The 144179-nt window shown below is 37.7% G+C and overlaps 1 protein-coding gene and 1 pseudogene across 1 annotated transcript; one reads left to right on the top strand and one right to left on the bottom strand.

Moving 5' to 3' along the window:
* Window positions 1-32166: 32166 nt before the first annotated feature.
* Window positions 32167-32741, bottom strand: LOC100397737 (peroxiredoxin-2 pseudogene; annotated as a pseudogene).
* Window positions 32742-32760: 19 nt separating this feature from the next.
* Window positions 32761-141587, top strand: LOC100388316 (collagen alpha-1(I) chain-like). The gene is given in 3 exon segments (XM_078370894.1): window positions 32761-32875; window positions 140179-140223; window positions 140226-141587. Coding segments are annotated over 3 exon segments (1329 nt in total). The 3' UTR covers window positions 141395-141587.
* Window positions 141588-144179: the final 2592 nt, after the last annotated feature.

The following is a 144179-nucleotide window of genomic DNA, read 5'->3' as shown; positions in this document are numbered from 1 at the left end:
CAGTGATGAATAGGGAAAGTTCTTTTGAACTTTCCTGCTGTGTGATCTGAACTGCGGCTGTTTGGCAGCCTACCCTGGACAAGAGTAGGGCCAAGAGTGAGTGAATTGTACTCAGAGAGCAGGAGAAAAGGGAAAAGTTAAATAAAAATGACTGTCTCTTCAACTAAAAGTGTGACACATTTGGGAGTGGAATGAAGAGCATGAGTCAGGACCACTGCAGGCACATTTATGAGGCAACCGATGCTTTTCTTGGGTATGATTCTCACCTCCTACCACTACCTTCTCGTCCTTTTTTTTTTTTTTTTTCACTTTCTGGTGACCTGAATTAAGATTAATCATGTTTATGCTGTCTGAACTCCAGTCTCCCTACAAAACCATTCATTTGAAAGTATTGGTGCTATCATAATCTGTTTCTGGAGATTTAAAGAAACTGATAAAATGAATGTTGGATGCTGATCTTTTAAGTACTATAGCATTTAGGGAGAGGAAATAATTTGACATAGAGGAGTTTCCGAGCATTCTTCAATTCAGATTATGTAAAAACTAACTTTTACACCTATTTATAAATATGCCTGACCCTAAAAAGGTAATACATTTTTTGACAGAATATTTACAATATGAGTAATATTACATATTTGCTTAAAAACTGCTCACTTTTGAGATGCCCATGATGGTCAGATATTTTAAGAATCCAATTCCACCTTAGACTGTTATCCAATATGGTGGCCCTTCCCTTATTCAAATCCCTGGAGATAAAATGGAAGCCTGGAGAATATTTTCCAACAGTAAAATCAAGGCAAATATGGGACCTTTCTAATTCCCATTTGCATCGCCCATTATGCTGATTTAATATTAGACTTTAAGGATGGGAGTAGATGCTGGGAATATATAACTCTCAGAGTTCAGACTATACAATCACTTTGGTTCTTAGACTTCTGGGCTAGTTTGACTAAACTCTATCTTTCTAAGTTCTTTTTCCTCTAAATAAGTGAGTGTTCAAGTGGAAAACACAGACTCGTGAGCAAAATTTTTATATCCCTTCCTGTCTTCCCTAAACTCAGCAAAGAGAAAAATGGAGGATTTCTATCCAAAAAGGGAAGCAATTTCTCCCTACCACAGGAATAAGATTGGCAGATTTAGCAAAGAAAAACACAGGATTCCCACTTACGTTTGAATTTTATATAAAGAATGTGTGTTTTTTTTTATTATAAGAACGTCCTATGAAATGTTTGGCTGTCCTGTATTTTAACTGGCAATTCTACCTGAGAAGGACTCAATCCACTTCCTGTAGGAAGGAGATGTCAGCATTGTTCCAGCAACCTGTGGGTCCCTGTGGAAACTGCTGCCTCATTAGGATAGTGAAGGAACATCACTTTGGCCAACAGCTCTTGGTATGTGTGATAATAACAGCAAGGTCCCAGTGTTTGTCCTGTTGTCTTGAGCTTCACTGGAGACATGGCCTTTGGGTCTTTTTTTGTTTATGGTATCAAATTGGTGTAGGAAACGTGCATTCTGGCACTGGACCAATGAGGAAGAGGTAATCCTTTTAGTATGTTGATGGAAGCCACTCATATTTTAAGCGTGGCATTGATGAATATATTCAAATTGCAGTTACATTAGTTGGATTATATTTAAGGTCTACTGACTTCATCTAATTTATGGCATAGTTCGCTGAAATAAATACGTTTTATAACTAAGAGGCATTTTGGGGCTCCCTTGCACACTACCCCAAAAGGAATTTTCCTAAGTGTCCTTCTCTGGCAATCAAGGTAAAATTATTTGTTCTTTCTCAGTCGTGGCTTTCTTACCACTTTTATATGAAGTATAGGTACAGTGATGCCTGTTGGAGGAGTAAGATTTAACTGAATATTATAACTAGAGCTATAGTGATATTATAAACTATAATTGTTTAGCAAGTAGGCAAATTAAAATTGGTGCTGACTTTTTAAAAATGGTAAAGTTGTTCCCAGAATAATAATTTTATTCCCATGCCCTGGCTCTCTATGATTGTTTTAAAATGTAATCTAGAAAAAGGCACAAGCCATTTTTAATAATTTTAAATGTAGAAGGTGAAAAAAAGTAAGCCAAAAAATCACATTTATTTATTATTTAAAAAATATGATGAGTTATTTCAGCCAAGAATAAATGAACACAAATTGTGATGCACATGCTTAACCTGTAGTTTGAATAAGAAAAACAATACAGTAAATGACATGTTAGAAGCATTAAACAAAGGAGAAAAACCAGAGACTATATTGAAAGCCATGTCTTTCAGCATAGCTGTTTTCAATTGCTAAATGTTCTTCTCCTGTAGCATATGAAGGGCATCTAGTGACCTCTAGCTGAGGAATCCATATAGCTCTGCACCCTTCTTCCACCTGATAAACAGCTGATGTCCTAGGCACGCCTCTGCCTCTACATTCTATTATTAGCTCTTGGGATAGAGCAGCTCTCTACTCAGCAAAGCACAGCTCCAGCAGTCTATGTCTTTTGTGTGTTTTAGCAATCAAAACTTACATCTGCTTCTCTCTCTCTCTCTGATGATTTGTTTCTCTCCAGTACCTATATCCAAAAGGAAGATGCTCACAGTCATAAAGTAGTCTAGAGCCTCTAACAACACAGTGATAAGGCATGAGAGGCATGCATTGCTCCCTGGAAATCAAGTGCACTGTAAGTCTTGGCCTGGAAAAGCAGCCCAGTGCGTACCTGCAGCTTTTCCACCAGCGGCTTCCCACAAGACCATTGTTCTTTTAATTTGTTAGAAATTAAATACGTATCTATATGGGAAAGGCTTTTTTTTTTTAATCTTGCAGAAAATGCATCAAGATGGATATTTTTAGATGAGAAATTATAGCTGATTATTTAAAATTGCATTTGCTATCATTTTAAAAATGTGCTCAAGTAAACAAATATAACTATTGTAGGTAAAAAAAATGAGTAAACTTTATCTATCAAAGAAAACAAAATTTTGATGTTTTTATGATTTGAGTCCTTGCCTTTCAGTAGGTTTCAGGACTTCACTAAAAACTAAGAGTTTATGTCTTAAGCTGTTATCCAAGTCTAAGGAAAACAGGACTCAGGCCCATCACTGGGAAAAGCTAAAGTTGAAATGTCCTGAAGAGATCTCATTGTTATTTTGGTGAGCTTTCATGGTAAAATCAACTCAGTCACATTACTCTATTGCAGTGGTTACTATACTTCAAAGACATAAAGAAGAATTCAGCTTAAGTTGTAGAAGTTCTCCACCCCTGAAGTCCTGAATGTGGGATGCAAATGGGCATGCCTCTTGAATTAAGAGAATAGTGTTTGGCGCTAACCTACCTGGGCTGAGCTGGCTTATAGCAAATCATGCAGCAGCTGAAAGCTAATGTAAAAGTTACTTTAGAGCCTACAAAAATGAATTCCATAAATGAAATGTAAAATGATGTGTGGTGATAGATTCTTGGAATATGAATATATTTCATCTTCAGTACTGTGGAATCTCTCCAGTGAGGTCAGGGACCATATGTATTTTGTGTAATTTCCCCCAGAAGTGCCTGACATATAGTAGACATTCACTGAATATCTCCTGAATGAATGAGCTGTGAGGCTGACTCAAAATTAAAGCATCAGATCTGATGAGAAGCCAATTAAATGAGCAAGCACACACTGTGACCTCTAGCACAATGCCCAGGACAAGAGCAGGTGGGCACTCAGCAAGTGCTAGATGATGTCTTTCCTACAGACCTTGGTACATTCTGTTTTCTATAAAGTTGTGCACTTTACTGTACAGTGATACTTTACCAAATGATAACATCTCTGCCTTTGTAGATATTAATAAGTAATTGTTTTTTTTAATTTTTTATTGCATTTAAGGTTTTGGGGTACATGAGCAGAGCATGCAAGACAGTTGCGTAGGTACACACATGGCAGTGTGTTTTGCTTCCTTTCTCCCCTTCACCCACATTTGGCATTTCTCCCCAGGTTATCCCTCCCCACCTCCCCCTCCCACTGGCCCTCCCCTTTTCCCCCCAATAGACCCCAGTGTTTAGTACTCCTCTCCCTGTGTCCATGTGTTCTCATTTTTCATCACCCGCCTATGAGTGAGAATATGCAGTGCTTCATTTTCTGTTCTTGTTTCAGTTTGCTGAGGATGATGTTCTCCAGATTCATCCATGTCCCTACAAACGACACGAACTCATCATTTCTGATTGCTGCATAATATTCCATGGTGTATATATGCCACATTTTTCCAATCCAGTCTATTATCAGTGGGCATTTATTTTCAGCCTTTGTATATCCTTGCATGTGAGATGGGTTTCCTGGATACAGCACACTGATGGGTTTTGGATTTTTATCCAATTTGCCAGTCTGTGTCTTTTGATTGGTGCATTTAGTCCATTTACATTTAGGGTTAATATTGTTATGTGTGAATTTGATACTGCCATTTTGATGCTAAGTGGCTGTTTTGCCTGTTAGTTGTTGTAGATTCTTCATTATGTTGATGCTCCTTAGCATTTAGTGTGATTTTGGAATGGCTGGTACTGTTTGTTCCTTTCTATGTGTAGTGCCTCTTTTAGGAGCTCTTGTAAAGCAGGCCTGGTGGTGACAAAATCTCTGAGTACTTGCTTGTTTGCAAAGGATTTTATTTTTTCTTCACTTATGAAGCTCAGTTTGGCTGGATATGAAATTCTGGGTTGAAAGTTCTTTTCTTTAAGAATGTTGAATATTGGCCCCCACTCTCTTCTGGCTTGTAGTGTTTCTGCCGAGAGATCTGCTGAGTCTGATGGGCTTCCCTTTGTGGGTGACCCGACCTTTCTCTCTGGCTGCCCTTAGTATTTTCTCCTTTATTTCAACCTTGTTGAATCTGACGATTATGTGCCTTGGGGTTGCTCTTCTTGCGAAATATCTTTGTGGTGTTCTCTGTATTCCCTGCATTTGAGTGTTGGCCTGCCTTGCTAGGTGGGGGAAATTTTCCTGGATGATGTCCTGAAGAGTATTTCCCAGCTTGGATTCATTCTCTTCCTCACATTCTGGTACACCTATCAAACGTAGGTTAGGTCTTTTCACATAGTCCCACATTTCTTGGAGACTTTGTTCACTCCGTTTTGCGCTTTTTTCTCTGATCTTGGTTTCTCATTTTATTTCATTGAGTTGGTCTTTGACTTCAGATATTCTTTCTTCTGCTTGGTCAATTCAGCTATTGAAACTTGTGCATGCTTCGCGAAGTTCTCGTATTGTGTTTTTCAGCTCCTTTAGTTCATTCATATTCCTCTCTAAGTTATCCATTCTTGTTATCATTTCCTCAAATCTTTTTTCATATCTTTTTTCAAGTTCCTTAGTTTCTTTGCATTGATTTAATACATGTTCTTTTAGCTCACAAAAGTTTCTCATTATCCACCTTCTGAAGTCTAATTCCGTCATTTTGCCACAGTCATTCTCTGTCCAGCTTTGTTCCCTTGCTGGTGAGGAGTTTTGGTCCTTTCTAGGAGGCGAGGTGTTCTGGTTTCGGGTGTTTTCCTTCTTTTTGCACTGGTTTCTTTCCATCTTTGTGGATTTATCCACTTGTCATCTGCATAGTTGCTGACTTTTCGATTGGGTCTCTGAGTGGACTCCCAGATTGTTGATGATGAAGTATTTCTGTTACTTGGTTTTCCTTCTACCAGTCTAGCCCCTTCGCTGTATGACTTCTGAGGTCCACTCCAGGCCCTGCTTGTCTGGGGTGCACCTATAGCAGCTGCGGAACAGTGAGGGATGCTACCAGTTTCTTTTTCTGCTATCTTTGTCCCAGGATGATGCCTGTCAAATGTCAGTCTTTTGGATATAGAGGGGTCAGGGAGCTGCTTGAGGAGACAGTCTGTACTTTATATGAGCTCAATTGCTGAGCTGTGAGCTCTGTTGTTCATTCAGGGCTGTTAGGCTGCTATGTTTGATTCTGCTGCAACAGAGCTCATTAAAAAACCCCTTTTTCTCTCAAATGCTCTGTCTTGGGGGGTTTGGGCTTTATTTTTGGATGTCCGTTGAGGTGTCCTGCCCAGCTAGGAGGCAGACTAGCCACTGTTTGCCTGCCGAGGCTCCGCCCTGCTGTTGTGTGGTTCGCCCTGTTGCTGCAGGCTCTGTTCTTCTGCTGCGGTCTCCGCCACAGGCTATGCCCTGCGGAGGAGTCTCTCTGTTTTAGCGGGTTGCCTCGGCAATGGCAGGCTGCGTCAGCAGTGGGCGGGTATCTCAGTAGGGGCGGGTTGCCTCGGCAACGTCAGGCTGCGTCAGCAGTGGTCATGTATCTCAGTAGGGGCGGGTTGCCTCGGTAATGGTGGATGCCCCTCTCCCACAGAGCATCTCAGGGACCGTCTGCACGGGGAGCATTTGGAATCGCAGTTTTGTCCGTCCCACTGGGCTACCCAAACGCTGTGTCCCTGCGATCCCCTGGGCTGGCCCACTGTCCAAGTCCCATTCAGTCTCAAGTCCAGCCCTCTCAAGTCTCAGGTTGCCGGTTCAACAGGGCACCTGGACAAGCGCGCCCTGTGGGGAGCGCTGGGTAGGGCCGGCTGCCGCCACCCTGGCTGCCAGCTTCGCCAGGCAGTACCTCTGCCTGGCATCCACGTCTCTTTTATACTTGGGAATTTCCCCGTTCTGTGGGCAACAAATATCAGTCTGGAAATGCAGCTCTGACTCACCTCTCTGCGGATTCAACGAGAGCTTCAATCCTGGGTTGTTCTCACAGCACCGTCTTGAGTCCTCCCCCCGTAATTGTTTTAAGAACTATTTTAAGGATTCTAGAATCAAATAAAATTGGAGAATGTTGATTTCACTACTCTGCTCTTAGAATTTTCCTACTTAACTAAGCATTTGAGAAGTACTACAGTAAAGCAACTTGCTTAACCTTTTTGAAAAAGCGTTTTTATCTTTATGAAGTTTTTGCATAAACAATAGTTCTACAATATGTATTATGAAAAAATAGCAATCCTTCACCCTAGCTTCTTCTTTCCTTCTTCCCTGAGGCACTGATTGATTCTGTTGGCATTTATTTCAATGCCTCTAAATAGCTGTAAACAATTGCTTATACTCCCACTTTTTTTGTTTTAGGCACTATATATTCACTTCTGACAATGGAATTATTTAGAGAAGAGCTCAGGCAATGTTACAAGCATCAAGCAGTGCAGGTTGGAACTCACAGGCAGAAGAACTGGCAGAATACATGTAGATCCCATCCTGCAAACCCTTGGCATCACATGGAGAAGTAAGTGTACTTGGACCAGGTTTGTGCTCTAGGAGAGGGATGCCGCTGAAGCCTCTGTTGCTTTCTTTGCATGTGGGGTTTGGTTGGGGGCAGGCTATGTGACAATAGGGCTTTTACATACATGAGAGTGGTGTTGCCAGTGGAGACCAACACCTTGCAGCATGATACCAGCTACCGAAGGGAGTGGCATACCAGTTCTGATAGACCCTGTGGAGAGAGCAGCACTGGTTCCACATTGGCTTGTTGTCAGGTAACCAGAGAATTGATGGATTCACAAGTGGACAATCCTATAGCACTCAGTACTTTTTTATTTTCCCTGGAATTATTTTATTGTTTTATGTTTGCAGAGTTCTCTATGTACCTATCACTAAGTTATACGTAAACTCTCTCTCAATTGTATGGACCTCTTATTAATATGTTCAAACACATTAAGCATTCCCGCAGTTTCATTTTCCTTGAATACCTTTCCAGAGTCTTTGAACCTGCTCTGTCTGAATGACTTGCCCTCAATGCCTGTTGCACATTTTTATTCTGGTTTCTCACTGTTGAAGTGGCCACTGTTCATACTCTACCCACATCCCCTTATAAAGTTGGGGCACACATCCTCCCACTGATGTGAACACTAATGCCTCAAAGATGCCTTCTTCTTTGGGAATGACTTTCAGCCCAATGTGAGTAACCTCAACCAGAAGGTTACACTTTTCCCACTGGGACCTCTCCACAGTCAATGGTGAATTGAAATGCAAATATAAAAGTCAGGTCTCCTTGCCTCTAGGTGGAATCATCTCTGTGGTGCCATTTATGCCCCAAAGCTGCCTGTGGGACCGGGCTGAGAAATCCTCCAGCTAGGTTGACATCTTTGCTTGCTTCCTTCCCCGTTCCTATTCTGCTCTCCACTGAAAGTGCTCCTCCTGTAAATTGCAAGCACAGGAATTCCCAATTCAGTCTCTGCTTTAGGACACCTGACCTAAGACAACCATAATCCTAAGGTTTATTTTCACATCTTTTGAGTCAACTCTTTTTCTGGATCATGTCTTCCTCTTTCTTGGTCTATTTTCCTGGTAAAAGATTTCCTTTTGAAACTTCCTGAGAGCATGGGGAATTAAATTTTTATTTACTGAATGACACACAATATTTTTATTCTACTCTCACACAGGATAAATCGTTTTGCTTTGTGTAGAATTTTATATTGGATATAATTTTGCATCAGAATTTTGGAGATAGGACTTCATTACTTCAAGTGTTCATTGCTGTTGTTGAGAAGTCTGGTGAATTTCTGACTCTTGAACTTTGTGTTATCTTTTTTTTCCCCTCACTATAGTTTCCTAGGATCTGTTTTCTTCTCTGGTGTTCTGAAATTTCTCAGTGATATGGATTGGTATGAATCTATTTTGATTTACTGCATTAAGCACAAAATGGGCTTGAATCTGGCAACTTATGTACTTAAATTCTGGGAAATTTTTTAAAAATTATTTCTTTGAAGACTTTCCACCTTTAGTTTTGTCTGTTCTCTGTTTTTAGTATCCCTATTATTTGGATGCTGGAATTATTAAATTAATTAAAAAAATTTTTTTTCTTATTTATCACCTCAGCATTTTTCTCTACTTTCTGGAAGGTATTTTTCAATTTCATTCTCTGATCCTCACTAAATTTTTCACTTCTGTAAGCATATTTTTAACCTTTAAAAACTCACAAAAAATAAAATTGTTATTTTTTACAAAAAGGAAAAAATAAACAACCCTCCTCCACAAAAAATTATATAGCTTTTTAAAAGCAGTAATTGTCTCTGTTTTATTTTTATGGTGTCTTTATCTTGTTTTGTGGATATTTTATCTTATTTATTTAAATATTTAATAATTCTTGGATTTTTTCTTGCATAGTTTCTATTTTCTCCAAATTTCTTTTTCTCTGTTATCTTCTTTTATGAAAGATAATATTTTCTATTGCTGTCATCATTACTGTTGTTTTGTTTGATGTCTTTATGATAGTTTAAGAATCCCTCAGGTTTTTGGTAATCTTTGGTTGACTTCTTAACTTTAAGAGTGAGGCACTAAAAAGCTGTTTGTTAACTCCATATGCTTGGCCAGAGTTATTCAATTATATGTCTCTTTGTATGGTTATTAGGCTATGCTGTTTCAGGTGGAAAACATCTTACCTTCTTGTACTGATTAACTGTGTGTTCAGTTTTGGGTAACAGAAGATTGAAGGAAGAAAAGCTTAAACCAGAAAGATGCTTATTTCCATTCAATGTAAATCTGGGCTAGTAGAATGCTATAGAGTGTTCAGGATTCAGACATCCTCTGTCTTGTTGCCCCACAATCTCTAGGATGTTTCTGTGCATTCTGTGTTCCAAGAAGGCTTGGCACCATGTCTACATTCTAGCCAACAGGAAGGAAGGAAGGAAGGAAGGAAGGAAGGAAGGAAGGAAGGAAGGAAGGAAGGAAGGAAGGAAGGAAGGAAGAAAGGAAGGAAGGAAGGACACATATATCACCTTTTGAAGTTATACATACAGCATTTGCTTACATCCCATTTGCCAGAAATATTGGCCACATCTCATGGCAAAGGAGGTTGGGAAATGTGTCAATTTTTTTTTCACAATATGCATGTAACCATATGTTTAATAAAAAATTGTATTATGAAAGAAAGGAAAAACAGATATTGGGAGACACCTAGAAAACTCTGCCAGTCATACCTTTAGGGGATTTCTCTCAGTCTTATTACATCCCCCAGAAAATATTCTTCCAAAATCCTGCCTGGAAAGCTACAAGTCTGGATGCCAGAATTCTGAGAATTAAATGGGACAAAAATGCTGAGTTAGTGGTAGTACTAGTAGTTGGGGCTGTGTTTCTTTGTTTGGTTGTGTATTTTCACTTTATCATGTCACATATTCTCTAGTCCAAAGACCAGCTCTCCAGAAATAATTCAGTTTTCTGTTGGGAGTGGAGAGCAAGTTGATCAAAATGATGAACAGTGATGTTTCTGGAATATGGAGGAGGTCTGGGAATCTAATATTCAACCAGTCCTTGTGTTTTCAGTTCATCCTAGTTCCAGAAGTAGTTGCTCCTAATTCCTAAGGACAGTAGAAATTGGATTGCTTCTCAGAATTTCCCATTCTTGGCTGGGAAGTCCATTTTCTTAGGTCTCCTAAGTGATTAACCATTCACCCATCTGCTTTATAGCTTTCAATATTTTGTTTTTGTTGGCTCCTCACCAGTTCTGTTAGTCCTGATGAGTTATGATTTTTAAAAATCCTGTTACATTTGTTTTAATGAGAAGGAATGGAGAGAAATGCATAGGTTTAACCCATCATCTTTAATCCAAACATTGAATTGTTTTTTAATACCTTTTGCTGCAGCACCTCACTTCTTTTATTGTTGAAATGCATTTCCAATGGAAAATACAATATTGATAGGATGATCGTGATGGTGGTGAGAATGATAGCCAAATGTACTTTGTTCTTAGGGTTTTCTTGTTTTGTATAAATTTAAGGGGAATGGATGCAATTGTTACATGCATGTATTGGTGAAGTCTTGGTTTTTACTGTATCCATCACCCAAATAACATACACGGTACCCATTAAGTAATTACTATTCATCACTATCCCCTCTTCCATCCTTCTAGTTCTCCAATGTCTATTATTTCACATTCTATGTCCATGTGTACACATTATTTTGCTTCCACTTATAAATGAGAACATGTGGTATTTGACTGTTTTTGAATTGTTTCGCTTAAAATAATGACCTCCAGTTTCAGCCACATTGCTGCAAAAGACATGATATAATTCTTTTTTATGGCTAAATAGTATTCCATTGTGTATATATACTACATTTTCTATATCTAATCATTTAGTGATTGACACTTAGGTTGATTCCATATGTTTGTGAATAGTGCTACAATAAATATAATGGTTTTTATTTTTAAAAAAATTTCAAGGCAGACATGAACACCATTTATATGTGCTCTTAGATCCAGGCACGTGAGGCTCTCACACAAGGCCCCAAGCTCAAGGGGTCTTGTACTTTGGGAATGCCTTCTTTGACCATTTCTGTGGTGGTTACTTTTTATATGTCAACTTGACTGGGTTAACGGATGCACAATAAAACATTATTTCTGAGTTTGTCTATGAGAGTGTTTCTTGAAGACATTAGCATTTGAATCAGCAGACTGAGTAAAGAAAATCCACCCTCACCAATGTGGGCAGGCAACATCCAATCCATTGAGGGCACAGATAGAACAAAAACTGGAGGAATACCAAATTAATTCTCTCTTCTGGAGCTGAGATATTCATCTTTTTCTGCTTTTAGACATCAGCACTTCCCCGGTTCTTAGGTCTTAAGCTTTAAACTGAGAATTATACCATTGGTTCTTCTGGTTTTCAGGCCCCTGAACAAAGGCTAAATTATGCTTTCCTGGTTCTTTGGCTTGCAGATGACACATCATGGAACTTCTTGGCCTCAATAATCAGGTGAGCCAATTGCCATAGTAAATCATCTTATCTTTCTATTTATCTAACTATCTATTTATCATCTATCTATCATATTAGTTCTGTTTTTCTAGAGAACCCTGGCTAACATAATTTCTTTTCCTTTTCTTTTCTTGAGATGGAATCTTGCTTTGTCACCCAGACTGGAGGGCAGTGGCATGATCTTGGCTCACTCCAACCTCTGTCTCCCAGATTTAAGTGATTCTCCTGCCTCAGTCTCCTGAGTAGCTGGTACTACAGGCATTTGCCACCATACCCAGCTAAAGCTAACATAGTTTCTAAGGTCTTCTGTGGGGCTTGGTATCACCCAGTGCTGGCAATGCCACCCAGACAGAGTACTCCAAGCCCTAATTAGAACCATATAGGCCTTGGTTCTTGTTTCTTTTATTTAGGGTACTTTCTGACCTCTAACCCTTGTGTGGTATTGACCAAATGCCTCGAGAAGCCCTGGAACTCCTATCAGTCATCCCAATGCCTGGTAGCCAGCCTGGTTCCAGTGGTCCACCATGATAAACTGAGCCCTCCCACTGACTGAAGCAGAATTCTTTCACAAAAGCATGTGAGATTGTGTTATAAGAATAAGGCTCACATGCTTATTTTGGGTTGCTCTCACTCAGTCAGAGAAAAGATGAAGTCTTTTGCACTGCTTGGGCAATATACAAATACATTAAGTTCCTTTTCTCTACCATAATTAAATCTTCATTGACAAATCACTAGACCTCACTTGGGCCTGTGAAGATTCTTCATTCTGTGTCTAATTGAACAAGAGTCTTCCCAAATGCAAGTCTTACCTAGGGTATACCAGAAAATGTAAAGACATTGACTTTATGACTATGTTAACTTACCATTTGGAATTTGATAGTGTCAAAGTAGACCAACATATCTTTCAACCATGTCTCCTCTCAAATGCTTTAGGCTACAACCACTCCATTCCTAGAATGTAATCTATCTCGGTATCAGCTCTGACTTCACACATTGCTATCAGCAGTGGGAGGGGGCCTGTGGGCAATGAGCAAAGTAGGTCCTATACACATATATAGGGCTATGCTGGTGATTTTGGCTGGTTCTGATCATTGAGTGCCTTGTTCTGTACTAGTCTTTATATATTTCGAATATCAACCCTTGTTATTTCAGTTAACTTTGTTTTGTGCTTATTGCACTAATACGACTGAAATTCAAATAGATAAAGTACTTTGCCTAAATTTGCAAGCTGAGAAGTAAATGGCAGAGCAGTGGTGTTGCTCAAAGCCTATCACATTCTAGAATTTGCTTCTCATACTATAGTCCATCACCTCTAAGATTTAAAACTCTCATGCAGAGTTTAGGCATTCCCCCTTATGTCCCAAGAATCCATTGCACTTTTTGGTACTCTCTACCCTAATTAAAGTAATTAGATTATCGTATTATACTTGTATTATAAATATTTTGATAACTTCACGTAGTTGCAGTGTCTAAGAAAGAGAATAAAATGAAATGGAAATGGTAAAAGGCTTAGAGTGTGGAGCAGTAAAAAAGTTCTTAGGCTTAGATTCACACCAAACTGAGCACAAACTTTAGGAAGTTACTTGAGCTTTCTAAGGGCCAATTTCCTCATCTGGAAGAGGAGAATACTTATAGCTATCCCGGTAATTAGTTGAGGATATTAAATAAGATTACAAGATGAAGCATAGTGACTATACATAGAAGGCATTAAATGAATGTATCTTGGTTTTCCCCAGCTCCAACACACACACTTAAGGGTATAGATAATTCTGGTGTACCGATCTTTCTAGGGAGAAGAAACTCTGACTGTCAACACATATCCTCGAGTCTGATCAGAGATATAGAAGAAAGGATAAGGTACATAATAAATGTATGTCATAGATTCTGATCTTCGATTACTCAATTTTGCAAACTAGTTTAATCTCATGATAGACAATTTTGCAGGAAAATTTGTCTACTATAACTTGGGCTTGAGTAACTATTTTTTAGTGTTCAGGGCTTGGAATAAGCAAAAAATACATATCACAAAAATACTTGTCAACACTTTAAAAAAGGAAAGCAAAAAGGATGGGTTTTTTTAAGTGCATATAATTTTGTAGATCTAGTTTTGGAGATTCTTTGAACATGAAAAACATATAGTGAGAGCAAAAGTTATTTTTTATTATGGTAAGTTGGTGATTTTGCAAAAGCAAAGTTGGAGAGTTTTTTGACATCCAAGAGCCAAGATTTGTAGACAGCAGCTGACTAATATTATCCTCACATTTCCAAGCACAATAGACATGTAGAAATGAGGTAGTTTCTCAATACTAATCTTGGGAGAAAACCAACCAGAAATTCTGCTGTTTGTCATTGTTATCTGAATTGTCTTTTTCCCTTTCCTGCTGCTGCTTTCCATTTCCAGGACATACTACCCTGGTCACCAGGCCTATGGGAGAGGTTTTGCACATTCATGCCCCACCTGCTTCCCACACTGGATGTGAAGGTCAATTCTTCATGGAGCACTTTGGCATGTGTGGAGAGGACAGAGTGATAGCTGTGTGATCCCATCTGGGAAAACTGTTGCTGAATGTTTACTTTATGAAAAATAGTGTTAGATGGTAAAAACTGGCAGAGACCATTTTTGGCTATTCAGAGAACTAAATTACATGAACTCTTAGCCCTTTTCCATGGGGAAAAAAAAGCTGTACATTTTTATTTTTTAATAGCAATTCTCCGTTCTTAGAATGGAAGCCTTCACAGAAGTCATGGCACCTTACTCCACCCCCAGAGGTAACAGTATTCACATATTCACATTCACGATGATTAATTCCCAACTTTTACACATTTTCTCATTAATCATTTCATAAAAGAAATGTAAAATTGAACATTAAAATCATACTGACAACATGCTGGTTACCAGTTGTGCATCCCTTGAAAAAATAGAAATTAAATTATAAATCAAGTGAACTTTTAAAGTCACAATGGAATCATGCACGTTTGAAATGTATGTACACGCTCAATAGACTACCCATAACATTATCTAGCAAAGATAAGAGTCAGAGAAAAAACTGAAAACTGTTTATTGTGTGGAGTTGCTGAACACATATATACCTCAAAACAGGATGGCAGACGTGAAGCAGCTGCTCATTATCCATATCGGAAGAGGGAATCTATCTTGGAAATTATTCGTAACCTGCTTCATGATTAGGTCTAATATTTTTCTTTGGGGTAAATAAACTTAAGCATTCATGGCATATTTTTAAAATATATGTTCTTTGCAACAAAAACTCTCACTTATATCAGATTATTGAAATGCTTCACACTTTAATCATAGCCATATTTCTGGAGGTTCTGTTACACACAGTAATGAGAGCAAACACCTACCAAATGCTTACCATACATATCAGGCTTCACTCTAAATGTTTTAAATTCATTTGATCCTCATAACTATTTAAGAGATGCTATTCTCATTCTCATTTTACAAATTTTAGAAAGGCTATTAACTTGCCCAACATCACATAGCTAGTAAATGGTGTCACCAGGAGTCAAATGCCAACATTCGGACTTCAGAATCTGCATTTGGCTAAACTGTCACACTGTATACTATTATTCATAAGACAAACGAAGACTATTTCAGGCTCTCATGTTAGGTAGTGTGAGAAAATTGTTACCTTGGAAGAGAAACTTTCCAAGAAACATTATTACCAGTCAGGACAGGCTTGGCTGAGCCTTGTGCACTACACCAAGGATTTGTACCCCTTCTAAATAAAATGGCACAATAATATTACATGTCCAAGGTGGGTCTATACCTCAGTTTTTTTCTGGCAGAAGAGAGGATGTGGAAGTAGCACACCAACTCTTAAAAAATGCCTTAGCACAGAAGTCTCACATTTCACTTCCACTCATGTTTCATCGGATAAAAATAGTCAATTGGCTTTGCCTAACCTCAAGGCTCTTGGGAAACGTGAGCAAAGAGTAGATAGACAGATTAGAAAAAGGCAGTTGAGGCCAAAGAAGAATAAAAAGTTTGTAAGGAAGCATTTAGCTACTCTAACTGTATATGTCACAAACTCTTAGATTACAGAAATTTAGGATACATGGTATGTCCAAACTTCAAGAAAACATTTGCCAATTGTGTCAAGTAGACTGATAGACAATGATTGGACAGTGTTGCAGTTAAAGACAAGGATGGCCTTTAGGGAGGTCAGCTGGACACTTAGCAGCTTCTTACAAGGGCCTTGGCCTGATCCTCAGTTCTTATGTCCAGAAACACCAGGTGGCTGACACATCTGAAAGTATAGGTCTCTCAGAGAATGACTAAGTGTCATCCTACTGACAAATGTAATGTTTAGATCAGATTACCAATATTATTAATTTATAATGAGAATGATAAAGGTGGAGCAGTCTTCTTATTTCAACTGATATAAATTCTGTATGTGTGGGAGAAATTCTGTCAAAAAATATATGACAAATGCAAAAAGAATGAGTTAGGTGATTTGAATTATCATTGGCTTGAAGCTTGAAGCCCTTAGCTATACCAGACTATAAAGGCAGGTCCACATGTAAGCAATGGCGAGAATGACATCTCAAACTCAGCCAAGCCTATTTTCACTTCATCTGCTTCTCACTTCAGCTAGCAAGCGGAGCAAAGGTCCTGTGGGCTGAAATGGATAGGCTGAATCTAACACTGAGAGATCTACTGGTTGTATATTCAAGATCCTTTACTTGGGCTCCAGACTTCAACTACATGAAGTCAGAGCAGGGATATATGGAGACTGTAAATGCTCACTGGTATGTCTTCTCTTCTATATTTTCCAGGCTCTCTTGCAGTAAAGTTTTCCATTCACTGGTTCTGACAGTGGAATGTGAGTGGAAGTGACATGTGTCACTTCTGAGATGAGGTGGTTAAAGATCAGGTGTGCCTTCCTCTATGTTCTCTTCCTCCTTTCTGCCAGCAGAATGATGCCAGTAGACTGTAAAGTGGCAAGATAGTGGAACCACAAGTTTAAAGCAGTGTGATTCTTCAGTCACCATTTTGAAGTAAGCAACTAAACCTCATCAGACTGGGATGTGAGACAGAATGAACCTTGATTCTATCAAGCCATTAAGATCTTGAGGTTGTTTGTTTACTTCTGAAATATGTTTAGGGATTTTAGTTGGCAATAAATTTATATGGATCAACTAGAAAGATGCTTTCTATCCTTGACTTTTCAGCAATATTTAACTGCCAGTCCCCTTTCCTAATAAAAATATTCAATTCCTTTTCCCTCTGTGGCCCAACATCCTCCAGGTTTTTCTCCTATCTTGCTAGCTGCTCCTTGCTCTGCCTTTCTTTGCATCTTCTTCCTAAGGGCTATTAATTGTTGAGTTTCTGTCAGTTCAGTCTTCTGGCATTTCCTCCTTTCATCTGGTGTTTTTTCATATGATTTGGATTATCACCTCTATGCAGAAGAAGACTCAGAAATTTATATCATTACCTTAAACAATCTTCTGCACTCCACACATAGAATCCAACTTCCTATTTGATATTTTCTCATGGACTTTTCAATGACTCTTCATACAAACCTACATTTATAACTTTTGCTTCCAAATCTGGCCCTCTTCCAATGTTTCCCATCTCAGTGAATAGCACACCCCCCATCCAGTCACATGAGACAGAAACCAAGTGCAGGCAGTCTTCCTCACCCATGTCCACTCTTCTCCTGCCTTAGATGATCCATTACCAAGCCTTATCAATTTTCTTTCTAAATATTTATCAAATACCTTCTCCTCCTGCTGGCTCCAGCAATCACCCTGACATTATCTCTTGCCCAGGCCCCTACAATAGCCTTTATACTAATCTATGTGCTTATGCTCTCATGTCTTCTCAATCCTGATCCACTGTTCATAGTAATCTTTAAAAATTAAAAACTTGTCTCTTTCCTATTTCAAGTTCCTCATTTCCATTTTTTGTGTTAGGCTAAAGATAAAACATGGTCTTGATAATCCTGCACATTCTGGCATCTTCTACTTTCTGGCGCACCTCACCTCCCGCAGACTTCCCAGTTCTTTGCTCCATTCATACAAGACTTCCTTCCGTCTCTCAAACTTGCATCAGGTTTTCTCCTGTGAGTCCCACTGCACATGTTTTTCTCCATGCCTGAGACACTTCTTTTTCTTCTTCTTGACCTATCAACTCTGCCTCCCCTTCAGCTTCTATTTAAGAAAGAAGAAGCTGTTTTGATCTAATTAGCTCAAATATTCCTACTACAGGTTTTTGTAAGACTGTATAGTTTTTATTAGGACTTGTCACGAGTGCAATTTTACATCTATTTGTGGATTATCTGATACCTCTCTGTATCTTCCACTAGACAATAAGCTCTAAAAATTAGGGACATGTTGTCTTTTGTTCATCTCCATCTCTAATACAGTGCCAGACACAGATGAGGCTCTCTCAGTAAGTATTTGCCAAAGGAAGAATTGAAGGAAGATGTGAAAGAAGCGAAGAAATAAAAAAAGAAAGAAGTTAAGTCTATATCTTCTCTATACTTGCCGATTTGCACCTGGAGCACTGGATTAAATTCTGGGTGCCATATTTTGAGATAAAAACAAGCTGGAATATATTCAGAAGAAAGGAATCAGAAAGATCAGGAGAGGCAAAGTTGGGACTGATGCATCAAATAGGTGACTGGATTTTTTTTCAATTTCTTTCAACCGAAAGATTATATTTCAAAGAAAAATTTATTACTTCATGTTGTAAAATAGTTTACATTACTCCTTTTTTCACAAATTAAGACATTTAAAAGGAAAACAGTTTTAAGTTTGTAAATAATTTTCAAAGTAGTTTACTGAGAAAAAGTGCATGAAAAAATTCTGCAGTGTCTCTGGGCACTTATTTTGATTGATCGGTGCAGTCACTTTTACTCCCCTTTTTGGGTTTTCTATTTCTATTCTAATACAATAGAATTATCTTCTTGCAATAAATTTCATAAATAGTCTCCTGTGAACATATATGTTCTAAGCAAAGAAGATGTGGCTTACAATAATTGCCAAAATCATTTCATATTATGTAGAATTACTGACTGATTACTTCTAAGTGTGATTTTGATACTATTGTATATGTACATGAAATTTAGAGTTATGTATTAAAGAATGTATAATCAGATTAGCTGCAAACTATGAACATTAATAAAAAAGACTAATAAAATTATAAAGCTATCTAGTATAGCTATTTATTGGAAATTGCAAATTTCCTAAAAGTTGTTGATATTTGTTAGGTATCATAAGCAATAGTTTTGACTTCTACAATTTTTTTCATTTGTACTTTCCTTTTTTGAAAATAAAATTTTGTTTACTAATATTTTTCTTTAGATCAAACCAAATTATTCAGTGAAGAAGAAATTGATGTCAGTTCCTGGAAAAAGCATGAAGATTAATCCCTTCATTAGTCAAGAAGGAATTATAAATGATTTCTTCATTTTCTTCTGCATTATTTCAAGCACTTCTCTTTTTATATTTCAGAATTCCATGATGCCAAATATATGCTTCGTACAAATATTAAACCTTTGAATTGCATCCCCAAGGAGTTTTCTGTTTGTTTCAACACCAATAAAAACAGAATTAAATCACTTATTTCTGAATTAAGGGAGGATATTAACAGTTTCAAAAGAAGGCATTGCCTTCTGCAGCATTTAGTTAGCCACAGTGGAACAATGTTAGATCTGCCTCTGTCAGTAACCAAGGGATAAGTCAGTGACCACCTTAAGGGATTAGGAACAAGGGCCAAGCTCTAGGATAGAGGCTATTGGAGTCTTGTGGCCAATCATATTGGAAGGAGAGGAAGGCACCCACTCTGTCTGGGAAAGAGGCCTGGGTTGGAGCACTACTCACAGGAACATAGTCAAGGAACAATTCTTAGAAACCACATAGGATTGACCTCAAGCTGGTAAAGGCCAAGGATAAGGCAAATGGAAGAAATGAACCTCAGTCACTGGTAAAATCTAATGGGGTTTTCTTAGAACAGAATCCAAATAAACTCCACTGCTAAGGCAGACAAAAAGTTAACTGGAGCTAGCAGAACAAAAAGTTAGCTGGAGTTAACTAGTGGAGAACAAAATTGCTTCAAATAAACTCTAAATAAATGGAAGGAACTTACAGAGTCCTCAGGTTACATTGAAAGTATGAAGGTCATGTGGTTCATTTGTGTATTCAGAAAGATAATGATTTAAAAAACATCTTTGACTCAGTTACATTAATGTAGCTTATGAAAGCATTTTGCAAAATAACTCTGACAATAAAAAATTAGTTAACTACCTCAGACTCTTCCATTGGCAGCATCTATGCAGAACAGGGAATGAAGATTTCAGATTGCTAAAAAAAATTTCTAAAATCTCTTCTGTGAAATATTTTTTAAAATGCACTTTGTTATTTTATCTGAATAAATACATTTATAAGCATTGTTACCAGGTAGCAAGAGGTGATCCTGTCCAATGTTTGCAGAGATTTTATGGTTGGTAAATATAGTGTGAAATTTGCAAAGATATTGGGCTATGAGTGTGTTTACACTGGATAAGTGAAAAAGCCCAGCTTACCCGGTGAGCTTCATTGATGTAGACAGTCAATTTGAATAATATAGGCCCCAACGTTTGCTTTTTCTTATCAAAACTTTCAGGTCAAAACTATTGAGAATGTTTTATCTCACACCTCTCTTTGGTTTTTATGGGAAAAGTTTTCAAATTTATGAAACACCAAATATTTACTACTTGACAAGATTAAAAGAAATTCCATTTGAAAATACTTGCTGGCACCATACTCTATGATTTTTAAAAAATTTACCAATGAGGCTTTAAAAAAATGAACTTGGACCTCATAGACTTGAAGGAGTTATATTCTACTTGCAGTAACTCTTGGGAAGTCGCACATGTCGTTAAACCCTAAGTCTAAATCTCTAATCACTTGGTTTTGACAACTTCTGTTTAGTGCATTCTGCCAACAACATTAATTAGATGTAACTCAGTGGGTTCCGGTCATTTCAGGAAAGCAAACAGAGATCCAGGGATTACAGGCTAAAACTCAGCTATCTTCTTGGCTATTTTGTAAAATAAAGAAAACAGAGACCTACAGTAATTCTCATAAAGACCAACTATATAAAGAAAAAGAAGCGGTTTTTGACACATGGCTTACCGAGATTATATGTCTCTATAATTGTTTATTTTGCCAGCATAGACCTATTCAGAGTAACCTGCTGAGTTTCTAAGGAAAACAGAAAGGAGTAAATAAACAACTTAAATATTATGAAATAGTTGATATGGTGAGTACACTGCTAAATAACAAGCAGGTGTGGAAAGCATTTGTGCACCACACCAAGGATTTGTACCTAAGTCACTTTGGGGGGAATGATCATATCACCTGTCCTAGTCGTATCAGTATTTAATTGGGAGTAGTTGTCCTCCCAAAAGATCAATACTAAAATAATATGTCTCATCTTCATTATTATGGTAATGACAATAAAAATCACTGGGCAAAAACCAGTATTCATCTATAACATTGACTTGAATCATAAAGTTATTATAGTTATAATCCTTATATATATCAAAATGAAGTCATACCAACAAGTTTTATATGATTGTGATATTGGTTTAAAAATCACTAGGAAAAATGAATCTCTTTAGTGTATTTTAGTTTTACGTTCTTAGAATTTTACAGGAAAATGTTCCCTGACATTTTAAATAATTTCCCTGTCCGAAACACTAATTTCCTTCTACATTCAGTGTTGGGCAGGGATGTGGACGCTTTTGCTTTTCCCAACATATGGTATTGCCTTTGGAGTAAAATTTAAACGGGTCCAAGATATTTCTGCCCCTGGTTCTCTAGCTCCTGCCTCCAGGTCCGCAGCCTCTGGGTTTTCCTTGGACCAACCCTGACTCATAACTCAGCACCTTTTTCAGTTCCTTGACAAGAAGCTTCCCTCTCAAAAGCATTGTTAAGATAGACTTTACTGAAGACCTTGAGGAGAGAGAAATGAGGTTTGCTTTGCAAACTTCACAAAAAACAACTTAAAAATTATATATATATATACCTAAAAATTATATATATATACCTAAAAATTATATATATATTTATGAATTATATAAAATTATAAATTATATATTTATATATATATCTCCCAAGCTCCCTTCTCAGAAACCCACAACTCTTCTCTCTTTCTGATCATTCTGACTAGTTTTTAAATTCTTCTCTCCGTTTGGATCTTCTCCAGAACACTTCAAATCCCTCCCCCATGTTTTGTGCAGAGCCATTTAACTCTGCCCATCTTCCATGCCAACATGGTCCACTCAAACCCTGCATATAGGGCTCTCAGCCATAAGGCTTTCTAGGGACAAGACCCACATGCTTTGTAGGTTGATTAATTAATCCATAGGGATCTCATCTTCCATACTAAGAAGTTCGTCCAAATGGTTTCTTTTTCTAAAAATATATGATCTCCCTAGGAGAAATTTTGTAGAATAAAAAATTCTCCATTTCTTTTAATAACGCAATCACTTTTCTGATTGAGCAATTCCAATATCCTTTAAATACACAGCAAGAAATGCCAAGGAATAAGATAATCCACAAATACATCCATCGACTCTCTGGAGAAGTCTCTCCTAAAATAAACTGCAAGCAATTATAATATCAAAGTATATATTGCCACATACGTTTTTGGTCAGTCTAGAAGACCTGATTCTAAACAGGTATTTTTGTTTGAGAATGATCTTTAGTTACTCATCATCACTTCTCCACTACATTCCCTAAGAACAAAACCAGTTTTTAGATTAAAAAGCCTTAGAAAGTTTTATATCTCATAAGTTTATATTAAGGGGATCTAAATTATTTAAAAGAACAGTTTTAGCCAATTAGAGAGCTTCTAGTCAAAGATAAATGCTCTTTTCTGACAATATCAAAGACAATTTGGATTTGCAAACATAGTTATTAAATATGTCACTGTATGCTTAGGAAGTAACTTACAAAACTAAATGAGCATTGGTTTACAAATCTAAGAAGGGTCTTGGTGAGGTGATGAGGAGTTGGGTAAGGGTGGTATGGAGTCAGTGAAAATGATGCCTATTTGATTTTCTAGTTGTGTGTTGCGATGCATGTTAACTTGGCAAGAGAAAGGACTGGCTGCTCATAGTAACAGATCCAGGTCTGGACTATTGCTCCATTTGTAACCTGTAACCGTTGGTGAGTTATGTAATCTTTCCAAGTTCCAACTTTCTGATCTGTAAAAAGGAAATAACAAATCCCTCCTCAAGGCATTACTGTGAGCATCAATTATGTGGGAGTTTTACACATGGAAAGACATCAAGACAGTGCCACTGGATTTTTGCAGATGCAGAGTGTTCAGGGTCTTACTGGGTTTTTTTTGGTGAGCCTCTTCTTCCTTACCGTTACAACCCAGGGTGTCTCCCTGTCAGCCCCCGAAATCATCTGTGCACAGCACTGAGCAACCTTCTATGGAGATTACTTTGGTTTAATATTTCTCTAAAATGTGCAGAGTTAGCTCTAGGGGCACTAGTCACATTTACTCTTGTAGGCCTCTGCCTCCAAAAAACATTAAAAATTATGTTTTGCAAATACGGTTGGTATAAAGACAAATATAATTCAGGCTTGATCCATTTAAATATATTCATTATTATATAATGTTCATTCCTCCTTCTAATTTATAAAAGAACTTAGCACTTTTTTGTGTGCCCCAAAAATATCTTGGGCCCTAGGCAGGTTGCTTACCATCCCTAATTTCTGTTGGAGTCTCCAACTCTTCATTTGTAGTACTTTTTCTTAAGTATTTAAGAAAAATCCCCAATCCTCTCTCCTCTTTTGCTCTTCATTGCACACATTAATTTTTTCTAATATTTCTTCACAGATTTATTTCTCTGCCTTTTATCATCTTGATTTCTCACTTTTGGATCCCTTTGGAATTTAGCCAAGGCATTAATGTTTCTTTTTGGTAAGCAGAAAATTATACATGATACCCTGGGCCACCTGATGGAGGCCATAGTGAATAAAATGATTTATTTTCTCTTAAACATGTGAAACTCCTCTACTTCTTGAACTTTTCTAAGTGCAATTGTGCATTTTAATTTTTATTTGTTTTTAGTAGCTATTAGGGAATATTTTATTTCTTCTGAACTCTTACCCCCAGATTTTACTGCTTTCCAAATGTCATTGTTTCATTTGTTCCTTTTTGACTTCATACATGAAATATTCTCAAATCAATAATAAATCAAAAATTTAGCTGTGAAGATTGAACGCACCATCACCTGTCTCCAAAGTATAGCTGTTAAAAGAAAGGTACACCCCGAGGGACCCAGATTTTAAAAGGCCTTACAACAGAGTGGCACTCGAAATATGACACAATTCACCTTTCAGTGGTACTTGGTGATCACTTTACTAAAAATGTTCACTTCACATTGATCTTGAAGTCACTTACACTAGTTTTCATTATATCTCATTTACTAGTTTATATTTTATTTGATTCCCAGTTTTAAATATGTAGATGTGTTTAAAAATGATTTATCTCCCCACCACCACAGTTTTAATAATGAGCATTGGATTGAAGTTCTTAAAAAACTAACTTTTAATTTATACTCTGCCTTATTTTACAGAAAAGACTTAAGGAGGTCTATAAAGATGCATAAAACACATTTAAATAAATTAGAGGAAAAATAAAAAAGAAAACAAGGAAATAAGCTGGAAACAGATACAATGATGTATGTCATCCGTGCATACACTCTTGTTGAAAGCAGGCCATAATTGGACTCCAGGCCAAGTTTTTGAATTCTAAGTAAGGCAAACAACGTAGACCTCATTTTTTCCATCTGAAAACTGGTGAGATAACATGTTTAGCAGACACTTACCTAGAATAAATAGAAATAATATCAAATAATTTATACATGGCTATGACTCCTGTAAAGGACAAAGGCTTATATTGAAAAGACTACCGCTGCTTTCCACTACCCGGCTGCCCATGCCCACACCACAAATCTTCCCATCCTCCAGGTGTGATTTCTCAGTAACAGAAGAAAGTGTCAATTATATACAGAAATTCCTATCTGCTTTTTAAAAAGTATCAGGGCCATCAAATTGTGCACTGCCAAACTCTAGGTGGTACTATTCACAGACTACATGCTAAAAATTTTAAAACTTAGGAAACTTAAAAATTGGAAAAACTCTTGTAAAGTATATTAGAAGGCTATAAAATGTGTCTTAGGCCAAGCACGGTGGCTCATGCCTGTAATCCCACCACTTTGGGAGGCCAAGGCAGGTGGATCATGAGGTCAGGAGTTCAAGACCACCCTGGTCAAGATGTTGAAACTCTGTCTCTACTAAAAATACAAAAAAATTAGCCAGGCACAGTGGAAGGCACCTGTAATCTCAGCTACTCAGGAGGATGAGGCAGGAGAATCGCTTGAACCTGGCGGGGTGGAGGTTGCAGTGAGTCGAGATCGTGCCACTGCACTCCAATCTGGTCGACAGAGTAAGACTTCATCTCAAAAATAAATAAATAAATAAAGTAATATGTATCTTAATTACACAGAGATAACACCTGTTAACACTTTGTTTTCTTCCAGTTTTATCTTTATAGGACAAATTCCTAAAAGTGAATTCTTGTGTCAAAAGATGTAATTATGTTTAAAATTCTTGAGACATTTTTCCCAATTACCCTCCAATCTGCAGTGTGTATGAATGGCCATTTCAATACACCTTTGTTATTTTATAGCTTCATTTCTTCATTTAAAATATGAAGATAACATTACCTTATGTTATTTATATTAATATATGACCTCAGGTTCCTCTTTCATACAACAAAGATAATAACTCTATTTCCTCACAGGATTGTTACAAGTGTTAAATAAGTTAGTGATATACAAAGTACTTAAAGCAATGTCATGCACATTTTTGCTATTATTATTTGCCAATTTGGTAAGTAAAAGCAGTTTATTTTATTTTGTTTTTAGTTATTAGGAATATGGAATTTATTTTTATATATTTATTAGACATTTTAATTTCTTCTTTCATGATGCATATCTTTAGCACAACTTTCTAATAAGTGATTATTATTTATGTACTCTTTCTATAGTAAGGATATTAACTCTGTGTCTGGCATAAATTTTTCATATATTTTCCTCAGCTCCTTGTCATTTAATTTCAGTTATTTATATTTTTACATACAGACATTTAAGTTTGTTACTAAATTAAATAACCAACCTGTATGTATGGTTTCTTTTCTTTTTTTTTTTTTCTTTTTATATTTAAGAAGTGCATTATTTTCCTGTGGCTGATATAACAAATGATCACAAACTAGGTGGGCTTAAAATAACAGAAATTTATCCCTTATACTTCTTAAAGCTAGAAGTCCAAAATCAAGATCTTATTAGGGGTTGTTCCTTCTGGGGCTGTGAGGGAGAAACTCCTCCATGCTTCTCTCCTAGCTTTTGGTGACATACATTGGCTTGTAAACGCGTCGCTCCAGTTTCTCCCTCCACTTTTACACGGTCTTTTCCTCTGTATATCTGTGACTCTGTGTCCAAATTTCCCTCTTCTTATAAAGATGCCAGTTATATTGGATTTAGGACCCATCTCAATCCAATATAACCTAATCTTAATTTCTGCATTGTTGGGGTCCAGCACGTCTGTTGGGGGGCTACCAACCTGCAGGAGTCCCTGTGACCGCCAACGTAGATGTCTTGTTCAACCTGAGGGATAGAGTGCGTGGAAGTGAAAGAAAATGGAAAAGTGGAGTCTGGAGGTCTGTGTGAAAATTATGGTCAAAACGCAGCAAATTTATTCTTGTGGGTTACAGCTTTTATACGTTTTTTTCTTGTTACATTTACATTTACTTTATCTCAGCAAAAAAAGGGGTAAACAGAAAGGAAATAGAAACTCCATAAAAATAGTTATCAGGGGCTTGTGATAACCGCTCACAAAGTAGATTAAGGGGGCTTGTGATAATAGTTTACAAAGCAGTTTGTTTTTCAAAGATACACAGTGCGAACAAACAATGGCGCCTTTAAGGTGGCTTGTTAAACCTGTTTTCCAATAGGAGTTAGATCAAAGGCTTAGCTCCAGGGAAAATATGGGCAGGGGTCTCTTGTCCCTCTTAGGCATCTCAATTGCAGCAAGTTTATTGCTTACACAGAGACTGATGGGGACATGAAAGCAGACAGCACAATGTCCTCATAAACCGCAGACCTTTGCTTTGCATTCTGTTTTTGCTTCAGTGACTCAGCCCGCGGCCTTTGTCTCAGCTCCACAGCCCTCGAGATGGGGGAGTGCAGATAGGTCCAGCAGCCAAGATGGGGCGAGTCACGCTAACTGTCTCAAGCCCTTGGTGCGAACACTGCACACTGCATATGTAATCTACAGAGACCAAATGATGTCACATTCACAGGTACGTGTAGACATGAATTTTTAGAAATAATATCAAATTATTCAACCAAGTACAGGAAGTAATTTTATATTCCAAGGTCACAAAAGTATTCAGCTATCTGTTCATTTATGTATGTATGTGCTCATTTTTACATTTAATTCTTCAATGTATCTGGATCTTCAATGTTTTCTGATATAATTAGTAATTACTTAATTATACTGAAGTACATTACTTTGAAATTTAAGAGTTCTCCCATTTTCTTCAAGCAGTAAGGCAGAAGTAAAATACCAAATGTACCACTTAAGTCAACCCTTAGCAGTTTCACACACAGAGAAAAATAAGAAAATATTTAAAAGGGCAATTTGATAATCTAGAACTTGCCTAAGAAATATTAGGCTTGATTTTTATTGCCTGTTGCGAAATAAGTACTCCTTACTTTGGAAATCTTCATATTTAGTAGATAATTCTCATGCCCCCCCTTCCAAGGATTTACATAGTTTTATACAGATGAAATCATGCACTGATTTATCAGGTGCTGCTCCACTAAACAGAAGAAAGCAGAAAGTCCTTTGGCATTTTTTTTTTTTTTGGCCCTCTATTACCCCATCTGTTTGCTTTCACATTGCATTTTCTCTGAGATCTAGCTTTCAGATGCATGAACACTCCATCCACTGCTTTGGCCTCATTCATTTTCATATTTATCCCTCCTCATCCTGGAGTGGTTGCACTGATAGGACCCTGTTTGTTCTCCATATACTTTTCCAATAGTCACATTTAATTCTTAGTGATCATCAATTATATTAGCTTTCAACAAGTTTCCTTCTTGGGTTGCCTTGCAGTCTGTGTAATGTTCCAGTCCGGAATGCCTTGTGCTTTGATTCCCCATAATAGTAAATAAAGAACACATATATTTTGGCCACTAAGACTATGATCCTCCCTATCCTCCCTGAAATATTTATGCATAGACTGGTATGCTAATTTATCCCATATCAGTTATCTCTTTTATGGAGATCTGTGTACTTCTACTAAAGATTTTAGGTGGCATTATACACCACTAAAAAACTATTGTGTTGAAGGCATTTTATCTGCTGCAATATTTTCAGTGTTGTGTAAATGCCACTTAATGTTAAATTTAAGCTGTTCTTTAAATTGATATATACATCCTACATTAATCCACCCAAAAGTGAAGTTGGAAAAATTGTGTTCAATCAGTTGTCAAAGATGCACTAATAAAAATATTCCTTTGGAATATGAACTTCTGGGTGCTGGGAAGAAATAAAACAAATCAATAGGCTAATATTAAATTAAGGAAACATCAAAACAATACAATAAAAACCATTTTTTTGGCCAAATGGATCATCATATCTATAGCTTGCATCTCTTATATAACTCAGTTTAGAGTGTAAGTGGCTAACCAACATTAGGACATATGGACATTAGAACTCTTTGGGTGTTATTTTACATATGAATATATATAAATATTGTTATCATGAACACAAAGTATACACAAGTATGCCAGGGCCCATTCTCTTCTTGTGTCCACAAGGCCGCCAGCAAAGTTTTCCCAGATGGAAATGTTATGAACTCTCTGGGCTTCCCTTAGTTCTTCTACATCATTGTTATCATCATCCAATAGTCCTAAGATATACTGGGGGTTTTCCTTTGAAACACACTTTTACTGGACCACAACTATAGTTGCTAATAGAGAACTTCGCTTCTGTGAGAGACAATAGGTCCTAATTAGAATATTTGGTCAAGAGATATTCACAGATTTCTAAAGGCTTCTGACCTGCAATAAAGGCCTGGCTACTATCATGGGCCTTCTTTTTTATTGATCTGACAAATAATTATGGGGCATCTACTGGGCACCAAATCCAATTCTAGGCATCAGTAAACAAAATAGAAAATGATTCTCTGTTCATATGGAATTTAATATACAGTACATCCTTTTCAACCCAAACTGTAAATTCCATAGCCTCCTAAGACTAACGTTCTAAAAGGCATGTTAAGAATAGCAGAAAGGCCGGGCATGGTGGCTCACGCTTGTAATCCCAGCACTTTGGGAGGCTGAGGTGGGCCAATCACCTGAGGTCAAGAATTCAAGACCAGTCTAGCCGACATGGTGAAACCTCATCTCTACTAAAAATAAAAATAAATTGTTGGGCATGGTGGCATGCACCTGTAGTCCCAACTACTCAGGGAGGCTGAGGCAGGACAATCACTTGAACCCAGGAGGCAGAGGTGGTAGTGAGCCAAGATCACGCCACTGGACTCCAGTCTGGGAGACAGAAGGAGACACCATCTTAAAAAGAAAAAAAAAAGAATAGCAGAAATAAACTCACTTTTTATTGAGATCTGGTAAGAATGATATTTTTCATAAACTGGAATAGATGAGTTCTCAAATGAGAAAAGTAATAGGACCTATATTAATGCTATAATAACAGTGAAAAAATCTATTATAAGGTAAGGTGTTACTGTCATTGGGATGAAATGAATGTGACGGCCATTTGGATCTTCTTTAGTACCTGGTTAAGTCTAGTTCATTAATAGCAGAGCTTAAATGCTGCCATGCATTGCACAAATTAGGCAGCTTTGGATTGTGTTTTCTTGAAGTTCTAGAGTATAAGTAAAACAGCACCAAACCAAGTACTGTGTTCATTCTGTCCTTTAATCTTTTTGTTCAGCAGTGGAATGCTAAATGACAGGAGAATGCATCTTCATAAACAATAATGATTTGTGTCTGATGTCAGCTGCAAAGCTATCTAGAAACAAACCACAGCCTTGTTCAACGGAGCAGCTGCCATTTCCCTGGCCCTGCTTTTATTGTTGCAGAGTTGGGAAACACAAACAATGGTCCTGCACCTGCTGCCAGGCCTGTCAGAGTGATGGTGGTGCCATCATTCAGGCCAAGAGGAAGGGACCATAAAAACAGACACATGCCCTCAGGATCTCAGCTGCTCCCCTCCCTGGTGCTGCCGTCCTGCCAAACCTATGGCCAGTCCAGGTTGCCTCACAGCTGTGCAGAGCATTGTAGGAGACAGATTCTCTGGGGAGGCACAAGTAAACTTGATCAGGTTGGACTCAACTTCATTAACTTCCTGTGGGAGAAAAAGTGTAGCCTGAGTGTTAGGGGCACATGTGGGACTCCCTAATGCACATGACTGTTCTCTTTGTGTTCTTCTGTTTTTATCCGTCACTTCCCTTTGTCAACATAAAGGTGATGAGATATAGCCTGTTTGCCATACGCAGAAAAGAGAGATAAGAATCTTGTATGATAGCTCATACCTTCTCTTTGACTTTCTCCTCCTGAGTGATTTAGGCTTTTACCACTGCTTCTCTTAGGATGACTCTCCCAAACCATCAATTCAATGTGAAATCCTGGAACTTTAGTGCTAAAAGCTGCCACTGAAATTGTCCTGTCTAACCTCCAAATGTTAAAGTTAAGGAAACTGAACATCTGAAATGGCAAATAATTTTCCAAGACTGTACAAAGAAGGGGCTAGTAAAATCAAGATTAGAACCTGCCTTGGCTCCCAATCTGGTGCTCCTTCCACATCTCCATATCCTCTCTAATGCCTCCTACAACATCTTGCCCTCTCCCCTTACTTTTATTTCTACAGCCGATTTTGTACTCCAAGTGGTTAAGTTTCACACAGCTGTGTAATACTTTCCTGGCTCATATCCCACCTGCATGCACAAAACCTGTCTAAGATAACCACTGCAGATTACGTGTTAAAAACCTATTTTAAAGTGCTCTACTTTTGTGCTTATTCTTTTTTTTTTTTTTTAATTTTTTATTGGATTTTAGGTTTTGGGGTACATGAGCAGAGCATGCAAGACAGTTGCGTAGGTACACACATGGCAGTGTGCTTTGCTTTTCTTCTCCCCTTCACCCACATTTGGCATTTCTCCCCAGGCTATCCCTCCCCCCTCCCCCTCCCACTGGCCTTCCCCTTTTCCCCCCAATAGACCCCATTGTTTAGTACTCCCCTTTCTGTGTCCATGTGTTCTCATTTTTCATCACCCACCTATGAGTGAGAATATGCGGTGTTTCATTTTCTGTTCTTGTGTCAGTTTGCTGAGGATGATGTTCATGTAGATTCATCCATGTCCCTACAAACGACACAAACTCATCATTTCTGATTGCTGCATCATATTCCATGGTGTATATGTGCCACATTTTTTTTGTGCTTATTCTAACTACAGCTTCTTCTTGCCTCAAATGAGGTCAAAGTAGATCGAACCCACCTTGACCACCTATCTCCAAAAGGCTACTCTGTCTCTCTCAGGCTCTAGGCCAAACCGACAGTTCCCGGTTCTTGGAATACTGCCCACATTTTTCCAGTTACTGCTCCCTCCTTCCATTTGGAATGGCCATCCAAAATCTCTGCCTGTCAATGTGCTCCTCAGCCTTTAAGACTCAGATTAGACGTCACCTCTTCCATGAAGCCATCGCTTAGGCTCCGAACTCTTCTTTCTGTGTTTTCCCATGATGTGTAATTCCTCTTTTACATACCATGTGAAAGTGTGGATACTAGTGTATATATTTTATCCTTTAAAGTAGATTTAAAATTTTTCTATGCCTGAGATTCTGTCCCATTCTTCTGCCTCTCCACCCCCTCCAACAGCACTTAACATAGTGCCTTGAATATGATCAATGTTCAGTGATATTAATTGAATGTTATACTATTTGGTCAAGGTCTGACCATAATATCTTTATTCTAGCTTAGAAAGTTAATTTTGATTTTGCAAACTGTATCTATTGCATCATGGCATCTTGGAATTAGAAACCAAAGACCAAGAAAGATATTTAAAATTGTAATAAAACATACGTAACAGAATATCGACCTTTTTTTTCTGTCCCTTATGCTTTATTGGTCACATCTAGGCCTGTGTGTGGCTGGATGGGCTTGGAGGAGGGTATCAATATTCACCAGCTCCCAGGGGGAGGCATGAGAAGACCTTGACCTAGCCTTCCAGGGTCCCAGACTGTGGACTTTGGAGGAGCAGGTCTGGCCTTTCCTGGGTCAGCACAGGGCACTCAGGTGGGGGCACTGGTGGGCAGCCAGCCCAGGCACCCAGGTAAGGGCACAGAATCACTATATTTCAGCTAGTCTAATTGTGTTTGGAGAAATATTCCTTGCTGTCATCCACATTGGGCTTAATTGTGTCACTGCCAGGCTTCCAGCCAGCAGGACCAACTTCCCTGTGCTCTTTCATGTACTGGAAGGCCTGGACCAGCAGCAGAGCCTCATCCATGGAGCATCCCACAGGCAACTCATGAACAGTGATCTGGGGAAGGACCCACTTGCCATCATTGATAAAGCAGCCTCTGTAGGCAATGTCTGCGTCTGTTTTCAGCATGTCATAATTCTCAGATAAGCTTTTGGTCACATCAACAAGCAGGGGGATGTTTGGAGGGCCAAGCCTCCCTCCTTCTGGAGGTTGTTGATCCAAGCCAGGTGGGTGAACTGAGAGTCCACAGAAATGCCCAGCACTTCACAGCCCAGCTTGCAGAAGTTCTTGGCATGGTCACTGAACAAGATGATCTCCATGGGGCACACAAAAGTGAAGTCCAGAGGGTAGAAAAAGAGGGCCATGTACCTCTCTTTGTAGTCCAACAGCTTCACCTCTCTGAAAGCACCATCCACTACGGCAGTGGCCTTGTAGTCAGGGGCGGGCTTTCCCATGCCTACGATTACAGAGGCCATGACTGAAAGCTGCGTGGGCAAAGGCTGGACATGTGGACAAACAGACTCGTGGACCCACATTCTCAGTGCCAAAACTGACCATCTTTACCATTATTTACAGGTAAAGTTCAATGGTATTAAATATATTCATATTGTTATGTAATTATCACTACTATCCATCTTCATAAATTTTTTCATTTTGCAAAACTGAAGCTCTATACCCATTAAACAATAATTCCCCATTCTCCTTTCCTCCCAGCCCCTGGGAATATTATAAGAACAACATATAAGTGAAATCATACAGTATTTGTCTTTTTATGCTGGCTTATTTCACTTAGCAATATTGTAGTATGTGTTAGTATTCTATTGTATATATAGGGAGAATATTATGTATATATAATACATATACAAAATATTCTTTCTCTCTCTCTCTCACACACACACACACACTCACACATACACACACACACACACACCATGTTTTGGTTAGCCATTTATCAATAAATGAACACTTGCCTTGCTTCCATTTTTGGCTATTGTAAATAATGTTGCTGTGATATAGATCCTGCTTTTAATTCTTTTGGGTATACACACAAAAGTGGAATGGATCATATGGTAGTTGTATTTTTAATTTTTTAAAGGAATCTCTATGCTCTTTTCTACAATTCTACATTAAAAAGCTGGATTCTACGCTGGGCACGGTGGCTCACGCCTATAATCCCAGCACTTTGGGAGGCGGAGGCAGGTTGATCACGAGGTCAGGGGTTCAAGACCAGCCTGGCCAAGACGGCAAAACCCCATCTCTATTAAAAATACAAAAAAAAAAAAAAAAGCCATGCATGGTGACAGGTGCCTGTAATTCCAGCTACTCAGGAGGCTGAGGATTGAAAAAAATTGCTTGAACCTGGGAGGCGGAGGTTGCAGTGAGCCGAGATCATGCCACTGCACTCCAGCCTGGGTGACAGAGTGAGACTCGGTCTCAAAAAAAAAAAAAGTTGAATTATTTTTTAAAATCTTCCAAAAGTCTAAGATGTAAGATAATTATCTGATGAATCACAGCTGGTGTTCAGAAGCCCATTCAGTGTAAAGCATATGACACACCAGCCTGTGGTTCCTGAATCTGACTGTGCATCAGAATCTTCACATCAGATAGTTGAAGCTAGAACCTCTGGGAACTTGGAATGACATAAAGCTCCTCCAATGCTTATAGTCATTGTCTGGCCATAAGTGAGGAGTCTTCTTGTGGATTATGAGTATGTCCACAAACGTGGACTGATGGTATTGGTGCAATTAATGTTTACTTAAATATATCTAGTCGTTTAAATAGATTCACATTTATGGACATACTTTGAGGTAACAATGTATGCCCTCAGGTAACTTCAGAGTGGTAGGGCAGATAACCTGGAGACAGGGAGATAGACTGTGGGGCTAGACCCAACAGGGAGGAAGTGAACGAGAAAACAGATAAGTGTGGAGGAAATCAGTAGCTACAGATTTGATTGGCCCTACGCATGGTAGTCAGGGAAGATGAGAGAAGTTGTAGCATAAAGGAAGATCTCAGAGTAAGCAAAGCTTGGAAACCAGGTAGTTGGGAAGGCAGTTGGCATCAAGGAAGTCCATCAGTAGGGGGCAAGAGCAAGGCAAAATAGGGGAGGGGGAAAAGATCCTAGGCCTAGAGAAAATGACATATTAGGCAGTTCACAAAATTAAAAAGAAATTAGGCACAAATGAACAACTAGGGCATAAAATAAAAACTAATATCAGAGGCAGCATCCCCTTATTCTACCATTTCTTCATTTTGTGATTCTTTCATCCATTCAATGGCAATGAATGTGGACCTACTTGGTGCTTGGCAATATGGGTCCAGACTGTTCTTGTGGAATCCCTTCATCTCTTTTGTTTAAGATAAGAAATAGTCAAAAAACTCCACCACAGAATGTCATTACTAACGAAATGTACACTGGTTGTTTCCCTTACTTTAAGTAGTGTGCATATGCATGTTTTCCAAAGAGACTGAGCCTGTAAATAAAAGTGGTCACTCTTTTCAGTAGGTTTCTTAATAATATTACTAAAGAGGCTTTCACTCTGTCAGTATTGTTTTGGATTCCAATTTTGCCAGTGCTTTCTTGATTAATTTAAGAAATGATTACCCAGCCAGTAGACTTTTTTTTTTCAGGATGTTCTTCTTTTTTTCCTCTTCTTTCTCCTGTGCTATACTTTATGAACTCTCATTGCTCATTAAATTAATGTGTGAGCAGGAGTTGGAAAAGTAAACTAAAATTAGTCATGTTTCCTAGTTTTTAGCAGCAGTGATATGATTTACTAGAGAAGGAAATTGGAACTGTGAACTAAAATTAAGGTTTTGAATTATCTGAAGATTTCATTCATCCTCGTTATTCCCAACCCTAGGGAAGTACTCTGTTCACCATGAGTAGGCAAAAAGTTTCATGCAAGAACATAGTCTAATTTTAATGCTTTTTGTGAATTCTGAACAAGCATAAATTGTGTTTATTTCTTGAAATTTAGGTTAGCAATCTTAATTTAAAATATGCTACCCATAATTTCATCATTTGTGTATTAGTTAATTAAACTGGTAATGTTATTAAAACAAAATTGTTTCAATTTAGTTTCGTGAATATATTTTTCATGACTAAAAACAGTTTTGTAGCTAATGTAGACATAGAGCATTCTTTGAATAGATAATCATCATTACCCAAATTAAGTAAGTGTTTGAGTGTCCTTTCAATCCTCTGATGGTACATTATTTCTAACTGTAACATGCCCTGATTTATCCGCCCCTCAGTAAATGACTTATTTTAATGCATCCATTATTCTTTCTGAAACTGTGTTCTTTTTTCTTCTTGCTTTGTTTTATCTTCATCATATCTTTGCTGTCAACTAGGTATTTAAGGTTATCACAACAAGAGGTATTGTAGAAGACATTCAATATATTGGAAACAGAGAGAGAATGATTTATTCTGCTGTCATCTTTATCTTATGCAAAAAGCCAACATAAAAATTCAACATACATGTTTTACAATAGCAAAACTCAATGTAAATGATAGAACTGGTACATCTTTCTCTCTCTAGTCTATTGTTTTCCAAAGTTGCTCTAAGAATGCCTAGTCCATAGGATGTTCCACATAAAAATGGTTCTGAGATAAGATGAGTTTGGAGAACGTTGCATTGCACACTCACCTTTGGAGATATCCAAGGCCCATCAGTATATTACAGGCTGAATAAACTTGCTGTAAATTAACTTGTATAACTTTATTCAAGTGTTTTCCACAGTTATTTAGACAGAGAATCATTTCCTCTCCTCTTGGAAGAAGTGTTCCAAAAATAAATGTTAAGAAACACTGATTTATTGTTTCCTGCTTAAAACACATTTACTTGTATCTGTGTCATTACTATATGTTAAGCGTGCAGCACAAAAAGAGCTGCCTTATAACTAGCAAAATATATGCTAGCTTTAAAATACAATGTAGGTTTGGAGTGCTGTCAACAAGATGACAGAATAGGAATTCTCAGCCCTCATCCTGCCACAGAAACACCAATTTAACAACGATATATGGACCCAAATATCTTTAGGAGAAGGTCAAAATTCACTTAAGAAGTTATAGTAACCAAGAGGAGCACAAAAACCAAAATGCCACATTGAAATGGGCAAGAAGAGCAATTTCACTTTGCTCACATCACTTCCTTCCTCAGGCATAATTCAGGGCCAAGAAAGGTTGATTCAGCTGACAACTCCTCTCTCAGAGGGAAAGAAAGGAGTATGCACCCAACATTCCCAGCCTTTTGGGATACTGAGAGACCTGTTTCTGTTCTACCTCACTGAAAGTGCTAAAGAAACCAGCATAGTTTTAACACCTGGTGGGCAAGACAGCTTACTGTAGCCAGCATGGTACTGCAAGACTGGGAGAATGCATACAGCCCTAACATTTCTTTCCCAGAAGATGAGGGAGAAGAATGAAGCATGCATCCAATGTCCTGGTCTTTTATTGCACTGCGCTAGGGAAAAGGGGTTGGCAGCTTTCTGTGGCCAGCATCGCTTCTTGTAATTGAGTGAAGGGGCACAACCTTAAATTTCTTTGTTGAGAGGAAGAGAGAGAAGTAGAGAATGCAATGCACATCTATAGAAAAGATTTGAGAGGCTCCTAGAATCTCTAATCAGGTTTACTGGTGAAGCTCTTTTCCTACTGTAGGCAGTCTTAAAAGATTGGAAGAGGTGGCTATTTCTCCAAATGTGCAGGCACCAACAAAAACTACAAAAAGCACCAAAAATTAGCAAAATATGATACAACCAAGGAACAAAATAATAAATATCTAGAACTGACCATAAAGAAATAGAGATATATGAATTTCTCAACAAAGAATTCACATTAATCATCTTAAAGAGGCTCAGTGAGTTACAAGAGAGCACAGACAACTAAATAAAATCAAGAAAATTATACACGAACAAAATGAGACTAACAACAATGAAATAAAACCATAAAAATGAACCAAATAGAAATTCTAGAGCTGAATAATACAATACCTAATATCTAAACTGAAAAATTCAAGAAATTAAATTGCAGACTTGATTAAACAGAAGAAGGAAGAAAAAAAAACTCAGGTCATTTGAAATTATCTAGAGAAACAAGGAAATATAGTAAAGAAAATCTGAGGACCTCTGAGACATCATCTAGCAAACTAGTTTGGGTACTATGTAAATTTTATAAGGAGGGAGAGAAAGGATTAGAAAGTTTATTTATTTATTTATTTATTTTATTTTTATTATTTTTTTAAACAATGTGATGTTTTGATATATGTATACATTGTGAAATGATTAAATCAAGTTAACAACTTTTTGTGGTAAGAACATTTAAGATCTTCATTCTTAATTTTGAAGTATACGTTACTATTAACTGCAGTCACCATACTGTACAAGAGCTCTCCAAAACTTATTCATCTGATTTTTTTTTTTAATGGATTGGAGGTTTCAGTGGGACGGGAGAATCACAAGGAATCGGGTGTTCAGAGGAATGTATTGAGTAGAGGTGAGGAACTAGGATGTTGAAAAGTAAAAACTGGAGAGAAGGAGAGGAAGAAAAAGAGGGAGAGAGAACAGGAATATTGCTTCATTCTAAAAATGGGTATTAATAATGGCCGATCAATATTTTGTGTATTTAAAATGGAGAACTCTATAAATATTTATTGAGTTTACTTGTTCCGGATCTGAGTTGAAGTCCTGGATATCCTTATTAATTTTCTGTCTCGTTGAGTCTAAATCTCATTATGGGTCTTATGTATCTGGGTATTAAGATCTCTTATTGTTGCATTGATCCTTTTACCACTGTATCTTTGTTGCTTTGAAAGCTATTTTATCAAATGTAAGAATTGCAACTCCTGCTTTTTGTTTATTTATTTATTTTTGCTCTCCATTTGGTTGGTAAATTTTTCTCCAACCCTTTGTTTTCAGTCTTTGTGTATCTTTGGATATACTGTTAGGTTTTGGCTGTATCTTTTGATTGGGGGATTTAGTCGATTTAAATTTAGGGTTACTGCCATTTGATGTTAACTGGCTATTTTATCCATTTGTTGATGTAAATTCTTCTTTATGTTGATGCTCTTTACTTTTTGGTATATTTTTAGAAAGGCTCATACTGGTTGTTCCTTTCTATGTATAATGCTTCTTTCAGAAGTTCTTGTAAAGCAGGCCTGGTGGTAATAAAATCTCTGAGTACTTGCTTGTTCATAAAAGATTTTATTTTTCCTTCAATTGCGAAGCTTAGTTTGGCAGGATATGAGATTCTAGGCTGAAAGTTCTGTTCTTTAAGTATGTTGAATATTGGCCCCCACTCTCTTCTGGCTTGTAGGGTTTCCGCTGAGAGATCTGCTGTAAGTCTAATAGGCTTCCCTTTATGGGTAATCTGGCCTTTCTCTCTGGCTGCCCTAAGTATTTTCTCCTTCATTTCGATCCTGGTGAATCTAGTGATTATGTGCCTTGGGGTTGCTCTTCCTGAGGAATATCTTTGTGGTGTTCTCTCTATTACCTGGGGTTGAATCGTGTCCTGCTTTGCTAGATTGGGAAAATTTTCCTGGATAATATCCTGAAAAGTATTTTCCAGCTTGGATTCATTCTCTCCATCACATTCAGGTACACCAATCAAACGTAGATTGGGTCTTTTCACATAGTCCCATATTTCTTGGAGACTTTGCTCATTCCTTTTCATCCTTTTTTCTCTATTCTTGTCTTGTCGTTTTATTTCATTAAGTTGGTCTTCGACCTCTGATATCCTTTCTTCTGCTTGATCCATTCTGCTATTTAAACTTGTGCATATTTCACTAAGTTCTCGTGTTGTATTTTTCAACTCCATTAGTTCATTTATATTCCTCTCTATATTGTCTATTCTTTTCAGGATTTCGTCAAACTTTTTTTCAAAGTTCTTAGTTTCTTTACATTGGATTAGAACAAGTTCTTTTAATTCCCAGAAGTTTCTTATCATCCACCTTCTGAAGCCTACTTCAGATAATGGAACACAGTCCTTTTCCATCAGGGCTTGTTCCATTGCTGATGAGGAACTGCAATCCCCTGTAGAGGGAGAGGGGTTCTGATTTTGGGTATGCTCTGCCTTCTTAGGCTGTTTTTTTCCCTTTATTATAAATTTATCCATCTGTCATCTTTACAATTACTGCCTTTCTAATTAGGTTTCTGAGTCAACGTCCAATTTATTGATTCCCAGTGCTGGGAGATCCAAGATGGCTGATCACTAATAGCTCAGGATTGTAGCTCCCAGTGAAAGCTCAGAGAATGAGAGGATGCCACACTTTCAGACGAATTTTCGTCACTCACGGACCAGCAGTTCTAGTGGAGGAGCCCCATGGGTCACCAGCATGACTCTAGTGGCCAGCGCAGCAGTTTTGCTGGCACCGTGGCGCTGCAGCTCTTCATGCAGAGTAAACGGGACTGGTTCCCTTACTGACCAGTGTTTGGAGCTCTGGGAAGGCAGAGCCACTTGTTGCAGACTCAAGAAGGAAGCCAGACCAGAGATTCCTGGGCAGAAGAACACGATCAGTCTTATCACTGCTATTTTGGCTGGCACAGTGGGTTGCTTGAATCCTAGAAAGTTTATTTAAAGAAATAATGTTGAAAACTTCCCAAATCTTGGGAGTTATGTGGAATTGCAGTTTCATCACATCTAAAAGATCAAAATAGGATGAAATCAACACCAAAATACATTAAAATCAAATTGCCAAACATCAAAGATAAGGAATTTTCAAAGCAGCAAGAGAAAAGTGATTTGTCACATAGAAGAGATCCTCGATAAGACCATCAGTGGACTTCTCAGCTGAAACATTGAAGGCCAGAAGAGAGGAGAATAATAGAGGAAAAAAAGTGCTGGGAAAAAAAAACAACAAAACGTCAACCAAGAATATTATAACCAGCAAACTGTCTTTCAGTAATGAAGGAGAAAGACTTTGCCAGACAAACAAAAGCTGAAGTTTATCTCCACTAAACCTGTGTCTCAAGAAATACTAAGAGGAATTCTTTTTCTTTTTTTTTTTTTTTGACAGAATCTCACCCTGTTGCCCAGGTTGGAGTGCAACAGTGCCATCCCTGCTCAATGTAACCTCCACCTTGTGGGTTCAAGTGATTCTTCTACCTCAGCCTCCAAAGTAGCTGGGATTATAGCTGTGCACCACCACACCCAGAATAGTTTTTGTATCTTTAGTAAAGATGAGGTTTCACCATGTTGACAATCTGATCTCATGATCCAGCCATCTTGGCCTCTCAAAGTGCTGGGATTACAGGTGTAAGCCACCACATCCAGCCAGGGAATTATTTAAATTGTAACAAAATGATGCTCAACAGCATCACAAGAGCATATGAAAGCATAAAACCCACGGGTGACAGTAAATATATAGATAAATACAGAATGTTATAATACTGTACAGTAAATATATAGATAAATACAGAATGTTATATTTTACTGTACACTTTCAATTGTAGTATAAATGTTAAAAGACAAAAGGATTAAGAATAAAATAAAATTTTATAATTATAAAAAGAATACTAAAGAAAAACTACAATTTTTTTCAATGCATATACAAAATTTAAAAATGTAAATTGTGACATAAATAACAAAGTGTGAATGGCTGGAGAAGCAAAAGTAGAATTTTTGTGTGTGACTGTAATTAAGTTATTATCAGTTTAAAACAGAATGGTACAACTATAAGATGTTCTATCTAGCCTCATGGTGACCACAAAGAAAATACCTATAGGCAATAACAGGAAGACTGGGAGAGATGGCTCATGCCTGTAATTCCTGCACTTTGTGAGCCCAATGTGGGAGGATGACTTAAGTCCATGAGTTTGAAACTAGTCTAAGGCAATATAGTGAAAGCCTATTTCTACAAAATAATTTTTAAAAAATTAGCCAGGGATGGTGGTGTACTCCTATATTTCCAGATACTTGGGAGGCTGAGGCAGAAAGATCAGGAAGATCAGGAAAAGCCCAGAAGTTTGAGGCTATTGTGAGCTTTGATTGCACCACTGCACTACAGACTGAGTGACAGAATGAAATCCTGTCTCTAAAAAAGAAAAGAAGCTAGAGGGAAGAAAGAGAAAGAAAGGAAAACATATTATTACTTAAAACAAATCAGTAAAGCACAAAGTAAGATAGCAAGAAAGGAAAAGAAGAACAAAAGAACTGCAAGATCAACAGAAAATAATAGGCAAAATGACAATAGTAAGTCTCTCCTATCAATAATTACCTTAAATGTTAATGTATTAACCACCCAAATCAAAAGAGATAGAGTTGCTGAATAAATACAAGAAGTAAAAACAAGATTCAACTATATGTCTACAAGACACTTATTTTAGATTTAAGGACACATACAGGCTGAATGTAAAAAGATATTCTATGCAAATAATAAATGAAAGCAGGGATGGCTATACCTATATCAGACAAAATACACATTAAGTCAAAATATAATGTAGATTTCCCATTAAATGGTATACACTAAAAGGAAAGGGAATGAAAGGGAAACTGGCTGGATGATATCTAACAAATAATGCCAGATGGTTAATATTAGTATGCCGAGGAAAAGTACATAAGTGAAATATTTCCTGTGCCTTTAGTGTCTTCTATCAATTATAAATCAAATTAATATGCCCTTAAAATTACTACTTGTTTCTTAATTAAAGGACAAGTACAGTCAGCACTCCATATCCAAGGGTTCTGCATCTATAGATTCAGCCAACTACTCATCAAAAATATTTGGGAAAAAAAACACAGAATACACATAGTAACAGTACAATAAAAAACTTATACAGATTTAAACAATATAGTATAACAACTATTGACATAGCATTTCCATTGTATTAGGTATTATAAGTAATCTAGAGAGGATTTAAAGTATGCGGGAGGATATTTGTAGTTTATCTGCACTTACTATGCTGTTTTACATAGGGACTTGAGCATTTGTAGATTTGGTATCTGCAGAGGATCCTGGAACCAGAACCCTGTGGATACTAAGGATATAAGAATTAATATCATTTCTATTTTTGACAAGATTAACTATTTTAAATTCTAGTATTTCTTTTTTAAAGATGGTTATTCTAGCCAGCAAATTTTTGATACTTACAACTAGAAAAAGAATAGTTGTTTCTTTTCTTTTGTTATTTCCTTAAATTGATATTATGTTTCAATGAAAATTTACTATTTTCTTCTTATACAACTGAGTTATTACTTTACATTGGACTAACATTTCCATGGGCCTTTGGGATATCAGAGAAAATAGCATGGGAGGGACAAGCATCATTATCCACATATTTCTATCCCATATTTGCTCTTCTGAGTTAACAACCCCTTTTAGCTTCTCATCAAGTTTTCACATTGCAAGAGCTAAAGCAACAAGAAGCAAGTGGACTTCAAAACGCCTGGCCCCAAATAGGAGCTTGGAAAATAAATTAATTTTGAATGTAAAAGCTAGATGTCACCTCAGAAATAATCCAATTCAAGGGCTCTCAATGCTGAGTGCAGCATAGAAACACACAGACAGCTTTGAAACAAATAAACCAGCAAGCAAACAAACAAATGACTAATTGTTGAGGGTGCAGTACACACAGATTCATATTAATTAGTCTGTCGTGGAATCTGGATTCTGAGACTTAATATTTTTAAAAAATTCTCCAATGGTGAGGAAAGGGAGAATTAAAAGAGAAGTTAAGGTTGGTAACAACTAATCCTCTCAAACTCTATCACATTCTGAGTGAGGAATTTCTTGAGCAAGTAAGTAATTTGCTTGTTTACTGTTGCAAAACTGATTAGTTCATTTGAATTAGGAAACAGATCTTATTCTTAACCTGAGCACTTTCCATCATATAGAGTTGCCTTTCCCCACCATTCTCCTTTGCTGCATGAATTTTTTTCATGGACAAGTCATAAAACTTCTTTGATGTTCACATTTTGCCTTACCTGGTCAATGGTACCAAATGGGACCATTTAAGGATCAAATAATAACTATTAAACATGCCTGTGCACATGTATATGGCACTGCTGATATATTACAAATGATCCAAGCTACATTGTTCATTTACACTAATTAATAGAATGTTTCCCATCAGCTTTTACTTGAAGAAGTGTTTTCCCAATTTTTATTTGAAATCAAAGACCATCTTTCAGCATGTCATTTACTCCCAGATTCAGTCTCTTTGCTGAAGCTACCGAGTCATTTTCAACATCCAACTCACTCTGGGACATAATCCCTTCTTAGTGACTTTACAAAAAATAATAATAATAATAATTCTTAAATAAGTGCACTAGCACCATTTTTGTTGCACTATAAAGTAAGAAGTGAAAGTAAGAGAAAGTACTTTCTCCACACTGGAGTCCCCACAGAGACCCAGTCAGCAGCCTGGCTCCTTTGGAATGGCATACCTGCCTCCTATGCCTGCTGAGTCCATTCCCCTTTGAGCCCCCACCTCACACAGCAGATTCTACACCTGGGCAGCTGTTCCCTCTACTCCAATGGAGGCTTCTTTATCAGTGGCTCTGCTTTACACTCAGAAAGGCTGCAGGAAGAGGATGAAGGTGAGCTACCCAAATGATTGAGTGTCAGGACTGCTAGCATGTCTCCACAGAGATGAGTTACATTGCCTCAGTGCTAGAACTCCAGGTGGTTCTTGGGGTGCTCTTTAGAGTTCCACCATCATTTGAGGTCAATAGAGATAGATGGGTTGTTGAGGAGGTGGTACTCTAAACTCCAACTCAAGGAAAAATGTCTTACCAGTCCCTGGGCACACTGACCAAGGGGCTGCCATGATTCCTAGGCCATCAAGATTTAACTTGATGTCCCACTGGAAATTGCAGGGCTGGCTGCCTGGCCCTCATTACTATGAGTAATCAAAGTTGGAAGTATGTCAGAGGGCTTCTATGGGCTTTGCTTTTCACCTACCATAAGGTGATGACAGTTTGCAGGACAATTATTTCATGGAAGGTCCCTAGAACGTGCTGATATAAGCAGCAAACACCAGCCTGTCTAAATCAATCATGTCACCGTTTCAGCCTAATTGCTAGAATTGGTGCTCAGACTAAGTAAGTTAGTAAATACCAGAAAGTAAGTTTTATTGCAAAACAGATTGCAGTTCCAGTAAAGTTGTTGTATACGAACAGAAACATGCTGCTTACAGATGTCCTTCAGCCCCAATCCTAAGTAATATATATTACCAAATGAAGGGGAAGGAGTCCACAAGTGGCAAGGTGTCCCCAAGTGGCAAAAACAGATGCTCCTAGCAAAGCATCACAAATCAAAAGCAACCTAAATATTCACAAGAGGTATGCCATGATTGGGTGGAATAAAATTGGACAGGCCCAATTTTTAAAACTGCCTTAAGCAACTGTCTTATCCAGGGGGCAAAAAACTGTCTTCATTTTTAATTCAATGCCTGTTTGCCTGGCATAGAGCAGACAACCAATAATGTGAATTAAATGAATTCTGTAGATACGAAGGGGAAAGTACCCATTTCAAAGAGCTTTCTTTTTTCATATATATATATATATATATATAATTGCATTTTAGGTTTTGGGGTACATGTGAAGAACATGCAAGATTGTTGCATAGGTACATACATGGCAATGTGGTTTGCTGCCTTCCTCCCCATCACCTATATCTGGCATTTCTCCCCATGTTATCCCTCCCAACTCCCCAACCCCCACTGTCCCTCCCCTAGTTCCCCCCTACAGACCCCAGTGTGTGATGCTCCCCTCCCTGTGTCCATGTGTTCTCATTGTTCAACACCCGCCTATGAGTGAAAACATGTGGTGTTTAATTTTCTGTTCTTGTATCAGTTTGCTGAGAATGATGGTTTCCAGGTTCATCCATGTCCCTACAAAGGACATGAACTCATTGTTTTTGATGGCTGCATGGTATTCCATGGTGTATCTGTTCCACATTTTCCCTGTCCAGTCTATCATTGATGGGCATTTGGGTTGGTTCCAAGTTTTTGCTATTGTAAACTGTGCAGCAAGGAACATTCGTGTGCATGTGTCCTTATAATAGAACGATTTATAATCCTTGGGATATATACCCAGTAATGGGATTGCTGGGTCAAATGGAATTTCTATTTCTAGGTCCTTGAGGAATTGCCACACTATCTTCCACAATGGTTGAACTAATTTACACTCCCACCAACAGTGTAAAAGTGTTTCTATTTCTCCACATCCTCTCCAGTATCTGTTGTCTCCAGATTTTTTAACGATCACCATTCTAACTGGTGTGAGATGGTATCTCAATGTAGTTTTGATTTGCATTTCTCTAATGACCAGTGATGATGAGAATTTTTTCATGTTTGTTGGCATCATAGATGTCTTATTTTGAAAAGTGTCTGTTCATATCCTTCACCCACTTTTGAATGGGCTTGTTTGTTTTTTTCTTGTAAATCTGTTTTAGTTATTTATAGATTCCGGATATCAGTCCTTTGTCAGATGGGTAGATTGCAAACATTTTTTCCCATTCTGTTGGTTGCTGATTCACTCTAATGATTGTTTCTTTTGCTGTGCAGAAGCTCTGGAGTTTAATTAGGTCCCATTTGTCTATTTTGGCTTTTGTTGCCACCAGCACTTTTGGTGTTTTAGTCATGGAGTCCTTGCCTATGCATATGTCCTGAATGGTTTTGCCTAGGTTTTGTTCTAGGGTTTGTATGGTGTTAGGTCTTATGTTTAAGGCTTTCTATCATCCTTTATACTGAGTTCTCTGATTCCAAAGTATAAGGAAGCAAGTCCTGTTACTATTAGGGGAAAAATGTCATGGTTTTACTATAGGAAATTGAATCAAATTTCCCAAACTTATATTCAATTTATTTAATACAAAACAGTTACCCTGATCTTTTCTCCATTTATTCCCTAATTTCTTCTTCTCAGATAAGGGAAGGTAATGGTTTATTGAAGCTGAGAGTCTGCTAGGCCTTTTATCTTCAGGCTATAAGCCTGAGGCATGTAACTGTATCTCATACTTAGGCATATAACTGTATCTCCTACCTAGCATAATATATATTCAATAGATAGTTGCATAATCATGACTTATGTAATGGTCTTACCAATGAGGTCACTGTCAGCCAATAAATCTTTTTTTTGATTCATGACTTTATATTCTGAACATTTTTTTTCATCTGTACAGATGGGCTTTATTTCTTTACTAATTTAGTATCCACTTCTCTCTTCTAGTCCTCTCCTTCTCCTCTGCCTCCCACCACAGTTTATGGTTCCATGTCTGGTTGCTTTTGGGGAAATTGTTGCTTACCTAATTTATACGATTCCAGAGCTAGTGATAAAAATCTGTAGCTAAATTTGAAAACTTAAAAATAAAATGCTTGAAAAATGTAATAAATGTCCTTTTCTCCAACATTATTTTTGAAAAAAAAAAAGTGTGTGTGTGTTTTTTTAAATGAACCTCAAGTGTACCAAATTGGACTGATCCAAATTCTTAGCTTAAGACATATTATCACAATTGGTTCATGTACAGTCACATTTTTAAAAACATCTTATTTAGTTGGTTATAAACACAATGAACCCTTTTGAACACATTGCCTGACACAAACACTAGAACATTGCCAGTGGCTTAAATAGATTAGCATATGTGTTCCAGTTCCCCTTCCAGCAATGCACAGGAGCCAGTATCCTGAAGCTTGTCTTTATCTACCATACCCATGCTTTATAAAATGTGATTTTAATCACATTTATGCCTAAATGATAGTTTAATTGCTTTTTCAAAAACTTCTTGGAAAGGATATTCTGTTGACCAAGGTTCTACAGCTCTTGACTTTCTCACTCAGTAATACCATCCTACGATTATTCATGAATCTCCTTTTGTCACAAAATAAAAAATTTGTTGTTCAATTCAGAAAAGAAACAAAAGAAAAGAAAGAAAGAAAAAGAAAGGAAGAAAATGCTTATACATTCTCTCATATAATGGTATGACTCTAAATTTAGGTTATATTAAACCAGGCAACATCACCTGCAGAATAATAAATCAAAAGTAAAACATCAGAATTGATTCATTCATTCTCAGTAATTTCAAGTAAGACTAACACAAGAATAACTAACCCATTAAGATTCATCTATGTGTCATGTTGTTCAGTAATACTTTCCATCATTTGTTAAATAAGGTAGAGTGACAAAAATAGTTTACATTAATCTATGCTGAAATTTACTGTGCATCTCTTCAATATAATATTTAATAATTCAATTAAAATAATGATTCTAACTGTTTCTTTTAGCTTCATATCTGTTTTTTCAGCTCACGTAAATAAATCTAAAAAAGATATTTCTCCTAGCATTTTTGGTGCAAACAAGCCCTCAAATTTTCTAGGTAGATTTTCTAGGCTCAAATTATAGCAACTCCAGATTAAACTCCCTGGACTCTTTTGGGGCCGCTCACAGGAACCGAGTCTTTGAATTATCAGAGATTCAACCTTTGCTTTTTTTTTTGAGACAACAGTCTTACTCTGTTGCCCAGGCTGGAGTGCAGTGGCATCATCTGGGCTCACTGCAACCTCCACCTCTGCAGTTCAAACTACTCTCCTGCTTCAGCCTTTAGGGTAACTGGGACCACAGGTACATGCCACCAAGCCAGGCTAACATTTTTTATTTTTATCAGAGACAGGATTTCACCATGTTGTCCAGGCTGGTCTCAAATTCCTGGCCTCAAGTAATCTACTCACTCGGCCTCCCAAAGTACTGAGATGACAGACATGAGCCACTACACCCAGCCTCAACCATTAATAATGTAAGCCTGTTCTCTCACACAGTAGTTGTCAACTCACCACTAAGCTGCAGCATCAAATCCAATCGGGCCATGGAGGGCCACTCTGCAAGCCCAGGGAGAGCCAGATAGCACCTTGTTCTCCAGCTGGAAGATTTGGACTCTCATGCACCATATCACTCCTGCCAGGCAATTTGCACAGCAGCATGGAGTCCTGGTTACCAAAAAGAAGGAAAAAAAAAAGAAAAAGAAAGGTCTTTTGTATATACTCCAAAGCTGATGTCAATGTTCTGGCGGTATGAGAGCTGCATCTGAGACATCAGAAGTAAAAATTACAGGAGGAATTGCTGGAAAAATCCAGACTCCAGTTCTTGTCCTATAATAGTAGAAAGGAAATGTTAAGCAGAGGCTATAATTCTAACAAAAGAGGGAAGGTTTCTATGTTTCCCATAGCCTTAATGACAATGTGTAGCTAAGGAAGCAACTTTAGGTGAATTTCTTTAGTTATACAATTACATACTTCTTGAGTGTTTAGACAACACACCTGCTTATCACTCAGCATTCTAGTGGAAGCTGGAGAGGACACAAAAAGAAAAAGGGAAACTTACATTTATTATACATCCGCCACTGTGCTAGATATTTTCTCTTTTATAGATGAGGTAACTGGGGCTTAGACAAGTTAGCCAATTGCCATGCTTTGTAGTGCCAGAACCAGGTCTCAGTGCAAAGCCTGTATTCTTTTCATAATAGCATTGCTTACCAGTAAAAAAAAATTTGGAATCTAATTGAGAAGAAAGGCACAAGAATAAAAGAAGCATGGTGTGTCCATTGATAACCAAGGAAGTTGGACTGGAGGAAAACTGTCATCAGAGTGAAGGGAAAGAGATGGAATCCTTAGAGAAAGACACATAACCAGTGTTCAAGCTCAGGCTAGTAGTCATTAGGAAATAGTATAGAGGCTTGAGTAGGATAGTTTTATTAGAGATAGGATTACAGAAGCTGATCTGATTACAGTGGTCGATTTGATAGTGGTGGTCATAAGAATGGAGAGAAGTATCCCACAGGAGACCCTATTTTTGAATCTGAACAGCATGGCTAGAACATAACATATGGCAAATAAAAGTCTCTGGAATGATGGAGATATTGTAAAAGAATGAATGACCAAACACAATTTAAAAATATATAGTAATTCCAAAAGACAGAGAAATTATCTTGCTGTTGAAGGAATGGAAAATAATAAAACCAGCTAACAGGCACTGTTAGCTGTTAGCTAGCCCAGCTCAAAGTACTTTTATATACATTAACTAAATTAATATCCATAACAGCATGAGAGGTAGATAGTATTACTATTCTCATTTTACAGGTGAGAAAACCAAAGCATGGGGAAATTTATAATTTGCTCTGATTTCATGCAGTTAGCGAGAATTAGAACCAGGTGGTCTAGGTGTAGTTTCCATCTTAACTTCCATGTTCAAGACTTCATATATGAACACCAGGGTAGAGAAAGTCTCTCTCCTTTTGATGGGCTCCCAATGTATTATGGAAACTCAGAAGGGGGTTAGATTTTATAAAGAGGTACAAGATATACAGGTTATATGTTGACATGCTATGGATATGTAATATAAGTGAAATATTCTAGGGACATATTCAAAGAGTGTGTTACTGCAGCCGGCCTAGGGCTGGGCACTAGTAAAAGACACTAGGTAACTGAAGCCCATTCCTCCATCCTCCCATTGACTAGAGACCTTACAAAGCTTGCTTATAGATTATGAAACACATTGCACAAGCTACAGTTTTGTGAATGCTTTGAACTGACCTCTAGTTTTGTTTATATGTTTGTCATCCCCAGCTAAATTTTAAGATCTTCAAAGACAGAATCTGTTCCTTTGCTCTTTTTTGGTATTCTCAGTGTCTATCACCAACCTATACACAGAGCTGGTAGTTAATAAATTCTTTTCTAACATACAAAATGATTTTGGAGCATAACCTGGGAAAAGACTGTTTTTAATTATACAACAGCAACTCACCACACAGCTGCTGTTTAACCATTCTATCCTCATCCCCCTGCTGGTTGGAACAGTTGCAGTTAGAAAGAGGACATAGGAGAGAGTGGAATTTCAAAAATTGTGTAGAATATAATTATTTTGAATTCCTTTTCAGGCAATTTTAGATCTTCATTTCTTTGAGATCAGTTACTAAAATATTATAGTGTTCCTTTAGTGGTGTCATGCTTCCTGGCTTTTTCATGGTTCTTATGGCTTTACATTTGATGTCTGCACATTTGATAGAATGGTCACATTTCCCAGACTTTACAGTCTGGCTTCAGTGGCGAAAACTTTTACCTGCAGGTAAATGTGTGGGTATTTTGGATGGGGGTACTGCAGCTTTGGTTCTGAGTGGGCAGCTGCAGCAGAGTAGTCTCTGTACAGCTTTATTAACTGAAGTCAGCACTGGCAAAGATTGCAGGTGTTTGTGACAGCAGCAATGGTAGCATGAGCTGTTGGGAGTCTTTGTGGTAAAGATTGGTTGGGTTTTTCTTTTCTTTCTTTTTTTTTTTTAAAACAGAAAATTCTAGCCAAGGAAATCCTTCTTGGCACTGGATCTGACATGGCTCACAGGTAGCCATGGCTGTACCAGGTTCCAGGGGGTAGTTTCTCAGAGTAGCTGCCAAGCTGGGGTCCTAGGCTCAGGAGCTTAAAGAACCACTGTGGTACCTGGGTCCCAAGGCATGGGTAAACTTTCCAGGGCACAGGCATATGCAGATCCCTCATAGATCATTTTTTATCATTCTTCATGTATTATGATTCAACCTAGAATGCTCTCTTAGCCATCTAAGTTTCTCTCCTCTTAGTTTTTTTCTTTACTTACATCAATCATAGCAAATAACATAAAAAATAGCTAGGGTTTCATGGTAACTCTAATTCAGTCACTTGATTCTGATCACCAACATGTTTTCTGGAGGGTGAAAAAGAGTTTTGTGAGCAGCAGGGAAATCAATGTTCTCACTTCACGAGAAACTCTGGCCTGCTCCTGCATAGCTGCATGGCACCAAGATTTCAGGAGAAGAACTTTTTGACTCCTACAAATGGGTCTTGACTTTCAGTAACAAGGGGTTAATTTAGACAGACATCAGAAACCAATTCAGGCCCCCAGTGAGCAAAAGAGAGCCAAGAAAGACTTAAGAACCAGCAGTTCCTTCTGCAGAATGCTGTTTCTGGTGTTCTACCAGTCTGTTTTTCTGTTGTGTTTTCTACTTTTTAATTTGCCCTTCTGCTCAAGCATCCTACAGTCAATATGAATGAAAGACTTTTTAAAATGTTTTCTTAAATAAACATTTTATAAGATAGTACATATGCCTTCTGCACCTTAAAGAGCTTTACAAATCTGTAGGCTTTGAGCATGCACACTAACAGCGGTAAAGAATGAACAGGCTCTTTGCCATTCTCCCCAGCACACACCTTTTCTGATACCCCTCAGCTTATACCTACAGCCACTATGGATGTGTGTAAAATAGAGCACAGAGCTTCTAAAATAGACTGTGCAAAGCAATGAGTACTGAGTAATGGTATTAGGAAAAGAAGGAGGAAGAGTATGAGTGTAACATTGCCCAGGTACATCTGTCGAAAATACATGTGTTTCATTTATGAACTGTGTCTTCTAGTGAACTGCCACTGCATGAATGCTGTTCCTTTTTAGTGTGTATATTTTCTATAGTCTAATGTTTGAAAGGGATTTAAAAAAACATATTATCAAAAAGGAAATAATATGCTACTTACTCAAGCATACCTCTAGACCAAAGGATGGAGCAAAACAACCCTTTTTTCCTCTGAAATTGCTTATTATGCTATTCTGATGTCACCTCAGCTCATTGTCAAGGATTCTCCTGTCTCTTTTTTTCCCCATCTCCATCCCTTTTATCTGACTATACTTTCATTCCTCTAGCCCCATTCCTAGGTACTGGATTCCAATCATGTTTTTCTATCTAGATTCCCCATCATCTTCTCATAGAACTAGGGAGAGTGAGGGAAAGTGGGAGGGCTTTAAGTTCTTCAGTTACTTTAAAGTAAAATGTTTATTAGGTAAACACACTTCTACCTCTTGTAATATAAACTACTTCGTTCAACATAATGCCAGGGTATTATTATTGTATAGTCCCTTTTCTCTGCTCTGTCAAACATCTTCTTCTGTTGCTCTGGTTTGACATAGGCAAAGCTCAAGGAGAAGAATGACTCAGATCCTTTCCCCCACAAAGAAAGTGCAGAAGTGGGAGGAAAGCCCTTCCTATCTGATGTACTCTGAATTCCAGCGCAAGTGTTTCATTAAATCTCACCAAATAAGATAATTTTCACAATAGTTAGAAAGTTCAGGTTGCAAAGCCTTTCCTGTTTGTTAATGCTGAGAAGACATGTAATGTACTAGTTACACTAAACAGATTATTTGGTCAAGATGGTAGAAAAATGGAATTGGGGCAGTGACTGAAAGTGTCAATAGCCAATGACAGAAGCCATGGGCAACTCTGCTTTCTTGGGATTTTAGGCTTTGCTGCTGAGCAGTTTTCCTGCCTTTTACTGTGGACCACATTTGTAAATTCCTGTGCAGTACCAGAAACTCAATAGTCATTAACTTCTTAATCAGTAGACGATAATCTTTACAAATGTGAAGGCTCTTTGGAATTAAGGGCAGTTATACCAAATTAGGGAATATATCAACAAGCAAAAGTTGTATTAGAACAAACACTCTTGAAAATATTAGTTTCTAAATATCCTGTGTTTTTCCTAAGTCATAAAATTGTGCCATTTTCTTTTTCAGGAGACACATTCAGAAATAAATGTGTCTCTAAAGTAAATACCGCCTGTGAAGCTAGAAATACAAACCAAATCATCCTCTTTTTCCAGAGTCTCAAGGGGCTGAGGCAATATCAGTAATGGAGATGCTCAGATATGGGCAAGACGTACATTTAACAAGTCCTATGAAGGAAAGCTTGTTTGCTGTGTCACTATGCTCCTCAAAGTCAACTGGGATGATGGCAAAGGGCATCTGCCTTGCAATTCTGTATGTTAGTGCAGAAAAACATCTTCATTGGTCAGAATTACTCACTTGATTCAAGGAAGTTTTCAAAACATTTCTAAATATCGTAATTCACCATTATAGACACCGTGTTATTATAGAAAAGTATTAAGATATAACAAGAGGTCAAACTGTCCTGTGTTAAACATGTCATAACAACAGAGAAAATGTTGCAGTAACCTGACCTTTTTGTTTTCAAATGAAAATCAAATATAAGCTTTTTCTGTTACATTAGCAATCATGTAATTCTCTAAAGGTAGCTTTTACAACATGAGAGGATTCAACATTTTCTAGTATATACTATGAATATTCCTAAATTAAATCTTTTCTTTTTATGAATAGAATGACATTTAGTCTTTCTGAAAAGTGCTGCTTTGGGGACTAATGACTAGGATGGGCATGTATCGGTTGGCCAGTTTGTATAGAGAAAATATTCAATTTAGTATGCATTTCTTGGCTAAGTATTTTTGGCCACCTACTATGTGCTGAACAGAGTGGAGAGAAGAAATGAGTAAAGGACTCAGGGGATGTCTTTTATAGTGAGACAGCCAGGTGGGAAGGGGGTCCTCACAGAAACTCCAACCAGCCTGCGCACTGGGAGGAGTGTGCATTTGGATGGAGCCGCAGAAGGTCTACGCTGTTTGCAGTGGGGAGTAGTCTGGCCCCTCCTCTCCCTGGGTGAAAACTGGAATTCATGCTGTGAGGCAGGAAGCACACTAGCAGAACCCTGGCTCTGTGGAGAATCCCTGATTCCCTATTTTTGTTTTTGTTTTTCCTTTTCGCTCAATAAATCCCATTATTCTCACTCTTCAAATTGTCTACGAGTCTAATCTTTTGTGGTCGTGTGACAAGGACCCTGTCTTTAGCCAAATGAAGGGAAAGTCCCTCAGTAATAGGAATGTAATCTTGTTGGAAATAATAAATGGTCTGGTAGATATTGCAATGAAGAGAGGAGGTATGTTAAGGTAGACCCTGAATGTGGCAAGAAGATAAGGAGGCCATCCTGAATGATATATCAGAGGGCAAGAGAGCATGGCAGATGATAGGACACAGTGAAGAGCCTTGAAAAATGAGGTCCCCATGAGGAGGAGTCACATGATAAGAAGTTTTAATCCTAGAAACAGGGATTTTTCAATTGATCTTCATAGTAGGTTTTTCAATTGGTGAAATGAATCATGCCTCTTGGTAGCAGTAGCATGTAGAATAATAGACTCAAAGAAAGAGCATCTGCAAACATGAAAAGTTAGAGGAGGATATTCATAGTAATACACCCATTAAGTGATTAAGGTCTAGGGTAGAGTCCATGTAACCAGAAAGAAAAAATAAAACTGAGAACATGAGACAAGGACCGATTTGACAGGATTTGAAGAAAATAAAGTGCTGAAGATTAGGTCCCAGCACTGTGTCTGCCAGAGTTAATATTCAGTGGATGGTGTTGGAACGGGTGGCTAATAAGTAAATCTCAGGTTCTAAGTCTAGGTGACTAAAATATTGATAGACAAGAACATCATAAGCATCTTCAAATAGGCTCAACTGTCTCAGAAACTACACAAAATTGACACTGTGACTACTCAGGTCATTTCATTTAATTCAGTATATCCAGTTTTTAAAAAACCAAACTGGTATGCAGAAGAGCCAGCTAGGTTTTGAATATTTTCTTTTTTGTATAGTAGTTTTTGATGTCGTGGATACCCATATTAATAAATGCAAAAAGAGGAAACTTATTAGGGTTTGTGGAAAGTGCTAACCTTTCCTATATTTTCTTTAATTACAGAAAGATCGTTGGTTTATCTGACTATATGTCCAATTAGTAAATGTTTTTCATAGGTTCATTTGCTAATGCCAAAAATAAAAAGAACTTTTCAAAGAACATCATGCCATTTTTCTTAAACTCAATAAGCTGTTTCTGCCAGGGAAGTCCTGCTCAACTTTCACCAGCCTTCTGAATGGCTGTCATTCCCTTCTCCCCTCCTGATCCTGGCTTACAAACACTTTTTTATTGTTATTACCTTGGCTCAAAGTTTCCATAATAGCTTAAGCATAAGGACATAGAAATTAGAGCAATGGTCACAACAGAACAACATTGCTGGAATGAAGGACTGGAAATGCTAGTTTATGAGAAACAAGCAGACACAATGAATTGTATTAAACCAGAAGTCACAGGTTATGACCTCATTCTTATAACTCTATGCTCTGTTTTATTTTTAAGTCTATAAACTTTCAATATTTCCTTGCAAGGGAGTGCTTTCATATGAAAGTCAAAACAAGCAATAGTTACAGGCTGGAAAAGATCACTAATAATTTAATACATTTTGACTAGTTCCAGGTTGGAGGTACCATATAGGTGTTTATTCCTGGTTCAATTGGTTTTTGGTGGTGACTATAATCTTAATTCTAATTAAAAACTGCACTAGAGAAGGATTTGAAAGCAATGAGGGTGCTGCCACCTGGAGGATTTTTTCTGCCCATTTGGAGTTTTACCTTTACCAAGCAAGGGCAGACTCGTGGTGGTATCATTTTATCCTATAAAGAAATTGAGCTCTCCGGTTTCGGATATCACAGAACATGGAGACAAGCAGTCTGGCAACTGATAGCACTTTACGTATTTCAGCCATATGTTTTAGCATCAGGTGCCACAGGCACTGGGGATGAGTGGGCTTTTGCACTCTCCTCACTGATAACTGGTTAGACTCTCATAAGCCTTTTACACAGTTCCACCTCCCATAAACAGTATAAAATGCCTAGAGAAAGAAAGAAAGTTTCTATTTCATAGAGGTTGAAATTGACATGAAATGAGTAAATAGCTTAAAATACAGACATAATTACAGAAAAATCATAATAAAACCTTAACCTCTCCAACGCTCTCAAATTCTATCAATTCTTTCAACATTAATTCTGTATGTTAGGACAACGGTGCTTTAAAAATCCTGCTCAGTACTATATTGAATAGGAGTGGTGAAAGAGGGCATCCTTGTCTAGTGCCGAATTTCAAAGGGAATGCTTCCAGTTTTTGCCCATTCAGTATGATATTGGCTGTTGGTTTGTCATAAACAGCTTTTATTACTTTGAGATATGTTCCATCAATACCGAGTTTATTGAGGGTTTTTAGCATAAAGGGCTGTTGAATTTTGTCAAATGCCTTCTCTGCGTCAATTGAGATAATCATGTGGTTTTTGTTTATGGTTCTGTTTATGTGGTGAATTACGTTTATAGACTTGCGTATGTTGAACCAGCCTTGCATCCCCGGGATGAATCCTACTTGATCATGATGGATAAGTTTCTTGATTTGCTGTTGCAATCGGCTTGCCAATATTTTATTGAAGATTTTCGCATCTATGTTCATCATGGATATTGGCCTGAAGTTTTCTTTTCTTGTTAGGTCTCTGCCGGGTTTTGGTATCAGGATGATATTGGTCTCATAGAATGATTTGGGAAGGATTCCTTCTTTTTGGATTATTTGGAATAGTTTCAGAAGGAATGGTACCAGCTCCTCTTTGTGTGTCTGGTAGAATTCGGCTGTGAACCCGTCTGGACCTGGGCTTTTTTTGTGTGGTAGGGTCTTAATTGCTGCCTCGACTTCTGCCCTTGTTATTGGTCTATTCATAGTTTCAGCTTCCTCCTGGTTTAGGCCAGAGCAATTAGGCAAGAAAAAGAAATAAAGAGTATTCAAATAGGAAAGGAGGAAGCCAAATTGTCTCTATTTGCAGACGACATGATAGTATACCTAGAAGACCCCATCGCCTCAGCCCAAAATTCCTGAAACTAATAAGCAACTTCAGCAAAGTCTCAGGATATAAAATCAATGTGCAAAAATCACAAGCCTTCCTCTACACCAATAACAGACTTAAAGAAAGCCAAATCAAGAACGAACTGCCATTCACAATTGCTACAAAAAGAATAAAATACCTTGGAATACAACTCACAAGGAACGTAAGGGACCTCTTCAAGGAAAACTACAAACCACTGCTCAACGAAGTCAGAGAGGACACAAACAGATGGAGAAACATTCCATGTTCATGGTTAGGAAGAATTAATATCGTGAAAATGGCTATACTGCCCAAAGTAATTTACAGAATCAATGCTATACCCATCAAGCTACCATCGACTTTCTTCACAGAACTGGAGAAAACCACCACGAACCTCATATGAAACCAAAAGAGAGCCCGCATAGCCAAGTCAATTCTAAGCAAAAAGAACACAGCGGGGGGCATCACACTACTGGATTTCAAACTATACTACAAGGCTACAGCAATCAAAACAGCGTGGTACTGGTACCAAAACAGAGATATAGACCAATGGAACAGAACAGAGGCAACAGAAGCAACACAACATATCTACAACCACACAATCTTTGATAAACCTGTCAAAAACAAGCAATGGGGAAAGGATTCCCTGTTCAACAAATGGTGTTGGGAAAACTGGCTAGCCATGTGCAGAAAGCAGAAACTGGACCCCTTCCTGACACCTTACACTAAAATTAACTCCAGATGGATTAAAGACTTAAACATAAGACCTGGCACCATAAAAACCCTAGAAGGAAATCTAGGCAAAACCATCCAGGACATAGGAGTAGGCAAGGACTTTATGAACAAAACACCAAAAGCATTGGCAACAAAAGCCAAAATAGACAAGTGGGACCTAATGAAACTCCACAGCTTCTGCACGGCAAAAGAAACAGTCAATAGAGTGAATTGGCAACCAACAGAATGGGAAAAAATTTTTGCAGTTTACCCATCTGACAAAGGGCTGATATCCGGAATTTACAAAGAACTCAAACAGATTTACAGGAAAAAAACAAACAAGCCCATTCAAAAGTGGGCAAAGGATATGAACAGACACTTTACGAAAGAAGACATATATGAGGCAAACAATCATATGAAAAAATGCTCGTCGTCACTGGTCATCAGAGAGAAGCAAATCAAAACCACATTGAGATACCATCTCATGCCAGTTAGAATGGCAATCATTAAAAAATCTGGAGACAACAGATGCTGGAGAGGATGTGGAGAAAAAGGAACACTTTTACACTGTTGGTGGGAGTGTAAATTAGTTCAACCACTGTGGAAGTCAGTGTGGCGATTCCTCAAGGCCTTAGAAATAGAAATTCCATTTGACCCAGCAATCCCATTACTGGGTATATATCCAAAAGGCTATAAGTCGTTCTACTATAAGGACACATGTACACGAATGTTCATTGCAGCACTGTTTACAATAGCAAAGACTTGGAATCAACCCAAATGCCCATTGATGATAGACTGGATTGGAAAAATGTGGCACATATACACCATGGAATATTATGCAGCAATCAGAAATGATGAGTTTGTGTCATTTGTAGGGACATGGATGAATCTGGAGAACGTCATCCTCAGCAAACTGACACAAGAACAGAAAACGAAACACCGCATATTCTCACTCATAGGTGGGTGATGAAAAATGAGAATGCATGGACACAGAGAGAAGAGTACTCAACACTGGGGTCTATTGGGGGGAAATGGGAAGGGCCAGTGGGAGGGGGAGGTGGGGAGGGATAGCCTGGGGAGAAATGCCAAATGTGGGTCAAGGGGAGAAAGAAAGCAAAACACACTGCCATGTGTGTACCTATGCAATTGTCCTGCATGTTCTGCACATGTACCCCCAAACCTAAAATGCAATAAAAAATTAAAAAAAAAAATCCTGCTCAGAAAACAGAAGAGTTAGGAATGGATGGGATCCTATTCTTGAGTTTGTAATAAGGGGCACAATGGTTGCCAAATACATTATCATTTACAAGTGAAAAGACAAAGCAATGTATCAGCAAAGGTGTCCTTTATTGACTGTTCCCCTTTGCTAAAGCTTTAGTTCTTTGTACACTAGATGGATGTATTTTAAAAAAATAAACAGTAGACTGTTAATTTGGGGGATTCTTTGGCATTCCTTGGTTTTTAGAAACCCTTTCCGTTAATCCTTTAGTGCATTGTCCATGAATTCTTTAGCCTGATGTTCACCAAGGTGCCTGCTTCTGGCATGCGGAGAAAAAAAGAACTTGAACTTCTTTTGAACCTGAGGTCTCAGCACATATATGGGGCAGAAATGTTCCATTTCCCCATTAAAAAGCTTTCATTTGTAAGCCGCAGATGAAATTTCATCTGCTTTGCATCATTCTAGTTTATAATCCTAGAGAATTTGGCACCACAACCCTCAAACCAATTATTGGTATTTTCCCTTCTGAGGGGAAGTAATACATTAACAGTTTGGTTTTTGTTTATTTAGTTTTTGCTTTAAAAATGAAACACAGTGGTGCCCTCACATTTTTTATTTCTCATTCAAAGCTTTATTCTGGGCTGCTTTTAACTGAGCATCTATGGAATGACAGCCATATAGGGTTTCTTGTTTTGTTGTTGTTGTTGTTGTTTTTCCTTTTTGGGGTAGAGGGGGTTCTGGTCTTTATGTGCATTGCCAAGCAACCTGGAACTCGGTTGGCAGTTACAAAAGCTCTCTGGGATTGCTAAATTCACTTCCATCGGAAACACTGTTTTACATATAGGAAAATAAAATGATATCTTTTATGTTTTCCTCCAGAAAATGTAATCATGAAAAAATATGCTCTCTCTTGTTGCTGATTCTCATACTACAAAAATACTACCCAGTAGGCCCTTAACTGACCCATAGAATGTAGATAAACTTGATGGGTCCAAAACCATTTTGATTGGACAATGACAGCCATATGAAGAAGTCTATCAAGATCACTGCAAGGCACATCTATTCAATAATAAGCCTTTGATGACAGGAGCTGGTCTCTTGCATTTAGGAAATATTTATTGATTAAGGAAGAATGAGACAGAAAAAAGGAGAAAGGAAAGAGAGGTACTTGCTGGAAAGTGCTGAGAGCTACCAACAATTATCAGTGGCATTGCTAGAGTGCCCTGTGCCACTGTGGGAGCCCAGGCAGTGGATGCCTCTCATCAGCCCTTCACAGAGCAAGATTATTCAGAATCAATCATTTTCATTTCTATATGTGTAGAATGTAAAAATGATTGTGAAATGAATGCAGAATCAGCTGGAATAAACCCCAATCAGCTTTCACAGAAACTTCTTTGCCTTTTTTTGTCTTGGTTTATTTTTATTAAGCCAAGGACTTGTACCGTGGCCTTTCTGTTTTCTGATTCAACATTTATGTTGTGAGTACAGAGAAATGGTTTGGCCACAAAGTAGTTGGCTGAACTGAATATATTTTACCATAAAAAAGAGGGTAAATATTTGCCAAAAGTATAGTATAGACATTTTCCTATCAAATGACAGGAAAAGCAAATGTTCAGCTTATTCTGCAAAACCAGAAAAAAAAAAAAGGGAAAAATGCAATCGTTGAGCTTCTTGGCAAGTTTAGTCCCAAGACATAATGAATATTGAGACTCATATTCCAAATTGTGTTATGCCCCAATATTAGATACTTTTTAAATATCTTAATAGTTAACTCAATGACCAAATAGTTATTCATTCTTTCTTCTTCATCTGAAAACAGAAATAAAATATGACATAGTGTAGCTGTCAATACAGACTGCTAGAATTCAGAGAATTTCAAGATAAACAGCTAACCATATGAATGTATATCAATCACTAACCTTAAAAAGCAATAATACAATAATGGTAACTATAAACAAAGTACCGTGTTAGATATTTTAGGTACATCATCTCATTTAGTCCTCCCAGCCCATTCAGGAAGTCCTTGCTATTCCATTTCACCCTGACACTTACAGGGATTTAACTAGCCCAGAATTGTACAGTAGTGATGGCAGATCAGAATTCAAACACCTGGAGCCTAACACCAGAAATCACCCTGTGAATCACACAGTAAAGATCACCCTGTTGTATTCATTCGATTTCCATTACAAGACTGTTTACACGGACTATTAACCTTAGCACATTTTGTCATTTAAATAGTGAGTTTTGGTGTCTGTAGTATCTAAATTTGCTTGAAGGATGTTCTGAAAGAATCTGCTCAGGTTTTTCTTTTTCCCCCAAGTTATAATGAATAAGGAAACAGGGTCATTTAAACAACCTAACCTCTAAAAAGTCAAAAGAATTTAATTTCAGATAAACCAAGTTGGTAGTATAGTTTTAAGTCTACAAAAAGAAATACAGAGTTAAAAAGCCAGCAGCTGAGAAATATATTCATTATGTCACTCCATTTAAAAAGCTTACCTCTGGCCGGCACAGTGGCTCACGCCTGTAATCCCAGCACTGTGGGAGGCCGAGGCGGCAGATCATCTGAGGTCAAGAGTGCAAACCAGCCTGGCCAAGATGTGAAACCCCCGTCTCTACTAAAAATACAAAAAAAAAAAAAAAATAGCTGGGCATCATGGGGTGCACCTGTAGTCCTAGTTACTCTGGAGGCTGAGGCAGGAGAATCATTTGAACCTGGGAGGTGGAGGTTGCAATGAGCCATTGCACTCCAACCTAGGAGACAAGAGTGAAACTTCGTCTCAAAAACAACAACAAAAAGAGTTTCCCCCAAAAAAAGGCTTAAGAAAGAAACATGAAAATTTGTTTGGAGTTTCATAATATTGGCAATGGCTACCATCATTCTAGCTTTATAACTGATTTTTGAACTAGGAAAAAGATCCCTAGAACATTGACCTATTGGTAATGGCAGCATGTCCCTTAGTATTTTGTCATAGAAAAAACAAAGATCGTTACATAAACCCATTGCTCATGACTTACCCATATGAATCCTCATAGCCTCCATTGCCTTACAAATTCAGATCATGTGTTCTAATTAATGAGCAGTGTTGTGGTTTGCCTTTTACATGTGTATTCTTCATTGTAGGTGTTAAGTACCACGACGAGTAAAGAGAGAGGGTTGAAAGAGCTCCATAAAGATTTTTTCACAGTTCACATACCAGACAGGCGTATGCAAGGTTGATTTACAACAGTGGGCAGAGGTTAGAATGAGAGCCTTTCCCCTAATTTTATTTTTAAAAAAATAAGCACCATGGAATTAGGAAGTCTTTTTCAGTGATCTCATTAAAAGCTTTACTTGGTAGGTAAATAAAATGTACAATATCCTTCAGTTTTTCTGCAACTAAAATAACTAATAAATAAAACTTTGGGGGAGTTTTGTTATTACATAATAAAAGACAAGTTTATGAGGCTTTCTTCTTCTTCTTTTTTTTTTTTTTTTTTTTTTGCCTAAAAATGACTCACTTCATGCTTCTTACTCCCTCACTACAGGTCGTAAAAAGGAAGTATTTTGCATCAGGAAAAATAAAAGGAGCTTGAGACTCTTCAAAAGTAAGAGAATAATTAAATGCAGAACCTCACATTGTTTTTCTTCTTAAAATTTCTGTCTTGTTTCCATTATACAGGAACTCCCTTCTAACATTTCCCACAAAACCTCGGGAAACATCAACACTCCCACCCTTTCTGAAGCTTCCTTGGCTTCAAGTGGCTTACGATCCTTTTCATGTTTCCCAATAAGCCCTGGGAAATATGACAACATTTTCATCAACTGAAATTTGCATATCAAACTTGTGAAGACCATGATATTATTTATATACTGTGTATAAAATATTGGGTTTCCTCAATGAATGCAGTCTAATTTTAAATTATATTTTGTCAAGGGTGCTTTGGGTTGCTTGGAGTTTTATTTATGTTTTAGCAATTATGGCCACATTTTGAATAAGTTTTCTTGCCTGTGAAGAGCTTGGTCTGATGAAAGGGATAAATCACCTCTTATCCATGATGCTGCATACAATGTGACATAAGCCACCTTGCTGCTTATTCTGGCCACTTCATTATTCCCATTGCTGTCAGACTCCTTGGTAATCCTATTTTAAAAGCCCAAGCAAACTTGAAGAGTCACAGAGCATTGAAGAGACAAGCCAACAAACTTGAAGAGACACTTCCCTGAAAGGCAGTTGGATAAGCCACTTCTTGTTTCAGACAAGTGTAAGTCACTTGGCCTATTCATACACTTAATTTGGCCCTTCTTAGATGAGCAAACTCACCTTCCCTTCAGCTAGTTTTGAAGTGTGCATTTTCTCACATATTTGCCCGGGCTTACTGATCAACAGACTTTCCTTTCTGACAAAGTGTCGCTGCTTTTGCTTCAAGCTCCTGGTCCATATCCTGAGTTCTCCATAGGAAATGAGTCCTGAGATATTAAAAATGGGTGTCTGCCTCACACATAATTGCAAAGATCTTTTCTAATAGGAAAATATTCTTGAGATACTTATCCTAAAAAAAATTTCATTTAGAAAATAGCTAACAGCAACTTTCATTATTATGTTCTACTGAAATGTCCTCAAGCTTACACCAAGCAAAGAGAAAAACAACCCTTTCTCCACCAAAGATACAGATTAAACAACGTCTACAAGGGGTGATGGGATAAGGGTGCAAAAATCCCTCAGTCTGACAAAGATCACTTATTAGATGCACAAGTGTTTATACTATGCTAGGCCTCAGTTTCCTCATCTAAAAAAATGAGGAATTAGTCTAGGTGACCATGAAATCTCTGTTGAGCATAGTATCGATATTAAACTTTATAGATACAAAAGACAGCCCAGCTTTGATATTTGACTATGTCTCTTATGCACACGTACCTGTCCTTTTTTTCACATATTTTCTATAGCATGTTATGTGATTTTCTATGACAACGCTTCTCCTTCAGTTCTTTTCAGATAACTAAATCATGCAGGTAAATCCAATTAGGGGCAAGCCTTCTCTCTCTGGGCACCAGCGGAGCAACCAGCTGCTGATCATTACAGTCCCTCCAGATTCAGGTAGTTGTTCAAAAACTAATTAGAGTTCTTACCTCAGAATTTTTAAAAAGACATTGTCTGAGAATAACTCCAAAGCAATATGGACAAAATGATAACCAGCTTTATTAGACAGCTAAATAAAATATTGAACAAATTACAGTACCTGTAAGTGATTAAACAGTTGGCAGCTGCATTTTTTTCCCGAACATATCCCTCCCTGTTGAAGAGTTAACCCATCTCGGCCTATTTCTTCTGTCTTCCTGGGCATCTTCTTCACAAGACCCTCATCAGTTAGTTGTGCAGTAGATTAGATCCCTAGGACACTGTCTATCTGAGCTGCTATAAATGTTGAGGACACAATAGGCCCCAGCTCCACTGATATTTCTCAGTTCCCAGCCTTCATGATTATTGGAGCTATTAGTGGGAAACGCTTATAACTTCTATGCTTCTTCCTCCTAGTCTATTTTTGTGCTGCTCTCTCCTGTAGTCTCTGCTCCCCCAGGCTCAGAACATCTGAGACAGTGCCTTTTCCATGCTCTGCACTACTCTGCACCGGACAGTGTTTCCTTCAGCTCTCTTCCTTCCCTTTTCTCCAGCAAAGGCAGGCAATGATCCACAAAACAAGGGGCTAAACTAGGTGATCAAGTAAAGAAGGCAATCATCTGTAAATGCCTACAAATATTCTCTCATCTTCATTTTTGGGGACTTACTGAAGAGGAGAAGCTACTTACCAATCAGATGATGTTTTGTTAGGAAAGGACAAATTTGGGGGGCACGCCAACAAGGGAAAAAATAGAAAATATAGGAAAAAATGGAAAAAAATAGGAAGCCAAAAAAGTTTGTCTGTAATTCATTTTTCTTTGTTTGAAGCATTCCCATACCATATCAAAGCCCACTGACTCTTAACCCTTTCTTTACCAGTTATATTCAGATGACAATTACAGAACTGCTTATAATAATTATAGGACACTTACAGGACACTTACTATGTACCAGGCACTATCCTGAGTGCTTTTATTCATCTCACAACCATCCTTTGACAAAGGTTCCATTATTATCCCCATTTCCCAGATGGGGAGAACGTGGCCAGACTAAGCAATTTGTCCAAGGTGAAAGAGTAGCAAACAGCAGAGCTTGGCTTTGAAATTAGGCAGCCTGGACCCAGGGTCTATATCCTTAAACTCTTTGCACTCTCCTGCCTTTCCATATGGGTTTCAAATGCATAGTTTGCTTGGAATCGTGGTGTATGCTGGTGGAAGAGAGAGAAAGGGAGGATGGAAATGATTTAATTCCATTGAATAGCAAGTAATTGCCTGGATCCTCTTTTTCTTTTTTCAAAATAAACAAATGCTTGACATAGCCCATCTTATGTGGGAGGGGGGCTGTTTGTTTGTTTGTTTAATTTATTTGTTCCTATAAAGCTAACACCGACAGATCTAATCCTCCAAAACTACATCTTTATTTGGGCTAGAAAAGTAAGCTTTTCATCTGCTTTGGTGATGGGTTATAGCCACCTTAAGAAGATTCCATGGGAGTAATGAGAAGTATTAAAACATGCATGATTAGAGCAGGAGGGCACTTGTATATTTTATAGGAAAAAAAAACCGAGGCATAGGGAAATTAGGGGACCTGACCCTGAATTAGCAAAGTCTGTTTATGGTAGAACAAAATTAGAATCACTGATTTCTCTTTCAGAGCTCTTTCCAGAAATGGGCAATTCCTCTTATCTGGGAGAAGTGCCATTATCTAAAATAAATGTTATAGACCCATCAATGGGCTTACCTTTTTAATAACAATATATACACTTTTTTTTCCTTTCTTTTCTGCCATCAACAGAAGAAGCAAAAGAAAATGTTGATGAGGAACCAGCAGTGGTAGCCACTGCATCTCTTTTGTCCCCAAAACTGAGGAAGCAATTCCTTTATTCCTTTGCCTGGCCCAGATGGGCCATGGCAGAAACTCCTGTAGCTGGGATGTGGTGAAGAAGGCAAAACCAGATTCACCATTTGTGCATTAGTGCATTAGCAGTTGAATCGCTCAACCTAGCAATATTCATGATTCCTTTTCCTTTAGAAATTTCTTTAAAGCAGGGTATTTTACCAGGCCCTCTTAAGTTATCCAACCTCCCCGGAGTTGAATCTGGAAAGGAAGACATCTTTAAACAAATATTCCTTCTGTCCCCACATCGCTGGCCTCAGATTCCTAAGGGAAATAGGCAAATAACCTGATCATTCAATCACTAGCTTCTTCGGTGTACTTTCCCCAAAGATGGGCAATAAAACTCCTAATGCCAAAGAATATTTTTCTATTATGAAATTCTGTTTAGATTATTTGCCTATGAAAAAATGCCTTCCTCCCTTCTCTTTTGTATTTAAGCACAATAAAATCCCATGAGGTAAAAATTGGAAAGTTTCCATAATACATTTCTTTATATAAAGTGATGTAGTTTGAATAGACTATCTGGTTTTATATATATTAGGATTGATTTTATTCCAGTTTAAGAGGTTGAACTATATTATCAAGAGTATTCCAATACTACTCAGGTCTTTTTCTTCATTTCAGTTTTGATGACTTAATACTTTCTGTTGAACTGCACTGAATTGATTAGCATTTTTAAGAGTTTCATTTTGACTACATAATACAAAGACATCAATCCACTAATTGACCAGATTCTCGCTCCCTAAAAATTGACCAAAGAGACACAAATACTACAATAATTTAGGGGCTGAGGGTTAAACTGAAAGGTCAGATAGAAGCAGGGCCAGGTATGGTGACATGGCACAAGAAAGCTAGAAGCAGGCTGAACGTTATGGGAAAACCCTAATTGAATAAATGAGGAAATATGGCTTCAGATGAATTGAGATAGCAGTTCTATTGTTTCCTAAGTACTGTCAATTTTCAGCTCCCATTTTTGAAGATGGGAGTGTCTTCTTTCTTTCTTCACATTCTTCTTTCTTCACATTCCTTAAGCTGTTGCTGTAGCCTTTAAATTATTCTCTTGTTAGCTTAAGTTAGTGCAGTGGGCTTGTAAGTTTTATTTGTATTCCAGCAAACTCTAACAAGAAAGTCTGTTTTATCACCCATATAGAAAACTTTTGTTTGTCTAATCATACTTTCACAAAAATGGTGAAACGTGGGAGTCTCAATTGGAAAGAAGCAGAGTTAAATGCTTCCAGATTTTGGAAAATTCTTTATTTGGAATGTTTCTGTACCAAATGTATATCTATTTGTAAAATCAGATTAATTAGCAATATGCTTAGATTGAGTTCTACTACCATCATGATGGTCATTTGCTAAGCAGGAAGTAGATGCAATTTCAAGCTTGAGATTAATCATTTGGTCAATTTCAATCTGTAGTCATTAAATAGAATCAGCACTTGATGTTTCCAAACTTGAATGTGTGCTGTATTTTCAAATCAGGAATATCTAAATGTACAAAGCAAAGACGCACACACAGACATGACTACGCATATGCACACACCCAGACACACACACACCACACACACACACACACACACACACACACACACACACGCACACACAATTTAAAAGTAAGCAGCACCACACAGTGGTCAGGTGGAGAATAGCTACTGTTTGATAGCAGCACCAGCACCAGCATTTGTTCCCCTGGAGACAGAGGACTGGTTCTTTATTATTTTTCCGGAGTTCAGATATGATCAATGTGGTGTTAGTTTCTGTGAAAAAAAAATCATTTTTATGTTTTTACTTCTTAACCTCTTGAGAAGAATAATTGTTGAAGAAATTTCAACCTTATTTTCTGATGAAAATGCTAATAATGAAAAAATAGTTTTCATATTTTACTATATGTGGTTGTGTTTATTATAACCAAATGCATTTCAAAAACCAGTGATTGAAAAAACACTATTGCCTGAGGACTTTCCTTTTATTCTTTTGAATAGAGAACATTTTATTACTAAATTTAATCTGCTGAAAATCGAATTTTATAACTGAAAATTTGGCACAAATGTAACTATAGGCATTTTAGTGATTGAATTAAGTAAAAAGTAAAATACATCTCTGAAACTGTATATTTAGCTACAGTTTAGCTCATAATTTATTCAGTGTATGAAGCATAAAACAGTGATCTGAAAATCATTTCCATCTAGTTCAGTCTAAAGATATTCTTTAGTTCTTCAGAGTATGAAGACCCTAATCTCTGGAATGTATTCTGTTTGTGCCACAATGGGATGTTCATCTTTCCTCAACAATGCTTGATCTCTCAATACCATCGCTGACACCCTCAGCGGACAGCCTTCCTAGGCATTGCTCCATAAGTGAAGAGTTTTCAAGAGAACTTCAACAGGATCACTAGCATCTAAAGAGTCATTTTCTCATTATTTAACTTTTTAAGCCTTCTTGCTATTGAAGAAAACATAATTAGCAGCAGAGCTGCAAAATAATCTGTAGTTAAGAAGAATGCATTACCAGGATCCACAAAGCTCAGATAGCATCTCTGAATGGCTAACAGAGCGTAATGGTAAAGACAGCCCTTAAAACAGTTGAGGTGACATATTGGGGGATATTAGCCCTGGTCTTTTCAATATTTCAATATTTTGATATCTCCAGAACACAGAAACTGGGAGGTCCCATATTAACTATATTTTCTAATTTTCTCTATTCTTAATGACCTGGCTTCTGGGGCCTCACTTCCTCTGTGGGGAGCCTTCCCATCTAGAGCTAGCCAATTCCTAAAGATAGTAAAGGCCTGGTCTGTAAGTATGCCTTTCATAGGCAAACCAACCAATCCAGAGCCCACGCCCCCAACTACCTCTCTTACTGAACTGAATTCTCTCATATCAAGCCACTACTTCCTGCCCTGATCCCCTCAGGACCAAGTATCAGACAATTTGAAACAGTCTCTACACTCTCCACAAGCCCATGAAATTATTATATTAGTCAATCCTAAGCCTTCCTCTCCTGGCTGTCCTATTTCTTCCTACAGAAACCACAATAAAGGCTCTTGCCCACACTTTCCCCTCACTCTTTCTTTGTCCCCTGACCAACCCTGGTTGCTTTCTCATGTGACCCCGCATGGTGTGCCTGGCTTTCCTGGAAAGTCAACATCATCACCCAGGACCTCTGAATATGAAATGGTATTTCTTCATAGCAGCCATTTCCATGACAGTGTGTCTCATCAAAACAAACCCAGGGTACATTTTAAAACAGGAGCTTTTAAAACGTGGAGCTTTCTCAGCCGCATCATTTTCATTTTCTTGCCGCACTTTATTCCAAGTATTATGTGAAAGTATGTGTTGTCTAGCACTGCGTGTAAATTTTGAGGCATGAAAGATGTATAAAGGGAAGACAATGACTGTCTTCATTGCTTCGTTTGCGAGCCTTATTTATAGCATTGAGAAATCTTTCCCATAAACTCAGCCCAAATAGTGACTGGAACTATACTTACTGGGACTATATGATCCAAACTTAATTGTTTACACTGAAATTATTTGGTTTCTTTGTTTCTAACACTTTTTTAAAAAAATTACACTAGATTTTAACTGATTTTAAAGTGCTAAAAACTAACACATAACTGATTAAACAGCCAAAGCTTTCATTTGGTGGTAATCGATAGTCATCATATTTATGCATTTGCCCATGTAGCTTGATGTGCTTGTCGTACTATGACGTATTACATTTTGACTAAATAATTAACTTCCAGTCGGCCTGATAAATTGCTTCACTCTTCTCATAGCTTGTGCCCAATTGACTCCGCTGTTCAATTTCCTCTACTGGAGTCACAGTGCCCCAAGGCTTAGCCCATTTCATCTGTGCAACTAAACACTGTTCTCCAGGGTTACATTTAATTAAAACACAGCAGCATTTAAGTGAAATATTTAACTTCTGAGGTCTAAACCAACTTTCGCTACCATAATTACTTTGCAAAAATCACACTGTGACAAGATAGGAAAAAAATGCAAATTTGGAGTCACTATTTGAAAGCTGAAGAACAAAATCATTAGGAAACAGCAGTCTTTTTTTCCCCTTGTTTCTACTTAAATAAACCCATTTGCTAAATAGATCAGAAAAATGTCATCCACGACAGATGTGCAGGTCTAAGTGCTTTTGTATTTTACCAACTAAAAGAAAACAGCTTCAGAATCTTGTATCTGAGAATGGTAGGCGTGTTTGAATATATACATATGTGTGTACATGTGTGGGTAAGTGAGTGCCACTATCTTGAATAAAACACCTACTATGTACAAGGGTTAACCATTGTACCTTTCTTCTCTTATTTAATTCTTAAAATTCTAGTCACCCCTTTTCCAAGGTTTAACTTTCTGCTGTGTCAGTTACCAGTGGTCAACCACAGTAAAAATGGTCAGATTTTGAAAAAAAGAGGGAAAGAGAGAAATAGTATATTCACATAACTGTTGCTGCAGTATACTGTTGTAATTATTCTATTTCATTATTTGTTATTGTTAAAATCTTACTGAGCCTGATTTATAAATGAAACTTTATCATAAATATGTATGTATAGGAAAAGTCATAGTATATATAGGGTTTATTATTGTCTATGGTTTCCAGCATCTGCTATGTATCTTGAAACATATCCCTATGGATAACAGGGGTCTACTGTATATAGAAATATGATTCTTACAACTATAACCCTACATAATTAATTTATTAACTTTCAATATTCTCCATAACATTAAGATTAATGTGAATAAGTGTTTTTGTTTTACACATGGATAGAAAAATGTTGAAATGAAAATGTTTTAGAAACTCTACTTACCTTACATACAATTAACATTTCTGTGTCAATTAACATTTCTGTGTTAAGAAGTTTACTTGTGTGTTCCCTTAAAATATTCCATGAAATGGGGCTTATTCTCTTTCTATTATTGAGAAAATAAAGCTCCCTAGAGGTAAAATGACTTTTCAAGTTTATAGAGCTCTTTTCCTCTCTGCAGTAATTTTTGTCTAGGGAAATCCCAGATGATGAGGTAGATAATAATTTGAGACATTAACTGAGGTTTCTTTTTCACACTTTGTTGATTTGCCTGTGGTTTTCCTCTCAGTGAGTCACTGGCACTCACTGCCTACCTGAGGGTGGGTAGATGCAACTTTCCAGGATGAAGCTGAGGGCAACATATGTTTCACAGAGAAGCCTCATGTGTGCCTGAGCAGGAAAAAGCAATAGTCCAGACTGGGTCTTCTTAAACTTACTGTAGTAAAGGGGGAGTTGTGTTTTATAAAAATTATAAAAATAAATGACCATATACATGAAATGAAACTCCTGAATTTTTAAAAACAAGTTTTCATTTTTTATTTAAAGTTTTAATTATTAAATTAAATTACTATGAAAAGTTCCAAACTCTTACTGTCAATTTCTATACTTAATTTCATGGGGAGCCAATATGATGGTCTGCATGTTTATGTCCCCTCAAAATTTTATGTTGAAATCCTCACTTTCAAGGTGGTGACATGAGGAGGTGGGATCTTTTGGGAGGTAATTGGGTCATGAAGACGGAGCCTCAGGAATGGGATTACTGCCTTTGTAAAAGAGGTCCCAAAAAGCCACCTTGCCTCATTCCACGACGTGAGGACACAGTAAAAAGCACCACATATGAATCAGGAAATGTGCCCTCACCAGACATCAAATCTGCTGGCACCTCAATATTGAGCTTTCCAGCTGAGAACTACAAGAAATGAGTTTTAGCTATTTATTTCTGCCTAGGCTATGGCATTTTGTTATAGCAGTCCAAATGTGCCAGTAATGAGTAACTTAAATAATTCATATACTAAGACAGGGTTTACACAGCACACTTTTTGTAGCTGTCTTCTAGGCCATAGGCCTGAGGGTAGCCACGTGGATTCCTACTCACCTCAGTTTGCTGTGGGGAAGCCAGTCAGAAGTTCCTGGTCCCCAAGAGGTCAGAGAAGTGTTTGAGAGAATTGACAGAGTAAAGGGCCTGTGATTGGCTTGAGAAGGACACAGACCGCACGAAATAGGCAACTGGAGGCCACAGCAGGACTGCAAGCATCAGTGGCAGATGGAATGAGGTGAAATCAGTATTCAAGATCTAGTGGGACAAGTTACACCTCAAGTGAAGGCCTTAGATAGTAGATGCACCACAGGTCATACTTGCACCCTAAAAATGCACCATGATTCCCCTTACATAAACCTCCATAAGCCCAGATTTCTTTACAGAAAAAGAAGGTGGGAAAGAATCTTGAATGGCTGAATAGTGAGTCCCCCCAAAACACCACGTTTAAAACAAAAAGTGACAGAATTATTTCAATTTGGCAATATTCAACTTTTTGCTATTGACGATAAGCAGGAACTCATACACTAAAATGAATTTAACTGCAGATAATTTTAATTCTATTTTTAAAACTTCAATCTGTATTTTGTAAAACATTAATTTTCTGAGTGGAATTATTTGCCTTTTAACAGAAGACAATGCCTTAATCCAGAAAAGTGAATTTTTAACAGGAGAATTTCTGAAAATAGTCACAAGTCACTAGGAGATAATTTTTAAAGGATCAGAATGACACAGAGAATCACTGACCCAATGTGCTCAACTCTTCCAAGTTCTATTGACCCCAACAGAAATCACCGTCAGATCTGTAATGATATATGACATCAGATGGCTTTTTGTTTTAGAAATCATTTACTATTCCATATGTTTACTTGAGAATTTAGAGTCACATACAGGTAATAAGGGAGTGGTAAGTCATCTCCAGATGATGAGCTGAGAAAACTGTTTCCATTGTGTTTTGTTCACATACAGACATCGGTATCCATGTGATCCTGAGACATTCACTGCCTTACCATAATTTGTGCTGCTCTGCCCTTCAGACATGGGTACTCAACTGCATTGCATAGCAGAGACCATCAAAACTTTTTAGCCACAAGTTTTGTTTTTTTTTTTAAATAGAACTGGGTGGATAATCTCAACATATAAAATTTGAATTTATAAAACAGACAAAAGAGGTTTAAAAAATGTGGAAACATATCCACTATTAATCTTTTCATGTCAGTCTGTGAAGCTATGCCAAACTCTGGGTGTGTGAGGAACAAATCCGGAAATCACTTTGGGGTTTTACCTACATAGATGGCCAGCTCTTTCTTGAATAAACTAAATGCTAGGCTTTGCATGGTGCATACCTCCCTCATATTTACAGTGGTGAATTATAACAGATGACTCAGTGGAAAATATATTGGCTGGTGGCTAGACTGTGAACAGCTGATACAGAGGACATCTCATCTCAGAAGACATGGTCTCTATGACACTGTAGACTGGGCTTAACATAAAGCCACTTCTATGTGGCCGTATCTTTGGACCAGACTAAAAGATGTAGTTGGTTTTATTTACTGTGGATTGGCACCAAGGTAATACCTTTCATTAGTAACCTAAAAAGTCTCAGGTTTCCAACTGTATTTGTTAACACTGACTCAACTAAAAGATGATATCAACATGTTTTTAGTCACATGCTCTCAAGGAATATATTCAGATTTATTGTTTTTACTTCTTGTGATGACATCTGAAACAAATTTTGAAAAGTAATAACATGAATATTTTATTCTGTCTACTTCCTTATACTTTAATCTCCCTATTTAGGATAAAGTTTCTTCCATGAATCAGGGTTCCAACTTTCAGTTTAGTTGTACAGGGTAATAACAACATATGGTAGCTATTATCACAATCAATAGCAAAAATAACCAAAATAATTTTTGCTTCCATTTAAATATGACAATTTTCTCAACCCATTGCTTCAGGAAGACATTTCTAAACCAAGAAGACTAAGTCATAGCAAATAAGCCATTATTAATTCATTGTGTAACTTCTCATTAATTTGTCTTTAAAAATACAGTTATTAAACACCTACTTTGTATGAAGCCCTGTGTTTTGGGATTACCAAAAGTGAATAAGCCATGATTGAACTAATAACCTGACTACAGTTAAGTAAGACTGTTATGGTTCTAGAAAAGAATGGAATGTACCTGTCCCACTGCTTAGAACCTTGAGTCTCTCAGGCAGGAGTTTTTGTTGCAGTTCATCCCAGTTGCACCCCAAGGAAAACCTCTAATGGTCTTAAACCATTTAGCATAATCCCATTCTCCTGTCCTGGTCCCAGAATGAAACACATTATCTCATTTGTCCAGTTAGAGTGAAGCCCTCCCTAGAGCTTTGTTCAAGGGGAAGGAAGGAGAAGCTTTCCCTTCCTCAGTAGGAAGTAATGGCAGGGGTGATGGATTGACTATTATCAGGCTGTGAAAAGTCAGAGGGAGAACAAAACCTACAAGAAGGGTAGAATAGCTAAAAGAACTTTGAAGAAACACAGTCAAAGTCCTGCTCAAACTAGCCCTGTGAGTTTTTTTATTGCACAGGCAACTGACTGTATGAGCTTTCTATCATTTGAGACAAAAGTTCTCCAACTGAAACAATATCAAGAACCATCAACCAAAAAGAAGGTGAGAAGTTACCAAAACAACAACCAAAAAGAAGGTGAGAAGTTGCCAAAACAAAAGTTTCTGAAATAATCTTGCTGGTTTAGATGACATCTAAAGTTAAGTTTGAAGGTTCATCATCAATTCTAACTAAGCGATACATTTTCTTCCAAAAAAGAAGGAGCAAATATTCTGGTGTCTCCTTCTGAAGAATTGATGCCTATAAGGAATTAACTTTAGGATTATTTTCTTAGATATCATCTTATCTTCAGGTAAATGTTTTATTTAAAATCTCTCCTCTTTGACTATTGGAATAATTAAATGTGGTTGCAGAATTTGAAATCATGTGAACAAATAAGGAAACTGGTGAAAAGAAAACAGAGTGTGGCATACTTATAATGAAGCCCATTATTCACCATTGCCCCTTATATTCATTCAGCTAAGACACCACAGTCTTAGCAGTCTATGATTCTAAGCACCGTGTCTGCTAAGAAGCTACTTTGAACTTGACACTATGTGACACTCTGAATTCCAAACATTTCAGTTAAGTCTACAGAATACTAAGCATCTCAGTCATGACCTAGGTGAAGCTGACTAAAAATAGCTGGTTGGCTTTTCTTAGTTAAATACAGAAGTCTAGTTTTATTTAAGACATAAGTTTAGTTCTCTTAGAACCCCTTGATATGAAAAATTTGAGAAATAATATTGCTTTTATATTTTAAAATACTTATCCATTTTATCAGTTTCTTAGAAAGGGTGACCCAGATAAATTGCATTAACACTAGGTGGCACTATAGTTTGAAATAACATTCAGATTGAAGCCCTAACAGTGAGACTATATATGTGGCAAAACAAAAAAAGAAAACGAAAAGAGTGTAATAAATCCATACTCAAGAAAATACTGAATACTGAAATATTTTAGTATTTATTAGAGAAAAGAAACTTTATGCAGTTAATACATTGACTTAGTGAATTAACTTATATAACCTGTCTAAAAGACAAAAAAAGCTAAGTCCTCCCCACCCCACATAACTGAAATATGATCAGTACTTGCTGGAAAGCAGCAACTGATTGAAATGGTTAAAATTATTCAAAAATCCTTTCATTCATCCAGATGAAGCCTTAATTTATGTTTCATCATGCCCAACAAATCTTACAGCTAAATAATGTTGTTGTTTTTTTTTTCTCAGAAAACTAAAGCAAAATATATACTGGCATTCTGTAATAAATAAAAGAATAAGTTACATGAGAAGATAGAAATATGATTTTTTTCTATCTAAATCACAGGTATATAGGTAATTTATATTCATTAATCTCAGTAAACTATACCTCGTAAATTTAGGATCTTTGCCCAAAGTAAATTTTATACATAAAAATGCAGCATTTTACTGATCTTTGTAACCAGCCTGAAATTAAGGCCCCTGAAAGAGTTCATGAATGTGGGCTGTCAGCCACCCAAGTGAGTGGTGCATTTGGTTCCAGCTTTTTGGGGACCCTGAGCCACCTGGAGACATCTCAGTTGGTTTCCAAACTCATGTCTTCTATCCTTTGGAGCTGTCTACATATGTGATATCAAGGAGAATATTCTCATTAAGTCAGAAAGTAAAGCCCAATGGTGAAATAAAATTAATTATTAAAAACTTCAACTGAATATTTGACTTCATGTAAGTGAACTCTTCATAGAGTAAATGTAACTTTGTTTTTATCCCATTTGAGAGGATTAAAAAATGTGCCCTTTATCCTGATAGATCTATCCTTCCTAGTACTGCTAGTCCTCATTCTCTTTTATGGAATACAGTCCTGTAAAGTGATTGGGAAGAGATATTTTTAAAATAATTGGGCAAGTTCTGTTAGGGATTTCTCTAAGACTGTATTTACTCATAAAATATTGCCATTGTGGCTGGATAAGCTCTGAATACAATCGCTATTAAAGGCAGATATATCATTATCAAATCATAAATAGACCAAGAAAACTAAATGCAGTTTATAAAACTTAGACTAATAACATGTTGTATTTATGTCATTGTTTCCAGACTTAGACTATTATATATTTGGTGATAGAAACTTGAATTATAAGCAACTAGAAAAGAAAACAAGAGCTTTAGAATAGCCAAAAATTATGTATACTGAAGTCATCTGTTTCTAGGGAACAGTATTAAGGATCATGCAATATAAAAATACATGAGATGGTTTCTGTTCTTTACGGGACTTATAATCTTAGAGGGAAGAAGTATAAACATTTGGAAAAGTAATTAATGATAAAAGACGTAAATAACAATTTAAAATTCAAGGCAGATATAGATTAGAAGTTAAAGGTAGCAGCTAAGATTTTCTGAATGAGTGGTACAAATACAAAACTATAAAAGTTACTTAGAAGAAAACGTATTTATTAGTTGGGGTATAGGTGAGATTACTATAAAAGTGAGTTCTAAAAATTCAAAGAGTTAAACACTACAGATGTTTGAAGGAAAGTCCAGTGAAAGTATGTAACTTGACTTCACCGGGTCATCCGGGGACCAGAAGCTCCTTCTATTTAGTTGCTTCACTGTCCTCAGAGTATTGTTTTGCTTATGGTGACACTAGCACCTGGGAATGCTAAATGCAACATCTCATGGCTCAACACACTCAGTTCTCATGGGCATTAAGTCTGGAGAGTGCCCTGGGAGGGATTGTGAGAAGATTGGGCACCTTCATGCAAACATTTGGAGACCTAGGTTGACTGAGGCTCTATCATCTTTTTTTGTGGTCCTGGGTCCTGGGCTTATGACATCCAGCATTTATTACTTGTGCAAATTAAGAGTCTCAAAACATATTTTTTAATTTTTCTTTTATTTTTGTTGTTTCATAGTTAAAATTCTTTCAATACCTTAGTAGGCTTCTAACTTACTTATTCCTGTAAGCTCCAGGGGTAGGCAGAATTCTAAGATGGCCCTCACAATACCCGCCTCATGATGTGCATACTTTATATATTGCCACCCCCTTGATTTTAAGCAGACCTGTGACTATCAGAGGCATTATTTCCATAATTAGATTACTAATCAATTGACTTTTGAGTTAATCAAAAAGAAGATTTTGTTGGGTGTAGTAGCTCATGCCTGTAATCCCAGCTCTTTGGAGGCCAAGGCAAGAGGATCACTTGAGCCTAGGAGTTCAGGGCTTGCAGTGAGCAATGATCACACCACTGCACTCTAGCCTGGGTGACAGAGCAAGACCCTATCTTTAAAAAGAAAAAAGAGGGGGAAATTTTTCAGGGTGGTCCTGACATAATCAGGCCCTTTCTGAAGTCAGAGAGATTCCACATAGGGAGGATTCCCCATTGCTGGTTTTGCAGGTGGAGGGAACCACCTGGCAAGGACCTGAGAGCAGCCTATAGATGCTGAGAGCACCCCCCAGCTGACAGCCATAAGGAAGGGAGAATCTTAGTCTTCCAATCTCAAGGAGCTGAATTTCACCAACAACGAGTGATTTGGGAAATGAAACCTTGAGCCTCAGATGGGACCAATAACTTAATTGTAGTCATGTGAGACCTGAGAAGATAATACAGTTACAATTCTGGTCTATGGAACTGGAACAAACCTTGTTCAAAGCTGCTAAATTCGTGTTAATTTCTTATGTAGCAGTAGAAAACTAATGAAATTCAAGTTTCTAGATATAATTCTCTCTTTCCTTCCTCCTTAGCCTCATACTTTTTTTTTTTTTTCTCAACTTAAAGTGTCTTCCTTGAGGGCACCAGACTTAGGAAGAAAGGCTACAATCTTAATGTGGTATTTTCCTCAAGGCTAAGTACTAATAAGTTTTTCCTACTTAAAAGCTTTGAAAATTTTGTGACTTCCCTTTAGGACCTATAAGCAGTTAGCATTTCCAATCCCTCTAATTCCAGTTTCTGGATTGACTTTATTCCCTATTCCTTCTCTTGCAAATGTACTAATTCTTGCTTGCGGTCTTCTCTTTTTTTTTTTTTTAATAACCTTGCATAATGAAGTCAGTTACAACTACACACACTACTAATATTTTGTTTTCTAACTATATGAATTTCTGAATGCAAAGAATAATTTATAAGAAAAATATAAATTACAATAATTTTCTACTTAAGACAACACTTGTACAAACAAATAATATAACAAAATGACAGCTTTGAAAGAAGAACCTTGAAAACATAGCATTAGGATCAGAGAGTGTTTTGCCAAATTCATTAAAACCCACAAAGAACAATTATTCTCATGCTACGTGTATGCACTTCCAGAACAAAAAGGAAAGGGAAACTTCTAATTTTTTAAAAGCTATTATAAACTTAATTGCAAAACATGACAAAGAGAGACTGAAGATAAAGAATACAGAGGTAAAGGAAAAACTTTTGAGTTTGGTATATAATCAACATAATTTGACAAAATATATAGTTTTAAATGTAGATGCAAAAATCTTAAAAATACAATTCTGCAATATAACAACAAAAACCCAATTACCAAAGGAGACCTATTTCAGTATCATTGAGTATTGTTTAATATTAGCATTGGTTAGTGATATGGTTTGGCTCTGTGTCCCCACCCGAATTTCATCTTGAATTGTAATAATCCCCACATGTCAAGGGTGGGACTAGGTGGAGATAACTTAACCATGGGGGTGATTTCTTCTATGTTTTACTCATGATAGTCAGTGATTTCTCACAAGATCTGATGGTTTTATAAGGGACTTCCCTCTTCACTTGGCACTGATTCTCCCTCCTGCCAACCTAAAGGGGTGCCTTCCACTATGATTGTAACGGTCCTGAGGCCTCCTCAGCCCTACAAAACTGTGAGTCAAACATGTTTTTTTTTATCAATTATCCAGTCTTGGGTATGTCTTTGTTAGTAGCATAATAATGGACTAATACAGTTAGCAAGATGAACAAACATATTATTATACAAATGGGTAGAAAAAGAAAAAACAGATCTTGATAGATTTCAAAAAAAGTTTGATGACATTTAAAATTTATATCTGATTAAAATTCTCAATAAAATAGAAATATAACATATTTCCTTATGTGGGGAAGAGTTGGAAATCGATTTCCAGCCAATAACCAATGTCACGCTTAATGGGAGGACACTGAGAAGAGAATCAGGATTATTTATCTCCATTATTATTTAACAAAGTAAGGGAAGTTCAAGTCAAAGTCATTTCAGACAAAAAGTTGCAAATATGATTATAACTTTCAAGTAATGTAATTACATACTTGAAAGCTTCCATTAATTGAAAAAATATTAAAAGTAATTTATTAAAAAGTTATGGGTAAGACAACAGACTTTTAAATACACAGAAATATTTTAAATATCAGTATTAATTAGTCAAAATATAGTAGTTAAGATTCTTATTCACAACATAAAATTAAATACGTAAAATGTACTTACTAAACATAGAAGATGTATGATGATAAAATGTTCTTTGGAAATCATTCAATAAAGTTTGAAATACTATTGGCAACAAAAAGATACTTGGGACACTTTGCTAATCAACTGGAAAACTCACAATTTATACCATAATGTATCCATATGAATTAGAAATTACTGAAACAAAATAAAGTTAGAAAGCTAGAATAAAGGATTGATGCGTATTTTGTTTAAAAGTTTAGTGAGTGTGGACTTATCTAGCTTGGCTTCAAAGGCAGATTCCTTCAAATGGAAAGATTAGTAGATTTTATTTTAAAAAATGTTAAAACAGTCGTCTTCAATGGAGAGGAGGCAGGGGTCATAGGCTTGGTTCTCTTTCCTAAGGATATAAGAATATCAGAATCTCTCTCTCTCTCTCTCTCTGTGTGTGTGTGTGTGTGTGCAATTATAAAATTACTCTTCCTTTGTGTAATTTTTAATTTTTATTTTTATAACTGTCACTTATTGAGTATTTGGTATGTTCCAGGCAATGTTCATTTGAGGTAGGCATCATTATTTTCATTTTACAGATGAAGATTGAAATTTAGAGAAATTATTGTCATCATTATTATCAGAACCAAGGTAACATTACTAGTAGACTGCATATTCTACATATTGTTCTAAGTACTTCACAAAGATTCTCATTTATTTAATTCTCACAATGGTTATCTGAGTTGGACCAATTAATACTCTAATATTCAGATAAGAAATCTCAGGCTCAAAGAGGTTAAAAAATTTGACCAGCTTGTAAGTGGCAGCCTGTAATTGAAGCTTATGTCTTCCTTCACTTCCCCCTCCTCTACCAGCCAGGGCTCTGAAGCATTAGTTATGCTGCTGAAATTGTATCAAAAATCTCAAATAATCTTAAGAATAGAAATGAGACTTTTCTGTTTTTCAGAAACAGATATTCACTTAAAGGTGTTAAGAAACATTGACTTAGAACTTCTATAAATTCAATATGTACCAATTAATAATATTAAAATGTAATGTAAAAATTGGAAAAAAAATTTCACATTTAATAATAAATACTAATTCAAACCCAAGTCTTTCTAAATGCACAGCAAGGTTAGTAAGAATAATAATGGCAAACAGTTCAGGGGGGTCTTGAGCTTCAGCTGACCTGGGCTCCATATGCCCAAAGGGGCTGTCTGAAGAAGGTGGAGGGATGAGCCAAAGGGAGAAGCAGATCCTGATGGAAGAGAAAAGGGGCTGGTACTTCACTATGGCAACACTCTTCATCAGTCTAAATGGCATCTTCCTGTAGCTGGGCAGAGAGAAGCAGAAGAGGTTGCTCACCTTCAACTGCCCACTGACCCTGCTCCAGCAAGTGCTCAAGTCTAAGGACCCCTCACCCCACCAAGCCCTGGCCTGCTGATTCCTCGGAATGTTGCTGGAAAGGAAAGACACCTTCTCCATCACCACCATGGGCGTCCACAACTGCAAGTACTCAGGGACCAACCCTCTGGACTGCTTTGGCAAGGCTGTCAAGATCCCCAGAAACCAGCCTCCCATCCTGAATTGCCTGGCCAAAATCTTCCACTTCTTAGGAAGCAGGATATGGCCACTGGAACCTGCAATTTGGCCCTGAATGTCCTATGAGACCCAGAGCTCAACTGGCAGACATACTGCACAAGGGCAATGACAGGATCTCTTTCTTTTGCCCAACTGGAATGCAGTGGCATGATAATGGCTCACTGCAGCCTTGACCTCCTAAGCTAAAGTTATCCTCCCACCTCAGCCTCCGGAGCAGCTGGGATACAGGTACACACCATCATGCCTGGCTAATTTTTTTTATTTGTAAAGATGGGGTCTCACTATGTTGCCCAGGCTGGTCTCAGGCTCCTGGGCTCAAGTGATCCTCCCACCTTGGCCTCCCAAAGTGCTGGGATTGCAGGTGCAACTCACCACACCCGGTCCTGTAAGAGTCTAAGAATGAAGGAGCCTCCACTCACTGCAGGAATCCCTTCTAATGCCTGATCAATGAGCCTCTAGCCTCTTCTGGATTAGCATGGGTGGAGTCAGACTGACTGGAGTTGAAATCTGGCCTCTCTGTCTTGTGGAACTTGCAGCAAGCCACTTACCCCTCCAAACCTTAGTTCCAAAAATATAAATTATAGATAATAACACCCATCTTAATATGTTGTCAGTGGACTCAGTGAGGTAGCATCTAAAGCACAGTGGCTTAGACATTGGAGGTGCTTCTGAAAGGCAGTAGAGGACATTTAATGTAGTGGATCAGAGCACTGGCTCTGAACACAGCCCTGGTTCAAATCTCACATCATCACTTATATGCTATGGGACCTTTGGTTAAATACTCTGTTGCACATTTTTAGCCTGTTTTTTCATCTGTGGACTGGAGATGATAGTATGTCTAATAGAGTTGTTATGATAATTAAGTTAGATTCTGTATGTGTAACTTAGTTTCAAACATGCAGTAAGAGCTCATAAGTAGCTGACTGCTACTATTAGGTATATTTTCTAATTAACTAACTGTCTCTTGAGGCAGTCCTCTGCAGTCATTCAGCTCTGCAAGTCACACATTTAGGTGATAGTTGTCCCCCTCTACTTTCTGGCCCCAGATCTGCCCTCTGGAACCACCAGAGAGCCCATTTGCTTGGAGCACAAGCCCAGGGCTCTGAGTTTACTTTGCTGCAAGCTGCAGAGTTCCCCCATCAGCTCCTTTTTTCTGCTACCTTTCACATAACCTAGTAGCAAATCTGCTCCCAGTCTTAGTTTCAATGGCTTAATTATTTTGCCAGCAGGTATGAGGCAGGAGTGAAATCTTCCATTGTAGTTGATGTGGTTATTATTATAGATAATCAAATTAACTATAATAGTCAATAATAAAATATTTCTAAAAAATAAGTATTAATTGAATGCCTACTGTATGTGGATATTGTTTTAGTCACCGAGTATACAGAGAAGAAACAGATAGGTCCCTATACTTATAAAGCTTATATTCTAAGCATAGGGTTAATACTCCTAAAATTCTTAATAAAAATGAGGAGCAACCCACTCTCACTACTTCTATTCAACACACTACTGGCAAGCCTAGCTAGAGCAGTCACCCAAGAGAAATAAATCAAGGGCATCCATATTGGACAAGTGGAAGTCAATCTCTGTTTGCCAATGACATGATCTTATACCTAGAAAACTCTAAAGACTCCTCTAAAAGACTCCTAGATTTGCTAAATGAATTTATTAAGAGTAAAGACTCAGGCTACAAGATCAGTGTACATAAATCTGTAGCACTTCTATACACCAATGACAATGACGCAGAGACTCAAATCAAGAAGTCAATCTCATTAACAATTGCTGCAAAAGAAATGAAATACTCAGGAATATACTTAACCAAGGAGGCAAAAAAAATCTGTATAAGGAGAACTATGAAACTCTGATTAAAGAAATTGTAGATGACATAAACAGAAGGAAAAACAATCCATGCTCATGGATTGGAAGAAGCAATATAGTGAAAATAACCAAATTGTCCAAAGCAATCTAGATTCAATCCAATTCCTATGAAAATACCAATATCATTTTTCACAGAATTAGAAAAAAAAATCCTAAAATTCACATGGAACCAAAAAAGGTCCTGAATAACAAAAGTAATCCTAAGTAAAAAGAACAAATCTAGAGGCATTACATTACCTGACTTCAAATTATACTACAAGGTGATAGTAACCAAAACAGCATGGTACTCATATAAAAGTAGATACATAGACCAATGGAATACACAGGAGAACCAAGAAATAAAGCCAAATACCTACAACTAACTGATCTTCAACAAAGCAGACAAAAACATACACTATGGAAAAAATACTCCATTCAATAAATGGTTCTGACAAAATTGGAGAGCCACATGCAGAAGAGTGAAACTAGATCCTAGTCAATGGATTTCATATTGAATAAATAGTATTGGGATAACTGGCTAGGCATATAAAGAAGGTTGAAACTGGTCTTTTTTACTATACCATATACAAAAATTAACTCAAGGTGGACTGAAGACTGAAATCTAAGACCTGAAGCCATAAAGGTTCCAGAACATAATGTAGGGAAAACTCTTCTGGACAGTTGCCTATGCAAAGAATTTAATTTATAACTACACTCCAAAAACAAATGCAACAAAACCAAAAATAAATAAATGAGACTTAATTAAACTAAAAAGTTTCTTCACAGCCATCTGATTTTGACAAAGTTGACAAAAACAAGCAAGGGGGAATGGATTTCATATTGAATAAATAGTATTGGGATAACTGGCTAGGCATATAAAGAAGGTTGAAACTGGTCTTTTTTACTATACCATATACAAAAATTAATGCAAATTAGATTAAAGGCTTAAATGTAAAACCCAAAACTATAAAAATCCTGGAACACAACCTAGGCAATGCCATTCTTGTCATAGGTATGGGCAAAGATTTCATGACAAAGACACTAAAACCAATTACAACCAAAGCAAAAATTGACAAATGGAATCTACTTAGACTAAAGAGCTTCTGCACAGCAAAAGAAACTGTCAACAGAGTAAATAGATAATTTACAGAATGGGAGAAAATCTTTGCAAACTACACATCTGACAAAGGTCTAATATCCATCATCTAGGAACTTAAATTTATAAGAAATAAAAATAATCCCATTAAAAGGTGGACAAAGGACATAAACAGATACTCTTCAAATCCCCAGGGTACAGAACCATTACCATCTCTCAAAGTTGGACCTAAGCAACCAAAAATAAAAAAATCATATAATAAAATAAAATATATAATGAAACATTCAGTCATTCAACCCCTAAGATTAGATTGCTATTTATGAAAAGGAGATATGGTTAATAAGTGAATACTGTCATGGGAATAGGAGATTACGGAAAAATGCACAGAATGAATTAATTTTTAAAACACTTAATGTATCTATATCCTCAAGTAATATTGGGAGATTTAATTTTTTTTTTCATTTTGCATATCTAGGTTGTTTTGTTTTGAAGACACAGTCTCACTCTGTTGCCCAGGCTGGAGTGCAATAGCATGATCTTGGCTCACCGCAACTCCACCTCCCAAGTTCAAGTGATTCTCCTGCCTCAGCCTCCTGAGTAGCTGGAACTACAGGCACATGCCATCATGCCTGGCTAATTTTTGTATTTTTAGTAGAGACGGGGTTTCACCAGGTGCGGTGGCTCATGCCTGTAATTCCAGCACTTTGGGAGGCTGAGGTGGGTGCATATGCATGTTTTAATAATAATTAATAATTTCTATACATTTTAGGCTGCACCTATACCACACTAAAGCTTTGTGAATCCAATAATAAGCCAGAGACTCCATTCTGCCATTGGAATCTTAATAACAAAATGCTTACAGATAGAAACTCACTGGTCTTGTTATTCTGCTTCTGTTCCCTGGCTAAATTCTATCAAGCCTGTTATGTGCAGTCACAGATAAAGTATACCAGAATTAGAGGGTATATTTCCAAGTCTTTTCCTCTATAGAATAATACAAACCACAATTAAACATTTGTTAGCTCCTAAAAATAGAGTCTTACTACTGGTGTTTCAAATAGTCATTAAAGACATGGAAGCTATGAGTCATGCTTGGCAGTTAAATATTTTATTTGCTGCTAGAACTGGGATTATGTCTTTGTATTTCATCAAGTAAGCCAAATATGGCATCATGGGAACAGCTAATTCCCTCTGCTCTCCTTACTGCTCCTATTAAATGATGTATTTCATAACTACACAAGTGTTAAGGAACTAAGTGAAGCAACTACAACTTTATATTTGGACTAAGATAATTTGATAAACTTGGGACTTGCCTGACAAGGGTTATTAGTCTAAATGTTATTCAATTGACAGATCAACTTAGTATTTTAGTATATCAACTTAGACATTTACTAGTCTAAATATTATTCAATTGCCAGATCAACTTAGTATTTTCTTCCCACTAAACTGATTTTTTAAAAAAAAACAGAGAAGATCTATCAATGGTATTGGTAGCCTCAAATGGAGTTATTAACAAAAATCCTTTGAGCCAAAAAAGAGAGTTTCTATTGGACAAATAATAGTATATTGCCTATGTCCACTTTTTAGCTAGAGATTGCCACCTGATCTAAGACATGGCATTGGGTTTATGAAGGATGTAGTTTTTAATAATGGGAATGTAAAATTTACCTGTCAGAAAAAGATAGATTTTTTTCTTCCATAATACTCAATTCTGCCAAAAAGAGGCTTAAAGCTGAATGAAAATCTAGTATGCTTAACCCTACCAGGCTAGTGACAAGTAAAATTCTCAGAAATACCCACATTTACATTTTTATGACAATATTTAAATTAATATGGTAAATTACTAGCTAAAGTTTTTACCTGAGTAGTTTTATAGTTTACAAAGAACCTTATGTAGTTCTCACTTGAGAGGATTCATAAAACAACTCTTGCAGTTCAGGAAGCTAAGTGCCCTACTCTAGACATTCAAATAGGAAACAGCAAGGTTCAATTCAACTCCAGTTATCTGGGTACATTTTTAGTAATATTTTCAGTTTAGTCAGTCATCTTTCTATGTACTATGTTTTATTTGGGTTAACTTTAACATAAGCTCAACTTTGAATAAAATGATACATAGATCTTCCATATCCATCACAACTTTAGACATTAAGGCAAAGAGTGCAGAGGAAACATAACTGACATTTACATGGGAACTCCCCTCTCTTCTCTTTCACTGGAGATGGCCTCACAGTCCTTCACAACACAACTCTCCAAGCATCTAATATAAATTAGTTAGGTTTAAAATGCTAGAGGAAACCCATTTTTTTTCATTCCTGGAATAACATTCTGTCAATAGAATATTATTATGCATGTTATTCCATACTCCTAATTTTTTTCTAATTTTTAACAATTACAAAATCATAAAAAAATACTCAAGTGCTTCTGGAATGAGTAAATTTCTATCATTTTAGATTACTAGTAATTTTTAACTTTCTGATTTTTCCCCTTCTCTCATTCTATCACAAATTTGTCTTCCTTAAATCCATTTTAACAACAGTGCCTTTTAAAAAATCTTCTTTGCTCTTTCAGTGCCTACTTAATTAAATCTAAACTCTTTGCTCTCACATCCAAGACCCACCACCATCTAGCCTAGTGTCTCTTTTTAGTCTTACCTAATAAGAGCACCGTTCCTAGACAACTAGAACCACTCATTTCCTGATACACATTCCTCTTAACATCACCCTCTTCTCTTGATGAGCTATGCCAGAGCCCGCTTTCCTTTCTTAAATCTTATTCTAACTTTGTTCATCAAAATTTCTACCAGTTTTCTAGATTGACTAATGCTCTCTGACTTTTAATGCTCCTTCATGCACTTACCAGCTGTATAAGCATAATTAAGTTACTTCACTTACCATGCCTCAGATTCCTCATTTATAAAAATGGGTACAATAACTATCTTATGTGGTGGTTATGACAATTGCATAAGCTACTCTAGGCAAAGGTCTTAGAACAATGACTGGAACATAATAAGTGTTACGCAAGCATTTGCTAATAGTACCACGATTGTAATGTAAGAAGTAGTCTTTTATTATACTCTAATACTATTTGGTACTATCTTGTGATAAGACACTTATCACACATTGCCTTGATACATTAGTATATATATTCTATGTTCTTTTCTAAGTTTTAAGTTTCTTTAAAGAAGTTACCATGAATGCAACAAATTTCAGTATCATTGGTGATTGAGAGATATTAATTGAACCCAATGTTTTGACAAAATAATGCTATCTATTGAAATAATTTAATATGTATTATATTTTCAAAATTCATTGCTCTTTTCAAGATCACATACAATAAGTTATTTGCTAGAACCTCTGAGCAGGCAATGAACTTCAAAAGAATTTCAATTTACATTGTTACTTCCAAATAAATGACCACTTCACTTCATTTAATTGATCTCAAAGGACAAAAACACTTCAATGATCCTTTTTGGTCCATCCCAGTGTTTATGTAGCCTAATTTTTTTCTAGCCAAATTCTCTTGATACAGTAAGTGTCTATCAAAGATACTGTCTTCTCAGTCTTTAATCCAAGTAAAGCAAAATTATTAGCTTCTTTTCAAAGGATCTATTTTTCCATTTTTAAATCAACTTGAATCCTCTTCCTAGATTCACTCTTATTCCTGCACTGAAAAGAATATAAAAACCTATGCCAATAATCAAGGATGAATGACTTTCTGGATACAGTGAAATTTTATCTTGTATTTTTCATAAAGGCTGCATTCTTGCCTTGGGCTCACAGTGACTGATGAGACTCTCAGAACTTGGCTGCACATGTGTGGATTTTCTCCATCCCAGAGCGGTCTGAGTTAGTCCCTAAATAAACTGTTTTGCAACATGGTCTATAAACCGTTCTCAAATATATCAAGGAAATTCTAGAAGGTGTTATGTGCCCCAGCTAATTTAGTGTCATGAGCAGATGTGATGAAATCTCAATTTCTTTATCCAGGTCAGAGCTATTAAATGAAATCAGCCCTTGAAGGACTCCTGAGAAGTAATTCTAAATGGGTGATCTTTCAGCTTGTTACGCACCCACTACCAGTGGGTAGGTCCAGACTTAATCTTTCTACCTTATAAACAAAACTGCCAAGAGGTGAGTAAGTGGTACTGCTGAAGGAGAATCTAAAGGCTTGTTAAAATCAATCAGGATATGTCTATTACTTTTCCTTGGTCTAAACACAGCTTACCTATCATATAGCATAAAAACATTATTTTATAGCATAACTCATTGCTCAAAGAACAATGTCTCTCACATATAATACTTTGTTTTTATTTACATCACTGGAGTTTATTAATGGATCATTTTAATAATTCCAAAGATTTTTATATTATGTTTAGGTTGTCCTAGTCTAGAAAACTATTTGAAGAATGCTCCTATACATTGCAGCAAAGACTAAGAAGTCTACAAAATAATGGGTGAATTTGTGGTTGAAAGCCTAAAGTGATAAATGATAACCACAAAAATCCCACATGTGAAGAAATACTCTGTTCTTTTAGGAAAAGGAAAGGCAGTAAGGGAAGATTAGATCTAAAGTTTTCCCAAAGGCTTATGACCTGAAAATTAGAAAAAGACCAAACCCTGGAAACTGTTAAGATTTTTTTTTTAAAGGGATTAGGCCTGAAAGCAGGCTGAGGGATAACGACTCTAAACTGAAAGATGGATTGTGCCCAATTGATATCATATGTCTGAAGTTAAACACCAAGTAATCTTTCCATTTTACTTTTCATGATAGTGACAGGCAAATCAGAATCTATTTTTGATGCTCTTTCATGGCAAATATTGGAGAATCTATCCTGCCTTTGTACATTCGGTGTTTATGACAGGTCATATTTTCTTTGAAAGCCATAGGAATTGAATATATACTAACCCAGGAAGTGGCATAAATGACTCAATAGAGATGTTACCAGTCCTCAAATTGTTTCTATAGCTTTGAAAATCTGCCAAGAGAAGTTAAAAATATTTTAATACAGATGAATTTTCACTTGAAATGAAAATAATGCATTGCTTTGCTCATTGTAAAGATTACAAATATTCACTGTTTAATAAAAAGATCAAAAATGAAAATGACAAAAGATAAAAATCACTTGGCAGCTTTTCACCCAACCACTTTCAGCTTGTTTGTAAGCATCCTTTCATCTCTGTGCATACATAAGCACATATACAATTGTGTTTCCAAGTTTCATTTGTAGGATCATATTATGCAATATATTTTCATTCCATAATATATTATGAATATTTAATGTCAAAAATACATTTAAGTGACTACATAGAATTATATTGGATGTATGTACATTTAGGTTGATGGATATTTAATGTTCATAATTTTTTTTATTGTAAATAAAACTTCCATAAACAACCTTCAGTACACATATTGACAGACTGGTGAAATTATCTCTTCAAGATAAATTATTAGGTGTTTCTGTGACAAAAATACTGTTCATTTATATTTTTGATACATATAACTTAACTGCCCCTCCCCAGAAGAGCTTTATTAGTTTACTTCCAAGGCAACATAAGATATAGTTCATTTACTTTGCTAACACTGTTTACTGTCACAAACACCAAGTTTCATCAACTTTTTCATTGTTGTCAACGTGATAAGTGAAAATGATGTTTAATTGCTTTATGTTTCTTCAAAATAGTAAAGCTTAAAATATTAATGTGAATTTTTAACCTTTTGTGAATTGTCAGTTTATTATGTCCTTAGTCATCACTTTCCTATTATTGATTTTAAAGAGCATATTTTTAAAAATACCTATTAGGATGATCAATTTTGTCTGCCATATTTAATTAAAATAATTTCTTGAATTTGTTACTTATCTTTCAGTTTTGTGTACAGTATTCTTTAATTGTAAAATTTGTAGTTAATATAGTCAGTTTTATTTAGTCAATTTTACACTTACAGTTTTTATGTCATAACATGCTCAGAAAAATACTCCATTCTAATTCTAATATTATTTTGGTTTTTGCATTTAAACTTCGTATTCATAAGGGATTGGTTTCTGTATGAGGATGGAGAAAGGGATCAACATTTTTTTTTCCAGTGGCTAAAATGTTGTCTCCATATTCCTTGTTGAAAAAATCATTATTTTGCTCAGTTATTTAAAATACCCATTTTGTGCAAAATTTTCATGTACACATGGTTATCTTTTGCAATCTCTCCAGAATAATTAGGCTGTCTCTGTCTATAGTGGTAATATCAACCATAGCTTTTTGATATAACTTAATAGCTAGTGAGGAGATACATTTTTTAAAGAATGTTTTTAGTTCCCCTTCTAATACCGTGATCTCCAAACTTTCTGGCACCAGAGACTAGTTTCGCAGAAAATAATTTTTCCACAGATCGTGGGTGGAGCAGGGGATGTTTTTGGAATGATTCAAGTGCATTACATTTACCGTGCACTTTATTTCTATTATTTTAAATTTTAACATACAATGAAATAATTATAGAACTCACCATAATATAGAATCAGTGGGAATCCTGAGCTTGTTTTCCTGCAACTAGATGGTCTTATCTGGGGGTGATGGGAGACAGTGACAGATCATCAAGCATTAGACTCTCCTGAGGAGCATGCGACCTAGATCCCTCGCATGCACGGTTCACGATAGGGTTTGTGCTTCTATGAGAATCCATTGCTGCTGCTGATCTGACAGAAGGCGAAGGTCAGGCAGTAATGTGAGAGGTGGAAAGGAGCTGTAAATACAGATGAAGCTTTCCTCACTTGTAGGCCACTCACCGCCTGCTGTGCAGCCTAATTTGTAACAGGCCACGGACCAGTACAGGGTCGGGGATCCCTGTTCTAATATATTCTTCTAGATAAAACATTTAGTCAAGTTCCAAATAAAATATTAGATGTTTAAGTGAATGACTAGGTGAATTTAAGTGGAATTAATTTTTGCCCTCTGGTGGCTTTGTGATGTGTCAGCTTGGCAAGGTTAAACTACACTTCCCAGAGTCCCCTTTCTTGAATGTTTTCAGGGAGATGCTTGGATGAGATTTGGGGGTGGAGGTGAAGCAACAGACATTTCGTAGCTCACACACTTTATCTCCTATCTGCTTGTTCACTCTGTTGATATGTGGGAGGTAGCAGCTGGACCTACAACTGTTGCACCTTCTTCAGCTTCTCTGACTCCTAGGCCAGCTGTATGTGACTCTTGGGCCATAATAAAGGTGTCTAGCTTCTGCAGGATACCATCAAAACCTGAGACAGGACCAGGACTAGAGTGAGAAAAGCCAGGCACCTAGGACATAAAAGTTAAGGAGGCACTCACTCTTAGATTTGTGTAAGTACTGCCCCATGCTTACACAAACCGGAAAGTGTGGACCTACTTAAATCTGCAACCCAGAAGCCACATCTACCTCACCCAAGTTTTTGCACTATATAACAGAGCCAGGCTTTTGTTAGTCCCAGTGAACTCCAGATTTTGCTTGCAGGTTCTATCTTGTTCTTGCTCTGTCCTACCTTATAGTCATCCTCCTGTCCCAACTGTCTGCTCTTTGGATTTCAAGCTCCAGCATCAGATTCAGACTGTTTAGCCCCAACCATTACAGAGGACCAAATACATATAACAAATCCCTTTGTATACATATATGCATATACCCACACACATGCACACATACAATCCAGGAAATTATAGCAGATAAAGTTAAACATCCCTTACATATAAAAATGATCTTAAGAATCAGTAATAGAAACAGGCTAGGAGTGGTGGTTCATGCCTATAAATCCCATCACTTTGGAAGGCTGAGGGGGGCAGATCACTTGAGATCAGAAGTTTCAGACCAGCCTGGCCAACATGGCGAAACCCTGTCTCTACTAAAAATACAGACAAAACTAGCTGGTCATGGTGGTGCACATCTATAGTCCCAGCTACTTGGGAGGCTGAGGCTGAGAATTGCTTGAACCCAGGAGGTGGAGGTTGTGGTGAGCCGAGACTCCACCATTGCACTCCAGCCTGGGCAACAAGAGCAAAACAAACAACAACAAAAAAAATGCAGAAGAATCAATAATATAAAAATAGATGGACAACAATATAATAAACCAACAATGTATAAAAGAATTAAAATTCAAATGCATATTTTAAGCTTCACTATTAAACAAATGAATATAAACACAATTAAATATCATTTTATCTATCATATTTGTAATATGATAGATAAGCATTCTCTCAGATAAATTCTTTTTCCTCCTTCCTCAAAGACCACAAATCCAGTGATGTACATTGTATATATGAATATAACTCACTACTCCAGCTTGTTACTGTCATCTACAGAACTTCAACGCTCCTCTTAATTCACTGACAATTTTATCTCCTAGTTTACCATCTTCTCTAATTTGCTAATTTCATCATCATTATTGATGATGTTGTGCAAATTATCTATTCAACCCTAAACGCTCAGTCCCTCGAAATCCTCTCTCTCAAGGATCTTGCTCTCCACCTCACCTTAGCCACTCTTTCTTATGGTCATATTCTGTAATGTGCTATATCAGTGGGCACTGTGCCATGTCAGACATCTTAATGTCAGGTATCTCATTGTCACCAAAGCAATGGAAAATTTGATGTACAAAACAAGAGTTTAAAAGTTTCAGTAATATCCTCATAACAGAAGCATTTTCCCGCTAATGGTTTTCACTTATAATAATATAATATGCATTTTGTTTCCCAGATTTTAGTCTCCAATATCATTCTCCAACCAAAGAAACCAAGTGAGTGTGACAGCGGCTGAATCTGTGTCTTGAATGAGTAATAAATCCAGATGGGTCAGCAATACATTGTTTCAAAAAAATCAAGATTTTTTTTAAAGTGCTTAAATAACAAAGGAGCTTCTTAAAGTTGAACTTAAAAACTGTTTCCACAATTTGAATACCAACACAAATATAAGTAGTTTGGAGCAAACACTTTCATTGTTGAGTCTATGAAAAACCATTAGTTTATAATAAATTTCACATATTGAAAAGTTAATATAAAATGTGTTTTTCAGAGTAGTTACAATAAAAAAGAAAAGTGGCAAGAATTAGGGCATAAGTGCCTTTTTAACTTAATAAACTTCAGGGTTTTATATGGATGTTATTTTTCTATACTTAAATGTTTCTCTATGGAATGGTATTATTAAAACTTGAAATTGGTAACATTTGCCCATTTTGAGTTATAAAAATGGCAATTTTATGGTTCAATCAGTAAGTATGCATTTGAGTCTGTCTAAGAAACAAAGGTTGTAAACAGGTAACTGTGAAAGCCATAAACACTAGAAACTATGCAAAGAACTGGAAGGAATGATTTGCTCTAGAAGTCACTCAAAAGAACTAGTTAGAAGAAGAGGAAACAATGAGAGGCCAAATAATGAATTATCCCAATGTCCTGAAAGAAATTCTCATTGCACCAAATTACCTCCTTATCCTTGGGATGGCCCTGCCATTAATAATGAAATAGTGAAAATGACCAACAAAGTAAACAGTGAAGGAGGAAGAACATCCACAAAACATACTCCATGGGAGTGAGGAAACATCATCAGGTGTCAAGGAAAGATCTGGTTTACAGCATCCCATACAAGTAGCAACTGAATATTGAATACCACAGACTTTAATCTGAGGTAACAATCAGGTCATTGCAGGAAATGGCTCTACTATAATGACCTGGTGACCTTGAAACTTTCCACATAAGTTATACAGACTGCAGTCTGACCAGTCTTGGCAAAATGTCCTGCCATTTTTCATAGAGCAAGGGGTAATAAGTCTGGTGAGGAGTCACCAGTAGAGTTTCTCCTCATCTTGCAGGAGATTGCTACATGCCTGTTAACCATATCCCTAGTTCCAGTTAAGCACAGAACTTTCATCTTGATGCTCTCTTAGGGTACAACTGCAGGTTTGTGTAAGTCTATAAATCTGCTTGGTTGTAGTTTACAATTGGCTTGTCTTCAACAGAGCAGCCCACCACTCATATATTAGTCAGTCATCTGATCTCTCTGGTTTGGTGCCATCTTGCTTTTGCTTTCTGAATCCATTTGCATTCATTGTTTTTTTTTACCAGCTGAAGCTATGGAGGTATGTGGCAAACCAAGCTAATAGGTGCAGTAGTAATATTTGTGTCCCTGTTAGCCACTGTGCTATGGGTTAGCCACTTTGGGAATGCTTGACTGCTTGACAGTTCTCTACCCAACCAAGAATCAAATGTTCAGTAGCTCAGAAATGAACATCTCAGCTGGTCTGAAACATTCCCTTTGTTTTGGATCTGGCATGGTTAATGACACCTTGAAGAGGTAGAGAAATAACTATGATATAATAAAGAGATTAAACAAACCCATAATTTTGCAATGAAGTAGCATAAATGAAATAATAAAGGTTTATCATGGAAATAATTGGCATATATGTTTAAGAAAGCAAAAACATTTAAGAAACATATGTTACATCATGTTTTCCCCCAATATTTAAGGATATTTGTGTTTGAAATTCACATCTAAATGTTTAAGATAAACTTATTTATAAAATTAACATATTTTAGGCCGGGCACGGTGGCTCACGCCTGTAATCCCAGCACTTTGGGAGGTCGAGGTGGGTGGATCACGAGGTCAAGAGATCGAGACCATCCTGGTCAACATTGTGAAACCCCGTCTCTACTAAAAATACAAAAAAAAAATTAGCTGGGCATGGTGGCGCGTGCCTGTAATCCCAGCTACTCAGGTGGCTGAGGCAGGAGAATTGCCTGAACCCAAGAGGCAGAGGTTGTGGTGAGCTGAGATCGTGCCATTGCACTCTAGCCTGGGTAACAAGAGCGAAACTCTGTCTAAAAACAAAAAAAAAATAACATATTTTATTAATGATTTGTTAGCTGTGTAAGTAGTGTTTAAATGTTTACATTTAAAAAATTAACAGTCTTATAAATTACTGAACTGAAAATGGAAACATTTAAAATTGGTAGCAAGTGCTCTGTTCCTCATACAAAGAAGCCCGGACATTATAGATCCCAGCTACATAATTCTTTCCTCTCTATCCAGCATCATTATGCTGGAGTGTACATACGATTCTTTGATTTGACTGCACATGGAGTCTACTGATGTCAACAATGTATGCTGCCCATCATCCCCTTCATATTCTCACATCTCCTCCTCCTGGCTTAGAGTCCATGGCTCATCACCATACTCTCTCCTTTGCAAACATGCATCATTTCCTTGGTCTCTTTCTACATACTAAACTCAAACACACATCCAAATTAACCCAATTTTTTGCCTAATCCATGGCTTACCACACCTAACTGACTAGTCATACTTTGAATTTATGACCAAAATTTCAAAAGCAGAACTTCAGCATTGCTCAGCAGTTCTAGAAAACGTATACTCTTAAAACAGCCAGTTAACATCAAATGGCAGTAATCCTAAATTTAAATCGACTAAATCCCCCAATCAAAAGACACAGCCAAAACCCAACAGTATGCTACATCCAGACCCATTTCACATGCAAGGATACACAAAGACTCAAAAAAAAGAAAAAAGAAAAAAAAGGGATGGAGAAAGATTTACCAACCAAATGGTGAGCAAAAATAAATAAATAAACAAAAAGCAGGAGTTGCAATTCTCGCCTCTGATAAAATAGATTTTAAAGCAACAAAGATGTAGTGGTAAAAGGATCAATACAACAAGAAGAGCTAACGATCCTAACACCCAGATACATAAGACCCATAAAGAAACTTAGAATCCCTAGACTCCCACACAATAATAGTGGGAGACTTCAACATCAATATTAGATAGATCAACGAGACAGAAAATCAATAAGGATATCCAGGACTTGAACTCAGATCCGGAACAAGTAAACTTACACAAAATATACACAAAATGTATATACAAAAATATACATTTTTGTCGGTACCACATCACACCTACTCATAGGTTTAAATGAAATATTGATCGGCCATTATTAAGCACAATTATTGGCATAAAAGAGGTTTTCAATACGCATTTTTAGAATAAAGCAACATTCCCGTTCTCTCTCCTTCTTTTTCTTCCTCTTTCTTCCCCTCCTTCACTCCTTTCCTTCTCTCCTTTTAAAAAAAGAGAAAAGAAAGAAAACTTATACTCTCTGACAGCACCTTTATACTTTCTGCTCTTCTAATCTCCAATATGTTCTCCTGCATTCCCCATTTCAGCTGATGACCTTCGTTTTTATTTCACTGGGAAAGTAGAAGCAATCAGGAAAAAATCTGCTCATCTTCCCACCAGCAAATCTGGTACCTATTCATTTATGTAGCCATAAACTCTGCCTTCTTCCTATTGTTAGGGATGAATACCATTTCCATTTAATTATTGAATTGTATCCTCTCTTGCCTGTTCAAGGACTTTGTTTCTGGAATTATCTGCTTTTCCTTTTAAAAATACCTAATGTTCTCTCCATGAGTATAAAAATGCACTATTTTTTTTTTCACAATGAAGAAAAACACCACCACCCTGACTGGCTCCAAATCCTCTTCCCAGTTAAATTTTTCTGGTTTGTTTTTTCAGCAAAACACATCATTAGAGTTTTCTCTACTAGCTATTTTTTTTTCTTATTAACATTTACTCTTTCCATTCATTGAATCCAAATCATTTCGCCAAAATGGTTACTGTCAAGGACTACTGGATAATTCCAGGAATCTTTTTGCTCTTATGGGAGTGATTCTGGAAGCACCCCTACCTTCTCCTCAATGTTGCCTAAGAAACTGCTGTAGCCAATTTGCCACATGTCTGAGGATATATATCCAATGAAAAGGAAAATTAGAAAAAGGAGAACTCAAGGGAAATTGCGCGGGTCACAGCTTACGTCAGCCTGCACCCTGCTCTGCCTCTGTGCCTCATTCACTTTTCATTCAACAGTATTTACTGAACACCTCCTATAGGCACTGCTCAAGGTGCTGAGACAGCTGTGAACAAAAGATGAAGTCTATATCATGAAGCTCACATGTCAGTGGAAAAGACAAATGATTTTGAAAAATAATTTAAGAAATGTAACTGATTCAAGGCTAGAATAAATGAACCAAAATTAGGATGGTAAAAACTAGAGTAATGTGCATGGGGGTTTCTATGGCAGAAAAACCTCTCCTCTCCTTATTATCCTCAATAGTGTCACTTTTCCATATCTGAAGTAGTGATTGATAATAAAGATGGGATTTCTCCTCATTCAGTCAGGAACATTCTTGATGCTAATGGAATTGACTTTGTTGAGCTGCACTGGCTATATTGCAGGGAGATGGATATCTGAATAGCATCCTCTTCTAGGAATGCAGAAGACTTAAATGTTAAGTCTATTTATTTAATGTTAAGACTATGGAACAAAATATGAATATCCATATATATTTTACTCCTAAAGAAGCTTCTGCTCCCTGATGTTTTCATGAGGGTTTTCTGTTTTTAGAAAGTTGTTTTAGTGGTTGTGTACTTGTTTACTTCCTGACTGACAAAATAGGGAACCTGTGATAAATTATAATCAAAATCTATATCAGTGATTGTACTATTTGAAATAACCTCCTAATTTGGTCTAATTGCCACATTCTTGGTGAACTTAGATCCAATTTCTAAACAGCAGCTGAAGCAGTCTTTCAAGAAGGCAAACATGTCCACACTGCTATGTGCATGCCTTTAGTGAGCTCCCCATTTCCTACACAAAACAATCTGAAACCACAGTAAGAGATACTAATCCTTGACAACCTGGTTTGTACCTACTCTTTCAGCCTTTTAAAATTACGTCCTCATTTATTAGTGTATTATACATCTATTTTGTGTGAAGCTCTGTTCTAGGCACTAGACATGCATGTAGACATACAACAATGAACAAAACATAGATGGATCGAATACCCTATCAGATTGGTAAATTTGTAAGGAATAGGCCTGCAAAGCCCAGTTCCTTCTCCTTCTATTATTCAGCAAATCAGCCTGTCTACAGAGCCAAACCTCATATAATTTGACATGTGGTAAGATTACAAATCAAGTTTCTCTCGTAGATGGTCTAGTGCTGTCATGATTAGGAGGCCAAATTCTGGGATTCACATTTGGAAAGCCCAGTATCCTATAGGTATAGGCAACCTACTTCAATAACCATTTTATCAGTAATAAAGGTGATATTTAATCGTACATTCCCTACTCCCTGTCTACCTTTTAAATAGTTCCAAATTCATGTGAAGAAGAGGGGTACCATTTACTGAATCTTTTAAATTTCTAACACCAGCAATTTCTCTCATAAAAGCCCAGTACAAAGGCTATGAGTACTCTGATTTAGATAGATTTAGGTATAAATACACTTGAAAGTATGATAATTCTATTTTATAACCTTTATATTTATCCTGAAATATTTGCATATGTATATCTTTTTATCTATGACTACCAAGAATTTAAAAGTAATTCATACTGGACTCTAGGTAAAATTAACATAGGTTGTAGAACCTACAAAATGCCTTAGGCTTACTATTTTGTTACTCTAGTACTAAGTGTTAATATATTTTCTTCTACATCTTTTTAATTATTTTGAATACCACTAGTTTCTAGGATTTATTTACATAGAAGATTATACATTAAAATTAAGTCTGCAGTAAAAATCAGATTGAAAATTTTAATCTTCTTGGCAAAGAATGGAGTTGTTTGGCATCTCACACAAGTCAACAAAAAATAGAAAAGCAGCTGTTTAATGAGGATTTGCTAATTTTTAAAATAATTAGATGCCAAACAGCTACCTCCACACCAAAAAAAGCTCTGCTCTCAAAGAGGATAGCATATACCAATGTCTATGGGAGTTTATAAATATCAGCCCTTCCAGTTCGTCACAACCTAGTGGTTTCAATAATGAGAAAATCATGCTTGAGCAAAAAGAGTTATTTACAAATGCAGATCAGCCTCCAAAATGAGCTTTTCTGAAGATAAATTTTACTACTTCTCTAAGAGAATTTATATTAGCCATTTGACTTATGTCCACTGATTATGTTCTAATACTTCCCTAAAAATACAAAATGTAAACTTCACTTGGCATAACTTGTGTTCAGTTTTAATGACTTTTTTCTTTGTTCATCACACACAAAAATTTTTTATAGAATACTATATTAAACATCGACATTTTTATTCCATTGTAACATCAGTCATTATGTATTTAATTATTTTTATCTGCTTTTATATCAAAAAGACAGTGGACACTTTGAAAAAAAGTAAGTATAGTAACTTTCCTGACTACTTTAGGCAGTCACTAAAGTGAATATACTTGACATTAAATTTAGAAACTTCATAATATATCTGTATTATGGGGATATGAATTCATCATTTGGAAAGACTAAATAATTAAACTAACTAGTCAACCAATCAAAATTATTCATTCTTTTTAATAGGGAGAACCTCTGGCTGAGTCCAAGTTAGTAATACCATTTTGATCCTTGAATTAACAATGAAGCCACATGTAGTAGTGAAAAGATAGCTACTTTTATCATGTATTGAGACTGTTAAATGCCAGGCATATATCAGATGCTCAGTATCTGTTATCTTACATAATTTAATGCCTATAGTTATACTCGGGTAGATAGCATTGCAATTACATAGTTTCACAAGTGTGCAAACTGAGTCTCAGAGAGTTTAAGTTTAACTGAGATCACATACCTTGTAGGCAGCAGTGCTGGGATTTAAACTTAGGGATGTCTTCTTGAAATGCTGTCCTTTATCTCTACACTAGGAAGTAATTCAGATGAGGATCCATTTATGCTGAATCATCATTGTGAACTGGTTGGTCAGGTATGAGTCAGTGGTTTAGAGCACAGTCAACCATTCAGTCTCAGGGTGGATTTTAAGATCTTTTCCTTCATTAATATCATGAACTGAGTAGTTGGACTAATTCATGAAAGATGTCCCTTATGTGAATGTAAATTTGACATAAAAATATGAATTCAATTCAGGTTTCTAAAGGTATCCTAAATACCTGAAACATTTATGACCATTTATCATTGAATCAAGCTACTCATACAAGCTGTACAGTTTGCTAATATTATATAGTATAGTTTAAGATAAATGCTTTATGGATAAAGAGGAAAATGAAGTGACAAGACAAATGATCCATGCCCTCCCAACTAAAGATTCTTTCATATAGAATTTCTTGACATTAACAAGAAATAATATCAGAGAGTGATATCAGTGAGATTGTGTAACAGGAGGTCCCAGGCTTCACTTCCTCTCATAGAAGATCAAGTAGCAGTTATCCACAGACAAAAAACCTGGTGAAACCTCAACATGTAAAAATCAGCCTGAGTTACCTGTGTGTTCCACAGAAATGAATAAAAGCTTGCATTGAAAGGATATGAAAAATGACCTCACTTTGACCACAGTACCATTCCTCCTCCTCCAAGTTGGCACAATGACACACAGAAAGGATTCTTCAGGAGCCATGGTTTCTACAGTGGGAAAAGAGAACCAAGTAAGTAGACACCTAGTTTTCCTAGCGTTCTGAGATGCCTACCAGGAAGTTCACTTTGTATTTACTCATGGGGAACAGGGAACACACAGAAAAACTGTGCAGCTAGACTCCCTTGGGTCAGGCAAGAAACAAAGCAAAGAGATGAAGCCACAGGGGCCAATGTGTCAATTTTGGTGAAAACATAGTGTACCTGACAGCAGTGGTGCTCAATAAAAGGTACTAACAAACAGCATAGCTCATCCACAAAACCAAGTTGGTGACTCCCAGATAAGATGAGAAGCACTACATTGCTTGAATTCCTAGATGGCCAGCCTCTAGAGCTACCATTATACCATACCCAAATTGTCACCCATGGAGGGAGAAAATTTCTACAGTGAATTTCCCAAAAAAGTAGTCTCTAGATATGCCACATATGGAAGCATAATCAGTATTCCCCGCAACCTCAAAGCACAACCCTAGACCCTGCCCAGGAACGGAGGCAAACCTCAATTGTACATTTATACTGAGCATTGCAGTTGGTCCATCTATCCTTATTTACTTAACCTCAAGACCCCTTGAATAATAAAAAAATAATAATAATAAACTCCAAAGAAAGGGAGATCTATGAAATGACAGATATGAAGTTCAGAATAAATCAAGCTGAAGAAAGAATGAGTGAATTCAAAGGTAGAACATTTAAAATTACCTAAGAGAAGGGGAAAAAAGACAAAGAAGAAATGAAGGAATCCTATGGAAATTATGGAATACTATCAAGAGACCCAACACACACAAAATTGGCATTCCAGAAAGAAAAGAAACAGAATGGGGGCCAGAAAGTATATTTAAAGAAATGATGACTAAAAGCATCCCTAATATGAGGAATAAGCCATATTCAAGTACAGGAAGCAAAGAAGTCACCTGTGAAATTCAACCCAAAAAGGAGTTCACCAAGATATATAATAATCACACTACCAAAAATTCCAGACAAAGGAATAAATCCTGAAAGCAGCAAGAATTAAGAAATACATCACATACAAAGGAGTCCCAATACATTTTTCAGTGAATGTCCCAGCAGAAACCAGGAGGTGATAATACATTCAAGTGTTGAGGGGGGGGGAAAATCCCTGTCAACCAAGGATACTTTACCCACTAAACTTATATTTGAGAAATAAAAGTATTTCCAGACAAACAAAAGCGAAGGGAGATCATCACCACAAGGTCTGCCTTACAGGAATTGTGAGAGAGTTCTTTAACCCTTTTCCCATTTGCCCTAAGAATACTCTGCAGTGGTGCTTATGGCTACAGCATTTACCCTGAGATAACTTTGCTGCAAAATGTCTCACTTTTATTATTATTTTCACATCATTCTAGCCTATCAACTTCAAAAACAAGAAGGATCATTCTATTTATAGAATTCTGTTTTTAGTAGTGACATTTCCATCTACAAAATGTAGTAATTTGCAATAGTTAAAAATGTCAAATTCTAAAAAATGTAGCATTCCTACAAGAGATGTTAACATTGCTCTCAAACAGTTGTTGGCTGAAGATTCATTTGATAAATCTGATTTTTCCAAAATAGTTGATTCTGATTATTTAGATGATTCTGATGTTAGTTCTGCTTAGAAATAATTCTAAGAACAATTTTTAGATTTTATTTTCACATTGAAAATCAGCCAAATTTTCTTCAGCCTCAAAGAATATGTTTATGTAAAATTAAATGAGTGCTGGCAATGAGCTTCACTTTTTTTTCTAAATGGGAAAAAGGTTAAACTGAAATTAAAGGCTGCTAATTAACAGAATACACTTACAATTATACAATGGCATAAGTGGTACAGAGAAATATTCAGAATAATCTTAAACTGTAAAAGTGGTATGTAAAGTAATTTTATCTCTAGTTCCAGGGTGAAAACACATTAATGAAAACTAGCTAAAATAAATTTTCAACATAGTATTATAAAATTATGTAAATTTTATAATATAATTATCACATAATTGTCAGATTCACCAAGGTTGAAATGAAGGAAAAAATGTCAAGGGCAGCCAGAGATAAAGGTCAGGTTACCCACAAATAGAGGCCTATCAAATTAAAAACATATCTCTCTGCAGAAACCCTACAAGCCAGAAGAGAGTGGGGCCAGTATTCAACATTCTTACATAAAAGAATTTTCAACCTAGATTTTCATATCCAAACTAAGCTTCATAAGTGAAGGAGATATCAGATCCTTTATAGACAAGCAAATGCTGAAAGATTTTGTCATGCCTGCCTTACAAGAGCTCCTGATGGAAGCACTAAACATGGAAAGGAAAAACCAGTACCAGCCACTGCAAAATCATACCTAATTGTAAAGACCATCAACACTATGAAGAAACTTCATTAACCAATGTGCAAAATAACCAGCTAGAATCATAATGACAGGATCAAATTCACACATAACAATATTAACATAAATGTAAATGAGATAAATGCCCCAATCAAAAGGCACAGATTGGCAAATTGGATAGAGTCAAGACCCATTGGTGTACTGTATTCAGAAAACTTATCTCACATGCAAAGAAACTCATAGGCTCAAAATAAAGGGATGGAGGAAGATTTACCAAGCAAATAGAAAGCAAAAAGAAGCATGGGTTGCAATCCTAGTCTCTGATAAAACAGACAGTAAGCCAACAAAAATCAAAATAGACTAAGGCATTACACAATGGTAAAGGAATCAATGCAACAAGAAAGGCTAATTATTCTAAATATACATGCACCAAATACAGGAGCACTGAAATTCACAAAGCAAGTTCTTAGAGACCTACTAAGAGACTTAGACTCCCACAAAATAACAGTGGGAGACTTTAACATGTCATTGTCAATATTAGACAGAACAATGAGACAGAAAATTAACAAGGATATCCAGAACTTGAACTCAGCTCTGGATTAAGCAGACCTAATAGATATCTACAAAACTCTCTACCCCAAATCAACAGAATATACATTATTCTCAGCACCATATCACACTTATTCTAAAATTGACCATATATTTGGAAGCAAAACACTCCTCAGCAAATGCAAAAGAATGGCAATCATAAGAGTCTCCCACAGTGCAATTAAATTAGAACTCAGAATTAAGAAACTCTATCAAGAGAGAAAACCAGAAGGAGGGGACTCAAGATGGCCCTGTGAGAACAACCCAGGATTGGAGCCCGCGTTGAATTCGCAAACGGTGAGTCAGTGCTGCATTTCCAGACTGATCTTTGTTGCCACAGAACGGGGAAACTCCCAAGTATAAAAAGACACGAAACGCCAGGCAGTAGGTCTGCCTGGCGAAGCCGGCAGCCGGGGCGGCGGCGGCCGGCCCTACCCAGCAATCCCCACAGGGCGCGCTTGTCCGGGTGCCTTGTTGAACCGGCAACCTGAGACTTGAGAGGGCTGGACTTGAGACTGAACGAGACTTGCACAGTAGCCCAGCCCAGGGGATTGCAGGGACAGATCGTTTGGGATACCCAGTGGGACGAACAAAACCGCGATTTCAAACTATCCCGGGCAGACGGTCCGAGACGCTCTGTGGGGGAGGGGCGTCCACCACTACGGAGGCAACCTGCCCCAACTGATATACACGCCCACTGCTGAGGCAGCCAGCCGTTGCCGAGGCAACCCGCCCCAACTGAGATACACGCCCACTGTTGACGCAGCCAGCCGTTGCCGAGGCAACCCGTCCCTACTGAGATACACGCCCACTGCTGACGCAGCCTGCCGTTGCTGAGGCAACACGCTACAACGAAGAGACTCCGCCGCAGGGCGTGGCGGAGACCACAGCAGAGCCGGCAGGAACAGGGCGAATCACACAACAGTTGGGCGGAGCCTCGGCAGCCAAACAGTGGCTAGTCTGCCTTTGAGCTGGGCAGGACACCTGATCAGACATCCAAAAATAAAGCCCAAACCCCTCAACACAGAGCATTTGAGGAAAAAAAAAGGGTTGTTTAATGAGCTGTGTTGCAGCAGAATCAAACATAGCAGCCTAACAGCCCGGAATGAACAACAGAGTGCACAGCTCAGCAATTAAACCCCTATAAAGTACAAACTGTCTCCTCAAGCAGCTCCCTGACCCCTCTATATCCAAAAGACTGTCATTAGGCAGGCATCATCCTGGGACAAAGAGAGCATAAAAAGAAACTGGTAGCATCCCTCGCTGTGCCACGGCTACTAGAGGTGCACCCCAGACAAGCAGGGTCTGGAGCGGACCTCAACAGTCGTACAGCGAAGGGGCTAGACTGGTAGAAGGAAAACCAAGCAACAGAAATACTTCACCATCAACATTCTGGGTGTCCACTCAGAGACCCAAACGAAAAGTCAGCAACTACGCAGACGACCAGCGGACAAATCCACAAAGATGGGAAGAAACCACCGCAAAAAGGAGGAAAACACCCGAAACCAGAACACATCGCCTCCTAGAAAGGACCACCAAGACTCCTCACCAGCAAGGGAACAAAGCTGGACGGAGAATGACTGTGACGAAATGACGGAATTAGACTTCAGAAGATGGATAATGAGAAACTTTTGTGAGCTAAAAGATCATGTATTAAATCAATGCAAAGAAACTAAGAACCTTGAAAAAAGATTTGAAAAAAGATTCGAGGAAATGATAACAAGAATGGATACCTTAGAGAGGAATATGAATGAATTAAAGGAGCTGAAAAACACAATACGAGAACTTCGCGAAGCAAACGCAAGTTTCAATAGCCGAATTGACCAAGCAGAAGAAAGAATATCTGAAGTCGAAGACCAACTCAATGAAATAAAATGAGAAACCAAGATCAGAGAAAAAAGCGCAAAAAGGAATGAACAAAGTCTCCAAGAAATGTGGGACTATGTGAAAAGACCTAACCTACGTTTGATAGGTGTACCAGAAGGGGACGAAGAGAATGAATCCCAGCTGGAAAATACTCTTCAGGACATCATCCAGGAAAATTTCCCCCACCTAGCAAGACAAGCCAACACTCAATTGCAGGAAATACAGAGAACACCACAAAGATATTCCGCAAGAAGAGCAACCCCAAGGCACATAATCGTCAGATTCAACAGGGTTGAAATAAAGGAGAGAATACTAAGGGCAGCCAGAGAGAAAGGTCGGGTCACCCACAAAGGGAAACCCATCAGACTCACAGCAGATCTCTCGGCAGAAACACTACAAGCCAGAAGAGAGTGGGGGCCAATATTCAACATTCTTAAAGAAAAGAACTTTCAACCCAGAATTTCATATCCAGCCAAACTGAGCTTCAGAAGTGAAGGAAGAATAAAATCCTTTGCGAACAAGCAAGTACTCAGAGATTTTGTCAAGAGCTCCTAAAATAGGCACTACACATAGAAAGGATCAATCAGTACCAGCCATTCCAAAATCACACGGAATGCTAAAGAGCTTCAACATAATGAAGAATCTACAACAACTAACAGGCAAAACAGCCACTTAGAATCAAAATGGCAGTATCAAATTCACACATAACAATATTAACCCTAATGTAAATGGACTAAATGCACCAATCAAAAGACACAGACTGGCAAATTGGATAAAAATCCAAAACCCATCAGTGTGCTGTATCCAGGAAACCCATCTCACATGCAAGGATACACAAAGGCTCAAAATAAAGGGATGGAGGAAGATTTACCAAGCTAATGGAAAGCAAAAAAAAGCAGGAGTTGCAATTCTCATCTCTGATAAAATAGACTTTAAAGCAACAAAGATCAAAAGAGACAAAGAAGGCCATTACATAATGGTAAAAGGATCGATACAACAAGAAGAGCTAACGATCCTAAACATATATGGACCCAACACAGGAGCACCCAGATACATAAGGCAAGTTCTTAATGACTTACAGAAGGACTTAGACTCCCACACAATAATAGTGGGAGCCTTTAACACTCCACTGTCAATACTAGACAGATCAACCAGACAGAAAATCAACAAGGATACCCAGGGCTTGAACTCAGACCTGGAGCAAGCAAACCTGGTGGACATTTACAGAACTCTCCACCCCAAATCCACAGAATACACATTCTTCTCAGCACCACATCACACCTACTCTAAAATTGACCACATAATTGGAAGTAAAGCACTGCTCAACAAATGCAAAACAACTGAAATCATAACAAACAGCCTCTCAGACCATAGTGCAATCAAGTTAGAACCCAGAATTCAGAAACCGACCCAGAACCGCACAGCTTCATGGAAACTGAACAACTGGCTCTTGAATGTTGACTGGGTAAACAACGAAATGAAGGCAGAAATAAAGAAGTTCTTCGAAACCAACGAGAATGAAGACACAACGTGCCAGAACCTCAGGGACACATTTAAAGCAGTCTCTAGAGGAAAGTATATAGCAATAAGTGCCCATATGAGGAGAATGGAGAGATCCAAAACTGACACCCTATCGTCAAAATTGAAAGAGCTAGAGGAGCAAGATCAAAAAAACTCAAAACCCAGCAGAAGACAAGAAATTACTAAGATCAGAGCTGAGCTGAAGGAGATTGAGACACGAAAAATCCTTCAAAAAATCAATAAATCCAAGAGCTGGTTTTTTGAAAAGATCAACAAAATAGACAGACCACTAGCCAGATTGATTAAAAAGAAAAGAGAGAACAACCAAATAGATGCAATAAAAAATGATAAAGGGGAAATCACCACAGATTCCACAGAAATTCAAACCATCATCAGAGAATATTACAAACAACTCTATGCACATAAACTAGTAAACCTGGAAGAAATGGATAAATTCCTGGACTCCTGTGTCCTCCCAAGCCTAAACCAGGAGGAAGCTGAAACTATGAATAGACCAATAACAAGGTCTGAAGTTGAGGCAGCAATTAAGAGCCTACCTCACAAAAAAAGCCCAGGTCCAGATGGGTTCACAGCCGAATTCTACCAGACACACAAGGAGGAGCTGGTACCATTCCTTCTAAAACTATTTCAAACAATCCAAAAAGAGGGAATCCTTCCCAAATCATTTTATGAGACCAACATCATCCTGATACCAAAACCCGGCAGAGACCCAACGAGAAAAGAAAACTTCAGGCCAATATCCATGATGAACATAGATGCAAAAATCTTCAATAAAATATTGGCAAGCCGATTGCAACAGCAAATCAAAAAACTTATTCATCATGATCAAGTAGGATTCATCCCGGGGATGCAAGGCTGGTTCAACATACGCAAGTCTATCAACGTAATTCACCACATAAACAGAACCAAAAACAAAAACCACATGATTATCTCAATTGACGCAGAGAAGGCATTTGATAAAATTCAACAGCCCTTTATGCTAAAAACCCTCAATAAACTCGGTATCGATGGAACGTATCTCAAAGTAATAAAAGCTATTTATGACAAACTAACAGCCAATATCATACTGAATGGACAAAAACTGGAAGCATTCCCTTTGAAATCCGGTACTAGACAAGGATGCCCTCTCTCACCACTCCTATTCAATATAGTACTGGAAGTTGTAGCCAGAGCAATCAGGCAAGAAAAAGAAATAAAGGGTATTCAAATAGGAAAGGTGGAAGCCAAATTGTCTCTATTTGCAGACGACATGATAGTATACCTAGAAGACCCCATCGCCTCAGCCCAAAAACTCCTGAAACTGATAAACAACTTCAGCAAAGTCTCAGGATATAAAATCAATGTGCAAAAATCACAAGCATTCGTCTACACCAATAACAGACTTAAAGAAAGCCAAATCAAGAGCGAACTGCCATTCGCAATTGCTACAAAAAGAATAAAATACCTTGGAATACAACTCACAAGGAACGTAAGGGACCTCTTCAAGGAGAACTACAAACCACTGCTCAACGAAATCAGAGAGGACACAAACAGATGGAGAAACATTCCATGTTCATGGTTAGGAAGAATTAATATCGTGAAAATGGCTATACTGCCCAAAGTAATTTACCGAATCAACGCTATCCCCATCAAGCTACCATTGACTTTCTTCACAGAACTGGAAAAAACCACCATGAACTTCATATGGAACCAAAAGAGAGCCCGCATAGCCAAGTCAATTCTAAGCAAAAAGAACACAGCGGGGGGCATCACACTACCGGATTTCAAACTATACTACAAGGCTATAGTAATCAAAACAGCATGGTACTGGTACCAAAACAGAGATATAGACCAATGGAACAAAACAGAGGCACCGGAGGCAACACAACATACATACAACTATACAATCTTTGATAAACCTGACAAAAACAAGCAATGGGGCAAGGATTCCATGTTTAACAAATGGTGTTGGGAAAACTGGCTAGCCATGTGCAGAAAGCAGAAACTGGACCCCTTCCTGACACCTTACACTAAAATTAACTCCAGATGGATTAAAGACTTAAACATAAGACCTGGCACCATAAAAACCCTAGAAGGAAATCTAGGCAAAACTATCCAGGACATAGGAGTAGGCAAGGACTTCATGAACAAAACACCAAGAGCATTGGCAACAAAAGCCAAAATAGACAAATGGGACCTAATGAAACTCCACAGCTTCTGCACGGCAAAAGAAACAGTCACTAGAGTGGATCGGCAACCAACAGAGTGGGAAAAAATTTTCGCAGTCTACCCATCTGACAAAGGGCTGATATCCAGAATTTACAAACAACTCAAGCAGATTTACAGGAAAAAAACAAACAAGCCCATTCAAAAGTGGGCAAAGGATATGAACAGATACTTTACGAAAGAAGACATATATGAGGTCAACAATCATATGAAAAAATGCTCATCGTCACTGGTCATCAGAGAGATGCAAATCAAAACCACATTGAGATACCATCTCACGCCAGTTAGAATGGCGATCATTAAAAAATCTGGAGACAACAGACGCTGGAGAGGATGTGGAGAAAAAGGAACACTTTTACACTGTTGGTGGGAGTGTAAATTAGTTCAACCATTGTGGAAGACAGTGTGGCGATTCCTCAAGGCCTTAGAAATAGAAATTCCATTTGACCCAGCAATCCCATTACTGGGTATATATCCAAAAGACTATAAATCGTTCTACTATAAGGACACATGTACACGAATGTTCATTGCAGCACTGTTTACAATAGCAAAGACCTGGAATCAACCCAAATGCCCATTGATAATAGACTGGATTGGAAAAATGTGGCACATATACACCATGGAATATTATGCAGCAATCAGAAATGATGAGTTCGTGTCGTTTGTAGGGACATGGGTGAATCTGGAAAACATCATCCTCAGCAAACTGACACAAGAACAGAAAATGAAACACCACATATTCTCTGGGTTGAAAGTTCTTTTCTTTAAGAATGTTGAATATTGGCCCCCACTCTGTTCTGGCTTGTAGTGTTTCTGCCAAGAGATCTGCTGTGAGTCTGATGGGCTTCCCTTTGTGGGTGACCCGACCTTTCTCTCTGGCTGCCCTTAGTATTTTCTCCTTTATTTCAACCTTGTTGAATCTGACGATTATGTGCCTTGGGGTTGCTCTTCTTGTGGAATATGTTTGTGGTGTTCTCTGTATTTCCTGCATTTGAGTGTTGGCCTGTCTTGCTAGGTAGGGGAAATTTTCCTGGATGATGTCCTGAAGAGTATTTTCCAGCTTGGATTCATTCTCTTCGTCCCCTTCTGGTACACCTATCAAACGTAGGTTAGGTCTTTTCACATAGTCCCACATTTCTTGGAGACTTTGTTCATTCCTTTTTGTGTTTTTTTCTCTAATCTTGGTTTCTTGTTTTATTTCACTGAGTTGGTCTTCAACTTCAGATATTCTTTCTTCTGCTTGGTCAATTCGGCTATTGAAACTTGTGCATGCTTCGCGAAGTTCTCGTCTTGTGTTTTTCAGCTCCTTTAATTCATTCATATTCCTCTCTAAGTTATCCATTCTTATCATTTCCTCATATCTTTTTTCAAGTTCCTTAGTTTCTTTGCATTGATTTAATACATGTTCTTTTAGCTCACAAAAGTTTCTCATTATCCACCTTCTGAAGTCTAATTCCATCATTTTGTCACAGTCATTCTCCATCCAGCTTTGTTCCCTTGCTGGTGAGGAGTTTTGATCCTTTCTAAGAGGCGAGGTGTTCTGGTTTCGGGTGTTTTCCTGCTTTTTGCGCTGGTTTCTTTCCATCTTTGTGGATTTATCTTCTTGTCGTCTGCGTAATTGCTGACTTTTCGATTGGGTCTCTGAGTGGACACCCAGATTGTTGACGATGAAGTATTTCTGTTACTTGGTTTTCCTTCTACCAGTCTAGCCCCTTCACTGTATGACTGCTGAGGTCCACTCCAGGCCCCGCTTGTCTGGGGTGCACCTCTGGCAGCTGTGGCACAGTGAGGGATGCTACCAGTTTCTTTTTCTGCTATCTTTGTCCCAGGATGATGCCTGCCAAATGTCAGTCTTTTGGATATAGAGGGGTCAGGGAGCTGCTTGAGGACAGTCTGTACTTTATATGAGCTCAATTGCTGAGCTGTGAGCTCTGTTGTTCATTCAGGGCTGTTAGGCTGCTATGTTTGATTCTGCTGCAACAGAGCTCACTAAAAAAACCCTTTTTTTCTCAAATGCTCTGTGTTGGGGGATTTGGGCTTTATTTTTGGATGTCCGTTGAGGTGTCCTGCCCAGCTAGGAGGCAGACTAGCCACTGTTTGCCTGCCAAGGCTCCGCCCTGCTGTTGTGTGGTTCGCCCTGTTGCTGCAGCCTCTGCGGTTCTGCTGTGGTCTCCGCCACGCCCTGCGGCAGAGTCTTTCTGTTGTAGCGGGTTGCATCCGCAACGGCAGGCTGCATCAGCAGTGGGCGTGTATCTCAGTAGGGACGGGTTGCCTCAGCAACGGCTGGCTGTGTCAGCAGTAGGCGTGTATCTCAGTTGCGGCGGGTTGCCTCGGTAATGGTGGACGCCCCTCCCCCACAGAGCATCTCGGACCGTCTGGACGGGGATCGTTTGAAATCACGGTTTTGTTCGTTTCACTGGGCTAGCCCAAACACTCTGTCCCTGTAATCCCCTGGGCTGGCCCACTGTCCAAGTCTTGTTCAGTCTCAAGTCCAGCCCTCTCAAGTCTCAGGTTGCCAGTTCAACAGGGCACCTGAACAAGCGCAACCTGTGGGGAGCGCTGGGTAGGGCCAGCTGCCGCCACCCCGGCTGCCGGCTTCGCCAGGCAGACGTACTGCCTGGCATCCCGTGTCTCCTTTATACTTGGGAATTTCCCTGTTCTGTGGGCAACAAATATCAGTCTGGAAATGCAGCTCCAGCTCACCTCTCCATGGATTCAAGGAGAGCTCCAGTCCTGGGTTGTTCTCACAGCGCCATCTTGAGTCCTCCTTTTTCTTTTTCTTAATAGTTTAGTCTAGACAGGTTTTATGTTTCCAGGTATTTATCCAGTTCTCCTAGGTTATCCAATTTGGGGGCATATAACTGTCCATAAAAACCTCTCATAATTCTTTTTATTTCTGTAGTGTCAGTTATGTCTCCACTTTCATTTCTGTCTTTGAGTCTTTTTTTTCCTTTGTTAGTCGAGCTAAATGTTGTCAATTTTATCTTTTCACAAACCCACTCTTAATTTCATTTCTCTTTTGAATGATTTTTCTGACCTTTATTGCCTCCTTCCTTTTGCTAACACTGAGTGTAAGTAGTTCTTTTTTTATCCCTTGAGGAATAATATTAAGTTATTTGAGACCTTTCTTTTTTTAACATAGAAATATATTGCTATTAACCTTCCTCTTAGAACCACTTTTGCTGCATCTTGTATGTTTTCGATATTGTGTTTTCATTTTTGTTTGTCTCAAAATATTTTTTAATTTCCCTTTTAATTTCTTCATTGACCCATTTGTTGTTCAAGAGCTTGTTACTTAATTTTCATGTATTTGTTAATCTTCCGAAAATCCTCCTGTTTTTGATTTATAGTTTTATATTATTGTAATAGAAAAAGATTTTGATATGATTTTAATATTATTAAATTTGTTAAGACTTGTATCATAGCCTAACTTATAAATTCTCCTGGAGAAAGATTTGTGTGCTCTTTAGAAGAATTCGTATTCTGTTGTTGGATGGAATGTTCTATGTGTGTCTGTTAGGTTCATTTAATCTAAAGTGTTGCCCAAGTCCAGTGTTTCGTCATTAGTTTTCTGTCTTAATGAGCTATTCAGTATTGAAAGTGGTGTATTAAAGTCCTCTACTTTTATTGTATTGTAATCTATCTCTCCCTTTAGATCCTCTAATGTTTGTCTTACATATTAGTTGTTCCACTATTGGCCACATGTAATGTTTACAGTTGTTATGTCCTTTAGATGTTGACTCATTTATCATTATATAATAACCTTCTTCATCTTTTTTTTCAGTTTTTCACTTAAAGTCTATTTTGTCTGATATAACTTCTACTCTTTTAATTTCCATTTGCATGAAATATCTTTTTTTAATCCTCTCACTTTGTGTATGTGTGTCCTTAAAAGTAAAGTGAATTTCTTATCAGTAGCATATAGTTGGACCTTTTCCTTTACATTTTACCCATTCATTCACATCATGTTTTTTGACTGGAAATTTAATTTTTTATTTAAGGCAATTATTGATAGTAAAAAACTCACTATTGCCGGCAGCCAACAAACATATGAAAAAATGCTCATCATCACTGGTCATTAGAGAAATGCAAATCAAAACCACACTGAGATGCCATCTTATGCCAGTTAGAATGGCAATCATTAAAAAATCTGGAGACAACAGATGCTGGAGAAGATGTGGAGAAACAGGAACGCTTTTACACTGTTGGTGGGAGCGTAAATCAATTTCACCATTGTGGAAGATAGGGTTGTGATTCCTCAAGGACCTAGAAATAGGAATTCCATTTGACTCAGCAATCCCATTACTGGGTATATACCCAAAGGACTATAAATCATTCTATTATAAAGACACATGCACACATATGTTCACAGCAGTACTGTTTACAGTAGCAAAAGACCTGGAACCAACCCAAATGCCCATTGATAATAGACTGGACAAGGTAAAATGTAGCACATATACACCATGGAATACTCTGCAGTCATAAAAAATGATGAGTTTGTGTCCTTCATAGGGACATGGATGAATCTGGAAATCATCATTCTCAGCAAACTGACACAAGAACAGAAAATCAAACACCGCATGTTCTCACTCATAGGTGGGTTTTGAGCAATGAGAACACATGGGCACAGGGAGGGGTGCATCACACACTGGGGTCTGTTGGGGTGGTGCCAAGGGAGAGATAGTGTGGGGGGAGAGGTCAGGAGGGATAACATGGGGAGAAATGCCAGATGTAGGTGACGGGGTGATCGAGGAAGCAAACCACATTGCCATGTGTGTACCTGTGCAACAATCCTGCATGTTCTGCACATGTAACCCAAAACCTAAAGTACAATTTAAAAAATAAATAAATAAAAATAACATAAAATAAATAAAAAAGGATCCTATTTGTTTCAATTCTTTTTGAGGATGGAATAAAAGAAAGAAGAAATGAACATATTAAGTGCTTATATGTTAGGCATTGTGCTGTATGTTTTCACAATTCCTGCGTAATTGTCCCAACAAATGACTGAAATGCTTATTATTTTCTTCATTTTGTAAAAGAGAAAACTAAGAATTGGAGTTATATAAGTTGTTGAATATTGCACAGCTATTAAAAAGCTGGGGCTGAATTTCAGGCATATAATGTCATGAGTTCATAACATGAGTGAAATCTAACTCTTGGAATATGAAATTCCAGATGTAGCTAATACTCATTGCAAAATTAATACTTCCAAAACACCTGCTCAATCCCCGTTGTACTTTCTGGCATTACACACCTTCTACATTAGTACATATTCTCAAAGAAAGATAACCATTGACTTAAAATATCAAAAGAACTTCATGCAAATATTTTGCTATACACAATTCAGAAGAGTTTAAGAAAACAAATAGTTTTTGTTGCATGAGATTTCACTAGTAGAGCTAATATTCAGTGAAGTGTGAACAATAGAACCCACAGACAAGACTTTCAGGAAAAGGTGGTTCTTTGAAGAGTGTTTAATAGGTGCAAGTGTTTGGTTCTAACCTACACATTTTGTAGCTTCAACAGGAATTTTTTCATAAGTAACTCTGATTCCAACATTGTTGGGCTGCACAAAATAGTGACCAGGCCCTCCAAACTGGGATGTGGGTAACAAAAATGCTTTCTGGGATGGAGGTGGGAAAAGCGGGCATTGGAATTATACATTTAGGATAACAGAGAATGGGAAAAATGAAGTTGGCAAGGGACACAGGATAACAAAGGGAAATGGCATGACTATAGGTAAGGATGACTAATTCAGGTTAGATATGCCCTCAATTATTTGAGGAACAAAGCAAAAAATAAACAAAGGGCTAATCACTCATGTCTGAAGCCAGAATATAGTGATATAATATCATAACATTTACTAAGAGAAAGTAACATGAGGATTCTGCTTCAGAGACCTTGATTTTTTAAAAAAGAATGGTGAAATAAAGACAGAGCACATTTGGGTTGAAACTTTTTAACATAAGCTAGTCTGGTTCTGGAAAAGAAATTAATTTCTATCCATTTTCTATTTGGTTTCTGAAAAGAGGATGCAATTTCACAAGTATATGAATTCGTAATAGTTACATGTCTAAAGAATTTTGTATATTTAAAAGGGTGCTGGAAGAGCTTTTTGTTTTAATTTTTAAAGTAAGTATGCTTATTGTAAGACATTTGAGCAATATGAAATCATATAAAAAGTGAAATTAACCTCTGTACTGCTTCCCAGTCCCCTCATGCATAGCCTCAAGAAGTAACCACTATTAACACTTTTGTTTGTTTGTTTGTTCATTTAAAATGTAAAGAGCTTACTTTGAAGTACTTTTTAAAAAAATTGTACTTTAGGTTCTAGGGTACATGTGAACATCACGCAGGATTGTCATGAACTCTCATTCACAATTGCTACAAAGAATAAAATACCTAGGAATACAACTAACAAATGATGCAAAAGACCTCTTCAAGGAGAACTACATACCACTGCTCAAGGAAATAAGAGAGGACACAAACAGATGGAAAAACATTTCATGCTCATGGTTAGGAAGAATCAGCATTGTTAAAATGGCCATACTGCTCAAAGTAATTTATAGATTCAATGCTATCCCCATCAAGCTACCATTGACCTTCTTCACAGAACTGGAAAAAACAACTTTAAACTTCATATGGAACCAAAAGAGAGCCCACATAACCAAGGCAATCCTAAGCAAAAAGAACAAAGCTGGAGGCATCATGCTACCTAACTTCAAATTATACTACAAGGCTACTGTAATCAAAGCAGCATGATACTGGTACCAAAACAGAGATATAGACCAATGTAGCAGAACAGAGGCCTCAGAAGTAACACTACACATCTGAAACTACTGTTAACTCTTTGACAAACATCTGTTATGCAACCAGCTTTATTTTCTACCTAATATTTTTCTTTCCATCTGAGTACACCCAAGTTTTCATTCTTCTTAACAGCTATGTGACCTTCCATAACACCTACCATAAGTGGATTGTAGTATGTACATACCAATTATGTATCAATAATTTTTAACCTCTTAATGAGCTTTTAGATTCTCATATATATAGATATGAGAATTCTGATACATCATTTAAAAACATTCTAAGGTGTAATTTTGGCAATTTAGGGTTATTATGAAAGGTAAATTCTTCTGTTTATGTATCCGTTAATAGACTTAATGACTGTAAGATGTCATTTGGAAATGTGGTTAACTAGTAAAAAAAAAAGAGGCTTTCAGTGTGTGTGCATGTGAATATATACATAAATTTCCACATGAGAAACACTGGAGAATAAACCAGGTAGCTCTGTGACTATGGATTAAAAACCACATTTGGGAGTTGTCTGTCAAACATAGCAAAGTGTTCTGCATTAGTTACTTACTGGGGGGAACAGAAGAAAGGAAGAAATGAAGAAATGATCAGTGCTGTTTTCTTTTATGTCTTGGATGAAAGAGGAGCATAGAGATAGATTTTGGTGCCTCTCTCCTTACGCCCTTAAATTTTTTTTGGAATAATGTGTTTCTTAAAAGAGCACATTACTCCATTGAATAATGTTTTAGACTTTATACACTGATAACTCAGTATCTTAGTAAAATATATTTAATGTCTATTTTTAAATGAAAAGGCATTAATATATTTGTTTATTTAACTAGATATCTGTAAAAGTACCTTTTAAGAATCCTAGTACACTATAAGGAAACATTGAGGACAATCTCCAAGACATCAGTCTGGACAAAAATTTCCTGAGTAATACTGCACAAGCACATGCAACCAAAGCAAAAATGGACACATGGGATCACATCAAGTTGAAAAGCTTCTGCACAGCAAAGGAAACGATCAACAAAATAAGGAGACAACCCACAGAATGAGAAAAAATATTTGCAAACTACCCTTCTGACAAGGGATTAATAGCCAGAATATATAAGGAGCTCAAACAACCCTATTGGGAAAAAACATCTAATAATCGGATCAAGAAATGGGCTACAGATTTGAACAAACATTTCTCAACAGAAGACATACAAATGTCATCAGGCATAAGAAAAGGTACTCAAAATCATTAATCATTAGAGAACTGTAAGTCAAAACTACAATGAGATATCGTCTTACCCCAGTTCAAATGGCTTTCATCCAAAAGACAGATAATAACAAATGCTGGCGAGGATGTGAAGAAAAGGGAACCCTCATGCACTGTTGGTGGGAATATGAGTTAGTACAAGCATCATGGAGAACAGTTTGGAGCTTCCTCAAAAAAAAAAAAGATTAAAAAAAGAGCTCCCACATTATCCATCAATCCCACTGCTGGGTATGTACCCAAATGAAATTGAATCAATATATTGAAGAGATATCCCATATTTGGTGTAGCACCGCTCACAAGAGTCAAGATTTGGAAACAACCTAACTGTTCATTAACAGATGAATATATAAAGAAAATGTGGCACATGTACACAATAGAGTACTATTCAAACATTTTAAAAAATGAGATTTGCAACAGCATTAATGGAACTGGAAGTCATTATATTAAGTAGAATAAGCCAGACACAGAATGACAAACATTGCATGTTCTTTATTTGTGAAATCTAAAACATTAAAATGATTAAACTTATGGAACAGAAAGAGTAGAAGGATGGTGAACAGAGGCTGGAAGGGTAGGTGGAGGTGTTGGAGGGAGGTAGAGATGGTTAATGGGTACAAAAATAGAAAGAATGAATCAGATCTATTATTTGATAGCACAACAGGGTGACTACAGTCAATAATAACTTAACAGTACATTTTTAAATGCCTAAAAGAATACAATTAGATTATCTGTAGCATAATGGATAAATGCTTGAGGGGATCGATGCTCCATTCTCCATGATGTGACTATTATACATTGCATGCCTATATGAAAACATTTTGTTTACCCCATAAATATATACCCCTGCTGTCTACTCACACAAGTTAAAAAAATTTTTAAAGAATCCTAGCACTCTAGAACTGGAAAAAAAATTGTGGGGATCATTAAGTCCATATGTTATTCAGAAAAAGAAGTCCAGAAATGCTAGTTTTCCTCAGGTTGTACAGTCAGTGAATAGCACAGGTTGCACCAGAATCCAGACACATGTACCCAGTCCAGTGTCTTTTTCATCATTCCATTTAAATGAAAAGAATAATTGATAAAAAGGCCAGGCATGGTGGTTCATACCTGTAATCCTAGCACTTTGGGAGGCCAAGGCATGTAGATCACCTGAGGTCAGGGGTTTGAGACCAGGCTGACCAACATGGTGAAACCTCATCTCTACTAAAAAGAAAATTACAAAAATTAGCTGGGCATGGTGGTGCATGCCTGTAATTCCAGCTACTCAGGAGGCTGAGGCAGGAGAATCACTTGAACCCAGGAGGTGGAGGTTGCAGTGTGCCAAGATTGTGCCACTGTACTCCAGCCTGGAAGACAAGAGTGAAACTCCATCTCAAAAAAATTAAAAAATTAAAAATAAATAAACAAACTGGTCATTGTTAGCTTCTTTGCACTCACAGAAGTAGACATGAAAGAGAGTTCATCAATCTTTGGTTTATGTAATCAGCGATGACAAACTCTGGGTCTAGTGTTGGGCCTGAATTATCCTGATTTGTGACTGACTGAAGAGGCTACCCTACCTGTCCTTCACTCAGCATCAACTCTCTCACCAAGGGCAAAATGCCAATGTCTTGTATCCATTGGTGGGCTCAAGCAGAATTAGCAGCTGCCCAAATAATTAACTATTTATTAACAAGCAGGCTGTATGGAAGATTACTTGAGGAGAAATAAAGCCTGAGCCATTGTGACCCTTATCATTGCTGATGGTGGCTCTGCTCTGTAAGACGTTCTGTCCATAAGATAGAGAATTTGAAAATAACAAGAGAAATCCAAAACAATTTTACTTTAAAACAATAAAAACAGATTATTTAACAAAGCAAATAATCCTATAGGCTATCATGATTTTTCCTGAACCCCTTATTGAATTTCTAGGTCTTTCTTCTCAACGTGAGGTGATAGATTTTCACATTACTCCAGTGTCCACTCTGATAAGCAATTAACAACTGAAAGCAGGACCCAGGATATTCAGAGTAGTATTTCTTAACTTATATCAAACTTTATCCTCTACTATCTAATGTATGTACTGTCAATCTCAGGAATGAGGAAAGGATGGAAAAAAGGAGGGACAAAGTACATAAAATCCCTGTTCTGGGAAATGACGGTAAAATTTCTATTTAGCTAGAGAAACATTACTTTTTCTTCAATGTACAATTCAAACGCCAACTCCACAGTAATACATCTTTGACTTCTCTTTTATCAATCACTTCTACACTATGGTTTCCATTGTATTTGTATGTGTATTAGGATCCTGTTACATTTTATAATAACCATATGGTTCTCTATATCTCATAACTATGAATTTCTTAAGGCCATAAAATTGTGTCTATCAATGTTTGCCCATAGCTTATTACACAACAGGTGTAATAAGTGTGTGTTAAATTTCTACAATCCCCTTTGTGTTATCTGATTTGGTCAGAAGGTTATAATTATCCTGATTAAAGCAAAAACATATTTGCTCTACATAAAAGAGCCAATGTTAATTTTTAAAAACACAATAAAATGCACTTAACACCTGATTTGCATTAACAGGTTTTCATTTTTCTTTGATAATTCACACAGCATTTACCATGTCTCAGGGTCATCATTATAAAGGTCAATTGCTGTTCTACAGAATATGTTCACACATGCCAGTTAATACAAATATCTGATGGATAGAATGTCAGATAAACCACCTGCCTATTTGTTCTGCCTTCTACCAGACATCACTTAAGCACCCACTTTGACAATGGTTAGGATTATCCATGAGTGATCTATGCATTCTATCAATTCTTGTTTCTAAGAACCAGAACTGGATATCTGCAGGATTTTCTTATCTTTCCTTCTCACTCAATAAACAGCACTCCTCAGTGCATGCACACACACACACACACACACACACATTCACTCACACATTCCCTGTCACACTTAAATATCCATATCCAGCTCTGTAGGTACTCATGTAAAAATGAAAGTGAAATAAGCCAAATGAAACCAATAGCACTCAGCCTACATAGTCTAAAAAAATCTGATGTTTTATTCAAGCACTGTCTCTGGTAATTCTCAGAAGATTTTAAAGTATATCCAATTACTAAGGTCACCTATACAAACAGGAGAGCAATCTTCTGATTTGGGGTCAATAAAGCATAGTAATCATGAATGATTCAAAATTTCAGATATCTATTGTTCTTGATTTGACCTCCAAAATGGAAGAAAAGCTAGTTTTATAATACAAAATTGTAATACAAAAAATTTGGAGAGGTCTTCTGACGTACAAAAAAAAAAGCCAGCTGAACCTTACCTTGACAGACATTTGGTTACTGTTGAGGATAACATTTCAATAATTAAACAAACAACTCTGATTCTTCAGAAAAAAAGGATGGTCTACTTTTAACATGCTATAGTAACAGAATATTTGGGCCCAAAGCACCAAGAATCCACCTTATAAATTAATAGATTGACAAGATTATCAAATTTTAATATTATGAGTTACTGACTTAGTAATATTTCAACTCATCCAGAAATGCTATTTCTCTTAAAAAACTTGTGTGTGACAAATAAGAATAGCCATACAAAGTACACATAAATTAAGATGGCCCAATTTAGCAAAAAACAAAAATGAAAATGGAAAGAAAATACCTAGTTTAATTTTAATTATATATAATTAACAAATAATTTTTATTGTAAGTATGTTCCATGCAATATTTGTATGTCTTGTATTTTATGTGCCAGTCCAAATATAAATCTACTAAGGAGGCGTTTATCCAGCAAATTTTGTGACAGAGAAAGGAAAAAGACCCCTCAAATCTGGTTTTACTTAAAAATTTCACTTATTTCTAAAAATAGGAATAGAAATAAAACTGAAGTAAATCTGTTTAGAACTTTTACTTTTTAAGGTTAATGTTCAACTATTTAGCAACATATTTACTTTCCTTAGTCATAGCATTATAAGTCTTAATATGATTGCTTAAGAGCTAGTGTGTGATCATTTTATTACCAGAAGATCTCCAAAGACTGAATCACCTCTTAAAATAGTTGCACAGACTCTTACTCATTCTTCTCATAAAGAAACCCAGAAATAAATTTCTAATCCTTTTGAAATTCAGTGTCCAGGATGACTCATTAAACATAGTGTGTTTTGGAATCAGGAGGTTTATTTTTGCAACTTATGTAGACTGCTATATTGTACTAGGACCTCACAACTTGGAATTAGAAAGAAGCCAGAGGGACTGTATGTGGTGGCTTACACCTGTAATTCCACCACTTTGGAAGGCTGAAGCAGGAAGATCACTTGAGGTCAGGAGTTGGAGATCAGCCTGGCCAACATGGCAAAACTGCATCTCTATTAAAAATACAAAAATTAGCCAGGCATGGTGTCCTATGCCTATAATCCCAGCTGTTCAGAAGGCTGAGGTACGAGAACCAGTGGGGCAGAGGTTGCAGTGAGCCTAGATTGCACTACTGCACTCTCGCCTGGGCAACAGAGAGAGACTCAGTCAAAAAAAAAAAAAGGAAGGAAGGAAGAAGGGTTGGGGAGGGAGGGAAAGAAGAATTTCTGGTCAAAGGGTATGAAGATTTAGTCAGACACAGTAGGAATAGATTTTGAGACCTATTGTACCATAGCATGACCATGATTAATAATAATGTATATTCAAAATAACTGAAAGAGTAAATTTAAAATGTCACATAAAAAATGATAGGTAAGGCTGTGCATGGTGGCTCAGGCCTGTAATCTCAGCACTTTGGAAGGCCAAGGCAGGTGGATCACTTGACCTTAAGAGTTGGGGACCATCCTCGGCAATATGGTAAAACATTGTCTCTACAAAAAATACAAAAATTTGCCAGGCATGGTGGAATGCATCTGTAATCCCAGCTATTGGGGAGGCCGAGGTGGGAGTATTGCTTGAGTCCAGGAGGCAAAGGCTGCAGTGAGCTGAGATCATACCACTGCACTCCATCTTGGGCAATAGAGCCAGGCTTTCTTTTCTGTCTCAAGAAAGAAAGAGAAAAAAGATAGGTAAGAGACAGGATAGATATGTTAGCTTGATTTAGTCATTCCATATTGTATACATAGATGGCAAATTACATTATATATCATACGTGTATATAATTATGATTTTTCATTCCAAACTAATAATAACAAAACAATTTTTAAAATAAACTGATATTTTTTTGAAACTTAGAATAAGACTGACAATAAGACCTCTTGGTTACTTCTTCAAACATAGACTTTTATAAGAAGTTATTACTCCAGGGCATACATTAAAAAATAAGCAAAAACATTCAAGTAAGGTACTTCCAAAATATTTTCATATTCGGAGTTCAATTATTCTATACAGTCCCACCACTAACATTGGTAGGGCCTGGGAAAAAAACAGAGTGGAGGCCAACATGCTATATTTCTAAATAGTTGAAAGTTATAATTTAAAACTATACCACAGCCCAGAACTTGTTCCCACCTGTACTCTCCAGGAATTACCCTCATTACCCAGAGGCTAAAGGAGCTCTCTTGTCCCACGCCAGATTTACCTCCTATAAATAAGAGACTAGCTAGGCCAGGACAGAGTGGAAGCTGGGCGCAGACTTCTGGGTAGTGACTACACCTGTCCCAATCAACTCAAGCTCTCCAGGGGACAGAAAAAACAAGTCCTCCTTTCCTAGCCTCACTTTTCTTCAAGATTTCCAAGACACTCTCAGCACCTCCCAAAACCACATCACCCAACCAGAGGAGGAGAAGACACAGCTTTCCTGGGACCCTACCCTGCCTAGACACCCACACTGTGTGATGTGGAGGTGCCAACTTAAACCAAAACAGTCATTTATGCTTTAGGTTCCCGAAACAGAATCTAGAACCCTTTCCCTCCACCCTCAGCCTCACTTCCTTTAAAAGGTGTGTGGGCACCAGCCATAATTCCAGAAAGTTAATTTGCCAAACTTTCCAAAGACTTATCTACAAAATATATATTTTAAAAGACACATTTGTGTCTCAATCTGTGCAAAATATACAGCTCTCTCAAGGGCAGGGCTCAGGGGAGGGCCCCTCTAGCCTGGGTTGAAGGGCAGTACTGTTTCTAAATCAACTTTCTCTCCAGAGTCAGAGATATGCTTATTATCCCCCAATTTTAACTGATATGTCATATAAAAGCTCTTCAGAAGAGGTGAACTAAGGTATATATATGTTAATAGAAGTATTTAGAAATAATAGATTAATGCCAAAAATAACTTAATTTTAATGTTGAGAATGTTAAGCATAAGGGCAAGTTGTTGGGGGGAAAGTTTTGGATTAGTCCACTTTTTGGATTAGCATTCATAGCTTTTATGTGACATATCAGTTAAAACTGTATTCAGCTGCATATAACAGCAAAAAAAAATAACAGTAGCTTAAATATGAGGGAAGTTTATTTTACTCTCATCTAAATAAAATCCAGAGATAGAAAGTCCAGGACTGGTTTGGCAGCACAAGAGATGCACAGGAAATGATGAAGCATAAAGATTAGGAGCCCAGACTCCACCATCTTCTGTGCATAGTTTCCATATTCAAGGTCACTTCAAAAACAAGATAGTTGCTAGAGCTTCAGCTTTTATGTCTACATTCCAGGCCGGTACCTATGCTTTCAAAGATCTTTCCCAAAAGTCTCACATGCTTCTATGTATATCTCATTGCCTGAAATTTAATCATATGGCCACATAATGCTGAAAGAGAGTTTGAGAAATACAGTTGTCCCAGGTGTATGGTATAATGGTATACGTGGCCACAAAACTGTGTTTATCTTTTATATAGTAGGCAAGTATCAGATTCCCCTACCCCCAATGCCAAAATCCACATATACTCAAGCCCCACATTTGCCCTGCAGAATCCATAAATACAGAAAGTCAGCCCTCCCTGTACTCAGGTTTTGCATTCTGCCAATACCTGTGTTTTCCATCTGTAAGTGCAATTGAAACCTGTGTGTTCAAGAGTCAACTGTACAGTCTGTTAGCTGGCCACATTTATGTTATAAAGAAAAATGGGGGAAATGTACATAAGAAGAAATTAATGCATGCAGAGTAGGACTCCAGATATTTTACTTCCCAGTGAAGATGAACTTCCTGTGATAATCTAAACTCTAAGGTCAACTGGGTATTTTCTGCACCCTCTCAAACCCAGAGAGCTCCTGAGCTTTACTAAGATCTCCAACTATTAAAGAATGATGCAAGGTGGTCATTTAACAAAAACACATCCCTTTAGATTTTGTTTTGGGAATATGTGCATGTGTTTGTATATGCAATAGAAGGTTACATTACAGAAGCATTACTTGACAATGGCAATAGCTAAACGTTCCAGTGGAATTTCTCAGAGGTTCCCTAAGAGGTGATTCTTGAGAGATGGTTAAACATATTACAGACATTCATTATGCTGGAGAGAATTCAGAGGAGAGTGTGGGGCTAATTGGGGCAGAGACACGATTGGGCAAAGTTCTTAGTTTTGTCATGTTATATGGAGATTCCAAGTGTATAATTGACATGTTTTTTAAAACAAGCTCTTTAATATATAATATTGGATAATTGACTTTCAAAATCATAGAGATATTTACTGCAGCTAATAAATATTATTTTAAAACCTAGGCTCTTTTGTTTAGATCTATCAAAACTTGAGTGAGCTCTGTTGTCACTATCATATTCTAAAATCTCAATATAAATCTATATGCTTAACACATTTCATGTGAAATGAGCATGGAGTTGCCCTGGTTTAAAGGTTTAAATAATTGTATTTCAAGCCTGGTTTTAGTTATCTATCAAGCACTTCTTTCTCCAATCGTACTCTGATAATGATTGACATCGCAAAGGTCTAGGCCATCTGTGAACAGAGTTTTAAATATCACCTTCTTGAATTAATTATGCATAAAGCTCAAAATAGGTTTGGAAGGTACTTACTGAAATAGAAATAAATCAGGAAAGAAGTGTGGTGGCCACAAAACTGTGTGTATCTTTTATATAGTAGTCAAGTATCAGCATTTTTATTAGCAACAATAAATTAAAATATGCACAATTAAATTTACATATTTTGTGCTAAGTACATCAGTTCATGAAACATTAATGTATGAATATCATACATTATAACAAATAGATAAATACAAATTAAACAAAAGTCATGATCCTTGTCCTCCAGAAATCCACAATGTGTTGATAGAGAATCATAAACATGAAGGAAATGCAAACATATAAATTGTTTGCATCTAATTCATTCATGTTTTAAGAAAATCAAATAGAATATAATAAAATTTTGAAAAAATGTCTTTATTTGAATTTATATTTTTATATATCATTTTTCCTAATGTTTTCATGAATTACTTGTTTTCATTAAATTTTATCTTAGCTTTAACATGTACCTTTATCACTTGAAATCACACGCTTTAAATAGTTTGTAGTCATAATTTTCATGTCTTCAGATATAATCTTATCTTCTACAGGTATTCATATTTGATCAATGATATTTATTGAATTCACTGTGTGCAAGACATTGTTCTAAGGACAAAGATTATTTAATTTTTATTTTATGTCCTGTCTCATATGTAGGAACAAATTCTATTGTTGAATCATTGATGAGCCATCATCAAACCCCAGGACATTTTTAAGTGATTCATTTACTCACTTCTTTTCATTCCTCGGTCTTTCCTATGGCTTAGATTTTCCCTCTAAGAAAATAATCTCTGATTCTTTTCATCTTTGATTCAATTCCACCTAAATTTTATTCTCTTGTTACTAAATACATACAAAACACATCTCCTATTTTGTATGGTTAAAATAAAGAGATAATGAAAGCATGATTTCACAGATCACATGGTTTATTGCCATATAAAGAGATTATTTTTCTTTTCTTTTGATATACAATGTTTCAGGAGGGCGTGAATTATGTAGACAAATTTCACAGAGAACATACTTGATAGACCAAATACATTAACCACATTGTGAGTTCCAAAATATTAAAGTCTAGGTGCTTAATTAGGATGGATGCGGGCTTTTGTGGACAGAAAAGTCTCCGGAAGTTGAAGTTTGAGGTGTACCTTTTTATATGGGCAGTTCTCCACGGACACATAAGTTTCCTGTATGCTACGGGGCAGTGCCAGTTCTAGAGGGCAATGCTTTGGAGGTTAGCTCAGAGGCTGAGTGTGGTCCTTCAAAGTCTGAGCTCTGGGTCTTCTTAGAGATGCTAAGTGTTACCTGCCACAGCCTAAGCTCTCAAAGTGTCTGTCAAACTCTTGAGTTAATTTGTATCTTTTTCAAACTTTTTAAAAAATTATTTATTTATTTACTATACTTTTAAGTTCTAAGATACACAAACAGAACATTCAGGTTTGTTACATAGGTATACATGTGCCATGGTGGTTTGCCACACCCATCAACCCGTCACCTACATTAGGTATTTCTCCTAATGCCATCCCTCCTCTTGCCCTCCACCCCATGACAGGCCCTGGTGTATGATGTTCCCCTTCCTGTGCCTATATGTTCTCATTTTTCAACTCCTACTTATTGGTGAGAAGATGTGGTGTTTGGTTTTCTATTCCTGTGTTAGTTTGCTGAGAATGATGGGTTACAGCTTCATCCATGTCCCTGCAAAGGACATGAACTCATTCTTTTGTATGGCTGTGTAGTGTTCCATGGTGTATATGTGCCACATTTTCTTTAACCAGTCTATCATTGATGGGCATTTGGGTTGGTTCCAAGTCTTTGCTATTGTGTCTATAGTAGAATGATTTATAATCCTTTGGGTATATATCCACTAATGAGATTGCTGGGTCAAATGGTATTTCTGGTCCTAGATCCTTGAGGAATTGCCACATTGTCCTCCCAATGGTTGAACTAATTTCACTCCCACCAACAGTGTAAAAGCATTCCTACTTCTCCACATCCTCTCCAGCATCTGTTGTTTCCTAACTTTTTAATTATCACCATTCTAACTGGTGTGAGAGGGTATCTCATTGTGGTTTTGATTTGCATTTCTCTAATGACCAGTGATGATGAGCTGTTTTTCATGTTTGTTGGCTGCATAAATGTCTTCTTTTGAGAAGCGTCTGTTCATATCCTTTGCCTACTTTTTGATGAGGTTATTTGTTTCTTTCTTGTAAATTTGTTTAAGTTCTTTGTAGATTCTGGATAGTAGCCCTTTGTTAGATGAATAGATCACAGATTTTCTCCCATTCTATAGGTTGCCTGTTCACTATGATGATAGTTTCTTTCACTGTGCAGAAGCTCTTTAGTTTAATTAGACACCATTTGTCAATTCTGGCTTTTGTTTCCATTAATTTTGGTATTTTAGTTATGAAGTCTTTGCCCATGCCTATGTCCTGAAGCATGTTGCCTAGCTTGTCTTCTAGGGTTTTTCTAGTTTCAGGTCTTACCTTTAAGTCTTTAATCCATCTTGAGTTCATTTTTGTATAATGTGGAAAGAAGGGGTCCAGTTTTGGTTTTCTGCATATGGCTAGCCATTTTTCCCAACACCATTTATTAAATAGGGAATCCTTTCCCCATTTCTTGTTTTTGTCAGGTTTGTCAAAGATCAGATGATTGTAAATGTGTAGTATTATTTAGGAGGCCTCTGTTCTGTTCCATTGGACTATATATCATGCTGTTTTTGTTGCTGTACCCTTGTATTATAGTTTGAAGTCAGGTAGCATGAGGCCTCCAGCTTTGTTCTTTTTGCTTAGGATTGTCTCTGTGATGCTGGCTCTTTTTGGATCCATATGAAATTTAAAGAAGATTTCTCCAATTCTGTGAGGAAAGTCAGTGGTAGCTTGAAGGGAATAGCATTGAATCTATAAATTACTTTGGGCAGCATGGCCATTTTTATGATATTGATTCTTCCTATCCATGAGCACAGAATGTTTTTCCATTTGTTTGTGTCCTCTCATTTCCTTGAGCAGAAGTTTGTAGTTTTCCTCCAGAGGTCCTTTATATCCCTTGTAAGTTGTATTCCTAGATATTTTATTCTCTATGTAGCAATTGTGAATGGGAGTTAACTCGTAATTTGATTATCTGTTTGTATATTATTGGTGTATAGGAATGCTTGTGATTTTTGCTCATTGATTTTGTATCTTGAGACTTAGCTGAAGTTGATTATCAGCTCAAAGAGGTTTGGGGCTAAAATGATGGGGTTCTCTAAGTATACAATTATGTCATCTGCAAACAGCCAATTTGACTTCCTGTCTTCCTATTAGAATACCCTTTATTTCTTTCTCTTGCCTGATTGCCCTGGCCAGAATTTCCAATACTATGTTGAAGAGGAGTGGTGAGATAGGGCATCTTTGTCTTGTGCCACTTTCCAAAGGGACTGCTTCCAGCTCTTACTCCTTCCTTATGATATTGGCTATGGATTTGTCACAAACAGCTCTTATTATTTTGATATATGTTCCATCAATACCTAGTATTGAGTGTTTTTAGCATGAAGGGGTGTTGAATTTTACTGAAGGCCTTTCTGCATCTATTCAGATAATCATGTGGCTTTTGTCATTGTTTCTGTTTATGTGATGGATTACGTTGATTGATTTGTGTATTTTAAACAAGTCTTGTATCCCAGGGATAAAGCCAACTTGATGATGGTGGATAAGATTTTTAATCTGCTGCTAGATTTGGTTTGCTAGTATTTTATTGAGGATTTTCGCATCGATGTTAATCACAAATATTTGCTTAAAATTTTTGTTGTTGTGTCTCTACCAACTTTTGATATCAGAATGATGCTGGCCTCATAAAGTGAGTTAGGGATGACTTCCTCTTTTTCTATTGTTTGGAATAGTGTCAGAAGTAATGGTACCAGCTCCTCCTTGTACCTCTGGTAGAATTCGGCTGTGAATTTTTCTGGTCTTGGGCTTTTTTTCTGCCTCAGTTTCAGAACTTGTTATTGGTCTATTTAGGGATTCGACTTCTTCCTGGTTTAGTCTTGGGAAGATGTATGTGTCCAGGTATTCATTTATTTCTTTTAGATTTTCTAGTTTATTTGTATAGAGGTGTTTAAAGTATTCTCTGATGATAGTTTGTATTTCTGTGGGATCAGAGGTGATATCCCCTTTATCACTCTTATTGTGTCTATTTGAGTCTTCTTTCTTTTATTCTTTATTAGTCTGGCTAGTGGTATATCTATTTCTTTAATCGTTTTCTAAAAAGCTGCTTCTAGATTTATTGATTTTTTGAACGATTCTTGATGTTTCTATCTCCTGCATTTCTTCCCTGATGTTAGTTATTTTTTTCTTCTGCTAGCTTTTGAATTTCTTTGATATTGCTTCTCTAGTTCTTTTAATTGTGATATACGGTGTTGATTTTAGATCTTTCCCTCCTTCTCATGTGGCCATTTAGTTCTCCTCTAATGGGCAACACTGCTTTAGCTGTGTCCCAGAGATTCTGCTACATTGTGTCTTTGTTCTCATTAGTTTCAAAGAAATTATTTGTGCCTTAATTTTGTTATTTACCCAGTAGTCATTCAGGTGTAGGTTGTTAAGTTTCCATGTAGTTGTGTGGTTTTGAGTGAGTTTCTTAATCCTGAGTTCTAATTTAATTGCACTGTGATCTGAGAGACTGTTTGTTATGATTTCTATTCTTTTGCACTTGCAGAGGAGTGTTTTATTTCCAATTAGGTGGTCAATTCAGAATAAGTGCCACTTGGCACTCAGAAGAATGTATATACTGTTGATTTGGGGTGGAGAGTTTTGTAGATGTCTATTAGGTCTGCTTGGTCCAGAGCTGAGTTCAAGTTCTGGATATCCTTGTTAATTTTCTGTCTCATTTATCTGTCTAATATTGACAATGACATGTTAAAGTCTCCCACTGTTATTTTGTGGGAGTCTAAGTCTCTTAGTAGGTCTCTAAGAACTTGCTTTGTGAATTTCAGTGCTCCTGTATTTGGTGCATATATATTTAGAATAATTAGCCTTTCTTGTTGCATTGATCCCTTTACCATTATGTAATGCCCTTCTTTGTATCTTTTGATCTTTGCTGGTTTAGCCTCTGTTTTATCAGAGACTAGGATTGCAACCCCTGCTTCATTTTGCTTTCTATTTGCTTGGTATATCTTCTTCCATCCATTTATTTTGAGCCTATGTGTGTTTTTGCACATGAGATAAGTCTGCTGAATAAAGTACTGATGGGTCTTGACACTTACTCCAATTTGCCAATCTGTGTCTTTTAATTGGGGCATTTAGCCAATTTACATTTAAGGTTAATATTGTTATGTGTGAATTTGATTCTGTCATTATGACACTAGCTGATTATTTTGCCCATTAGTTGATGCATTTTCTTCATAGTGTTAATGGCTTTACATTTGGCATGTTTTTACAGTAGCTGATACCAGTTTTTCCTTTCCATATTTAGTGCTACCTTTAGGGGCTCTTGTAAGGCAGGTCTGGTGGTGATGAAATCCCTCAGCATTTGTTTCTCTGTTAAGAATTTTATTTCTCCTTCACTTATGAAGCTTAGTTTGACCGTACATGAAATTCTGGGTTGAAATTCTTTCCTTTAAAAATGTTTAATACTGCCCCCCCCACTCTCTTATGGGTTGTAGGGTTTGCAGAGAGATCTGCTGTGAGTCTGATGGGCCTCTCTTTGTGGGTAAACTGACATTTCTCTCTAACTGCCCTTACCATTTTTTCCTTCATTTCTACCTTGGTGAATCTGATGATTATGTGTCTTGGGGTTGCTCTTCTCAAGGAGTATCTTTGTGGTGTTCTCTATATTTCTTGAATTTGAATGTTGGCCTGTCTTGCTAGGTTGGTGAAGTTCTCCTGGATAATATCCAGAGGTGTATTTTCCAATTTGGTTCCATTCTCCCTATCATTTTCAGATACACCAATCATACATAGGTTTGGTCTTTTCTCATATTCCCACATTTCTTGGAGGCTTTGTTCATTCCTTTTTCGTATTTTTTTTCTAATCTTATCTTCATACTTTATTTCATTAAGTTGATATTCAACCTCTGATATCCTTTCTCCTGCTTGATCGATTTGGCTATTGACACTTGTATATGCTTCATGAAGTTCTTGTGCTGTGTTTCTCACCTTCATCAGGTCATTTATGTTCTTTTCTAAACTGGTATTCTAGTTAGCAGTTCCTGTAACTTTTTACCAGGGTTCTTAGCTGTCTTGCATTGGGTTAGAACATGCTCCTTTAGCTCAGAGGAGTTTGTTATTACCACCTTCTGAAGCTACTTCTGTCAATTTGTCAAACTCATTCATCCAGTTTTGTTCCCTTGCTGGCAAGGAGTTGTGATTCTGTGGAGAAGAGGCATTCTGGTTTATGGAATTTTTAGCTGTTTTGTATGGGTGTTTCCTCATCTTCATGGATCTATCTTTTGTCTTTGATGTTGGAGACTTTTGGATGGAGTTTTTGCATAGGTGTCCTTTTTTGTTGATGTTGATGCCATTGCTTTCTGTTTTTTAGTTTTCTTTCTAACAGTCAGGGCACTCTTCTGCAGGTCTGTTGGAGTTTGCTGGAGGTTCACTCCAGACCATGTTTGCCTGGGTATCACCAGCCAAGTCTGCAGAACAGCAAAGATTTCTGTCTCCTCCTTCCTCTGGAAGCTTCATCCCGGAGGGCACCTGGCAGCTGGAGCTCTCCTGTATGAGGTGTCTGTCAACTCCTGCTGGAAAGTGTCTCCCAGTCAGAAGGCACTGGGGTCAGGGACCCACTTGAGGAGGCAATCTGTCCCCTAGCAGAGCTTGAGCGCTATGCTGAGAGATCCACTGCTCTCTTCGGAGCCAGCATGCAGGTACATTTAATCCACTGAAGCTGCACCCACAGCTGCCCCCTCTACAGGTGCTCTGTCCCAGGGACATGGGAGTTTTATCCATAAGCCCCTGACTTTGGCTGCTGCCTTTCTTTCAGAGATGCCCTGCCAGAGATAAGGAGTCTAGAGAGGCAGTCTGGCTACAGTGGATTCACTGTGCTGCAGTGGGTTCCACACCCAGTTCAAACTTCCTGGTGGCTTTCTTTACACTGTAAGGGGAAAACTGCCTACTCAAGTCTCAGAAATGGCAGACACTCCTTCCCCCACCAAGCTCAAACATCCCATGTCAACTTGAGACTGCTGTGCTGGCAGCGAGAATTTCAAGCCAGTGGATCCTAGCTTGCTGGACTCCATGGGGGTGGGATCTGCTGAGCAAGATCACTTGGCTCTCTGGCTTCAGTTCCCTTTGCAGGGCAGTGAATGGTTCTGTCTTGCTGGCATTCCACATACCACTGGGGTACAAAAAAAATAAGCTCTTGCAGCTAGCTTGGTGTCTGCTTAAGTGGTCATTCAGTTTTGTGCTTGAAACCCAGGGCCCTAGTGGTGTAGGCACCTGAGGAAATCTCCTGGTCTGCGGTTGTGAAGACCGCGGGAAAAGCATAGTATATGGGCCAATAGCACCAACCCTCTCGGCATTCCCTCACAGCTTCCCTTGGCTAGGAGAGGGAGTTCCCCAACCCCTTCCACTTCCCAGGTGAGGCAATGCCCTCCGTGGGCTGCACCCACTGTCAAACCAGTCTCAATGAGATGAACTGGGTACCTTAGTTGGAAATGCAGAAATTGCCTGCCTTCTGCATTGGTCTTACTGAAACCTGAAGACTGGACCTGTCAGTTTTAGGCCATCTTGCCAAGGAATTTGAGTTTATTTGTATTTTGAAGTCCAGTAGTTAAGGTCAGTAATTCACATACAGGACCTGATAAGGTGTGGAGTCACATTCACTAATGGAGTACACTCCAAGTACTTATTACAGCAAAACATGTAGCATATATCACTCACCTAGATAATTATGTGTTAGGAATAATTTCTAAGCTACATACACCCTCCCTAAGTTGATCTCCTTCCAGAACAGCCTTAACATCCTCCAATCCATCCTTAGCTCATCACTCTTTCTCTGCCCTCAGGCATAGTCCTTACACTAGATTTTATGTACTACTTAAGTGGGACCCTCTGGTCTACCACGGCAACCTTTCTTCTGACAGCTCACAAGCCCTATTTACATGGTCTACTTCTTTTATCCTTTATTTATTTATTTATTTATTTATTTTTTAATTTTTTATTGGATTATAGGTTTTGGGGTACATGAGCAGAGCATGCAAGACAGTTGCGTAGGTACACACATGGCAGTGTGCTTTGCTTTTCTTCTCCCCTTCACCCACATTTGGCATTTCTCCCCAGGCTATACCTCCCCACCTCCCCCTCCCACTGGCCCTCCCCTTTTCCCCCCAATAGACCCCACTGTTTAGTACTCCCCTTTCTGTGTCCATGTGTTCTCATTTTTCATCACCCGCCTATGAGTGAGAATATGCGGTGTTTCATTTTCTGTTCTTGTGTCAGTTTGCTGAGGATGATGTTTTCCAGATTCATCCATGTCCCTACAAATGACACAAACTCATCATTTCTGATTGCTGCATAATATTCCATGGTGTATATGTGCCACATTTTTCCAATCCAGTCTATTATCAATGAGCATTTGGGTTGATTCCAGGTCTTTGCTATTGTAAACAGTGCTGCAATGAACATTCGTGTACATGTGTCCTTATAGTAGAACGATTTATAGTCTTTTGGATATATACCCAGTAATGGGATTGCTGGGTCAAATGGAATTTCTATTTCTAAGGCCTTGAGGAATCGCCACACTGTCTTCCACAATGGTTGAACTAATTTACACTCCCACCAACAGTGTAAAAGTGTTCCTTTTTCTCCACATCCTCTCCAGCAACTGTTCTCTCCAGATTTTTTAATGATCACCATTCTAACTGGCGTGAGATGGTATTTCAATGTGGTTTTGATTTGCATCTCTCTGATGACCAGTAACGATGAGCATTTTTTCATATGATTGTTGGCCTCATATATGTCTTCTTTCGTAAAGTATCTGTTCATATCCTTTGCCCACTTTTGAATGGGCTTGTTTGTTTTTTTCCTGTAAATCTGTTTGAGTTCTTTGTAAATTCTGGATATCAGCCCTTTGTCAGATGGGTAGACTACAAAAATTTTTTCCCATTCTGTTGGTTGCCGATCTACTCTAGTGACTGTTTCTTTTGCCGTGCAGAAGCTGTGGAGTTTCATTAGGTCCCATTTGTCTATTTTGGCTTTTGTTGCCAATGCTTTTGGTGTTTTGTTCATAAAGTCCTTGCCTACTCCTATGTCCTGGATGGTTTTGCCTAGATTTCCTTCTAGGGTTTTTATGGTGCCAGGTCTTATGTTTAAGTCTTTAATCCATCTGGAGTTAATTTTGGTGTAAGGTGTCAGGAAGGGGTCCAGTTTCTGCTTTCTGCACATGGCTAGCCAGTTTTCAAAACACCATTTGTTAAACATGGAATCCTTTCCCCATTGCTTGTTTTTGTCGGGTTTATCAAAGATTGTATAGTTGCATATATGTTGTGTTGCCTCCGGTGCCTCTGTTTTGTTCCATTGGTCTATATCTCTGTTTTGGTACCAGTACCATGCTGTTTTGATTACTATAGCCTTGTAGTATAGTTTGAAATCCGGTAGTGTGATGCCCCCCGCTGTGTTCTTTTTGCTTAGAATTGACTTGGCTATGCGGGCTCTCTTTTGGTTCCATATGAAGTTCATGGTGGTTTTTTCCAGTTCTGTGAAGAAAGTCGATGGTAGCTTGGTGGGGATACCGTTGATTCTGTAAATTACTTTGGGCAGTATAGCCATTTTCACGATGTTAATTCTTCCTAACCATGAACATGGAATGTTTCTCCATCTGTTTGTGTCCTCTCTGATTTTGTTGAGCAGTGGTTTGTAGTTCTCCTTGAAGAGGTCCCTTACGTTCTTTGTGAGTTGTATTCCAAGGTATTTTATTCTTTTTGTAGCAATTGCGAATGGCAGTTCGCTCTTGATTTGGCTTTCTTTAAGTCTGTTATTGGTGTAGATGAATGCTTCTGATTTTTGCACATTGATTTTATATCCTGAGACTTTGTTGAAGTTGCTTATCAGTTTCAGGAGTTTTTGGGCTGAGGCAATGGGGTCTTCTAGGTGTACTATCATGTCGTCTGCAAATAGAGACAATTTGGCTTCCACCTTTCCTATTTGAATACCCTTTATTTCGTTTTCTTGCCTGATTGCTATGGCTAGAACTTCCAGTACTATATTGAATAGGAGTGGTGAGAGAGGGCATCCTTGTCTAGTGCCAGATTTTAAAGGGAATGCTTCCAGTTTTTGCCCATTCAGTATGATATTGGCTGTTGGTTTGTCATAAATAGCTTTTATTACTTTGAGATACGTTCCATCGATACCGAGTTTATTGAGGGTTTTTAGCATAAAGGGCTGTTGAATTTTGTCAAATGCCTTCTCTGCGTCAATTGAGATAATCATGTGGTTTTTGTTTTTGGTTCTGTTTATGTGGTGAATTACGTTGATAGACTTACGTATGTTGAACCAGCCTTGCATCCCCGGGATGAATCCTACTTGATCATGATGAATAAGTTTTTTGATTTGCTGTTGCAATCAGCTTGCCAATATTTTATTGAAGATTTTTGCATCTATGTTCATCGTGGATATTGGCCTGAAGTTTTCTTTTCTCGTTGGGTCTCTGCCGGGTTTTGGTATCAGGATGATGTTGGTCTCATAAAATTATTTGGGAAGGATTCCCTCCTTTTGGATTGTTTGAAATAGTTTTAGAAGGAATGGTACCAGCTCCTCCTTGTGTGTCTGGTAGAATTCGGCTATGAGCCCGTCTGGACCTGGGCTTTTTTTGTGTGGTAGGCTCTTAATTGCTGCCTCAACTTCAGACCTTGTTATTGGTCTATTCATAGTTTCAGCTTCCTCCTGGTTTAGGCTTGGGAGGACACAGGAGTCCAGTAATTTATCCATTTCTTCCAGGTTTACTAGTTTATGCGCATGGAGTTGTTTGTAATATTCTCTGATGATGGTTTGAATTTCTGTGGAATCTGTGGTGATTTTCCCTTTATCATTTTTTATTGCATCTATTTGGTTGTTCTCTCTTTTATTTTTAATCAATCTGGCTAGTGGTCTGTCTATTTTGTTGATCTTTTCAAAAAACCAGCTCTTGGATTTATTGATTTTTTGAAGGATTTTTCGTGTCTCAATCTCCTTCAGCTCAGCTCTGATCTTAGTTATTTCTTGTCTTCTGCTGGGTTTTGAGTTTTTTTGATCTTGCTCCTCTAGCTCTTTCAATTTTGACGATAGGGTGTCAGTTTTGGATCTCTCCATTCTCCTCATATGGGCACTTATTGCTATATACTTTCCTCTCGAGACTGCTTTAAATGTGTCCCAGAGTTTCTGGCACGTTGTGTCTTCGTTCTCATTGGTTTCGAAGAACTTCTTTATTTCTGCCTTCATTTCGTTGTTTACCCAGTCAACATTCAAGAGCCAGTTGTTCAGTTTCCATGAAGCTGTGCGGTTCTGGGTCGGTTTCTGAATTCTGAGTTCTAACTTGATTGCACTATGGTCTGAGAGGCTGTTTGTTATGATTTCAGTTGTTTTGCATTTGTTGAGCAGTGTTTTACTTCCAATTATGTGGTCAATTTTAGAGTAGGTGTGATGTGGTGCTGAGAAGAATGTGTATTCTGTGGATTTGGGGTGGAGGGTTCTGTAAATGTCTATCAGGTTTGCTTGCTCCAGGTCTGAGTTCAAGCCCTGGGTATCCTTGTTGATTTTCTGTCTGGTTGATCTGTCTAGTATTGACAGTGGAGTGTTAAAGTCTCCCACTATTATTGTGTGGGAGTCTAAGTCCTTTTGTAAGTCATTAAGAACTTGCCTTATGTATCTGGGTGCTCCTGCATTGGGTCCATATATGTTTAGGATCGTTAGCTCTTCTTGTTGTATCGATCCTTTTACCATTATGTAATGGCCTTCTTTGTCTCTTTTGATCTTTGTTGTTTTAAAGTCTATTTTATCAGAGATGAGAATTGCAACTCCTGCTTTTTTTTGCTTTCCATTAGCTTGGTAAATCTTCCTCCATCCCTTTATTTTGAGCCTTTGTGTATCCTTGCATGTGAGATGGGTTTCCTGGATACAGCACACTGATGGGTTTTGGATTTTTATCCAATTTGCCAGTCTGTGTCTTTTGATTGGTGCATTTGGTCCATTTACATTTAGGGTTAATATTGTTATGTGTGAATTTGATACTGTCATTTTGATGCTAAGTGGCTGTTTTGCCTGTTAGTTGTTGTAGGTTCTTCATTATGTTGAAGCTCTTTAGCACTCAGTGTGATTTTGGAATGGCTGGTACTGGTTGATCCTTTCTATGTGTAGTGCCTCTTTTAGGAGCTCTTGTAAAGCAGGCCTGGTGGTGACAAAATCTCTGAGTGCTTGCTTGTTTGCAAAGGATTTTATTTTTCCTTCACTTCTGAAGCTCAGTTTGGCTGGATATGAAATTCTGGGTTGAAAGTTCTTTTCTTTAAGAATGTTGAATATTGGCCCCCACTCTCTTCTGGCTTGTAGTGTTTCTGCCGAGAGATCTGCTGTGAGTCTGATGGGCCTCCCTTTGTGGGTGACCCGACCTTTCTCTCTGGCTGCCCTTAGTATTCTCTCCTTTATTTCAACCCTGTTGAATCTGACGATTATGTGCCTTGGGGTTGCTCTTCTTGTGGAATATCTTTGTGGTGTTCTCTGTATTTCCTGCAATTGAGTGTTGGCCTGTCTTGCTAGGTGGGGGATATTTTCCTGGATGATGTCCTGAAGAGTATTTTCCAGCTTGGATTCATTCTCTTTGTCCCCTTCTGGTACACCTATCAAACGTAGGTTAGGTCTTTTCACATAGTCCCACATTTCTTGGAGTCTTTGTTCATTCCTTTTTGCGCTTTTTTCTCTGATCTTGGTTTCTCATTTTATTTCATTGAGTTGCTCTTCGACTTCAGATATTCTTTCTTCTGCTTGGTCAATTCGGCTATTGAAACTTGTGTTTGCTTCACGAAGTTCTCGTATTGTGTTTTTCAGCTCCTTTAATTCATTCATATTCCTCTCTAAGTTATCCATTCTTGTTATCATTTCTTCAAATCTTTTTTCAAATCTTTTTTCAAGGTTCTTAGTTTCTTTGCATTGATTTAATACATGATCTTTTAGCTCACAAAAGTTTCTCATTATCCATCTTCTGAAGTCTAATTCCGTCATTTCGTCACAGTCATTCTCCGTCCAGCTTTGTTCCCTTGCTGGTGAGGAGTTTTGGTCCTTTCTAGGAGGCGAGGTGTTCTGGTTTTGGGTGTTTTCCTCCTTTTTGCGCTGGTTTCTTCCCATCTTTGTGGATTTGTCCGGTGGTTGTTTGCGTAGTTGCTGACTTTTCGATTGGGTCTCTGAGTGGACACCCAGAATGTTGATGATGAAGTGTTTCTGTTTCTTGGTTTTCCTTCTACCAGTCTAGCCCCTTTGCTGTATGACTGCTGAGGTCCGCTCCAGACCCTGCTTGTCTGGGGTGCACCTCTAGCAGCTGTGGCACAGCGAGGGATGCTACCAGTGTCTTTTTCTGCTATCTTTGTCCCAGGATGATGCCTGCCTAATGTCATTCTTTTGGATATAGAGGGGTCAGGGAGCTGCTTGAGGAGACAGTTTGTACTTTATACGGGCTTAATTGCTGAGCTGTGCGCTCTGTTTTTCATTCAGGGCTGTTAGGCTGCTATGTTTGATTCTGCTGCAACAGAGCTCATTAAAAAAAACCCCTTTTTTTTTCTCAAATGCTCTGTGTTGAGGGGTTTGGGCTTTATTTTTGGATGTTCGATGAGGTGTCCTGCCCAGCTAGAAGGCAGACTAGCCACTGTTTGGCTGCCGAGGCTCCACCCTGCTGTTGTGTGATTCGCCCTGTTCCTGCAGGCTCTGCTGTGGTCTCTGCCACGCCCTGCGGCGGAGTCTCTTCGTTGTAGCATGTTGCCTTGGCAACGGCAGGCTGCGTCAGCAGTGGGTGCATATCTCAGTAGGGATGGGTTGCCTCGTCAATGGCTGGCTGCATCAGCAGTGGGCGTGTATCTCAGTTGGGGTGGGTTGCCTCGGTAGTGGTGGACACTTCTCCCCCACAGAGCGTCTCGGACCGTTTGCTCGGGATAGTTTGAAATCGCGGTTTTGTTCGTCCCACTGGGTATCCCAAACGATCTGTCCCTGCAATCCCCTGGGCTGGGCTACTGTCCAAGTCTTGTTCAGCCTCAAGTCCAGCCCTCTCAAGTCTCAGGTTGCCGGTTCAACAGGGCACCGGGACAAGCGCACCCTGTGGGGATTGCTGGGTAGGGCCGGCCGCCGCCGCCCCGGCTGCCGGCTTCGCCAGGCAGATCTACTGCCTGGCGTCCCGTGTCTTTTTATACTTGGGAGTTTCCCCATTCTGTGGGCAACAAAGATCAGTCTGTAAATGCAGCTCTGACTCACCATTTGCGGATTCAACGCAAGCTCCAATCCTGGGTTGTTCTCACAGCGCCATCTTGAGTCTCTCTCCTCAGCTGTTTCTTGAGCACTAGTATGTGCCAGGCACTCTTCTAAGTGAAAAGGAAAACAAAATAAAGATTCTTCTAGCATGGAGCTCACATTCTATTGGGATTATGATAGTCACCTCCTATGATCAATAATAATAACAACTAGCATTTATGGACTCTGTTATGCACCAGAAATCATGTAATATTTTGCATTTGATTCAACACCTATATATTGAGTGCCTAGAATATTCTAGAATATCCTAGTTGCTTCAGATACAATAGTAAACAAAACTTATATTCTTCTGTAAAGAGACAGACAGTAAACAATGGCCATAACAAATTAGTAAATTATAGAGTATATTAGACAGTAACTGCTATGAGAACAAAAAATAATAAACTTGGAAAAGGTAGAACAGGAACCTTTCCAATTTTAAATATTATGGTAAGGTAATCCTCATTAAATGTTTAACATTTAAGCAAAGACATAACGTAAATGAGGAAGTTAATCCTGTGGATATCTGCAGAGGAGAGCACAAAAAGAAGAGGGAAGAGTCTATAAAAAGATTTTAAGGAGACAATACATGTTCTAGGAACAAGACATTCATGCCTTCAGTAGAATGAGCAAATGTGGAAGAAACAGATGAGGTCATAAGGGTCTGGGGACCTTTCATGCCTTTTTGATTTTGACTGTAAGTGAAACAGGCAAACTTGGAAAATTTTGAACAGAACTGGGATATGGTCCCACCAGTTCTATCGTCCTTTTTGGCTCCCGTGACCCACTGGACCCCAAGGCCCCCGTGGTGACAAAGGCAAGACTGGCGAACAGGGTGACAGAGGCATAAAGGGTCACCGTGGCTTCTCTGGCCTCCAGGGTCACCGTGGCTTCTCTGGCCTCCAGGGTCCCCCTTGCCCTCCCGGCTCTCCTGGTGAACAAGGTCCCTCTGGAGTCTCTGGTTCTGCTGGTCCCCGAGGTCCCCCTGGCTCTGCTGGTGCTCCTAGCAAAGATGGACTCAATGGTCTCCCAGGCCCCATCGGGCCCCCTGGTCCTCGTGGTCGCACTGGTGATGCTGGTCCTGTTGGTCCCCCCGGCCCTCCCTGCCCTCCTGGTCCCCCTGGTCCTCCCAGCGGTGGTTTTGACTTCAGCTTCCTGCCCCAGCCACCTCAAGAGAAGGCTCACGATGGTAGCCGCTACTACCGGGCTGATGATGCCAATGTGGTTCGCGACCATGACCTCAAGGTGGACACCACCCTCAAGAGCCTGTGCCAGCAGATAGAGAACATCCGGAGCCCCGAGGGCAGCCACAAAAACCCCATCCACACCTGCCACGACCTCAAGATGTGCCACTCTGACTGGAAGAGTGGAGAGTACTGGATTGACCCCAACCAAGGCTGCAACCTGGATACCATCAAGGTCTTCTGCAACATGGAGACTGGAGAGACCTGCTTGTACCCCACTCAGCCCAACGTGGCCCAGAAGAACTGGTACATCGGCAAGAACCCCAAGGACAAGAGGCACGTCTGGTTTGGCGAGAGCATGACCGACGGATCCCAGTTTGAGTATGGTGGTGAGGGCTCCGACCCTGCCGATGTGGCCATTCAGCTGACCTTCCTGCGCCTGATGTCCACCAAGGCCTCCCAGAACATTATCTACCACTGCAAGAGTAGCGTGGCCTACATGGACCAGCAGACTGGCAACCTCAGGAAGGCTCTGCTCCTCCAGGGCTCCAACGAGATTGAGATCCGTGTGGAGGGCAACAGCCACTTCACCTACAGCATCACCGTTGATGGTTGCACAAGTCACACTGGAGCCTGGGGCAAGACAGTGATCGAATACAAAACCACCATGACCTCCCACCTGCCCATCATCGATGTGGCCCCCTTGGACAGTGGTGCCCCAGACCTGGAATTCGGCTTCGACGTTGGCCCTGCCTACTTCCTGTAAACTCCCTCCATGCCAACCTGGCTCCCTCCCACCCAACCAACTCTCCCCCCAACCCAGAAACAGACAAGCAACCCAAACTGAACCCCCTTGAAAGCCAAAAAATGGGAGACAGTTTCACATGGACTTTGGAAAATATTTTTTCCTTTGCATTTATCTTTGACCAACCGAACATGACCAGAAACCAAAAGTGCATTCAACCTTACCAAAAATAAAAAAATAACTTTTTTAAAAAGGGGGGAAAAAAGATCACTTCATCTGTAGTGTTGGGAACAGATCATAAGAGGAAAAAGACAAAAGGAGGAAGGTAAGTGTATTCGTTCCTTCTCATGCTGCTAACAAAGACATACCTGAGACAGGGTAATTTATAAAGAAAAGAAGTTTAATTCGTTCACAGTTCCACATGGCTGGGGAGGCCTGAGGAAGATTACAATCATGGCAAAAGGGAAAGCAAACATGTCCTTCTTCACATGGTGGCAGCAAGTAGAAGTGCTGAGTGAAGGGTGGGGAAGCCCTTCATATCTCATAGAACTCACTATCATGAGGCCAGGATAAAGGAAACAGCCCACATGATTCATTTATCTCCACCTGGTCCCTCCCATGACACATGGGGATTATGGAAGCTATAATTCAAGATGTTATTTGGGTGGGGTCACAGCCAAACCACGTCAGCGAGGAATCTATTGGAAAACTCCAGGAAAACATGATGGTGTAGCACGAAGATGTAGCAGGGAGGTTTTACAGGAGGAAGAAAGCAGAAACGACTTGACTTCCAGGCTTAATTTTGAAGCTGAGCTCTTAACCACTGTCTGTTGCCTCCCACTGAGACCACTTTAAGCTCAAGAAATACTTAAGAAAGTAGGTATAAACTGTCTTTAAAATGGCTAATTATTTCATGAAGTGAAGCTTCATATTGTTAAAGAGAAAACTACTTTCATAGCCAAATTTCAAGTCCTTCCCACCCTTCAAAGCCTATACCAAGTTTGAAGAGTTATTCTGGCTCTAACTTGAAATCCTGTTATGTTATATTTAATGTTGCATAGTTTCTTTCACATCTTTGTGTAGGCTTTTATGATTCCTCAACTGTTATGATTCCTCAAATGTTATGAACATTTTAGGGCAGAAAACAAGATTGCATCTATCCCCAACATTGTCTGAAATAAAATAGAAGTACTGAAATTTTTAAGATTGTCTAATTGATTGATTTTCATTGAGATCTCACCTTGAAAGTGGTCTACAAATAATGCAAGTGCAAGGTTATTTTTAAATTCTAATATAGAAAAAAAGAAGAAAATAAAATGTTTGTGCTATATGTGTAAATACATGCAGAATGATAGGAAGAGGAAATAATAATATGTGATACTTAAAAAAGGAATGTATTATAAAAGCAAAATTCTTCATATTTATACAGCACATTATTGTTTACTTAGTCCTTTTACTCAAATTATTTAATTTGATCACTGTAGTTTCCCATGATTTTATTCTCATATTGATGCTTTTTTGAAAAGATCAAAACTATCAGATAATGTCTGATGAAAGATGAAATTATATTTATATTCAAAATTATATTCAAAATTATATTTAAGTTTCATGCACTGTACCTTTAGGATTTATATTTTATAAGAATTAGTGAAAAGCAGAAGAGATAATTAAACTAGAGTACATTCTGCTGACCTGAAAGTACTGTTAGTTCTATTGCAAATATTTTCAAATATGTTCCATGCACAGATCTGCACAAATTGCTTCTCAAAGGTGAATTAAGCACATCCTTAAAGATGACCTATCTGTTCTCTTTCAGGACCTCACCATTTGGTGTGGGTTTTAAATGTAATTTACTAGTATATCCTTTTTTCCTCAACCACACAAAGACCATTAATCATTCTCATCTGTATGCAACATTGCACAGTGTCATATTAACTCCTATGCATGTCTGCAGCTCTGATGGCTCTCAGATAGAATTACCACATGTAGGTTCTCAACTCTTCTTCAGATTTTCACCATGCATCCCTTTCATTGAACTCTAAATACCTTAATACAGCTCTCTCTCTCTATTATCTGTGCTAATGACACAGCAGGGTAAGTGAGAGGCACAGAAAACTTGCAACCTCAATTTAGCCTTTGATCCTCCCCCTTACTGCCCTTTACATGAGTTGCTAATGAGCAGTGAAGTTGACAGATTGAAATGTCACCTCTTTCTGCCCTCTGATGCAAGTGTTAATAAAAATGAATATGACAAGGAGCTAACAGGACATTAGGAAGAGGAAAGCAAAGTCCTAGCTGACCTATATGACCATCAGCTCTTCTTCATAATTAAGTTTATTTTAGATATTTCCTTTACAAATTATACTGTAAGTTGGGGTTGAATATTGTACACTTCCTCTTTCTGACTTTGTGACCAAATAAGTCATTGAGTACTTTCAAATCACAGATTTTACATCTATTCAGATCAGTCAACTAAAATATTCATTGCAATCTCATAACTCAAAAGTATAGGACATAGCTTTCCATTCCAGATTTGGTCTCTTCCAATTTCTCACTAATAGATCCATAAAAACACAACAAATGGATTGCAAGTCATAACATAAAATCATGACTCACAGCCACCTTATTGCCAGGAAATGAAAGGATTTTCTAGTAACTGCATGATCAATGGAGCTAACTTCAGAATTCCACATGGTCGCTTATGCATATTTTGCTGACATAAGTGGAGCGTATCTAAGAGGGTAAAGACAAACAAAGGGAAAGACTGTACACTCATAACTCCCAAAATCCTTCACAGAGACTTAGA

This window comes from Callithrix jacchus, chromosome 4 (assembly GCF_049354715.1).
Source record: "Callithrix jacchus isolate 240 chromosome 4, calJac240_pri, whole genome shotgun sequence".
NCBI classification, from domain to species: domain Eukaryota; kingdom Metazoa; phylum Chordata; class Mammalia; order Primates; family Cebidae; genus Callithrix; species Callithrix jacchus.
This window is presented reverse-complemented; position numbering and strand designations above follow the sequence as displayed.